The 141,261-nt window shown below is 47.9% G+C and overlaps 7 protein-coding genes across 13 annotated transcripts; 3 read left to right on the forward strand and 4 right to left on the reverse strand.

Annotated features, from left to right (window-relative positions):
- Window positions 1-1,871: 1,871 nt before the first annotated feature.
- On the reverse strand, window positions 1,872-8,381 carry scp2b (sterol carrier protein 2b). Its single transcript, XM_086224958.1, has 5 exons — window positions 8,227-8,381; window positions 7,816-7,912; window positions 4,602-4,731; window positions 4,207-4,286; window positions 1,872-2,642 (listed from the first exon to the last, which is right to left on the reverse strand). The coding sequence occupies exons 1-5, from the start codon at window positions 8,247-8,249 to the stop codon at window positions 2,547-2,549; spliced, it is 426 nt and encodes a 141-aa protein (XP_086081084.1). The 5' UTR covers window positions 8,250-8,381; the 3' UTR covers window positions 1,872-2,546.
- A 3,918-nt stretch (window positions 8,382-12,299) lies between these two features.
- rsph4a (radial spoke head component 4A) lies at window positions 12,300-16,898 on the reverse strand. Its single transcript, XM_086224295.1, has 7 exons — window positions 16,700-16,898; window positions 15,551-15,767; window positions 14,243-14,533; window positions 13,614-14,063; window positions 13,376-13,520; window positions 12,692-12,809; window positions 12,300-12,609 (listed from the first exon to the last, which is right to left on the reverse strand). Exons 1-7 carry the CDS (start codon window positions 16,786-16,788, stop codon window positions 12,381-12,383), a joined length of 1,539 nt encoding a protein of 512 aa, XP_086080421.1. The 5' UTR covers window positions 16,789-16,898; the 3' UTR covers window positions 12,300-12,380.
- A 637-nt stretch (window positions 16,899-17,535) lies between these two features.
- Window positions 17,536-24,240, reverse strand: dohh (deoxyhypusine hydroxylase/monooxygenase). Of its 2 annotated transcripts, none has more exons than XM_086224297.1 (8): window positions 24,200-24,240; window positions 23,268-23,429; window positions 22,789-22,987; window positions 21,724-21,830; window positions 20,773-20,940; window positions 20,538-20,614; window positions 19,147-19,402; window positions 17,536-18,430 (listed from the first exon to the last, which is right to left on the reverse strand). In XM_086224297.1, exons 4-8 carry the CDS (start codon window positions 21,827-21,829, stop codon window positions 18,120-18,122), a joined length of 918 nt encoding a protein of 305 aa, XP_086080423.1. In that variant the 5' UTR covers window position 21,830; window positions 22,789-22,987; window positions 23,268-23,429; window positions 24,200-24,240; the 3' UTR covers window positions 17,536-18,119. The 2 variants fall into 2 exon arrangements, with proteins under 2 accessions (XP_086080423.1, XP_086080422.1); XM_086224296.1 differs by having other exon boundaries at window positions 24,079-24,205.
- Window positions 24,241-27,007: 2,767 nt separating this feature from the next.
- cherp (calcium homeostasis endoplasmic reticulum protein) lies at window positions 27,008-41,636 on the forward strand. Of its 2 annotated transcripts, XM_086224603.1 has the most exons (20): window positions 27,008-27,178; window positions 27,808-27,981; window positions 31,774-31,812; window positions 32,660-32,829; window positions 33,772-33,909; window positions 33,989-34,140; window positions 34,622-34,733; window positions 34,900-34,989; window positions 35,112-35,304; window positions 35,571-35,734; window positions 36,226-36,480; window positions 36,561-36,756; window positions 36,841-37,085; window positions 37,734-37,867; window positions 38,042-38,128; window positions 38,306-38,452; window positions 38,542-38,649; window positions 38,727-38,821; window positions 39,138-39,323; window positions 40,947-41,636. In XM_086224603.1, the coding sequence occupies exons 1-20, from the start codon at window positions 27,154-27,156 to the stop codon at window positions 40,982-40,984; spliced, it is 2,748 nt and encodes a 915-aa protein (XP_086080729.1). In that variant the 5' UTR covers window positions 27,008-27,153; the 3' UTR covers window positions 40,985-41,636. The 2 variants fall into 2 exon arrangements, with proteins under 2 accessions (XP_086080729.1, XP_086080730.1); XM_086224604.1 differs by lacking the exon at window positions 31,774-31,812.
- Window positions 41,637-42,214: 578 nt separating this feature from the next.
- Window positions 42,215-54,624, forward strand: LOC147250125 (AP-1 complex subunit mu-1-like). Its single transcript, XM_086223331.1, has 12 exons — window positions 42,215-42,518; window positions 44,256-44,412; window positions 44,603-44,670; window positions 44,798-44,928; window positions 45,014-45,161; window positions 45,354-45,480; window positions 45,573-45,715; window positions 45,793-45,864; window positions 45,950-46,108; window positions 46,280-46,405; window positions 51,359-51,434; window positions 51,947-54,624. Exons 1-12 carry the CDS (start codon window positions 42,477-42,479, stop codon window positions 51,967-51,969), a joined length of 1,272 nt encoding a protein of 423 aa, XP_086079457.1. The 5' UTR covers window positions 42,215-42,476; the 3' UTR covers window positions 51,970-54,624.
- A 70-nt stretch (window positions 54,625-54,694) lies between these two features.
- On the forward strand, window positions 54,695-87,500 carry LOC147250126 (AP-1 complex subunit mu-1-like). Of its 5 annotated transcripts, none has more exons than XM_086225036.1 (4): window positions 56,104-56,969; window positions 66,457-66,511; window positions 66,615-66,740; window positions 85,369-85,528. In XM_086225036.1, exons 1-4 carry the CDS (start codon window positions 56,950-56,952, stop codon window positions 85,423-85,425), a joined length of 258 nt encoding a protein of 85 aa, XP_086081162.1. In that variant the 5' UTR covers window positions 56,104-56,949; the 3' UTR covers window positions 85,426-85,528. The 5 variants fall into 5 exon arrangements, 3 of the variants coding, with proteins under 3 accessions (XP_086081162.1, XP_086081161.1, XP_086081159.1); XM_086225035.1 differs by lacking the exons at window positions 56,104-56,969; window positions 85,369-85,528 and adding exons at window positions 65,474-65,547; window positions 86,920-87,500; XM_086225033.1 differs by lacking the exon at window positions 56,104-56,969 and adding an exon at window positions 65,474-65,547.
- LOC147250127 (uncharacterized) lies at window positions 62,055-63,991 on the reverse strand. The gene is made up of 3 exons (XM_086225037.1): window positions 63,568-63,991; window positions 62,790-63,060; window positions 62,055-62,566 (listed from the first exon to the last, which is right to left on the reverse strand). Exons 1-3 carry the CDS (start codon window positions 63,625-63,627, stop codon window positions 62,445-62,447), a joined length of 453 nt encoding a protein of 150 aa, XP_086081163.1. The 5' UTR covers window positions 63,628-63,991; the 3' UTR covers window positions 62,055-62,444.
- Window positions 87,501-141,261: the final 53,761 nt, after the last annotated feature.

Raw genomic sequence — 141,261 nt, forward strand, 5'->3', positions numbered from 1 at the left:
TAACTGGTCCTAAGATGTTGATCAGGAGTGTACTTTAGCCAAAGCAGGGCATCACCATCACCCACAGCAAAACACTCTCTTTGAATGTTTGGGTGAAGTTCAGGGGTGTGAAAGCACCCCTCAGAGCCTCCAGTTGCCACTGGTGTGAAGTAGAAACATGAAGCAACCTGACCAGAAGGAGGGCTGCAACAGGAGGTCAGGAAAGTTGAGGAAGACGACGCTGTGGATTAAAGGCATGGAGGGAAATTCCACAGAAGAGCAGTGAGGTGCTGAACACTTGGCTGCAGCAGAAGACACGGCGACCCTGGTGGTTAGTGACTCCAGACCTCCGGTTGTAGCCTCCTGAAATCAGAGAAAGGCCCGTGCCCCCTTTCTTACTCATCATACAACTTTGGCAGGCTTCTCTGCCACGAGGGGCTCTTTAACAGCAATATGTTTTTAATAAGTTTCCAACGTTCCAGGGGAACATGTTTAGACAACTTCCTCAAAAGAAAAGCCACTGCAGCAGATTTTAAACTGGTAGCAGGTTCCAAAGATGCGTGTCATTGTCCAGGAAACTGCACTGAGCAGCGTGTCAGCCATTAGCACACAGCTGAAGTTGTTCCTGCATTTTATAATCTAATCTGCCTTCATCTGATTTTCCACTGAGCACAGCTCTTCAAAGGGCAGCTCCCCTCAATTTTATGTTGGAGTGAACCAAGAAACAAAGGGAGTGTTTGGAAAGCCAAGTGTGTAGCAAAGCTTCAAGCCCAGGTTTCTCCTGCTCGTAACAGGCCCTGCTTGGTCCTGCAGCAGGTAACGACTGTGTTGCATAACTCATGGTAAGTAACACTTTATCCAGCTCAGGGTCATGTTGATGTAAGAGTTACTCAGGCCTCTTCTAGAACAATCACTGATTCATCACAAGTTGGGAGATTAATGGGGAAGCAGCTGTGATGCAGAGACCTTGAGTACAACTTACCAAAAATACACAGGGTGCATCACTTCCCATGCTGTTAGACGCTCTGCGTCTGCCGAATACTTGCTTCCATGCACCAGCGTCGGCGGTGCTGTTAAAACCCTAACGAGGAATACATGTATTTGACTGATTAATATGCTAATTATCACCCTCAATAATCAGGAAACATCACGCGGGACTTTGAATTCCTCTGAGCTCTTACGACCAGGTTCATGCCCGACAGCGACCTTGAGAGTTTGTAAATGGATGTTTTTTTTTCAGCCGTCAGTCTCCATTAGCTTTATGCTAAATATATGTGGCTGGCCCTTCCTATGTTCTGGAGAACAAAGACATACGACAGGAGTTCAGAACTCCCATTAGTGACTACTTGAAGAAAAACGAACACTAGGTGTCATTAATTTACCCTTACCATACAGCATTACTCAAATTTCGAATAAATGTGAATTTTCCATTTCCAAAAACATCAAGGAAGTGACAAAATGTTCCACTTATTAAATGTGTCACAGAGCAGCTGCTGCTAACAGCACCGTGGAGGCAAAGCTGCAGCGGAATGTGGGTCAGAGCTAGTAAACAGATTTGTCTTTAAGCCATGCTTTTCCACTCACACTGGAAAAACTACAGCGTGGCAGTCTGGAACCAGGTCGCTGCAGTGGAAACATGGAAAGTCCCCCAAAATGGGGAACTTATGCTCGCCAGGGCAACTTCACGGTGACATCAAAGCAGTGCAAGAGTGGGAACAGTGGGCCATTCTAGTCCAGCAGGGACCCCTGAGCTGGGCAGGAGAGTAGAGATGTCATGGAGCCACAGATGTGGATGTTTAATGTGGTGATAAACACTGAGACTCATGTAAAGACATCTGGACAATGTCTGTTCACTCGTCTATACACCGGCGCACCCTCAGCTTCGAATCATAAAAGACAAGGCCAGCCTGTTATTAAAAGTCTAGTTTAATGGCGCATTTCACACATGAACTGTTCTGGACTTTTTGCATCTGTCTGCAAAAATATTAGAGCATAAATTCAGTGGTGAAAGTTCAAACAGAATCAATGACTACTGAAGGAAAACAGAACCAGTCAAGACCACTGGGGGAACCCGGCAGCAACGACTTTTGTTTTTGAGATCATACAAGAGACAACGACCACCCCGTCTGTTCAAGGAAAGGCCAAAAACAGGTCGGAGCTGCTGGCTAAAATCCTCCGAAGCAAACGGGAGACATTCCCAACACTGCGCGTCCGTGATGTCATCGATCTGCTGCAGTCGCATCACCTCCACATGAAGAGCTCGTTAATATTGGAAGGTTATTACAAATATTGACTTGATTAGTAACACAAAGAGGAGGCAACCGTTGCTACTCCAGTGTATTGTATGAGAACGAACACACACACACACACACACACACTTTTAGGAAATTAATCATCTGTCCATCGATCTTCTTCTCAGTTAGCTGGGCAGGGCTTGGGCTGATCCCTGAAGGGTCAGTGAGGTCACTAGCAGGGGACGTGGTTCAGTCCAGTCAGAAACGGACCTGGTTAACATCTCCATGGTCTGAGGGGTGATACAGGAAGTCTCCCGTGTTCCAGAGTCTCATCTACAGCTTGGCCTTGGCGGGCTGCAGCTGCAGGGTTTGCAGCTTCATGGCCAGTCCCATGTTCCCTGTAATCTTCAGCTTGCCCTGGAAGAACGCCTGTGAATCAGAGGGGGGTGGGGGTGAATGGGAGGTAGGGGTCAGCCTGTGGTAGACGTGGAGGACCAGGCACTGCTGGTTCAAGGGTTACCGTGACAGATTAACTCCAAGCAGGGAAAGTGGGGCAACAGTAACAACAGCAGCTTATGAAATGTGAGCGAGGCAGAGGGGGGAGAGAGAGGGGGGAGGGGTAGAGAGAGGGAGAGAGGGGAGAGAGAGCGAGGGGGAGGGGGAGGGAGGGAGTGCAGCGCGGCGGTGATGACGGCTGCCCGCTGACCAAACCTGATGAGACTTTAATCAACACAGAAATACTTGGAACATTCTCGTGGTTCTAGGGAGGAAAATGTGACTTTGACGTTCTGATGTGGAAGAACTGAGAGGATCCAGCTTGTCCTGTGTATCAGTATCACCATGAGTGGAGCCTGGGGGGGTCTGCTCCTTTGGGGGGTTGCACGTATTCACAATTATTACTTATAACATCTCCTGTCCCGACGTTTCTGGACAGTTTCGATGCTGTTAGCATCAGTCTCCGTTAGCTTCTAGCTACATGTTCGCGCCTGGCTCTGCCTGCATTCTGGAGTCACTGAAGTGATGCATTTTAGTACTCCAAGTACTTGGAGCTGTAAAATACAGTTTTTGGTAAAGTTTCAATTCAGGGGTTTTAATTTGTCATACATAAATCATACTCAGACGTGTTACTAACTCCTCTTCTTCCACCTGCTCACGTCCCCGTCTGTCCATCAGTCTCTCCTCCTGTCTCTCTCTCTTTATCTCTGTCCCTCTCTCTCCTTCTGTCTCTCTGTCTTCCTCCATTCTCTGTCTTTGTCTCTGTCCATCAGTCTCTCCTCCTTTCTCTCCCTCTTTATCTCTGTCCCTCTTTCCTTCTGTCTCTCTGTCTTCCTCCATTCTGTCTTTGTTTCTGTCCATCAGTCTCTCCTTCTGTCTCTCTGTCTTTGTCTCTGTCCATCAGTCTCTCCTCCTTTCTCTCTGTCCCTCTTTCCTTCTGTCTCTCTGTCTTCCTCCATTCTCTCTTTGTCTCTGTCCATCAGTCTCTCCTCCTTTCTCTCTCTCTTTCTCTCTGTCCCTCTCTTTCCTTCTGTCTCTCTGTCTTCCTCCATTCTCTGTCTTTGTCTCTGTCCTGCTCTCCTGCTCTCTCTCCGTCCCCACTGATCCTGGATCTGTTCCACCTTCCTGCTGGTAAAGGAAGGTTCTGGTGGCTGCTGTTGCAGGATGTGCTGCTGATGGAGAATTGTTGGGTGGAGGTTCATTGAAGGAGGGAGGTGCTGGACCTGCTCTACTTGGAAAGAGTCAGGACAGAACTTTGGTTGGGACTTGGCGCTGTAGAAATAAAACTGACTTGACTTTTAATCTGGAGAGTGGTGCATGTTAAATTTCACCATTTCCAAAGCAAAGTTATTTTTGGAAATTTTGATATATAAAGAAATAAAAAAGACAATCCAGCAGGGACTGAATATTCCTGAGGCCTAATAACGACCTTACCAGCTGATATATGCCAACATGATGGCCGTTAACTGATCCAGGTACCGTGAGGGCCAGTACTCACAGTCTGAGGGTTCATCTTTCCTGTCATCAAGGCCAGCAGGTCTGTGTCGGACATGGCGATGGTGCAATCGGCCTTCTTAGCTGTGGGCCAGGCGTACAGGAGTATCACGTCAGGTTCACACACACACTTTTACTGGTACATTTCTAGGACTTTCTCATGAATATGATGAGACTTTCATGTAAACAGATGTCAAAATGTCCCAGTAGACATTTAACTTAAAGCAAAAGCTTCTTGTTTCAAAAAAATTGAAACATGAAGTGAAAGAACCCAAGATTAGCAAACAGGCTGTTCTCTGTGGGTCTTAACTCAAACAGACAAAAAAAGGAATGAAATGAACAAAATGGCCAAGAACAAGTAGGAGTAGTGACATCAGAGCAGCCGCGACCTCCTCTCACCTGTGTCGTTGTGAACACAGCCCTTCCCGTTCTTCACGTCCACAAACCACGTGGCCTCCTGTCCGTCCGGGCCGTCCTTCACTTTGAAAGCAAACACCCCTCCGATCTTCTTCACAAACTGCTCCCCTTCCTGTTCCAAGTGCACACAGGGAGCAGACGCACGTCAGTCTGCTCTCATCAACCTTTGTTTAGTGCTGGTGAAACTGAACCAGCTCGCGCCGCCATCAGTGCCTGTTCCACATCCCCTCAACTGACCGTATTTCCTATCTGAGAGCCAACAGACCCATGTTGATGAGAGGCTCAGCACAACACGCACAATTTCAGACTATTGAGTCATCAATCAAGATTTTTTTCCCATCAATTATCTATACAACTTATCCTGGGCAGGACCACAGGACCCCATCCAGGCTGTCATTGGCCAGGAGGCAGGGATGAGGTGTGTTTGTGGTCCAACAGGAAGGACATCTCCTAACAGGAAGTGATTATCTCCTGGTTCCTCCTCCAGCAGGAAGTGGTTATCTCCTGGTTCCTCCTCCAGCAGGAAGTGGTCAGCTCCTGGTTCCTCCTCCAGCAGGAAGTGGTCTGCTCCTGGTTCCTCCTTCAAAGGAAGTGGTCATCTCCTGTGCTGCGTCCGAATTGCCAAGTAGCAGCCTACGTCCTCCTGCAACGACCTGCCGCTACGTCCTACTGCTACAACCTAAACACGGCGGCACCATTCAGACACCCTAGAAGATTGGTGGTGAAGCACGACCTCTGCTGGCAGAGCACAGATACCGCAATTAGGTAGACAGCACCAACGAAAGCCCCACCTGCTGGCCTGGCTGTGGTACTGCACTCCACTCTGAACGCACCTTTCATTCATTCTCTATTATTCAGCACATTAACACACCTTTAGTCATCAACAACGACTATAAATGTTGGTGTTGCATCAGAATGGGAGACTGTTGGTGGAGCAAACTTGGCTTGCGGGTCCACAAGTTTTTAGGGGACGAAGAAGAAGAAGTCCGCGGTGCATTGTGGGCCATAGGTTGCTCTGTAGGATGCACCTGAACCGACCTACAATGTGGGCGTGTTTAGGCTGGACTGTAGGTTGAGAAGTAGGTCACCACTCACGCCAGTTGTCTTTTCGGACAGCCTACGACCTGCTCTGAGACCTACGATCAGACCTACTTGGCTATTCGGATGCAGCCCTGGCTCCTCCACCAACAGGAGGTGGTCATCTCCTGGTTCTTCCACCAACAGGAAGTGGTCATCTTCTGGTTTCTCCTCCAACAGGAAGTGGTCCGCTCCTGGTTCCTCCTCCAGCAGGAAGTGGTCATCTCCTGGTTCCTCCCCCAGCAGCCAATAGGATTGCTCCATGTGATTGTGGTGATCGAACCAGTAAATCAGCTCTGGTGAACAGAAGTTGATGATCTTCCAGGTTCAGTTCATCAAGATCATCTTCACTAATGAACCCTCTGATGATGCTGGAAGCCTGGATGCTACAGTCAGCAGTGCTAAGCTAACGTTAGCCTATGAAGGAGCTACACCAGGGTCACATGACTTCAAGGTCACCTCAACAACAACTTAGGTCACTTGTTAATAACTTTTACTCTTGAGACAAGTGAACGTGCAGCGTATACCACCGTGTTTCATTCTGTAGAACAAAACACTGACATATTCAGTGAATGTGAAGCACAGGTCTTGAGGCGTTTAAATTAAAACGGGCTAAAATACCTCACTGACCTTGACATGAGGGAGCTGAATGTCGGCAATACGAACTGATAAACAAGTTTTTAGGAGCTATTCCTACACCACTGGTTCACAGGGCCGAAACCCATTCTCCCCTCTGCCCAGTCTCAGGTAAACTGAGTGGAATTAGTCTGGAGCACCTGGAGAGAATCTGTACAGGTACAGCAGGAACACGCTCACTCTACACGGCTAGACTGCAGCCAGCTGACTCACCACTGTACCACCGCTGAGAGTAACAGCAAAGATTATTCTGTATATAGGTGAACCTGCACATGCTGCGGGGTGTGTGTGTGTGTGTGTGTGTGTGTGTGTAGTTACAGGGTCAACGACCACAGCCTCTATCAGGTGTTTGCTCACTTTAACGTGTGTTGGGACTCCGGTGGTGGAGTTTCTAACTGCAGGTGTTCTGACCTTCGTGTGTGTGAACATGCAGCAGCGGAACCAGGATCCCTGAGCTGAACAGAAGCAAATTAAAAAATGTCTGTTGGCAAATCGATGGTGTTTATTTGTAACTAAACCAACTTGATAGCGGAGTTCTGCTGATGAGGCTCGAGGATTCATGTATTTTATACGTATAATAAAGCAGTTAACTATTCACCTGTTGACTGAATCCACAAACTACCACACTAAAGTGGCTCATTCGTCAAATCATGACTTCATCTTTTCCAATTATGAACTGTTTAAGGTTCCAGCAATGAAAACTCAATGGTGGAAGCGCTAATGAAGATTAAGAATCAGTTTCGCTGAGGCACTGATCTCATGTGTGTCCAGACCGCCATCCTCGTGATAACGGTTGAACTCCTCCACATGATCAGTTACGAATATCGTCAATAAAGCAGCGGCGCCACTGATTAGATTTGCTCTACTTGAATCATGATTTGCATTTCTACTAAATAAAGAACGCTGAGAACAGTACCCAGGCTTTATCCTAGTCCTCCGAGTCTCCCTGGATTAGGGATCCATGGTGGTCCAGGACTAACGCTGATGTGGGCCAGTAGCAGGTGCAAAAACTGTATGATCAGATATCAGGGCACATCGCCTCTCAGAGCTGGGCAGGATTAGACCTCTCCCTAAACCGGGTCTACTCTCTGTGTAGGTGCAGGGACACCAGGGCGTCATGTCAGATTCACCAGGTGCTAAATGAGCTCCTGGAGCTCGAGGAGTCCGGCTGTGCTGCACGTGGTCAACACCCACCAGGTGCCAAACCAGAGCGGCTGGTGGCACCGCTGTAGACCAGCTCCGTTCAGGAAAATGGCACCAGAAAGAACTTCAGCGCTTTAAGATTAATGTCCTGCTCAGACAAACACGGACTGCTGAGTGAGTTCTGGACTTAAAGGTTCTAGCATGTACTCAAGAACTATTTTGTAAAAGACACAAAGAACCCGTCACCAGTGCCACTAAATACCCCTCCACGAGCTCCCAGCTGATGGAGGCAACTCCTGGTGGGTCGGGGGGGGGGGGGGGGGGGGTGTCATGTCATCACCTCCTGCAGTTTCTTGTTGATCTCCTGGAAGACAGCGTGAGCCTTGAACCCCTCCAGACCCCCGCTGGCGCTGCTGCTGACGGCTCGAACCCTGGACCTGGTACCGTCACATGGAAGAGTAGAGACACACGTAGTCAGGGTCATACTGGTACCAGTACGTCCAATACATTTACAGAGACAGACCCGGTATTTTTCCACTGAGATAAACAGCGCCTAGTAAAGTCTGTCTGTTACAGCCACAGTACAAGTAGTACAACTTGGAGTACTAGCACGGAGTACCAACTCCTGCCGGCCCGCGGCTGCGTCAGAGACCGTCGGGAGCTGGAGCGTTGACCGGGACAACGAAGGTGACCTCCGCGACAACTCAAGCAGACCTCGGGAATTCCGTCCATCAACATCTGATTTGATTACCTCGGTGTCTGTACGTCTTTCATTTTGCTGCACAGATGAACTGCGTCCGTCCGGGCTCTTAGCTAACGGCACTTCCGTGTTCCTTCCTTCTTTCCTGGATCTTCAGACTCGATGTGTCGACGCCAGATAACTGGTCGTCATCTATCTGGCATCGACCAGTCTCAATTCAGATGCGCTCATTTTACTGATTTCATCTCACTGTTCCGTAATGTTACATTCAGCAGAAGGACACCGGTGTTCGAGGTCGTCAAACTCTGGTTTCCATTGTTCTGAAGATTACAGGTAACACAGGTAACTCAAGAATTTAGGAAAACACCTTTTCATTCTGGGATGTTGCTGTGAAGCACAGAAATAATGATTTTCTACAGTGATTATTACTCCGAGGCTCATGTGTTTCACGACTTGTAGAAAAGAATGAAAATCAACTGTCGCTATTCGAAAAAAAAACTCGAACACCTAAAACAGGCAAAACTGTAAAGATTCAATGTTTTAAGTTCAAACAACCAAGACGAGAAATCAAGTTGACCACCAAGTAGAACAGAGATGCTCCAACTTTGGTTGAAGTCAAGCACCAAACCTGCTCGGCAGCTTCCAAAGTTCCAGAGGACCAGAGAGGGCAAGCACATGAGTGATGGAATGGCGAGATGGTGGGACGCCGTCATCTTCCAAGCCTCCCAAATCCCATCCTCAAGCTGCTCCAGTGTTTCTAACACACACACACACACACACACACACACACACACACACACACACACACACACACAACTGCCACAGGTGCTTCACACAAGTCTGGGCAACTATTTTGGAGCTACACTTGGTGTCCATCATCTTCAGAGTCAGAGAAGAAGACAGAGACCCTTCTGTCCTCCAAGCTACGGTAGGGAGTGCTAGTTAGCTTAGCACAATACATGGAAGTGGATGGTAAGTGTTAGCATAGTCATCAAATACACTTCTCTTAAATGGTTCTTGTGTGCATTAATGAGGGTTGCTTAGGACAACACTTGTAAAACAAGGACGTGAAATCGTCAGAGATCAACGTTTTGGAATCAGACACCAGCCAGGACCACCCTGCTGACGGGCTGCAGCCTCTGTGACTGAGGCCCCTGAAGGGAGACAGGGCGACCAGACCAGCAACTGCTGCTGCTCATCATGGCTGGCCTGTAGGAGAGGATGAGGAGGTTTACTGCTGGACAACCAGCATCCTGGACCTGACATCTCCTGTGTTGCTAAATGGTTTGGGGTGAAACAGTGAACTTTTTGGGAAAAATACAAATTCCAGAAGAATATTTTGACAACAAAGGGAAGAGAACTAGCAGGGGTCTCAGGACAGAAGGTTCTCTGGCTTGTTGTCTGGCTCAGGATACGATGGAAGTCCTCCCATCCATCCATCCATCCATCCTCCCATCCATCCTCCCATCCATCCATCCTCCCATCCATCCATCCATCCTCCCATCCATCCTCCATCCATCGATCCACCCATCCATCCATCCATGCATCCATCCTCCATCAATCCATGCATCCATCCACCCATTCTCCCATCCATCCCTCCCTCCATCCATGTTCTCCCTCTTCTCCTGTTGAGGGTGGTGGGGGTGGAGCCTATCCCAGCAGCCTTCCCCCTGGACAGGTCACCAGTCCATGGCAGGGCCAACACATAGAGACAGACAACCATTGGCTCTCCCAGCCACACCTACAGTCAATTTAGAGTCTGGATTAACCTGGTCCCTCTTGATGTCTTTGGACTGTGGAGGAAGCTGGAGTACCAGAGAGAACCCACGCAGGAACAGGGAGAACATGGAGACTCAGAAAGACCCCGTGCTGCGGCCGGGGCTCCACCCACAACCTTCTTGCTGGGGGACCACAGTGCCATGATGGAAGTCTGTTTCTTAAAACGTTCCTTGAACCTCTGACTTTAAAGTAACTGGTACAATCTGGTACAACGCTGCCAGCTGATGACAACTTTATTATTTTAAAAGTCAGATTGAGACTAAAATTGATGAGTTGGTGGGCAGAAGTGTGATGTCAGAGTTCGGAGACCATTTCAGTGTGCAGGACGCTGCTGTCTGTCTGTCCCTGGTGCTCAGCGTCCACATCATGAGTGGAAGAATCAAACTCATCAGTCTAATGGGGGGGGGCCTTACTGGCTGCATCACTCTCAGCCCACGCTGCCCTCTGCTGGCCACAGATGACATCCTAGAGCGCCATGTGGTAACCATGGAGTCGACCTGGTCCTGTCCACCTGACTGCTGATGAAGTGAACAATCTCAGACACCACCAAGTCTCAGTCATGAGCAGTTTCCTGCAGTGTGGGACAGAACTTGTTGCCACTTCTTATCTTCTCTTGTTTTGTATGAATGGAAACTTGTTGATATTAATGAAACGTGAAACTATGAATGAACACCAATGGTGTAGTTTAGTTTTATGAATAAAATAAAGAAGCTAAGAAATGTACAAACTGGAAATCTGTGCATTTCTCTTTTGGAACTCCCAAGTCCCCTTCAACACGTGTGTATTAGCACGTGAAATAGAACATGAAACGTCAGAGAGCTTGAGTGATGTCACACAGACGCCGTTCCATCTGTCACATCTCCGTCTACGACGCAGGAATCTCACAGGCTGGACTGGTTACTGTACTTTGTAGGCAGTTTCTTTGTCGTACACGTATTATTGTGTATAGAAATGCTATCAACAAATTCTCTTATGTCAGACATTGATTGTATAGAAAAAAGTAAATAACCTCATTAAACCGCATTCAAATTCCACGTAACATGAATGAGCAAATGCTCCTCACGCTCGTGTTTATCTGCAGGCCCAGACGTCGCTCTTACTGTTGGGGACCTGGAGGACCCAGAGGTCCACATCTAACTAGTAGCTGCTGAAAACTGGACCAGGATCAGCTTCCTAAGTATTTGAGAAGTCACAAATCCCGCTTGTAGACCTCCTTCCTAGATCCAGAGACCCAGTGAACTCTGGGAAAATGGTCACTTTCACCACTGAATAAGAGACCGGCCTCGTACTCTCCAACTGTAGGAGCATGTAGAGCCCCTGGAGGGGAACGTCAGGGCTTGTTCTTATCATATCCCACGACTGACCCAGAGGTGCTCAACCTTCCTCCCCTTCCTCAAAAAATGATCAACGAGGCAGCTGGACTCAATCCTCTTGTAAGTGAAGACGTTTAATTTTTTCTATACAAAGCTTCTAGGAAGCTTCTTGGATGAGAGGCAAAACTTGTCCAGTTGCCTCGTTTGATCATTTTTTGAGGATGACGATGACCTGGATAACTGAGAATATTCACAAATACTTCCTCCCCTTCTTCAAGGCTCAGGTACCAAACGTTACGCTGCACAGCATCAAAAAAAGATGCCTCAGAAAACGAAAAGTGCTCGTAGTTCCAGCTGTGCTGGGACATAATGGCTCCAGAGTAACTTGTTCTGCCAGTATATACGAATGAACGAATGAATGAATGAATGCTTGGGGTGCTGTTTTAGACCAGTAACTCGCTCATTTATCTCCTCCTGTTCACCCACCACCATTGTTGGTCCGTCAAACCAAGGACCTTCTATGTGCTCCAGACTACTGAGGACCTCGTTTGCCTGCATGTACAGCAGTGTTTCTCAAAGTGTGTGGGCGGAGGTGACCCAGGGGGGTGCGAGTCACCCGACGTCCGAACATTATTTCCCCCTCACCTTTCGCTTTGTTTATGGTTCCACCGCAAAAAAAATTCCGACGTCCAAACATTAGTACCCCCCCCCCCCCCCCCGCTTTAAACCTCTTTCATAGCAACTGTTGTCAGGTCTGTTTTTAAAATGGAGAGATATTTGACAGGGAGGAAACACATTTGATTTCATTTTTTCTAGTTCTGAAAAACTAAAGGAATGTTTGTAATTTTTAAGAGGTCAATAAAGTTAAACATGGCCTATTTTGTCAAAAAATTTGGCGTGGGGGGAGGTGGTTGACAGAAAAAGTTTGAGAACCGCTGGTGTACAGACAGTTTCATACTGTCACAAGTCTTAAATTAGAATCTTCTATTTCCCCTTTCGTTCACCTTCAACCTTCACACAGAAAAATCGGAATAAAATAGAGCAGTATAAATGTATTCAAGCATGAAGGTTAAAATGGCCACAAAAGCTGTTTCAGTATGTGCCGCTGTCTACTCAGTCGTCATCTTCCTCCTCCTCTTCATCAGTGTCCACCTCCTCTTCAGCAGCTTGCTGCTCCTCTAAAGCCTCCTCGAGGGCCAGCTCCTCCTCCAGCGTGGGGTCCAGGGACTCTACGACCTCTGGTCCATCAGGGTACTCTCTCTGTGGCAGCGGGGGGACAGGAGGGCTGTACCCTTCCCCTGAATACTTCAGACCCCATCCAATATATATGTTCTCAAACGTCCTACATTCACAGACAGCACAGGGTTCTTTGTGAGTCAATGTCTGACCTGCAGGATACTGATCAAACACAGGAAGTCACTTACTTTCCACAAGCGTATGCAGATGCACCCGGCCAGATGTTGGAGCGGAGCACGGCGATGGCATGCTCAGAGATGAGAGTGGAGGACATCTTGGAGGTCCAGGGAGGGATGTTGAATATTTCTGAGACACAAATATTCAAAAACACTCAGCTAAATCCAAACCACACCAAGATATTTCAGATTTTTTTCCTTTACAGAGAGCTGTATTAGCTCCCCGTACCGGTTGCCATCTGAGCCCTGGGAGGCCCACGTAGCTCAGTTGCTACCCGACTGGCCATGGCCGCACCCCCTCCTAGGTGGAGATCTACCACCCCCATCCAGAAACGGTGGCTCTCTGGGCTTGGCCCCTGAGTGGCTGAATTGGGATGCAGTCAGCCTTGTCCAAGCATGACTGACACAACTCAACGAGTGAGAGCTCCGTCCATCCGCTCCTTGTACGGTTGTGCATGATGCATGTTTGAGGAATGGTGTCGTGAAGCTACCCTACAGACTACAGCCTGGTTCTACGGACTCTGCTGACCCCTACAGCCTGCAAGGTACATTTACAGCCCAACTCAGCTGAAGGTGCTATCTGGAATGTTGTGCCCAATGCAGGCACTGAAAGACTCTACCAGTGCAAATTAAATGCTTAGGTAGCCTTTCAAGCCGTTCATGTTTCATAGAAAAATGTCCCGAAGCAGCACTGACCTGTATCTTGGGAGAGGGGGGTAAGCAGGGGTGGCCCAACCTCTGGCTCAGGCTCATCAGGCTCTTCTTCATCCTCTTCAGCCTCTTCTTCATCATTAGATTCATCTTGGGGTTTGATAGCCATGTTGACCCAAGTACAGCGACCCTAAAAGGGTGAATGTACCAAAGAACAAAGAACATGTACCAAACACAACAGCAGAGAAAATGCTGCATGTGATGCCTTTGACTTGACCTGCACCTGCTGGAGGATGTGCTGAGTATGATGGACCCAGGCAGACAAGGACTCCACCATCTCAGCCACTGGAAGGCCCTCAAAGTCCGGATTTACTTCACATCTGTCCAGGGGTATCTCTTCTTCCTCGTCACCCTCCTCTTCAGTGATGTGGTAGAAGCCCATGGGGCTGACGTGAGTGCCAGCAGAGATCCGGGCGATCTGTGCTCTCAGATAGTTTGCCTCATTTCCGGGGAATGGTGGGTAGCTAACCACTGGAGCGTCAAGTCTCCCAGTGAAGAATTTATGGACCTGGCGAGCAACATTGATCTGTGCAGGGCTGACGGAAGGGAGCTTCAACCACGGAAGACCAGGTTCATTGCACACAAAGTACACAAACTTGTTCGCTCCTGTTCCTGCGGCCTCCTTCGGCACCTCTGGTGGAGGCTTATAGGTCGACTTAGGAAGTGGATCCATCTAAGAGCACAAGACATCGGTGGGCCTCAGTGTGTGAGCACAAACCAACAAACACCAATCAGTTCCACTGGTGTCCTAAGCACTGCAGATGAACTACGTCATACCACTATTAACCTTTAGAGCGCTGCCTTCTCCATCACCTATGCATCTCCCAGAGGAGGCGGTCTGCAGCTCCCTACCTCATTCTGGTCACTGTACCGAGTCTCGTCCTCGGTCTCACCATCCTCAGCTGCTTCCTCATTGTTCCCCTCTTCTTCTTCTTCCCCCTCTCTGTACTCAACTTCAGCAACAATATAGTTGCTCTCTGTTCCCATAATCTTGCCCCACAGTCGGCAGCGCTGCAGTGCCTGGGACTCAACAAGCTGCTTGAGTGCGAGGAAGATCCTCTGCATCTCCTCCCTGCCCAGACCCACTCCAGCCTGCTCCAGGTAGAAACCAGTCTCACTCACATTGGGAAGAGCACTTTCCTCCTGATGACACACACCCACAGACATCGGGAGGGTTAGAAACATATTGTCTTCAGATTCATTTTCAATCGTCTGAACAGCAGAAAAGAAAACAAGTGAAATGTGATTTCTTCCATATTTGGAAGAGGTTATAAATGTGACTTCAGTCAGATTTCTACGGATGTCCCTCAGTCTCGATGGAACTGAATCAGAGTGCATCAAAGAGGCTAACATGAAGCTAAACGAAGTCAGCTACACAAACTTAGCCGAGCATGGAGGACAACACAGGTAACAACACAGTGTCTGCTGCTTCTTTAGGGGAAAGAACCTACTGGAATAAGAATGTTTTTCACGAGCTCCTTTACAGCTTGGAGGAAAGAGGCTGTCCTGCTCGGGGCTGTGCAGCATTTTCAACCCAAATCCTGCGGTGCAGACGATGGCAGTATTTTTCAGATGCCAGGACAAGCACCGGTCTACATTCTGGCTTTACTGGCAGGAAAGCAGCGTTGCGGTCAGTTCAATGACACAAATGTAGAGTAGATGATTGACAGCCGCAGCCCCCCATGCGCAGCACAGCAGGATTTTGCAAAATATGGTGAAAAATCAAACTAATCAAAAAAAGAAAGAAACAAATACAGTTCAAACTGAGACGGGAAAAGGAGGGAAGCAGGGGTGCCGTAGGTGCAGGGCAACTGGGAACTTTCCCCCTGTTGTGTGTCAGCTGTTGGAAGGAGGGACAGGTTCAAATATATTCATCTTCTATTTTGACGAGATCTTCTGGATCAACCAGACGACAGAAGCGCGGGGTGTTATGAGCTGGAGGGCCGAGAAGACGTGCTATTGTTTGGTTGGACCAAAGTTTAAGTTTCCCCATCAGCGTTGACCGTGTGTCCCTCATTGGTCTCAAGACCAGGTCTTAAACTCTAGTCTAACCAAACAATTGCAGGTCTTCTTGGCCCTCCAGCTCATAACATCCCTGAGATCTGTCTCCAGCTAATAAAGTCTCCTGTGAAACAGTCTGTGTGTGGCCGACTGCGGTACCTCCTCGCGCTCAGCCGCCTCTGGCGCCATGAACAGGCGCCGCTGAGCCTCGGCCATCAGCCCAGCAGCCTCCGTCTGAGGGCAGAGTCGTGCAGGGCTCTGCTCGCCTTTGTAAGCCCGCCGTTTCACATCAAGGCTCAGATCTTCAATCACATCCACCACGTTGTGTGGCCGCTCATCCATCACCTGCACCAGCAACCGGGTCAGGTGGTCGTAGCTGGGGACAGGCGTGCACAAGTTGAGGTGGGAAACTGACAGATAAATCATTGTTACGTTAGTGGTGGGTGTGTCTGGGCAGGGAGAACCCTGCTGGACAACAGTGGAACCCTGCTGGGCAGCAGTGGAACCCTGCTGGGCAGCAGGAGAACCCCGCCTCCCCGCACTGAAGTGCTGACTTGTATCAGCTACAGCAGCTGCTAATGTACCCTCTACTGCCAAAAGGATCCACTCACTCATCCTGAAATCAGGTGTTCCAATCACTTCCGTGGCCACAAGTTTAAAAGCAACGCCTCTAGTCCTGAAATTTCCTCGCTCCTAAATATTCCACAGTCAACCGTCAGTGGAATTGCAACAAAGTGGAAGCGATTGGGAACAACAGCCGTGAATCTGTCGGCCACATAGAATGACGGAGGGGCAGGGATGCTGAGGCGCGCAGTGGTCGCCAACTTTCTGTCATCAATCGCCAGACCTGTAAACTTCATGTGGCCTTCAGATCAGCTCGAGCACAGTGAGCAGAGAGCTTCATGGAAGGGGTTTCCATGGCCGAGCAGCTGCATCCAACCCATGCATCACCAAGTGCAATGCAACGTGTCGGATGCACGCCGCCACTGGACTCTCGCACAGCGGAGACGAGTGCTCTGGAGTGACGAATCACGCTTCACCATCTGGTGATCTGATGGATGCGTCTAGGTTAGGCGGTTGCCAGGGCAACGGTTCTTGTCTGACTGCATTGTGCCAAACGTCGTGGAAAGCCTTCCCAGAGGAACCGAGCTGTTATGGCTGCAAACGGTGAACTGACGTCTTATTAAAGCCGATGGATTAAGAATGGGATGTCGCTTAAATTCAGGCGAGTTCAGGTAGGCGAGCCACTACTTCGTAGTACAGCAACAACGACCGAGTCGACCGGGGTCAGCGGCCGGTGGGACTCACAGGTTCAGGTCGCTGTCGCTGCTGCTCCTCAGCATCAAGGTCTTGAAGGCAGCAGCAGCCTGGCGGCCCCGGTCCCGCTGGGCGTCCATGGCTCCTCCAAACTTTGATCTTCCAGCAGTTTCAACGTTCGGACGTCAGGAGAAGCTGACACTGCGTACCCAAACACCACTGGTTGCCATGGTTACCGCAACTTCCCGGTTACCAGGGTGCGTTGGGACATTGGCGTTTAGCGAGCGTGAGCAGCACCCCGGCAGTTGCCCGCCACCGCACATTCATGTGCTACGCTACTAAACGGCAAATTCCAGCCCCGTGAAGAAACGTAGAAATAAGGAACGCCTCCAAGGACCCGCCTGACACCCGGGAGGACAGTGGGATTTCATATCACACAACCTTCACGGCCTCCAACAGAATAATCGTTTTGAACCTAAACCAAAAAAATACAGTAACTTTATTGATATTTGTTCGTTAAGAAATAGAAGGGAACAATGAATTGGGAAGTCAGACGGGACACAACTGGTCGTCCCTTCCAGCACTTACAGGTTGGTCTTGTTAATCTAAAATAATGGAGGCGTCAATCGTTTTTCTGCTCCCTTTTAATGGCTGAAGGACACCGGTGCTCTGAACTCAAACCGCTGGGCCTCCTTGACTCAGTCTCCTCTGGACCAACGGTGACAGTGTTGCTGGCACCGTCTTCACTCCTCCGCATCTTTCTCTTCTCTTCTTTGTGCGTTCGCTATTAGGTGAAACCGTTGCGTCTTGACCATGATGCCCTGGAAGAGGAGACCTCACACCGCGGGGCCTTCCTGCCTAAATACCATGAACTCTTCACTGACACCTTTCTTATACCCATTCACACTTCCTCCTTTATTTGTATTTCATATCCATCTTGAAATCTGTGCAGAAAGAAATGATGTGAAGTGATGTGCCATCATCTCTCACCAGACAGTAAGAACTAGCTAGCAGGACACCCCTGAAAATGACTTCTGGTACACGAACAGAAGATCTGAGGAGAAAAGAGGGTGGTGATGAAGGACAGAGGCGGAAGTGTTCACAACTCCTCCTGACAAAAGGCACCAAACATAACTAAAATCTGTGAGTAAACACATACACGTGTTCCAAATGTAGTAACATGGGAGGTTCCATTCTCTGACAGGCCTGAAACAGACGTGCACCATTTGCCACATCGGTGCTGTGTGGCTCGGTTTGTTCTTCCGCAGCAAAAACGGAGCAGATGTTCAGTGCAGCTGCTCCACCGACCGCAGTGACCATCGCTACGCGTCACAGGCAGACCCGCCGTTTCAGAGGTGAGGAGCCTGTAACTGCTAACAGAACCAATATTCTCATTCAAGCCTTCTTTGGTTGTAGAAAATCCAGAGATGAAGTGTTAGGGTTTGCGCCGACACGCTGCCTGAGAATAAGTTTAACCTTGTAGCCTTGCTAGTCCATCTGCATACTGGAACTGGACACTGGTTTCATACTCCAGCATATCCAGGGCCACCTCACAGCTCTCTTTGACCACACGCTCTCCGTCGGCACGGTAACGCTGCAGCACAGCCAGACACTCCTCTTTCCCGATGGAGCCGAGAGCCTCTGCTGCCTCGTGTCGAACCATGGGGTTCTCACCGGCGCGCTCCAGGGCGGCACACAGGGCCGGGACTGCTGCTGGGTGCTGCATCTGCCCCAGGACGTAGCCGATCTCATGACGGAACAAAGCGCTGGAGCACTGCAGTCCTGGAGGTAAACCAGTTGAGAGACATTCAGGCATTTCAAACATGGCCGCTGGCATGCATCAGTAGCTCTTTAAAACACAGTGCGCCAAACTTGCAGCCAGTAGAGGTGTGAATTTGCCGTCTTGTCTGTGTTAAGTGGAGGCGTAATATTCCTCTTTTCAAAAGACAGACTGACGGCTTGGATTCAAGCAGCAATGGAGTAGGAATGTTGCTGGGCCAGAACTGAACCCCAATTTGCTGCACTCTGTCTGAAACCTGGACTGAGCTGCAAAAAAGATGTGCAAATTAGTGGATTGTCGTCCAGGATAAAAGCGACCAGTGTCGCCAGGCCTCTGAATTATTCATACATGGCTGGAAGCAGCCGCGGCATCTTCATCCTCTGTGTGCCTGCACAGGAAATGACCTAACCATCACCGTATATTTACAGCGTCAAGCACAGAGAGTTGGGAACCAAATGTTTTTGAACCTTTTAGCTGTTGATAGCTGTCAGTCTTCATTAGCTTCCAGCTAAATATACATGGCTGGCTCTTTCTACATTCTGGAATTCCAAAGAAACTCTTAATGAGCACAAGTCATCGACTGGCAGTACTTGAACATATTTTTCTAGAGATCAAGACCGCTTCAACACAGTGGTAACTTCTACACATGACCAAGACCGCAAACTGCTGAGTCTATAAAGATAAAGTGCAGGAATAAAAAAGGAAAATTGCCTCCTACCATCCCCCAGTGCCAGCACGGCCTCCTCGCTGCCCAGGTTACGCAGGGCAAACATGGAGCGGTAGCGTTCAAACAGAGGCAAACCCTCATCCAACAAGACGGAGCGCAGCTCTGACACGCTCTTCTTCACTGCTGGAGGTGCTGGGTCAACAGAACAGTAGGGGTTCTTATCTGTGCTTCCATCCTCCAGCTGCTTGTCTCCTCCACTCTGCAGCCACTGCAACCTACGAACTGCCAGCTGACACGTCTCTGCAACCTGGGGGGGGGGGGGGGGGGGGGGCGCAGACGTTAACAAAGTCAATCAAGTCAGCACACGAGTCAGTTTTTAATTACCGGTATTCCATTTGGCCATGACATGTGGTCACTCATACTCTTTCACACTGAAAAACGCGTGTCAACACAGGTTTTTGGACCCTGGTTTGCTCAGCATCAGGGCGCATTCAAGCTTCCAGAAGATGCAGGTCTGAACTGCCGCTGCGAGGCTGTGTGCCTGTGTTTCTCTCTCTCGTACGTCATCGTGCTGACAACGTCATTTCACATAAACGTGCGCCGGAACACTGAGAGGTAAACAAACAACATGGACGTTGCCGAATCAAACGTTAGCATTGTCGTTGGAAAATGTCCGAGCGCCACTGCAGCGAAGGAGGATGTTTTTGGCTCGCCTGGAAGGGAGCCGAAGAAGCTACAGGTGAAGCCTGACAGGCGGCACAGAGACAAAATCAGGATGCGACAGGAAGGTCGCGTGAAACCTGAGAGGTTGCATTTTTCACACTGCAGGCGAGCCGAGCCACTAAACACCCGGGTCACTTGGCGAGTCGGTCGAAGCGGGTCAAAGCCGAGTCGACCCTTCCAGAGTGCCGAAAAACCCGTGTTGACCCGCATTTCTGGTGCAGTGTGAAAGGAGCTTGAGTTTTACAGCAAATAAAGATTTACTGCAGAGAATTTAATTCTTTGTGGCTAATTATTGCTGTCTGGCTGCTGTCTCCTCTGTGGGTGCACAGCATGCTGGTTGTGTAGAGCTTCAGAGGCAAAGACTTCCACTCTCCATCAGCTGACCAGCACCAACAAACCCTCTGTTTGTTTACATTCGTTTGGCACCAACAGTTTGTGCCTGAGAGCTTCAGCTCAGTACTTTAACATGCATCAACATAACAACATCCCTGTAGGCCTGGTTCACAGCCTGCACTCCTCCCTGCTCGCTAGGGAGCCAAAAAATGTCACCATACAACTCGTGTCAAGGTATATTAGAGAACCCAGAGCTCACATATGGATCATGGATTTCACTCTTGATTGTAGCACTTTTAAAACCTTTTCATTCCACATAAAAATGTTGCGTGTGCTCCCCTGCTGCTGGTCCTGCCCTGGTAGCAGGTTCAGCTTTAGGGCTCTACCTCTGTGACAGGATCCTGGCTGTACTCTGTCAGTAGCTCCAGAACTGAAGGATCCCCGATGGCTCCCAGAGCTTCTCCTAGACACACACGGTCAATCAAAGACAGACACTGTCGTTTCTTGTCTTTTGTAACAGGAGCATTTTATTAGACGCAACAGTGAGTAGCAACAGCATGTGTGCTATTTGATGTCAGGCTGAGACCCACATATCACGTGGGTGTCAGGGCGCGGGTGTACCTGCTTCGTGCCGGACCATAGGCTCCTGCTGAGTGTCTCGGAGGACGGCCTTCAACATGGGTATGGCCCGTTTGTCCTGCATCTGTCCCAGGCAGTAAGCGAGCTCATGCTTCAGCAGAGCAGACTCATCCGTGAAGGCTTTACTGATCCACTCGATGGCTTCAGCACCTGGAACAAGTCATTCCGTAAGCCACACAACAGGCCACAGAGTTCAGGTCTGAGGCCAGGTTACACTGGCAGACGCTCACGTCATGATTAGTATTTGCACTTCAAATAAGCAACGCGCACAATGAAGAGGATCATCATAAACCCCACGTTTTAAAAGCAATCACTGAGTCCTTGGTACTCCAACCTTGGTACCGTTCACTTGGCTGCTATGAAAGGAGAGACACTCATGCTGGGAACGAAACAACGGTCTGAGGCCACCTCTGGCAAGAGTAAGAACACAATCTGTGTCTTCTCTGTATACTCAATTAAAATGTCAATAAACATATGTTTAAAAAAAAGAACCCAATCTGACCCAGCTGCAGGAATGGATCGGAACACAGAGGGTTATGTGCTGTCTGCCACAGCATGTGGTCAGTTGTAAACTAACTGTCTGCAAACGTGATGAGAGAGGACTGACTCATGAAGTAACTGGCCTCCATGGTCTGGTCTGGGACTGGCCGCTGTACTGGTCAATCGTACTTATTTCTCACAGGATAGGATTTCTTTTAATAACGCAAAACTAGTGACCAGTAGAAAGAATGGCTGGATCAGGGTGAACATCACTATTGAGGAGAGGGGACACATTTAACTGTTGCACATCTAAAGCATGCTCGCAACTACAACTGCTAGCTGCAACCTCCCAGCAGCTGTTACATTCAGGTGCAACAGTTTAACTACTGTCTGTCAACAGAAACGTCTGTTTCAAAGTCGGCCATGTAAAACAGGTCTGTGCATGCATTTTACCGCCCAGATTCCTCAGAGTGAACAAGGCACGGAACCGCTGGGTCAGGTCCAGCCTGGGGTCCACCAGCACTTGTCCTACCGCTGCCACCTGCTCCATGCTGGCCATCCTTTTACACAGGGAGACACACAAATGGATGCATTGGGATTGCTGATGTTTAAACTGTACAAAAACCCTCCCAAAGCTAATAGTTTTACTGGCTCAATTGTAACCACTCCTCCCATTTCACACTACACCGACATGAGGTTTTATTTTTCGCTGAGGAGCAAAAAATTCTCTTCCATTTTGTTTTCTGGTCTACATGACAAAAACCTTCCTGGCCGTAAACAAACATACATGTTCCATAACAATATGACACAATGTTTACATGTTACTTATGTCATGAAATTCTACGTAACGGCAAAACCCTTAATAATTAATAATTTAAGATTGGAATAATATTCTTTAGAGGGATTAAAGAACACGTATTTCTCAAAGCTCCTGGCTGTAAATGTCAACCCAGGATGTCGAATAATTAAGTGGGTGTCGCTCAACAGATTACGTCACTAAAAACAAAGACAATAAAACCTGCGTGTCGCTAAAGTTGCTTTTTTATCTTGGCAACACTCCACGACAGTTCGATTAACCAGCAGCCACGTTTCAAGCCGCAGGCATCGTTACACAAGGTTAATGGTTAGCTTCCACAGTTAGCTGGGTGGTTAGCTTCCACAGTTAGCTGGGTGGTTAGCTTCCACAGTTAGCTGGGTGGTTAGCTTCCACAGTTAGCTGGGTGGTTAGCTTCCACAGTTAGCTGGGTGGTTAGCTTCCACAGTTAGCTGGGTGGTTAGCTTCCACAGTTAGCTGGGTGGTTAGCTTCCACAGTTAGCTGGGTGGTTAGCTTCCACAGTTAGCTGGGTGGTTAGCTTCCACAGTTAGCTGGGTGGTTAGCTTCCACAGTTAGCTGGTTGGTTAGCTTCCACAGTTTAAATGCTAAGTTTTATTCTGGCTTGAGACGAACGTTCCTCACTAGAACCGAATAAAGAACTCACAAGGACAGGGAGCAACGATCTTCTTCGGGGGTAACGTACCTGAGGGAGTTTCAAAAGCTGCAGCTCACACCACCGGCTAGTGACAGCGGTGTGACTGACGCAGGACACATGCTGCACACGCCAACTTCCGCCGTTGAACTACTTGCTTCCGGAGTAAACTTTCATCATAAAATAGGCTACATATGTCAATCCGGAGTCTTGGACCAAAGTCATTAGTTTTAGATCGGGACTACAGAGCCTAGAATTATGAAAGGTCAGCAGAGAGAAGACAACACAAATTAGTTTGAAGGTATTTGACAAGACAAAAATGATCAACATTTATATTCCCTGCCCATCTAAGCCGGCTCCCTCAGTATACAGTTGCACATATGAAATAAAGAAATAAATAAAAACAACAACACAAATGATTTCAGAACAACTGTTTCCAGTGAGGATGGAAGAAACAAAGGTGTCTCAGTGTCTCTGGTCCCCGCGAGCCTGTGTGAATGTTTGTCTCTCAAAACTGGTTATTTAACTACCAGGTAGGTTTATGGATGATCTTATCTGCGTCTAGAAGAGAGTGTTGATGGTTCCAAAGATGCCCCGGCTGGTCACACCAGGATCCTGGTCCATCCGCTGCCAACGTCTGCGGTGCGCTGGTCACTGACCATCAGGGTCAGGTTCAGATGAATTCTCTCTCTCTAAAAAAAACCAAAAACAATCTATACATACAGTACAGACTGTATCAGTCCCTACTCTCTCATTCAGTAAAATCTCTCCATTCAATTGTCAAATCAAGTACAAGCAACAGTAAAGGATGTGAATACTACACTCTCATCACGGTGCACATGAGCAGATACACCTCACACCACAGAAGACGGAGGAGTTCCTCTGGAAAATCAATCCATCAATCAAGTACTTCTATCTCACAGTCCAGAAACAAAATCACAACAGCCGAGAAACAAGATTCCTGTTTTCAACCCCTTTAAATCCACCCATTTTTTAAACTATATTTTAAATATAACCTTTAATAATTTCACCAAGTCAATCATATCTGACCAATACACAATGCAGGTGCTCCGTCAATGAATTAATTGGTACCTCAAAACTGAAAAATGGGCCCCTAACGACGTGAACTACCAGCAGCTACAACTGACAGTGGCTGACGGAGCCAGCAGCTGAACCAACACACCTTTTAACATGAACATTTAGTTTTTAAACATTTTCAAACACATAAAACAACCTGATTTTGTCTCCATATATAATAAAACATCAAATATCAGAAATCCGATTGTTTTTTTAAAGAACAGTTTTTTTCATAACGGAAAGGATCTTAACAGTCCGTCCAACCCTCGTCTCAGCATTAATTCTCTTGGTGTTGTGAGAATCTACTGGATCTACTCAGCTCCACCCTGTCTCTCACGGCTCTACGCAGGATCCTAATGAAGACTAAATATTCAAATGCTTGTACCCGTTTTTTTTTCTAGAAATGTACGCCTCTCTCAGAGTACTTCAATGATACAGCAAGGTATCACGCGCTCTAATAACGTCTCATTTCAGAGTAAATACATGCTGAGGACGTACGCGCCACCTGCTGGCTAGGCCGGGAATTACACATTCACAAAGTGAACTGTAACCTGTTGTGGGTTGCACTTGTTATGAATAAATGACCGTCTAATACACACTTTTTTAAAAATTTCAAAACTGATTTCACAATAAAAAGCAATTCAATCAGCACAAACCAGTTGTGTGAACAAATGAATGAAAAATCGTAGAAGAAACGAGGCATCACTGTGGCCCCCAGCAAGAAGGTTGTGGGTGGAGCCCCGGCTGCAGCACGGGGTCTTTCTGGGTGAGTCTCCATGTTCTCCCTGTTCCTGCTGGGTTCTCTCTGGTACTCCAGCTTCCTCCACAGTCCAAAGACATCAAGAGGGACCAGGTTAATCCAGACTCTAAATTGACCGTAGGTGTGGCTGTGAGAGCCAATGGTTGTCTGTCTCTATGTGTTGGCCCTGACATGGACTGGTGACCCGTCCAGGGGGAAGGCTGCTGGGATAGGCTCCAGCTTTTCATGAGATGCTACCAGAGTCATCCAATAAAAAAATGACAGACCAAATATTCCTGTCCATCGAGTCACTGTAGAACAAGGACTTTAGAACGGGAATGAATGATGGAGAAATCACGTGGTGAGAAATTATGTTTGTACTGAAGTTTCCAATATTTTAGAATCAGAATCAGCTTTATTGGCCAAGTTTGTAACACAAACATGGAATTTGTCTCTGGTTTACTTTGAAAAAAAAAAAGTTATGTAAAAATTTATATAGAATAAAGATAATAGAATAAGATCAAAATAAAAATAAAGATATCAAATTACTAGAACAATATGTACAAGCCAACATATACAACATATAAATAAGTAAATAAGTGTGTATATGAATGAGGAGTGCAACCAGAACCGGGAGTGAAGTGGTGCCAATGTGTGTAGGAGGGTTTCTTCGCGTTGCGGCTCTTCTGACTCTCTGACAGTTACGAGTTCATCAGAGCGACAGCCTGGGGAAAGAAACTGTCCCTGTGTTTGCTGGTTTTGGCCAACAGTGCAGTGTAAGGCCTGCCAGAGGGGAGGAGCTTGAACAGTCTGTGTCCGGAATGCAGGGGTCTGCAGAGATGATGGCTGCCGTTTCCTTTTTTTTTTTCTGCCGTTTCCTGACCCTGGACCAGTACGGGTCCTGGATGGAGGGAAGGTCAGCACCGATGAGCCTCTCTTCAGACCTGATTGTCCGTTGCAGTCTGGCCCTGTCCTTTTTAGAGGCTGATCCAAACCAGGCAGTGATGGAGGTGCAGAGGACAGACTGGATGATGGCAGTGTAGAAGATGGTCAGCAGCTGCGGTGGTAGGTTCAACTTCCTGAGCTGTCGTAGGAAGTTCAACCTCTGCTGGGCCTTCTTCAGGACAGTGTTGACGTGGGAAGTCCACTTCAGGTCCCAAGAGAGAGTATCGTAACACTTGACAGGTAATTTGTGAATGAGAAACTCACAATGTAGAAGAAAATCAGTTCCCCGGGACACATGATACCAAAAACTGTTATTATTCTGCAAGAATGCTCCTGGCCGTTTTGTTTTTAGGGTGCCATTCATGCACTCAGAGTCAGTGCAGACCACCGTTTCCATACTTTTTTTAACGATAGATGCTTTCTTTAAATAATGAGATTTATGTTTCCAAACGTACTCAAAGTTTAATTTATGTATTTTATCACTTAATTTGATATTGAAAGACAATAAACTGGACAAATACAGCTTGAAAGACTTCCCATGTTTGTTATAGAAGTGTGACCAAAAAGAGAAATATCTCTTCTTAACCATCCGTCTGATTTTTACATTTATCTATTTTCTTCCATATATAGTTCACTTAGTTAATAGTTCACTTTTTTTTTTTAATTTTTGTTGTAAACCAGATGCTCTAGAAAATAGATCTATATTTTAAATAGCTTTTGGGCTTTGTTCAATATCTCTTAAAAACGAAGTTGTGTCATCTGCCAGCTGCCTGATTGTCTGGCGCTCAACAATATTTAATTGCTCAGTATCAGAGTTTTCAATGAGAACAGACATCATTTTGTTGACTGAACAACGAGGAGGGGAGAGGGATACAGATACGGAACTCCTGGTGTTTCGATGAAAGCATTCGATTACGTTTCTAAATTTCTCACCAAAACCACAAAGCTGCAAAGCAGCCCTGAAAATAAAAGGATGTTCACGCAAGTCAAAAGATTTATAGAAACTGAGAGAAAGAATAAAACCATCATCGTTTACACAATCACTGTATTCATTCAGCCTGGGGCCTGACGCCCATGTAATGAACTGATCTGCCTCTCCTGAGTGTCACTTGTTCTTTGTGGAAACGCCCCTTTGACTTGATTTGAGAATATATGTGTTAATAATTTTCAATCATTATCAAGTAGGGTTATTGGTCGCCACTTGTCCATAAACTGTGAGTCTTTATGTGGTTTTGGGATAAGAACTAAAAACCCTTGCCTCATAGTATGTGGGAGCATTAATTTCCCTGTGTTCTCTTTTAATTTTTAGAACAAAATTACTTTAATGTGTTCCCAAAAAAATGTTTGTCAAAATGTGCTGTGAAGCCATCTGGGCCAAGGAGCGATGAGGCGTCAAACACTGCAGCGCTGTTTCTGATAGAATCCCCACGATTCGCCGATGCGCCGCGCACTACCCTCCCTCCGCCACTTGGGGCGCTGCAGACAAACGAGGCCACTGCTCGTGTTTCTGCCTTCGGTACTTCCGGTGGGATTACAGCGGCAATGCAAGTGTTTTCTGTCAGTTCTATTGAACGGATCATGATTATTAGAGCAAGCTGACTGATTTTTGGAGTTTAGATCAGACTACGGCGGGTGTGCTGTGACTGAAACGAGACATGGATATCCCCAACCCCCCTGAAGGTGAGCAGCAGCCGCAGCGGGGTTCATTGAAAGGCGGCTAGCTCCGATGCTACCGGGCACCGAGGCGCGCTTAGCATTCGGCTGACGTTAGAAGCTAAATACATCATCAAAATCAAACTGACCTTTCTGCAACTTTCATCTGTGCATTTAAATGTGAAGAACAGTGCTGCAGGAATGATTTGGTGCTGGCTAACTAGTTCCTCCGTTTAGTGCGAACTTTACAGCCAACCTCGGTTTTCCTCCATGCTGCCGAGTGCCTCCCAGATCTCACGTGCATTACTCTTCTGTACTGCGATCGGGTGGTAATGAAACGAGTATTATCAACACAATAAAGTAATTGTACAGGCGGTGCTGTGTGGGGGACCCACAGCTGATGTTTCACGTTATTTTGGGAACAAACATCAACTACACACACACACACGAATATTTTTGTGTGTGTGTGTGTGTGTGTGTGTATAATATATATATATATATATATGGGGTAGTGGGATATGGTTCAGTTGACATTGTTAAAAAAGTACTAATGTTGTCAAAGTGTTGTTTTGCTTGTCATAACTTCCAGGTTTTACATGTCACTTGTACGTCAACACTGATTATATTTTCCTCCTCCTTAACTTTTCCTGATGCAGATCAAGAGCTGAGGAACGTGATTGACAAGCTGGCTCAGTTTGTCGCTCGCAACGGGCCGGAGTTTGAAAAGATGACAATGGAGAAACAGAAGGACAACCCTAAGTTCTCCTTTCTGTTTGGAGGAGACTACTTCAGCTATTACAAGTGCAAGCTTGCTATGGAGCAACAGCAGCGTATGTAGTGAAAGTGCACACTAAAACCAGTCATGACACATGGAGATGTGTGTGGTGTTGCAGGGTTCAGTGAAGACGCCGCCTCCAGCAGGTGTCATTATGCAGCTCTCCCTCACCAGCAAGATAGAAGCCTGTTTGAATCCAGGGAAAATATTAAGAGAAGGCTTTTAAATGTATAAAGATAGCTCACACAGTGTATTTGCCCACTCCAGCACTCACATGTATGTGTCCTGAACTCACGAAGACAATATCCCCTCCTGCATTTGTGACTCCAAAATGCAGGAAGAGCCAGCCATGTCTATTCAGCAGGTAGCAAATGGAGACGGACGACTAACAACATTGAAACCTTTCACAAATGTATTTTCACAAACTCTCAAGCTCAAGTCAGCATCAGACCAGAAGGTTTGTAGTTCTTAAAGGAGGGGCAGGCGCCGCTTGATTTTGCCTTTTTTTTTTTTGACATATTTTCCTTTTTTATTCATCAAGAGAACCACGACATACAAACAGTATGGCTTAAATCTGTCTAAATCATTTTATGAATCTACTCTGACCATGAACCCCCTCCTCGCTGCCACTCGCCCCCCCCAACACCCTCTAGTGAACCAGAATAGGAGGCCATGGCCTTGCTACGGATGCAAGGTCACGTTCCTTCTTCTAGCAACCCGTTCCACCACGTATCTAACATACCAAGCACCAGAACACACCAGTTCCCCGCAGTGTTATGGTCAAAACTGTAGAGCCGTTTCCAGCAGTGCTACAAAATAGGATAAATCGGTAAACTGTGTCACTAAAGAGATCAGCGACCGTTACATTGCGTTTTGTTCCAGCTCACAACCTACACTGACAATAAATTCCTGCTAATGTAGCCTCTATAGCTCACTAGCAAAGTCGGCTAACGGGTTCCTTGCCTGTCCGACAGAGAGGCTGCTACTTGTGCGTCCGTAGCTCAGCCTTGAGGTTCTTTACGACTCCTCCAGAGAGCAAATGAACCCAGAATCCCTGGACCGCCCCGAGCCTTTCATCCTCCTCCTCTCGTCTGTTGCTCGGTCCATAAAAGACCTCTTTCTTTCTGCTGTAGTTTCTTCTGGATCCGTGCTCGTCCTCCTGGACGCTGCTCACCCAACACCGATCCAACAAGGCCCTCATACACGCTTTAGGCTTCCTGGTCTCAGCCTTTTGACAGACAGCTAAGCTGCCCAGTCAGGTGCATTCTGGTTTCGGCTGTTGATTGACAGCCGAACAGGCCAACCAATCTAACTGGTAGCAGTTTTTGATTGGGTGGAGGTAAATTTGGCCCTGCATTCCTTATATATTAGGGATTTTGATGCTTCCTTTTTTAAACATCATAGTTTATTGATTACCATCGACATCGTGACAGATTCAGGGATGAAAACAAAAAGTACATAGAAATCTGGGAGCCTGGCCCTCCTTGAACTCAGACCAAAGTGTTTGTGGCTCACTGAGCATGCGGCTGGATTAAGAGGACCAGGATGATATTGACGACGACCTGGAGAGTTTCTAAACTGATGTTTTGGACAGTTTTGCTTGTGCTCTGTTGCTGTAGCTGTTAGCTGTCAGTCTTCATTCACTTCCAAGCTGAATACATGTAGCAGGCTCTTTCTGCATTCTTGAGTCACAAAGAATTAATGACAAGATCAATACAGTTGCAGTATTTGTGTGTCCTTGAAATGCAAAATACACTTTTTGGGTCAGTAGTTTCATAATTCAAAGCAGGCATTAGGGAGCAATCAAAACATGAATTTTGAAGTGGTTATTATTTCAGGGCCCTCAGGCACCCGCGTCCAGGGGGTGTGGTCTCTATTCTTGTTTTGGGAGAAGCTGTTGATTGAACCCTCCAACATCATGTTAACTTCGTACATTTTTTTTTTGGAGTGACCTTTTCTGTTTGTTTCTTAACCTAGCCTAGCTTACTAGCACCCACATTCTAGCAAACACTGGACCACCACAGTTACATGGACTGTAGAAGTAGCTGGCAACTCTACTGCCTTCTTCTTACTTCAGAAGTGGGAGTGATGTCAGACCCGAGTCCCCCACCTTCCTGTAGTGGTTGGAAAAGCAAAAACAAACTTGATGTTTCCACCTGTCCCAATACCAGTCAGTCACCAGTGACCAGTCAGTCACCAGTCTCAGGGTTCTTCAGGGTTCTCCAGGTATTTTCTGAGGAGGAACTCCAACTTCAGGGAGCGCCAGTAGAGCAGCATCGCAACTACAAGTCGCTTTCTTTTTCGGGGGCACATTTCACTGAAGAGACCCAGAGACTTGACCAGAGCTGAACTGAGTATCAGTCTTTATTTGAAACAAGAGAGTGGCTCTTTCTGGGTCCTAAACACAGCAGGATAGCAAAGTTCATGAGTAATATAATACGCACAGTTGGCATCCAAATACAAATGATCCGACCTCAGATTTGATCAGATTTCATGTATTCGTTAAATTAGATGTTAACCATCCAGTTTGAGTGGATTCTGACTTACTATTTGCTTTGTAGCACTGAATTAGACATCGACAATTTTGTATCGTATTTTTTTACTTGAGAAATAAAAACCAAAATATGCCATCACCAATAGACGACATGCGATGACTGTCAGCTGTTGTCTGCATGCAGCCAGATCAGAGATGCTAATGCAAACTTTTTATCAAGTGTTTTTGGTTGTCCAAGGAAACAAATGGTATGTGAGGTTGTGCGTGGTACCTTTGCTCAGAATGAGCAGAGGAATGAAAACACAGCAGCGACTACATTTTTATAAGCTACGTATTCATGTCAGATCTTTTTCTCCTTTAATGGGAAAAACAAAAAGCACTGAAACTCACAATGTGACCCAAAACCCACAATCGCAACCAAAGTGTGGGCTCGTGAGCCGTTGCAGCCCACAGCAGATGGAGAACCATCAGCTGGTGGAGGAAGTGACTGAGCTGATGGTGATGATATGGGATCTCATTGGAAGATGCGTGTGCAGCCCACCTCTCTGAATCTCTATGGATGTATGATGCAGATCATTATAGGACCACCAGCCCCTGAACAAGAACCCGCCCCCTAATAGGAGGTGGAGTGAATGAGAACTGGTGGGATGTGGAGACCTGAGCTCGGCCTGATTCTTTTTGGCCTTGTAGTGAAAAACCAAGTCCTTGTTAGTTGTGACTAAAACAGAACCGGTTCCTGTCTGAAAGGAAGTTGTGGCCTCAGACGAACTGTGTTGTAGTTGTTTGGCCTCCTCACCTGATGAGAGTCCAGCAGCTCCTTGAGGACGGGGTCATCAGAGGAGGCCAGCGGTCCCAAATAGACCAGACGTGTGTGTGTGTGGGGGGGGGGGGGGGGGGGGGCTCAGTTTATTAATGTTATTTCAATGATAATTGTTTATCAGAGGAACTGCTGATGAATCAGCTGTCAGGAGGCCAGATGGAAAACAGCCACCAGTTGTTGAGAAAATCCCTTGAGACAAACGTGTGCATCACCCTAGACACCAAACATCAGCCAGCAAACTGGACTCAGCTCATAAACCCATCAGCCTTGTGAAGGCCAAAGAAACGAGAACGCAGAAGATGAAAAGAAGCTCTAAGCTCTGAATATGAGGGTACAAATCCTCCCTGTGCGCTTTAAATTCACTTGAAGAGGATTTCATGGAAGCAGATCACTGACGTGTGCAACACGTGAACCAGCTGAAGAGGCAGCAGCAGGTTTCCACTCAGCCTCTGAACGACAGCACTGTGTTGCAGCGTTGCATGGAATTCTTCTGTACCACTGAAATGCATTAAAATGTGCTTCTCTCCACTCAGATCCCTCTACCCACGATGGGGAGGAGTTTAAATCTGAAGGTATTTATTTGGAACCAGACTTGTCAGATGAAGTTGGATTTCTAGTCCAAAATTGCATTTTTGTTTTTGTACATTTCTTTGCTGGACATCATGGTGCCTGTGCTCAGAGGCCCCTTTGTTTGTTTCAGTTGCCTTTTTCATATTTTTGAGTTTGTGCTGTTTTGTTGTGTCAGTCAAGCCTGATTGAGATATTTGTGGTGTCTGGTGATTTAGCTCTCAAAGCTGTCAGACAGAAGGGGGAGAATATTTTACATACTGAGGGATGTTAGAAATTACATACAAAAACATGAACCATGTTCAATCAAGTACAGATAACTCAAGTTCACTGCACTGTCATAAAATAAATGTTTTTATTTATATTTGGAGTGCCCTTATGGACTGAAAGGCCAGAAATAACCAACAAATTATTTCATATTGTATCATTTTCTTACGTTGACTTGCAGGGCAGCAGCTCTGTCAAACAAAATCGTTTAATGGGTTTGTAATTCTTATTCCAGCTCTTGGAAATGTTTTTCTTTACTTCTAATCTAATCCTCTGGAGGGGAGAGATGACATCACGTCCTCTCATCAGTCACTGCTGCCGTTGTTACGGGGCAGGAGAGACACCGGGGGTGTTACTGCTGGGTTAAATGTTCTCTCTCTTCTACTTTCCTGGGACGTTCCATCTGCTTGCTGTTCCCATCTTCCTGGACCTCCAGAGGTCCCTGATTATAGTTCTGTACGGGCAAACAACTCCCATAATCTGCTTGTTTATGATAAAGTAGACGTCCTGCATCACTTCAGCAGTCGCTCAGCGCCAACTGTTGAGTTACTGCTCTGCACAACCTCCCTGCTGCTGTCTTTACAGACCTGTACAACCCAGGCGCCAAAGACGTGGTTGACATCCCTCCTCCGCCGATGCCGATGATCGCCCCCCCTCCCATCCCGCCGCCGACTACACCTGCCATTGATGAGCTCATCCAGCAGAGTCAGTGGAACCTGCAGCAGCAGGAGCAGCATTTACACACCCTCAGACAGGTAGGGAGCGTCCAGGCCCTGGGCTTCTTCCTCCGTGCTGCAGGCGAATCTTCCACTGAGGATGCACCACGTTGGATGTTTCCCAGATGTCCAGTATGTCGATGCCATGCCACTGATTTGGCTGATAACTGATATTTTCTGTTTAAGGAGTTTGACATGATATTGACATTCAGTTGAAACCTGAAAACACACCTGAACAAATTGAATTAGAAAGAGTAATGTTTTTCTTTATGTCATGAACATTTGGAACAGCCTATTGTTCATTGTTGCTTCATCATAAAAAAACAATGAGCAAAAATGACAAGCGGGCCTGAGCTCTCAGCCCGGCGCCGAGCAGCGTGACTGGCGTGTTCAGAGAACACCAGAATTGGTGGATTCTCCATCGGTGTCCTGTTCTCCTCCCAGATGAGAGCAGGTTCTCACTGAGCACATGTGACAGAGGTGAGAACGTTCTGCCTCAGTGTCCTCCAGCACGGCCCCTGTGGTGGCGAGTCAGTGACAGTTGGGGGTTAGGGGGGTGGTCTTTGGAGGGCTGCACAGACTTCCACGTGCTAGCAGGAGGAAGCCAGACTGCTGTTAGGTACCAGGATGAGATCCTCAGACCCAGTGTGTGTTGAGTGTTTTTGTCTTTCATTTAGAGCAGGATTCTGGATCCGGTCCTGAGGTGGTTCATGATTTTGGTTTCGGTCCGTTGTTCTTGATGATTTTTCTCTCAGCTAATTACTCTGTGCAATCACTCAAGATTTTCCAACTGGGACATTTCTATCATCGAGATCTGGCATGTGTGGTTTGTCAGTGGTGTTGAGGTTGTTGTCTGTGTGAAAGTCTCACTTGTGGTCCCTGCTACGTCTGATGCAGGTGCTGCCATCTGGAGGCACCTGGAGGCTTCACAGTCTGTGTTTCTGACGCGTGTCGGCTGATGCTTTTGTCTCTGTCACACAGGAGCAGGTGACTGCAGCCATAGCTCTGGCTATGGAGCAACAGATCCAAAAGCTGCTGCTGGAAACACAGTTGGACATCACAGAGTTCGACAACCTGCTGCAGCCCATCATAGACACCTGCACCAAGGACGCCATCTCTGTAAGTCGCCATCTTGGAGGTTCTTTTGAGGCATTGCGTCTTCTTGTAGATGGATCTCCTGTATTTGTGTTTCTCTCAGGCTGGTAAGAACTGGATGTTCAACAATGCCAAGACTCCGCAGCACTGTGAACTGATGACATCGCATCTTCGCAACCGCATCACTGCTGATGGAGCCCATTTTGAGCTCCGCCTCCATCTCATCTACTTAACCAATGACGTTCTCCATCACTGGTACACAATCTCACTACATACATGAGCACTCGCCATCAGGTTGTTCTCATTCGAGTTTACATGACCTCTGATTCCAGGCCCTGGTGCTCACAAGAATAGAAACACTCTCTTTGCAGTGCTGTCAAATATGAAGTTTTAATATTTAAACCATTTGCACATTCAGCTCATAGTGGGACATTTAAATATCTTGTCTCATGGACTTTGTGGAAGTTATTAGTTGTCATGTTATAGAAAAGTGATCCATTATTTAATAGCAGAAACAAGTAAACCCTTGATCAACAGCGGAAATGAACAAGCGGCCTGATGAATAAACTTTTTGTTAAATAGGATATTTTATGTAATTGATATCAGGGCAGATTGAGAGGGAACACTCCATTCTGGTGTGTGTGTGTGTGTGTGTGTGTGTGTGTGTGTGTGTGTGTGTGTGTGTGTGTGTGTGTGTGTGTGTGTGTGTGTGTGTGTGTGTGTGTGTGTCCTCCAGCCAGCGCAAGCAGCAGAAGGATTTGTTGGCGGCGCTGCAAAAAGTTGTGGTTCCCATTTACTGCACCAGTTTCCTGTCTGTGGAGGAGGAGAAGCAGCAGAAGATCACCAGGGTGAGTCCCTGCTGGCGCCGTCGCCACCAGCGCACGTCAAACACCTTTTCATGGCAGCACGTATTTCAAACGACCACCAGCTTGTGACCTACACAGATTTTATCCTGTAAAATCTTTAGTTTTACTCAAGTCTCAAGTTATTTTCTCTCTGCCCCCCCCCCCCAAGTTGCTGCAGCTGTGGGAGAAGAATGGCTACTTTGATGAGGAGACCATTCAGCAACTCCAGAACCCAGCACTGGGCCTTGGCCAGTACCAGGTGGGTGGCGGGAGGCTTACGTCAGCATGGTGCAAAATTCACCTTCATTCTGACTGAAAGGGAAGGAAATGTTTGCTTTGACACGTCGGTGTTGATCGTGCTTCGATTGTCATCCCTGCCAGGCGTCTCTGATAACGGAGTATGCTGGTGTGGTGCAGCCCATCCAGCTGGCCTTCCAGCAGCAGATCCAGGCTCTGAAGACCCAGCACGAGGAGTTTGTCGTCACCCTGAAGCAGCAGCCGCCGCCCGCCCCCGTAGCCCAGCTGGCTGCTCCTGCTGAGCCTGAGAAGGCTCCTCCTCTGACCTCACAAGCTGGTGAGCAGACGCACACTGGTGGTGGAACCAGACGTACAGTCTGACACAGGAGCCGGTTCTGTTGCTCTTTCCTGCAGGATCCTGACACAAACAAGCTGCCGTATTTTGATAGATCACTCAGTGTTAAAATGAGCGGTGGTGGAAGGGCTGATGACAGTTGGAACAGAAGTTTTTAAATGAGCCCATAGACCCCCATAAATGAAGGGCATGTAGTTGTGATTTCAGAGTGTGTGTCTGGTTCTGCTGTAACCTAAATTTGTGTGCAGGAGAAGTGAAGCCTCCCATGTCAGGTCCTCCTCCAGGGGACTTTGATGAGGCCTCATCCAGACCACCAGACCCCACCAACCCCAGTGGACCCTCAGATATCCCCTCCAACAAGCCTGCGTGGTATGACCCCCAGCACATGGGCCCCTGGAACCCCAACCAGCCGGTAAGATCCTGTGTTTGTGTGCACGTCGTCCTCAGTGTCTGTGTGTGTGAGAGGAGCCGCAGTAGCTCAGTAGGTGTGGGACGGGTGGAGTCGTGTTCCAGTGAATGAGAGTTTTTATCCTCCTGGTGGTGTTGTGCCTTGTAAGATTGTGTCATTTGAGAAATTGAAATAAATTCCTCCAAGATATGCATAGCTCATTTATCATTAAATATATGATAAGATTTTAAGTAAAATCTTGTGAAGAGAAGCAAAAACCCAAACAAATTTAGTCTCTGAGCAAAAGTTGGTGGTTGTTCTACCAAGTGGCTATAAAACCTGAGGAGTGAGAAACTTCTCAAGCTGATGCTCCGCGCCGGTGCCCCAGGCACTCCTGGCGAATCAGCTAGTAACTTGTTTACTTGGCTCTGCCCTGATTGTGAGCTGCTGCGACTGTGACTTTGATTTTTCTCAGCGATGCTAAGAAACTTCCCTTATTTCCATCCTTTTTACAGCCTCCTTTTGACCCGAACCAGCCGCCCCCTCCCTGTCCTCCCTGGAATAGCCACGAGGGAATATGGAATGATCAGAGGGAGCCAGGGAACTGGAGTGGAGGGCCCCCCCGAGAAGGGGGTCCCTGGAGTGGTCCAGGTGGGTCTGAACCAGGCCCCCCTTCTTGGAACTCATATGACCAGCAGCCACCATGGGGGAACCAGCCTGACCAGCCTCCCTGGGGCCAGAGGGAGCCGCCATTTCCTCCACGCATGCAGGCATGTGGTGGTTGAACTTCTGACCGTTTTTACACAGTTAACATCCTCTCTACTTAGAATGTCATTGTGCTCTTTCTCAGAGACCCCCCCATTTCAGAGGGCCGTTTCCACCCCACCAGCAACCACCTCCCTTCAACCAGCCCCCCCCACCACCACACAATTTTGGACGTTTCCCACCGCGCTTCATGCAGGACGACTTTCCTCCGAGACACCACTATGACAGGCCTCCCTACACCCCGCACCGCTTCGACTACACTCAGGGAGATTTCCCCGGAGGTGAACCCCCCCGACCCGTCTCTGCTCTGCTGAGGACACTTGATGACTTCTTGTGTCTTCTAACAATTTGCCATCATTTTCCAGATTTGCCAGGTCCTCCTCCCCACCACCACACCAACCAGAGGCTCCCTCCCCCTGGTATGGGGAGTGATCATCCACCGTGGGGCGGAGGGCAGCACCCCGATTTTGGCCCACCCCCCCATGGCTTCAATGGTCATTCACCCCACATGCGTCATAGGCAGCACCCGCCGGTCCAAGACGACCCCAGTCTGGTGCCCAATGTGCCCTACTTTGACCTCCCAGCTGGTCTCATGGCTCCCCTGGTCAAAGTAAGTCCCTCTGGTGATTGGAGCGTTTGAATGAATCAACCAGTGACACGGATTCTCCGCTGTTGAGTTTAGCTGAATAGACGCTTTCATGTCACCAGGTGAGAAATGAGCAGTAAAAACTGATGTGACGGACAGCCGGGACGATGCTCACGTCTGAGTGCAGGGATTTGACGTAGCATCTGGTTTCAGCCCGTAAATCTCTGACGACTAGAAGCACAACTGCTGCTACTAATCACAGCTGAACCTGTAGGACAGAGTGAGGAGGGTTAACTTGAGTCAGAACTCTCAGAGGAGGTGCAGGGGCTAAGTGGCCAAGACAGAGCTACGCTAACACTTCCCGCCCACTGCCAGTCATTGTGCTAAGCTAACTAGCGTGGGTCTCAGCTCTTTTCTGAGTTTCTGTCTTCTCCTCTGGCTCCGGGGACGTGGACCTTAATTGTATGTTCAAGACAGTTGTGTTACTTGAACGTCCAGCAGGACCCTCACAGGCCCAGTAAGATCCAGAGGTGCGGCTCCGTGACCTACAACACCTTCTCACAGCAGCATGAAGCAACACGTTAGGCCCATCAGAGGCTAGTAAACAGTAGAAACAGAAAAGCTGCAGCAGGTGAAGCTCTGTGTCTCATGATCCTTGTCTTTGTTGCTCAGCTTGAGGACTGCGATTATAAGCCTCTGGATCCTAAGGACATCAGGCTACCCCCTCCCATGCCCCCCAGTGATCGGCTGCTCGCAGCTGTGGAGGCTTTCTACAGCCCTCCATCCCATGACCGGCCCCGCAACAGGTACTCACACTGCGACTCAGTCAGCTCGACTAAAGTGGAATTAGAAATGTGTATCAATCAGAAGCTGGCAGGGAAGCAGCAGCACTGAGTTTGTCCAGCCTGTTGCACCGCTGCCTGATGGAAACGTCTTCAGCTCAGTGACTGACGAGCGGCTGTGGTGTTTCCTCCCCTCAGTGAAGGCTGGGAACAGAACGGCCTGTACGAGTTCTTCAGGGCCAAGATGAGAGCCAGGAGGAAAAAGGGACAAGAGAAACGCAACAGGTGACTTTCCTCCTCCTGTCCTGTGTGATGTTGTCAGTCTGTATGTGAGTGGACACTCTCAGAGCTCCCAGCTGCTGCTGGGGCCGGTCCAGACTCTCAACGAGATCTGGAACTTGTGTCTGTTTGATGGAGACCCACAGGCGAATGATACAAGTTGTATTTTTTCTCTCCTCCCAGTGGCCGCGGCACCAGTCGCTCCAGGAGTCGCTCCGGCAGCAGAGGCAGGTCTTCGTCTCACTCCAGCTCTCGTTCCTCCAAGTCCTCCAGGTCTCGCTCCCGCTCCTCTCGCTCCCGCAGTCGCTCCCGCTCCTACTCCCGATCCAGGTTTGCTGAACGTCTTCTCCTTGCGCTTCTGCTCCTTTTTTTTGCATTGAACTTAAACCTTAAATGCTCCTCAACCTGCTTCTCTTCAGGTCAAGAAGTAGATCCAGGTCATCCAGGAGTCGCTCTCGCTCCAGATCCAGGTCGCGTTCACCCACCAAGAGACGCCGTAGCCTCAAATCCAGGAGCTCCTCCCCACCGTAAGTGTTCTCCCTGATGCTCCTGATAGAGGACACTTTAATAAAGGGTGTTGTGATGACCTCTGTCTGCCTCACAGCTCCACGTCAGCGCTGAGTACGGCTCCCTCTAAGCTGGTAGCTGACACCAGGTTGGGGGAGGAGAACAAGGGCCATCAGCTGCTGATGAAGATGGGTATGGCTCTGTCTTTACTCCCTGGCTCTCATCATTGACAGTTCACAGCTGCAGCCAGAGAAGTCAGACATGTTGTCGATTTTGTAGTTCTTGATTATGCCCCGTCTTGGTAACTTATTCTCTCTTAACACTGCAGCGCAGAGTGTTTTTGATGCCTTCTAGATTTAAATCAGAACGATTGAACGATCAATCAGCAGGAAATCTTTGGAGGGGGGGCGAAGTTCTCGTCCTGCAGTGTCCAGGCTGTGGTGGAGGACTTCAACCCTCTGTGGAACAAAGCATCCCTGACTGCTCTGTGTTGCTCTGTCTGCTCTAGGCTGGAGCGGCTCAGGGGGTTTGGGGGCTAAAGAACAGGGCATCCAGGACCCCATCAAAGGTGGAGACATCAGAGACAAGTGGGACCAGTATAAAGGGGTGGGGGTGTCACTGGACGACCCCTATGAGAACTACCGCCGGAACAAGAGCTACAACTTTGTTGCTCGCATGAAGGCACGAGAGGAAGGTACGTGCATGGCGCTCATGCTACTACACCGTGCTGGCACCGCCCTCCTCCAAACTGGGCGGGGCTAAGACAGCCATCACACCAGTCTGACCAAGCAGCGCAGTTGTAGGTCCTTAAAGTGATAGTTCACTCAAAATGTGTATTTTTACTTTCAAGTACTCACTAGTAGGTTTCTTGTTCAGCTGTGTTATGCTAATTGATGCATGGATCAAATACATTAGCTGCAGAAGTACAGATAGTCGGTAAGTTGTCCTGGTCCAGTTCTGACACCTCCAGGTCTGCATGTTGTCTCTGCCTGAACGCGTGTCCCTAGAGAAGCCCAGTGACAGAAGCTGAGCCTGAGCAGGTTCAACTGCTTGAAACCTCAGGCTTTTATTCTCTCGTTGGACTCCCCCAGATGTTCAGATCAGACAGAAGTTCTCGGACACATTTATCTAAAATGCACGGTGGTAGCACCGAGCACCTCTGTGCAGTATTGTGTTATCTTTGCTTGAGTGGTATTTTAGTGGGAAAAACAGTGAAGCTTCTATTAATGTGAAGTGGGAGGTTCTGAGGGGGCGGCTGCCAGCAGCTCACAGGAATTTTGTAACCTGAGAACCTGCTAAATGTGTTAGAACGTTGATAAGTTCTGTTTGGGCCGGTGAGGAAGACCCACTCACCTGCAGACTAAACAGTTCTAAGCCCGCTGGTACCAGCGGTGGTCTGATCCAGTCTCTGTTGGAAAAGGCTGATGATCGGGGGTCTGAATGAAGTCATGTCGACTGGTGCGAACCCCCCAGACGCCACCGCCCAGCCAAGTGCTGGTGGCAGAGCACGTCTGTCTTCTGGGTCCAGCGGCACCAGCCTTGGAGTTCTAGAATCAAACCAACAGGCTACCAGATCTGCTCATTTTGCGCCAGTGTCTTGACCTGATACTGGCCCATAAGAGGCTGCCCCCCCCCCCCCCCCCCGTGGCTCCGGTTTCTGCGTTTCTCCGTCCACGCTCCACATGTCCACGCCCCACACGTCCACACCCCACATGTCCACGCCCCACACGTCCACACCCCACACGTCCACACCCCACACGTCCAGACCACACAGGTCCACGCCCCACACATCCACGCCCACACGTCCACACTCCACACAAGTCCACATCCACATACATCCAAGCCCCACACGTCCACGCCCCACACGTCCACGCCTCACACGTCCAGACCACACGTCCAGACCACACAAGTCCACACCCCACACGTCCAGACCACACAAGTCCACACCCCACACGTCGAGACCACACAAGTCCACGCCCCACACTTCCACGCCCCCACACGTCAGCACCTGCATGACCTCTTTCCTCTGCTGTTGATTGAGGCAGAGAAATGTTTGAGCCATTTTCATAGCCCCCTCAGCATCATGAGTGTGGGGGCTCAGGCTCATCCTGACCTCACTGCTTCCCCAAACTGAGCATTTTCCTGACATGAACGTACGCATCAGTTAATCACGCCGCCACGAACATGAATACTCAGGATCTTTCTGCTGTATTTATAAGCCAGATGAAGCGAGACACACATCTGCTACACCTGCATGACTTCTGACATAGCTTGGTCCAGACTGACCCGTCTCATTGGCTCTCCTCCTCTGATTCAGTGAACCGGGAACCTCAGGAGGCCCCTTCAACTGACTGATGTCCCCCAGTGGAGCCTCCACCCCCCCAATCTATCCCATCACCACCTCCACCAGGATCCGGGACAAGTACCAGCACACCAGAGGAGCTGAGCCCCCCACCACACACACACACACACACACACACACACACACACACACACTCCTGCAGCTGAGGCCGTCAGCAGGCGCTGGAAGGACTCTGGGATGGACGGACGGTCTGTGACGAGAGGTTTCAGGTGTCTCAGCTTCCTCAGAGCTCGTTGAGGAGTCACTTCACCCTAAACATTCACAAACTTCTCATTTGCAGCTCCTGACCACCATGGCGTAGATGCATTCACTCATGCTTTCAGGGTAAAGACAGAAATCATTTTAATTTTGAAAAAGCCATGGAACCATCCCAGCAGCGCTGTACTCCCCCCACTGGTGTCCGGTTGCAGGAACAGTGTCAGCCCTGGTGTAAATTGACCCTTTTGTTTTTTTCGCTGCTTCTTGTTGTGATCTTTTTCATGTTACTACTTCCTGAATGGAGTTTTGTAAGTCTGTTGTTTAGATTTAGTATTGAAATAAATTCCACTAAACATAAAGTCATAAATACCAAATCAAATGTTTTTTGGTTTCCTCAAACATTGTAGAGATTTGAGCAGAATAAACGACTCTTACAAATGTCTTTTCTTGGATAATTGGGACTGTAAAAGTGTCCATTACATGTCAGTGGCCGGAGACAGAGACATGGACTGTCCTCATGCGTCCAGCAGCACACGCAGGCTTCAACCAAATAACTAGAAAAATCAATTAAATTCTGAAAACAAAACCAAAAACCCATTGCTTTTATTTGACCAGATTATTTGCCTGTTTGAAGTTATTATTTAAAGTAACTGGTGACTGAACTTTATCTTGAAAGTCACATCAAAACAAATTTTAATATTTTGAAGATAAATTTTGTGATACTGATAAATTGCCTGATATTCTGCATGTTTGAATTGTCAGGAAAATGTGGGTGGAGTCAGGAGTGTCTGCTCCAACCTGATAATTGCTGGAGTTTATCAAGTGTTTTCATCACCCAGTTGACCAGCGGAGTTTCCCTGTCCAGTCGAGCTCATTCCTGAAGGTGACCAGGACTATCAGCCTGGAACAGAATGAACTGATCAGGTTTATTAAATCTGATGTTCTGTAAAAGTGAGTCTGAGGTCATGTGACAATGACCTGATGGTTGACCGTTCACAGGTTAAACGTGACAGAGGAGAAGCAGGTTAAATAAAGGCCTAATTAATCGGTCCTCGTTTTGACCCCCATCATGGACCCCGGCACGAGGGTCGCAGGACCTACCTGGACTCTGTCCGTCCCGCTTTTATTGTGAAAGTGGGCCGGAAGGGATTCGTTCGGCGGAACACCGGAGGATTGAACTTCCTGATTCAATAGTAGTTGGTACTCAACGCGGCGCAGGTGATCAATCCGGGCCGGATGCGCTGCTGCCGGTGCCCATTCCTGCTGTAGCCTTGGGGACCGAGAGCCATGTCGGCCAGCGCGGTGTACGTGCTGGACCTGAAGGGGAAGGTGGGTGAGCGGTACACGGTAGCACGGGCCGTGCGGGAGAGAGAGACCATAAGAGGTAGAACCGAAGCGGGCAGCTGGACCTGGACCTGCCCCGGAAAAGAGGATGCTGCTGCGGTCTCTCTCTCTCTCTCTCTCTCTCTCTCTCTCTCTCTCTCTCTCTCTTTCACTCACTCACTCACACGGGTTGCATGGCTGCCGTGATTTCTTGTAGGGGAGAACCGGGTAAAATGAGACAGGTTTTTTTTTTTTTAACAAATGATTTTACTGCAAAATAAAAGTGTTGGTCTCCCCTACGTGTTGCCACGTAAACATGAGGTTGTTTTCTCCTGTGATGTTTCAAAACTCTGGTCGGTTCAGAAAGGTGTTCGAGGGTGAAGCTCTCACCTCTGTACAGGATGTGTAAAGAACTGCGTTATGGCTCATTTTACTTGATACTGCAGTATTGCAGCAGAGTACTTATAGAGTCCTGTGAGTCACCTGCCTTTGGTCATTGGGTCAAGCAGTTTAAATCCATCCGCATGTATAATCTAAGAGTTACTAAACCCTTCTACCTGACTGACGCCAGAGCAGGTAACACCGGTGTAATGAACCTTGTGAATCATTGTGGTTTTGATACTGGGGGTGGGATCCTGGCCCGCCGCCACGATCAGTCGTCCCGGTAGTTACACTGCTGTTGTTCACGATGTGGAGTGGAGGTGTGGATATTGAACACACCTGAGAGGAGGAAGTCAGGTTGAAGAGTAGAGCTGCAAGATATTAGCTGGACGCTGTAGCACAGAGGCTCACAGAATTCAGGATGGGACATCAACAAAAATGACACGGAAACTGAATATTTGAGTTTGAGTCATCAAACATGTATTAAGGTCAGGGATTTCATGAGTTTGCTGGATAGTGAAGGAACTCGCCGGAAAATACAATCGTCCCCATAGCCAGAGGAGAGAACCGAGGTCCTTCTCTAGGGAGAACTCCAGTTTTGTTTCAGAGTTGCTATGAAATAATTTGAAGTTAGAAGATATTTTAATAGTAGAATCAGACACGTAGCCAGAACTTCTTTCCTGACTGGGCACAGTGATTTGACGCAGCACTTCCCACTCACTACCAGCCATTGGACTGAGCTAACAAGCAGCCTGGACCTGAGTTAGCTGATGCTAACACTTCCCACCCACTACCAGCCATTGGACTAAGCTAACTAGCCTGGACCTGAGCTAGCTGATGCTAACACTTCCCACCCACTACCAGCCATTGGGCTAAGCTAACTAGCCTGGACCTGAGCTAGCTGATGCTAACACTTCCCACCCACTACCAGCCATTGGGCTAAGCTAACTAGCCTGGACCTGAGCTAGCTGATGCTAACACTTCCCACCCACTACCAGCCATTGTGTTGCGCTAACTAGTTTATCTAGCTCTTCGTGTGTGTAAGTCTAATAAATTCTTCTCTTCTACTCTGGTTGATAAAAAGCAGCATGGGGCTCATGATGGGCAGACGCGTTGAGTTTGTCTGCTGCCAGGTCACGTGAACTGGGAGTGCATGCGGATGAAACCAGTTCCTATAGCAGGCAACAGCCAGAGGTTAGTGGGGTTTTGAGCCAGTGGGAAAGGCGCTGAAGACGCTTTCTTGAATTGGTGTGGTGTTGGTATTCTGGAGAGTCAGCAAGCAGCCCGGCTGGAGTCTTAGCAGGTCACAGTAGATGAAGGCTGCTGGCATCACAACCCCACCACAGTCCTCGTGTGTTCCAGGTGCTGATTTGCCGCAACTACCGTGGAGACGTGGACATGTCCGAGATCGAACACTTCATGCCCATCTTGATGGACAAGGAGGAGGAGGGCAACCTGTCACCCATCCTGGCTCACGGCGGGGTCCGCTTCATGTGGATCAAACACAACAACCTCTACCGTATCCTTCATCCTCATATGGCCCTGAAACCCTTGCACTCTTCAATGTAAAATCATCCAAAACACCAAAAATTTAGGTTCCAACGTTTACACACCTGAGGAATTTCACTGAAGCATCAGTGACACCAGAGCAGCAGATGTTGTCTTCCCGTGTTTGTAGCCAGTATTCACCTTGACCTGTGAGTCACCAGTTGTGGCAACATCGAAGAAGAACGCCTGTGTCTCTCTAGTTTTCTCTTTTCTCTATAAAATCATCCAGGTAAGCTTGTGTCTGCAGACACACCCATGGTGGGAACACGTGTGATCGTCCGTGAGCTTCAACTGAAGCGGTGGTGGTCGGTTGGTGGTAACGTGCCCCGTCATGTCACTGTGAACTCGGCCGTCAGGTCTTTTCAGAGTATTTCAAGGAGCTGGAGGAGGAGAGCATCAGAGACAACTTTGTCATCATCTATGAGCTGCTGGATGAGCTGATGGACTTTGGCTACCCTCAGACCACTGACAGCAAGATCCTGCAGGAGTAAGACCTCTGACACTGTCACTACACCTACTTCCATCCCCAACCTAAGTCCTCTCAGGTCATAACCTGCTTTCTCCTGTGGCAGGTACATCACTCAGGAGGGCCACAAGCTGGACACGGGGGCCCCGCGCCCTCCGGCCACTGTCACCAATGCTGTGTCCTGGAGGTCAGAGGGCATCAAATACAGGAAGAATGAAGTCTTCCTGGATGTCATAGAATCAGTCAACCTGCTGGTGCGTATGCCTCTACATGCTTCTACCTTTGTAACCATAGCTCCTCTGTAGGGCCACTAAGGACGATTGACCCTGCTCTGGGTTTGTACTGGTTCTGCGGTGTTAAACTGGTCCCCTCATATCCCCAGCAGCAGCAGCCATGTCCTGAGTGAAGGGGGCTCAGGTAGATTACATTCACTGTCTGTGCTTCAGGTGAGTGCCAATGGAAATGTTCTGTGCAGTGAGATCGTTGGCTCCATCAAGATGCGAGTGTTCCTGTCTGGGATGCCTGAGCTGAGACTGGGCCTCAACGACAAAGTTCTGTTTGAGAACACCGGGCGTGAGTATATAAGCTGCTGAAAAAAATTCTGGAAATCTTTCCAAAGGAAGGAACGCTGCCGTCGGATTGTCAGTGTTCCTTCATGTCCCCAGGAGGAAAGAGTAAGTCGGTGGAACTGGAGGACGTCAAGTTCCACCAGTGTGTCCGTTTGTCCCGCTTTGAAAATGACCGAACCATCTCCTTCATCCCTCCTGATGGGGAGTTTGAGCTGATGTCCTACCGCCTCAACACACATGTATGTCAGCACATACATCGACTGCACATACACACGTGTTTTTTGCTCGTTATCCACCATGACTGCTGTGTTGTCAGGTCAAACCGCTGATCTGGATCGAGTCAGTCATTGAGAAACACACCCACAGCAGAATAGAGTACATGATCAAGGTAGCTACCATCCCTCGTCTTCACGAAGAACACACACAGCACATATGATAGCATTTTGGCTCGACCTGCGTCTCCTGTCCAACAGGCCAAGAGTCAGTTCAAGAGGAGGTCCACGGCTAATAATGTGGAGATCCACATCCCCGTCCCCACTGATGCTGACTCACCCAAATTTAAGACCACAGTGGGCAACGTCAAGTGGATCCCAGAGAACAGTGAGATCGTCTGGTCCATCAAGTCCTTTCCTGTAGGTGCAGTGACCTTCAACAATTAATCCATATAATCAGCATGATTGACATGAACTGTATTCCCTGATGTTTCAAAGACAAAAAGGCCAATATGTCTTGTGTTAAACGTTGTTCTAATTCATGTGAAGAACACTCTGAACCCATCTTCATGGTGTCTGGGTCAATTTCAGGGTGGGAAAGAATACCTGATGAGAGCCCACTTTGGCCTGCCCAGTGTGGAGGCTGAGGACAAAGAAGGCAAAGCTCCCATCAGTGTCAAGTTTGAGATCCCCTACTTCACCACGTCAGGCATCCAGGTGAGAAACAGGCCTGCTAGCGATGCTCTGAGCAAACTACAGTCAGCTCAGTGTCATTTAGGAAGGTCCTGCTGTTCCTCTGCTGGGCTGCAGGTGTCACTCTTGTATCGGTGTAAACGTGTGTGCAGTAACTGATGCAGCCACAAGGTGGCACTGTTGTCGAAGCAGTGAAGATCTTGAGGCAGGGAAAATCATCAATTTTCTGGGTGGTGAAAGACGCGTGAAGCAGGAGGACTCACCTGGATGATAAACACACATGTTTATCATCCACACACGTGTGTGTGTGTATATATGTGTGTGTGTGTCTATGTATGTGTATATATGTATGTATGTATATGTGTGTGTATATATGTATGTGTGTCTATGTATGTGTGTCTATGTATGTATACGGGGGCTTGGAAAGGAATTGGCACGAACACCCGACCGGCTACTGGTTGACAGAGCAGTCGCCCCAGACTGGAAGAGCAGACACACCAGCCTGTGCACCGCCTGGATTGATTACAAGAAAGCCTACGACTCAGTGCCACACACATGGACACTAGAACGTATGGAACTGTACAACATCAAAAGTAAACTTAAAGCCTTTGTCAGGAACTCCATGAGGATGTGGAAGACGAACCTGGAGGCCAAGTCAAAGCCAACAGCCCAAGTTAACATCAAGTGTGGCCTAAACCAAGGAGACACACTGTCACCGGTACTGTTCTGTATAGGTCAGATCATCACCAAGAGTGGTTATGAATACCGGTTCTGAAGCGGGGCAACAATCAGCCACCTGCTCTACAGGGATGACACCAAGCTGTATGCCAGGAATGAACGAGAAACTGACTCACTGATCCACACCACCAGGATCTACTGCAACGACATCAGGATGTCATTCAGATTGGACAAATGTGGCCGGATGGTATCAAGCAGAGGCAAGATGATCAGAGATGAAGGGGTCGACCTACCAGAAGGGAATAAAGGTGACATCTAGAGCAGCTACAGGTACCTTGGGACCCCACAGGCTGATGGAAAACACATGGAGGCAGCAAGGAAGTCAACCACTACCAAATACCTCCAGAGAGTAAGACAAGTACTGAGGAGTCAGCTGAATGGTAGGAACAAGGTCTGAGCCATCAACATGTGTGTGCTGATGGTCATCAGATACCTGCTGGGATCAGAAGCTGGCCAAAGGAGGAGATGGGAGCCACAGACATCCAGACCAGACAGCTCCTCACCATGCATGGAGGGTTTCACCCTGAGTCCAGCATCCTGAGGCTGTACACTAAGCAGAAAGAGGGAGGACGAGGACTCGTGAGCATCAGAGCCACCGTCCAGGACGAAGGTCAAGGCTGACGTGGGTCTTGTGGTGACCCCAAACTGGGAGTGTGACTCCAGCAGGTTCCAGGACCAACACTTGAAACCTCAGTCCAGAAGAGCACAGTCCTAGGAACGGTTAAGATACTGAGTAGAACCCTCGAGCTTCTGGTCTAGAGGAGGACACAGAGCCACTCTACAAGGGGGATAGGGGTATTCATATATATATATATATATATATATATATATATATATATAGTGGGGAAAAATGTATTTGGCTGCCACTGATTGTGCAAGTTGTCCCCCTTCAAAAGATGAGAGGTCTGTGATGTTCATCATTGGTCCACTTCAACTGTGAGAGACTGAATGTAAAAAAACAACAACAAAAAACATCCAGGAAATCACATTGTATGATTTTCAAGGAATTTATTTGTATGGAGCAGAAACTAAGTATTTGATCAATAAAGGTTCCCCTCAGTACTTGGTCATGTGACCCAGGTTGGCAGTGACAGACGTGTCCTGTAGGTCCTCACCAGGTCTGCTCACTGTAGCTGCGAGTTTGGCCCGTTCCTCCATGCAGATCCTCTCAGGGGCTGGGATGTTTTGGGGCTGTCGCTGGGCAACACCCACTTTCAACTCCCTCCAGAGTCTCTGTTGGACTGGCCGGGCCACTCCAGAACCTTGAAATGCTTTTTTACGAAGCCACTCCTTCGTTGCCGGGCGGTGTGTTTAGGATCATTGTCATGCTGGAAGATCCAGCCACGTTTCATCCTCAGTGGTCTCACTGGTGGAAGGAAGGATCCATGGCTCCATTCATCCGTTCCTTAACACGGATCAGTCGTCTTGTCTCCTTTGCAGAAAAGCAGTCCCAAAGCCTGAATCATAAAAGTGATTTCCTGATTTCTTTTTACATTCAGTCTCTCACAGTTGAAGTGGACCAATGATGAAAATTTCAGACCTCTCATCTTTTGAAGGGGGACAACTTGCAGAATCGGTGGCTACCAAATACTTATTGCCCCACTGTATACATGTGTGTATGTGTATGTGTGTATATATACACACACTTAATGTACACATTGTATATACACTCAGTATATACACAAAAGAGCACGGGGTCTTTCTGGGTGAGTCTCCATGTTCTCCCTGTTCCTGCTGGGTTCTCTCTGGTACTCCAGCTTCCTCCACAGTCCAAAGACATCAAGAGGGGACCAGGTTAATCCAGACTCTAAATTGACCGTAGGCGTGGCTGGGAGAGCCAATGGTTGTCTGTCTCTATGTGTTGGCCCTGCCATGGACTGGTGACCTGTCCAGGGGGAAGGCTGCTGGGATAGGCTCCACCCCCACCACCCTGAACAGGAGAAGAGGGGAGGGATGGATGGATGGATGATGGAGGGATATACACAAAATATATACATGCGGGATATGAATATGAATGCTGAACTATGCAAGTTACAGCGATTGAACCTGTTTTTTCTGCTAATAACTTAGAAAAGTAACCTTAGTGGTTGGGCAAACACGAACAACAACCCAAGTGGTAACAGAGAGGAAAGTCAGCCTTGCTGGAGCCCAGGGGTTGGCCTGGTTACCGGCTGGCCTGCCGTCAAGGGAGCCACATGGTTCAGTCAGGAGCTTTTGTGCAGAGGAAATGGACGACAAGCAGCCGTCGCCTGGTTGTTGGTTTAGTAGAAGTGTAAAAATAAACTCCAGTGTGTCAGTTGTTGAGATGCGAACCACAAAGCCAGCAGGGTTCATTGTGAAACCAAAGCCAGAGACGCAGCTATCAATTAGTGCGGGCATTCTCATCATCCTGAAGCCAGATCCACCTCCAGCCCGGCCACACTCATCACACTGGCTGGAGCTCCACTGATGGCACCTCGTAAAGACACAGAAGGGGGGGCAGACGTGAGGCGGAGAAGCCACAGTTTTCCCTAAATAGCTGCATGGCCCCGGATCAATGGAGACGTCATTAGAGAGATGCTGCCATTAGCTACTGCCAGGCCTGCTATTACTGCAGGATCACTGGGGAGGAGGAGCTATTATGTGGCTTGAGGCAAGACCCCCAAGGTCCCTGCAAGTACCACACACACACACACACACACACACACACACACACACACACACAATGCCTGAGAGATGTGGTGAGTGAGAGCAGCAGTTGCAGGCTGTGGTCCTGAGTGAGGAGGGGTCTCACATGGAGGAGTGTGTCCTGAGTGGAGGATATAGAAGAGTGGGTCCAGGTCTACTCTTAAACCCAGAGAGGGGGTATGCATCTCAGACTGAGAATGGAACTAGTTCCACAGGGGAGGAGCCTGATAAGGGAAGGTTCTGCCTCCTGTTCTACTGTGAGAGACTCCAGGAACCAGCAGCAGCACCCTGGGAGGGTTCCAGCTGGATAATAATGGCGACTGCTGTCTAACATGGGACAGCAACTTCCTCTGAGTCTGTCACCTTAGAGGCAGCAAATTGATCTGGTGGTGGAGGGCCTCTTGAGCAAGTTCTTGTTTTTAGACAAATACTGGATATTTTACTTACAAGAAGTCATGTTTCTGATCACATTTGAAGCTGTAGGTCCATTGTTGTTGACAGAGCTGAATCATTGCTCAGGACCTGGCCATGCCGGTGGAGGCCCAGAACACTCCAGCGTGCTGCTCCTCAGGTGTTGTGGTGCTGGGACTGTCCACTGAGGATGACTCTGCTCACTACCGTCCTCAGCTTCCTGAACAACATCTTTAGCCTCCTTTACCTACAGGTCAAATGTTTTACAGCACCCTGTGCTGGATGAAGTTATACTGATGCATACGCTCCCTTGGACTGATCCCCTCTGACCCCAGAAACCAGACAGGAGCCCAGGGCTCAAGTATTGACAGACTCACCACTGTCAAAGCAGGCAAGAGGACCTGCAAATCCCCTTTTGTTTGTGTGTGTGTGTGTGTGTGTGTGTGTGTGTCCATTTGGAACTGATACCAATATCAGCTGTTTCTGCTGCTGGAGGACATGAACACAGTTGCTCCTCCACTGTAACTCCTGGACCGACCGGTTCCAGAATTTGACAGATTCTTCCCGTCCTCCTCCTCACCCTTGTCTTTGAACGCCAACTCTGTCTGTGTCATCTTTCACATCTGTGGTGAACGTGATGACATTTCCGTTGTGTCTCGGTTCTTGCTGTGGTGCTTTGCTGGTTTTGGTTCCACTTCTTGGTCTCTGCTCTGTTTTGGGTTCTGTTGTTCATTGTGCCTCTTTCACCACTTCATTCATGTTCTTGTTTTGTTCCTGTTGTAGTTTTGATGGTGTTTGTGTCAGTCGCAGCAGCCCGGAGACTTCCTGGTGCTGCAGTGTATCTGCTGCGACATCCGGCGCTGTTTGCAGGGACAGTGTTAGTGGGTGGTTCACTGCAACTGAGTGAACAAGACTTAATTATGACTTATGACGCAATCAGCAGTCGTGGAGGACATTCCTCAGAGTCCCCAGCAAAACCAAGATGACCTTTCTGCAGGTTCAGTTATGAACCTCTGCTCAACACAAGTCAAACACACTTGTAAACATCTCTGGAAGTTGATTGAAACAGTCACTTATGGAGACACACTATTGATGACTTGAGCCGGTTCCACAGAGGTGGAGAGGGTCCCTAAAGTCCTCTGTCCTCTTATATGTGTGCAGGTCCGTTACCTGAAGATCATAGAGAAGAGCGGCTACCAGGCTCTTCCGTGGGTCCGATACATTACCCAGAATGGAGGTGAGGACACTCACACATTCGTGCACGCACAGGCGCCTGTGCGCACGCACACACAGATTTTGTCATGGAAACATCATGGGAGTTACATCTGTGTGTAGTGTGTGCAGATGCAGTCCTGATCCACAGCAGAGGGCCGGTGGTCTCGTTCTCTGTAGCCTCTTGTCTCCAACCGCCTGCTACTGTGACCTTCTCCTGCTAGCTCAAAGTTAATATTTCAAATGTGTGATGATGCTGTCTTACGGTTCAATAACCACATTGAGGTTTAAACATGCACGTCTATGCATGTAGATTCTCAGAAAACGCAACTTCCATCCCCCTTTTTCTCAGAAATTTGTGGATTTTTCATGAGAAATGTCAAAGGGTTCCTCTCATTCAGAAGTTGTTCTGGAGGTTATTGAGTTTTGAGGGACTTTACATTTATAGCAGTGGAGCGTCAGGTCATTTATGAGATTCAGCCCAATAAAACTCACCGAGTTGACACATTTTCATCAGTTTGTCCTCCTTGTTCGTAGACTACCAGCTGAGAACGCAGTAGTGCTGCTGGGCAGCCTGACGTCGCCTCCATCATCAGCACGCTACAAATCTGCAGTCTTGCAATTTCAACCCTGAAAACAACAAGAGACCAACGTGGGATGATGTCACACCCTCCATAACGTGATGATGCCCCCCGCCCTACACACACGCGCGCGCGCACACACACACACACACACACACACACACACACACACACACACACACACACACACAGGCTTGCACAGCTATCCTGACTGGAACATTCCATTGACTTCCATTCCTGTTGACAGCCTAACTCAAGCCCCGATCCTAATCCTAACTTTAACCTAGCCTAAATTCACTCCTCAACTCTAACCTTAACTCATAGATCGGTAGACAGGTTGTGCTGCATCAGGATGGTCTTTGGTCCCAATGAGGACTTCCTTCCTTCCCCAGGTAAACATTTGTATTATTGTGCATAAAGAAGCCAACGAAAGATGGAAACATCTCCAAAAGGCATTAAATTACAGATGAGACATTCTTGTAATGTATAAAAAAAAAGTTACTTTTATTTCCATCATTTACACTTTCAAAATAACAGAAAACAAAATAATGGCGTCTGCAAAAGTTTGGGCAACCTGTAGAGTTGATACCTTGTACTGCCCCCTTTGGCAAGGATCACGGCTCGTAAACTTTTGTCGGCAGCCAAGAGTCTTTGACTTCTTGTTTGAGGTATCTGCGCCATTCTTCCTTACAAAAGTCTTCCAGTTCTGTGAAATTTCTGGGCTGTCCGTCACACACTGCTCTGTTAAGGTCTATCCATAGATTTTCAATTATGTTGAGGTCAGGAGATTGAGAAGGCCATGGCAAGACCTTCAGTTTACGCCTCTTGATGTAATCCATTGTGGATTTTGTGGTGTGTTTAGGATCAGTATCCATTTGTAGAAGCCACCCTCTCTTCAACTTCAGCTTTTTTGCAGATGGCAGCAAGTTAGCATCCAAAATTTAATTGAATCCATTTTTCCTTCAACTGGTGAAATGTTCGCTGTGCCACTGGCTGCAGAACAACCCCAAAGCATGATTGATCCACCCCATGCTTAACAGTTGGACAGAAGTTCTTTTCATTAAATCCTGTGCCCTTTCTTCTCCAAACGGACCTTTGCTCATTCCAGCCAAAAAGTTCTATTTTAACCTCATCGGTCCACAGAACTTGTTCCCAAAATGCATCAGGCTTGTCTATATGTTCATTTGCAAACTTCAAACGATGATTTTTGTGGTGAGGACGTAGAAGAGGTTTTCTTCTGCTGACTCTTCCACGAGGACCATATTTGTACAAGTATCTCTTTATAGTGGAATAGTGTACCACAACTCCAGCGTCTTCTAGGTCTCTCTGGAGGGATCGTGCAGTCAGACGTGGGTTTTGACTTGCTTTTCTCACAATCCTGCGAGCTGTTCTGTCAGATATTTTTCTTGGTCTTCCAGATCTTGCTTTAACTGCCACTGTTCCTGATGACTGCCATTTCTTAATTACATTCCGAACAGAGGATATTGGCATCTGAAAAGGCTTTGCTATCTTCTTAGAGCCTTCTCCCGCTTTGTGAGCGTCACTTACTTTCAGTTTCAGTGTTCTAGACAACTGCTCAGAAGAACCCATGGTGCTGATTGTTGGGGCAAGGTCAGATGAGTCTGGGCATTTAAAGCCTTTGAGAGTGACATCACCTGGTGTTTCCAAACGCTGATTGTGAACAATCCATGGCACTGTGAGCTCTCAGCTTCCCAAAGGGGGCAGTACAAGGTATTAACTCTGCAGGGTGCCCAAACTTTTTCAGACGCCATTATTTTGTTTTCTGTTATTTTGAAAGTGTAAATGATGGAAATAAAATGTAACTTTTTTTGACACATTATAAGAATGTCTCATCTGTAATTTATAAGAATGTAATAATACAAATGTTTACCTGGGGTGCCCAAACATTCGATCCCCACTGTATCCTGTTATCCCGGAGGGTCGTTGGGCCACCACAAACGACCAGCTGTCTCCACCCCTCTCTGTCCTTGGCAGCTCTCATTTCCTCACGGAGTTTGAAGTGGGTCCATTCTCTGTTGTCTTCCCATCTTTTCTTTTGTCTTCCTCGCCTTCTGCCTCCTTGTACTGCGCCCCCAGGATAGTTTTTGCGAGGCCAGAGGATCTGGTGATGTGGCCGTACCACCTTAGTGTCCGTTTCTTGACGATGGTAAGCAGGTCATCATATGTGCCGATTGCTTGGCTGACCTTATGCCGTACTACCTCATTTGTGATGTGTTGAGTGTAGGAGATCCCCAAGAGTCTCCTGCAGTATCTCATCTTCATGCTCTCTATCCTCCTCTGCAGCTCTGCAGTAAGGGTCAGTGTTTCACAAGCATACAAGCAATCGGAATCAGAACCCTTTATTCTTCTCCAAGGGAAGTTCTGTTCCTAGCAGCTCCACTCAACAACAATAAACAGGGAATGAAGAGAGAACCAGGCTCAGCTCATCGTGACAGAACAAGACGACACACAAATAGCAAAAGAGCAGGGAGCAAAAATCAGAACAATCAGAGGGTCGCTGACATGAATGGAGACAGAACAGTGGTGAAGATGGTCGACAGTCCAATCACTGAGATGTGTTCTACAGTTTTATTGCCACTGGGAGAACGGACGGTGGCGCTCGGTTTTTGAGGTGGGGGGTCTGAGCCTGTTGGTCCATGTACTCCTGTGTTGGACCAGGAGCTGATGGGGGGGGGGGGGATGATGTTGTCCAGGATGCTCCGTAGTTTCAGAAGCATCCTTCTCTCCGTCACTGCCTCTAAGGAGTCCAGTTTCACCCCCACCACATCACCAGCTTTGAGGATGAGCCTACTGAGTCTGTTTGCGTCTGCAGTGCTCAGTCTGCTGCCCAGCACACCACAGCAAACAGAACCGCACTAGAAACCAGAGACTCGTAGACCATCCTCCGCATGGTCCTGCAGATGTTGAAGGACCTGAGCTTCCTCAGGAAGTAGAGGCACCTCTGTCTTTTCTTATAATGGCTTCAGTTTTCTGAGCCCAGTCCAGTTTGTTGTCTATGTGGACTCCAAGATATTTATTGTCCACAGAGTCCACGTTGATCCCTTGGATGGAAACAGGGGTCATAGGAGACTTGGTCCTCCTCAGGTCCACCACCAGTTTCTTAGACTTTGCCACATTGAGCTGCAGATGGTTCAACTCACACCATGAGACAAAATCTTCCACCACAGCCCTGTACTCAGTCTCCTCACCCCTGCTGATACGTTCATCTGTGGCCGAGTCATCAGAGAACTTCTGAAGGTGTCAGGACTCTGATTGATTATGAAAGTCTGTGTCGTAAAGGGTGAAGAGGAAGGGAGAGAGAACCGTTCCCTGAGGTGCCCCAGTGCTAATGACCACTCTGTCTGACTCACAGCTCTGCAGGTGCACATCCTGGGGTCTGCTGGTCAGGTAGTCAATAATACAGGACACAAGAGGGGCTTCAACCTGCATCTCCGTCAGCTTCTCACCCAACATAGCCGGCCTGATGGTGTCAAAGGTGCTGGAGAGATCCAAAAACCTGATCCTCACAGAGCAACCCCCCGGGTGAGTGTAGATGGTGTAGATCTACTCCCAGGTGGGGCTGGTAGGCGAACCAGGTAGGCGAACCAGGGGTCCAGGTATGCGGTGAACATGGGCCTGAGCTGATCCAGAATCAGGCGCTCCAGGGTCTTCATGATGTGGGACGTCAGAGCTACTGGTCTGTAGTCCTTCTTGCTCCTGGGATGGGGCGTCTTCAGGACCGGAACCAAGCATGACGTCTTCCACATCACAGGGACCCTCTGGAGGCTGAGACTCAGGGTGAAGAGTCAATGTAAAACTCCACACAGCTGGGGGGCGCAGGCTTTGAGCACCCCAGGCCTGACACAGTCAGGGTCCGCTGCCTTGCCTGAGTGGAGGGCTCTCAGCTGAGTCCTGACCTGGTCAACCGTCTGGGACAATGGTGGTCCTGGTGGGGAGGGGGGAGAGGTGGGGTCTATAGGCTGAGGTGTGAAATGGGGGGTGGGTGGATGGGCAAAGGTGTGAGATGGAGGTGTGAGACCCTCACCGGGCAATAAGTGGGGATAAGGGGGGGGGGGGGTCAGGAGATCCAAAGGTGCTGGTCGGGGACAGATGGGGGTTGACTGGTGCCGCTGTGTTGAATCCATTGAAGAACAGATTCAGCTCGTTGGCCCTGTCCATGCTGCCCTCAACGTCCCTGCTGCCCTGAGGTCTGTAGCCGGTGATGGTGTTCATGCCACTCCAGACTTCCCGCATGTTGTTTGTCTGGAGTTTGGACTCCAGTACTTCCTCCTGTAGTTCTCCTTGGTGATTTCGATTGATTTCTAACTCCAGGTCCCCCTGAATGATCCTCAACTCCTCCCTGTTGCCATCTCTGAATGCCCTCTTCTTATCAATCACGATGGCTTGGATGTCCTTTGTTACCCAGGGTTTGTTGTTTGGGTAACATCTCACAGCCCTTCTTGGAAAATTGGAGTCCACACAGAAATTTGATGTAGTCGGTGATACACCCCTTGTGTCTGTCGATGTCCTCTCCATGTGGCTCACAGAGTACGTCCCACTCAGTGACTTCAAAACAGCCCTGCAGTGCCTGGTAGGCCTCCTAAGACCACTTCTGAACAGTCCTAATGGTCACAGGATGCCTAACAAGAAGATCGAGATGGCGAGTGTGCGAAGTAGTCTCACCTTTGACCCCGACGAGTGTTTTTGTCCTTCCCCTTCCATTTAGGCTTGTGCCAATCTGGCAAGAACTTCTTCTTTGGATCCCTCATCAGGGAGGTATTTGAAGCGAGTCACTGTTTCAAGTGCTTGTCCACTGACTTTGATGGCTGACGGATGCCATTGATGTTCGTCATCAGCTTTGTTTCTTCAGCTCTGATTTCCATCCCATAGGCTCGAGAGGTGAAGTCAAGGTCTTCAACCAGGCTGGAAAGTTCATTTTCTTCTCCGGTTAACCCATCAATGTCATCCGCAACACAGAGGTTTGTGATTGTTCCGCCTCCTATGCTTACAGTAGCATCATGATCTGCCCGGGCATCCACAATGATTCGCCCCAGGAAGATATAAAAGAGTATCGTAGAGAGAAGGCACCTGTCTAAGAGTTTCTGTTGTTCTGTAAGGCACTCACCGTCTTGCTCTGGTCTGTCTTGTCCTTGTCAGCTCCTTCACAGCTTGATACACCTTTTTTGTGTTGTTGCTGTTCAGGCTGTTCTCTATTTGTTATGTTTTGTTTTCTTTTTTATTTTGCGGACTAGAGGTCCTGATAAGGTTGATGTTTATGCAAGGAAAGGTCCCCATTGGTAATAATAACCAGGTATACACACACACACACACACACCATGGAACTCCGTTTCGTGAGAACCTTTGTTGGTATGCATTCTCCTGCCCCTAAACCTGACCTTTACTATCGCAACTAAATGCCTGGCCATAACCCTACCATTAACTCTCACCACAGCCTACCTCTAACCCCGACCCTCAAACCAGGTCATGAACTTCAGCCCTTTGAAGACTTGAGGACCAGCTAAAATGTCATCCCTTTGTTAGTATGTATTCTTTTCCTTGACTGTGTAACCAGTACAAGAACACACACACACACACACACTAAAAAAATCCAATCAACCATGGCAGTATTTTCAAGAGTGGGTAACTTTTACGATACTAAAACACAAAAGCCAAAGTTCAGATTCTTAATCTCTGAACTATGTATTGAGGCGACTAGCTGGAGACATTCGCCGATCCTGTCCAATCAGAGTCAACATTGAGACCAAAGAAACAACGTGTGGTCATTGATACTCTTGTTCCTGTTGTCTTCCATTGTGAGAATCAGCTGTGACCAGAGTCCCAGCAGTGCAGTCTTTCAGTGTCTGGCAGAATCAGAAGAGTGGCGTTCTGTTGGTTAAAGGCCTCAAGAAGAGCTGAGGTTCACACTTGAGATATTTCACATTTTGCTCTGTGGCATAAAATTGTCGATAAATGCAGCATTTTTTTTAGACTTTTAACTGTTATTGTTGAAAAGTGTCAGGGTTTTAAAAGTCAGTCTTAAAAACCTGGGTTGCTAACAAGAGTCCAGAGGAGCCTACAGAGGTCGTGGAGGTCATTAAAGGTCATCAGATGAAACTCTAGAAGCCCGAAGCTAAGTGGTGTTGACCTTGAAGTCATGTGACCCTGGTGTAGCTCCTTCATAGGTTAACGTTAGCTTAGCACTGCTTACTGTTGCATTTTACTGAATGACATCAGAGCAGTCTAGCGACAGGATGGGATTGCCTGTTCACAACTGGACAGCAAACAGGCCAACTGCACTGTTGGGACAGGAGAGAGGACAGAGCTGCTTGAAAAGACGTAAGTTCTTGTCTCACTGGCTCATTTGTCATGAAGTCAGTTGGGTTTTTCACATTTGCAAGAATTTCCATCTGTTGTGCTAAGAGTTTCATGTCTGTGCCTCAAGTAATGGCATCATTTATAGTACTAGAAAGTGGAACTGACGTATGTGTTCCCAGAAACACTCTCTCTAACCAAGCTGTTGGTACGTCACAATATTGAACATTATATGCTATGCTGTGCTATGCTAGCGGTAGTGGGGGTCTGTGTTGGTGAAGAGATAATCACTGTAATCTGACTTTGATTTTCTTTAACTTAGTATGAGACATTCAGTGTTGATGGTGCTATAACTCATGAAGCAGGTTTATGTAATTAGTGAGAGGTGCTGACTGCCAGAGATCGTTGCAGGCAGTGTCACGGAATGTCACGGACATACTTATGCTAAGATAACCTAAGGTGTCTCTTGGAGCTCTTTGTTCTCTTCCTGCTATGCTGCTACAAAAGTCTGCTGCTGACATTGTTCATATTATCATAAGAGTATGTCTAATAAAAAATACTTACATGTACTTTTTTATTTTCTGCTTTTTTGGATTTACTGCACACACAGACCTCTAAAATTTTTGTGCCAAAGCCCACTGACAAAACTGCCTGGAACAGGATTTATTAAACAAATTACACCAAAATAGTCTCCAAAAATATAATAAAATTTAAAGCTGCAGTGCAGAACAATTCTCCACTTTCCGTGTTGGCACATTCTGGAATTTAGCCATTTTGTCTGATGAGATATTGACAGAAGAACTGCCAAACTATTTGTAAGGGTAGTGGTTAGCATACTCAAGTTAGCAGAGCGCTAATAGAAAGTAGCCTGCTCAGCAGGGCGACTTGTCAGGTGTATTCATCCACCTGCCACCACCAGAATGTCACCTAACAAACTCTAAAAGTAGAGTGTGTTTCTTTGCATGTTAATATTAGCACTATAGTTATAAATGACACATAATAATGTCAATTAAATAATGTTTAAAATAAAGTAATTTCAAAGTGTTTTCTTCTATATTTATCACAATATCTTGTACCCCAGAGTATTGATTTTAACATAGCTTGAGGCAACCAGCAATGCACTGCAGAACCTGCCTTCATCGCAGCTCAAATGACTGCTAACAGTCTTTGTCGAGCACGGTTTCCTTTTGTCGTGGGACTAAACTGCACTGAAATATACCGTTGAAATGTTGAGTAAGAAAGGAAACAGCTCAAGATGTAATAAACCAAGCAGATCTTCATTTCTAGGGATGTTGAACTTCCCCCTGAGCTGTGCAGGGAGCTGTCCTCCATTGTTTGCTGCTGGTGCTTCCAGTGCATTGTGGGATATTACTGGATGTTACTAGTGTCCATGGCTTGCATGGGCCAAGTGGAACATTCTAGCAGCACCAACAACTAGCAGGTTTCACGTGCTTTCAGACTAAACTCTTAAATACTATTGTAATGATGTAATTCCAGAGCCAGCTTGATCAACGCCAGGCCAGCTGATCTGCTGAGGCTTTGTCTGATTGGTCACATGTTTGCATTCTCATGAAGAAATGCTGAGTTCAAAACAACCCAGTTTGGGGTCGTTTCTAACAGCTGCAGGGTCAGTATTGGGCGGAACACACACGGGGTTATTTTGACCCGGATAATTGGGCTGACCACTGAGCTCAGTGTTACTGGTTACATGTTCCACCCAGTGCTGCTGGATTCACTCTGCCATGCTTCCTCATAAACAGGTTGCCTATTTTAAAATGTTTCCTCTTCTCTTTTTTTAACACGTGTATGAAGTAAACTGTAAAATAACTGTTGCTCATTCAGCACATATAAAGCACCCACAAATGTCTCAAAGCAGTGTGCTTGCTCACAACCCTCCGCCATGATGGGGAACACCCAAGAAGAAGGTTGGTGGTCGCTTCCCAAGCCCTGACTTCCCAACCTGCTGTGGCTATTCCACCGTAGTCGCCCCGACCTGGGAAAAGAAGAGAAATAAATAAATGTAAAAAGCAGATAGTAAGCAGGTTGACTGAACACTAAATTGGGTGAAACAAATAATCAATGAAACAGGAGGCCAAGTTAAATTCTGTGAGTGAAGCAGCTGCAGGCTTTATACCTGATGACATCATCACACTTCTGAATTTCTCCTGTCTAGTATTTGATTTTTGGGAGTTGGATTCATGGCCGTGGCCACCTGAGTCAAAACCAACAGTTTTCTCACTTTTAAGACTATCCATCAGTTCTGAGAGCTGCTGTTCTGCCAATTTTTCTTTGCCCTCAGAGCCTCACATCGACTGAGGAGAAACTCCATAGAAAACCCTTTTAACAGGGAAAAATCTGAGAAACCTCAGGGTGAGGAGGGGAGGAGGATCCCTCACCAGGAGGGACAGACGTGCAGTAGATGTTGTTACAGACAAGAAAACAGTTTATAACACAAAATGTAGGAAACACGGACATGTTAATAACAGCTGAAGAAGGAAACTTCTGGTAGGGGAGGCAGGGAGAGCAAGCCAGCTTGATGGGGGACTGGATGGCAGACTTGTTCATGGGAGGGGAGGCAGGGAGAGCAAGCCAGCTTGATGGGTGACTGGATGGTAGACTGGTTCATGGGAGGGGAGGCAGGGAGAGCAAGCCAGCTTGATGGGGGACTGGATGGTAGACTGGTTCATGGGAGGGGAGGCAGGGAGAGCAAGCCAGCTTGATGGGGGACTGGATGGCAGACTGGTTCATGGGAGGGGAGGCAGGGAGAGCAAGCCAGCTTGATGGGGGACTGGATGGTAGACTGGTTCATGGGAGGGGAGGCAGGGAGAGCAAGCCAGCTTGATGGGGGACTGGATGGTAGACTGGTTCATGGGAGGGGAGGCAGGGAGAGCAAGCCAGCTTGATGGGGGACTGGATGGTAGACTGGTTCATGGGAGGGGAGGCAGGGAGAGCAAGCCAGCTTGATGGGGGACTGGATGGCAGACTGGTTCATGGGAGGGGAGGCAGGGAGAGCAAGCCAGCTTGATGGGGGACTGGATGGTAGACTGGTTCATGGGAGGGGAGGCAGGGAGAGCAAGCCAGCTTGATGGGGGACTGGATGGTAGACTGGTTCATGGGAGGGGAGGCAGGGAGAGCAAGCCAGCTTGATGGGGGACTGGATGGAAGACTGGTTCATGGGAGGGGAGGCAGGGAGAGCAAGCCAGCTTGATGGGGGACTGGATGGTAGACTGGTTCATGGGAGGGGAGGCAGGGAGAGCAAGCCAGCTTGATGGGGGACTGGATGGTAGGCTGGTTCATGGAAGGGGAGCGCAGGCCGGTGTAATAGTAGGGAATAAAGGGGGGGGGGGTGATGCAGGCGGCGGTTGGGGCTCTGGTGGATCTGTGGAAACACAGAGAGACTGCGAGACACCAAGGCCAAACTACAAAGTGCAACAAGTAGTGGTAGTGACAGTTCCAAAAATGTGCAGGGTGGAGGACACTACAACTCTGGAGCGCAAGGATGTAGTTGACGCGTGTCTTAAGCCACAAAAACTCCACAGTTCTTCTTAGTCACGAGGGTTTATTGAAAACTTTCTTCAAGTTACTGTGTAGCAGTCCAAAATTAGGCAATGAACACGGTCAAAAACTAGTGTGCTCTCCTCGCCTCCATCGTATAACTGACATGCATACATGATGCATGTCTCAGCCAATAAGAAGAGAGCTGTTGTTATTAACCAATTAGCATTCTTGTAACCTCAAATATACAACATCAGGATAAATCCAGCAAATCTCAATTATTTGCCACCTTATGGGTAACACACAAAACGGCTCTAACAACCGACACTGGAGAGGAATGCTGACATTACCAGCCTTCATCTTCAACTCGTCAAGTCAAGTCAGCTTTATTTATGTAGCACATTTACTGAACAGCTGAGCTGCACCAAAGTGCTGAAGAGGAAATCACTGATTGATTAAACAGTCAAATATAAAATAAAAAACAATCACTAAAAACAGCAATCAATAAAATTGTCGTGAGGGCAGCAACAACAGTAACTTGTGTACACTGGCACCAAACCGAAGGCAAGAGAGAAGAGGTAGGTCTTCAGGTGGGACTTGTGACCGACTCGGCTGCCCGGAGGTGGAAGGGGAAGGAGTTCCACAGCCTAGGGGCTACCACCGAGAAAGCTCTGTCCCCCCTGGTCTTCAACTTCGAACGGGGTGCCACCAACAGCAGTTGGTCCCTCAGTAAATCCAAGCTGGTCCACCGTCTTTATCCTGACGTCAACTGTGAGACAACATCACATGGACATTACTAGCAACCAGCCCTGAGTGACCCAGTGCTGGTCCAGGTGCTGTTTCCTGGAGGACTGTTTTTAGAACCCTTCAGAAAAGGCATCAACATTAATTCATGCTAGGGCTGAAGCGTCTTTCTGACCCTTGACAGCAGGTCCCGCTAACACCCATCTAGCCACGTGCCTTTGACGCCTCTATATTTGACCTCCACTCACACTCAGAGGAGTCTGGGTCTGTCTCGCTGAGGGGAACATCGGAGCCAGGCCCCACGAGGAAGAGCTCGTCCAGGGAAAGCACTTTCTGGTGGCCTGACATGGAGGGGGTGGAGCGTGGTGAACTCCCAGGAGAGAGGGAGACAGGACAGAGGGATGAGCAGACCACAGACGGGGCGGGGGAGCCAGGTGGAGCTGGGTTCTGGGACCCTGAGGGATGGACAGCAGTGGTTGGAGGTGTGGTCTGGACCCTCTGAGTGCTTCTGCTGGGTATCTGTGAAGAAGCAAAGCTTTGGAGTCGTGACCAAACTGACAGGAATGAAGAAGCTGACAGCACCAGCAAGCTACTCCTGAACAGTTGGAGGCCGATGGAAAAACCCTGGACGGGTTTTACTTCTCTTAATACTGTGGTTGGAGGATGCATTCAGGGGAACAGTAGCTCCGTGTCTACGGGGGGGGGGGCTGCACTAGACTCCACCAGAGCACGAGCAGCTGCTTCTGTCGGGTCTGGACGCGTCTGCATTAGGGTTTTAATTTTTTGGTGTTTTGCTCTGAGGACCAACAGGAACAAACCAAACCCTCTCAGTCTGCGTGTGCTGGTCTCTTCCTGAGCTCTAGGCTGAGACTAGTTTTCTGACTCCAACTCTAACAGAATGTGCCTCTGGCATCAGTACCCTCTCTGGGGGGCAGCTGATGGTGGGGCACGAGCTCACTGGGAGGGACGTAGCTCTAACTCAGCCATCAGCCTGTAGATGAGGGAACCAGCGCGGTTCAAGTGTACCTTGTTAGCTGTTCTGGGGGCTGAGCGGCCATCAGGTGGGTCTCCGAGCAGCTTCCTCATGTCCTCGTCATCACTGCTCACACTGATTCTTGCGCTCGCTGACTTTGTCCTCAAATTTACTGAAGACTCATCAGCAGTCCTCAACCTGACACCAACATCGAGGTCTCCTGCAGATTCAGCAGCAGCTCTCTTGCTCTTGAGGAAATGTTTCTCCCTCCCACTGCTGGACCGTGATGGGGGGGACACAGGGGCTTCCCGGGACTGGGAGTTCACTATTGCTGAGACTGCCAGGTGCGAGGATAGACCGGGGACAGGTTTGGCCTGCTGAATCTGCTTCCTATTGCTGATGCGGCTCTCGATTTGAGCCAATCTTCTCAGAGCAGCAGTTTGAGTGCAATGCTGGGAGGACAAGAGCCACCTGAGCAGAGGAGAAGAGAGAGATGGATGAAGATGGAGGAGGACATGCAGTCACATCAACAGATCCAGACATGAGGTCCACTGATCCAGCTCAGACTAGTTTAAAAGATGCTGGAAATGCAGCTGCTGACTGAAGTAAACCTTTTTGGACCCAACGACTGCCCAGCATGAGGACCATGTACGTTGTCTGTGTGATATACTGTGAAGAGTTGTGATCGCAGTTTGTTCCTCACTGCTGGATCCATGTCAGATCACTTGGTTCTCCCACCACAGGAAACGCAGCGCACAGCAGAACACAGCAAAGAAACAACAACTCCAGCATGACAACAACAACACGAGCAGCCACCAACAGTAATGTCCATTTCTGTAGGTCCACCCAGCAGCGCTCCAGCCAGGAGCTCTGCACCACCAGATTTAGACCGCAGAAGAACTGCCAAGGTCAATGGAGCTTGAGTGAGCCAAAACAAAACCCTAAAATTCTAGTGTCAAGAACACAGTGAGCTTTTGTGCAAATGGAATGTAACTCCTGCTGTTCAGCACAGCAGGAGTGACGTGTCACAGGTCACAACGGGGTTGCTGTCGATTTACAACATCAAGGAGTCGCTCTCCTCACCCGGGGCGGGTTTTAGACTCGCCAGACTCCATTCATCTATCTTGGGCAGCAGCCTTCCCCCTGGACAGGTCACCAGTCCATGGCAGGGCCAACACATAGAGACAGACAACCATTGGCTCTCCCAGCCACGCCTACGGTCAATTTAGAGTCTGGATTAACCTGGTCCCTCTTGATGTCTTTGGACTGTGGAGGAAGCTGGAGTACCAGAGAGAACCCAGCAGGAACAGGGACAACATGGAGACTCACCCAGAAAGACCCCGTGCTCCAGCTGGGGCTCCACCCACAACCTTCTTGATGGGGGCCACAGTGAGGACCACTGCTCCACCGGGCCCCCCAGTTATGTAAAATACACGGTGATCAAACCAGCATTTACAACAGCAATAGAACTCAAACAAAATTAAATAAGAATCTAGACAAACCTGGTATTAAAGCTTCCACCGCTGAACTCAATACAGGAAACAAAGCTGCAGGCTATTTATAGCTCACGGCTCCTAACATCGACTGGGTACAATAAAACTACAAAAAACTGGTGTCATCGTCTGAGCTCGACTTAACGATAACAGCAAGTACAGAAGAGACGTCAAGGGCTCAAAGCCACAAATGGCAGCTGTGGTGACTTTAACCCGAACCCTTGTGGCTGCTGGATTCTTTTTAACTGCCAAATATTGTTTGTCATTTAATTTTGTCATAATTTTATTATTTATCAAGCCTAGTTGGTCCGAGTGGTTTGGTTGATGATTGTTGTGCATATTTTGATGTGCAGAGTTTCCTCGTGTATTTCTATTTTATGTGGGCAGTCCTAATTATACAGTACCTTGTTGCTCGGGGACGTATTTTAGTGTGGCACAGGTGTTGCTTTCTGCGGGGACCCGCGTGTATTTGTTTTGCGTGTGGATGTCAGAATTGCAGAGAAGCTGCTCCGAGGACTTGGGCTGCGTCCGAATTGCCAAGTAGGTCTGATCGTAGGTCTCAGAGCAGGTCGTAGGCTGTACGAAACCACAACTGGCGTGAGTAGCGACCTACTTCTCAACCTCAAGTCCAGCCTAAACACGCCCACATTGTAGGTCGGTTCAGGTGCATCCTACAGAGCAACCTATGGCCCACAATGCACCGCGGACTTCTTCTTCTTCGTCCCCTAAAAACTTGTGGACCCGCAAGCCAAGTTTGCGCCACCAACAGTCTCCCATTCTGATGCAACACCAACATTTATAGTCGTTGTTGATGACTAAAGGTGTGTTAATGTGCTAAATAATAGAGAATGAATGAAAGGTGTGTCAGAGTGGAGTGCAGTACCACAGCCAGGCCAGCAGGTGGGGCTTTCGTTGGTGCTGTCTACCTAATTGCGGTATCTGTGCTCTGCCAGCAGAGGTCGTGCTTCACCACCAATCTTCTAGGGTGTCTGAATGGTGCCGCCGTGTTTAGGTCGTAGCAGGAGGACGTAGGCTGTTACTTGGCAGTTCGGACGCAGCCTTGGACCTCGTTCCCCTCGGTGTTATGTGCATGTGTGTTTCGGCTGGTAGCGTTTGTACTCATGTGTGTTATAGTGTTGCTGTGTTCTTTTGGTTGTCTTTGTGAATGTTTTGTCCGCTGATTGTGTGTTTTATAGGAATTAATAAACGTCAGCTGTACAAAGACTCATGGTGTGGTCGATGTCTCCGAAGGGAGTGAAAGTCTTTGTGTTTGTTTTGTATTGTGAGTGTCCAGGAAGTGTGGTGCGATTATTGGGCACACCTGAGCAAGGTGTCTCCTGGTGTGTAAGCCTTCCTGCCTCAGCCCATGCGCGAGCCACGCCCCGGTCCTGGTTTCCTTTGATCTTCTTACACTGTACAAGATTTGACAAGCATTCTCTCTCCATGCAGGCACCACTTACTGACATCCGTCATGTATGATGACTTCAGACTGTGCTGTGTTCGGGTGATTGTCCTTCCATCAACAGTTAATCAATATAATCAGCATCATTAATACGAACTGCATTCCATGATGTCCTAAAGACAAAAGGGCCAATATGTCATTTCAGGGTGGGAAAGAATACCTGATGAGAGCCCACTTTGGCCTGCCCAGTGTGGAGGCTGAGGACAAAGAAGGCAAAGCTCCCATCAGTGTCAAGTTTGAGATCCCCTACTTCACCACGTCAGGCATCCAGGTGAGAAACAGGCCTGCTGGCGATGCTGTGAGCAAACAACAGTCAGCTCAGTGTCATTTAGGAAGGTCCTGCTGTTCCTCTGCTGGGCTGCAGGTGTCACTCTTGTATCGGTGTAAACGTGTGTGCAGTAACTGATGCAGCCACAAGGTGGCACTGTTGTCGAAGCAGTGAAGCTCTTGAGGCAGGGAAAATCATCAATTTTCTGGGTGGTGAAAGACACGTGAAGCAGGAGGACTCACCTGGATGATAAACACACATGTTAAAACACCAGGAGTCACTGCTGATTACACACACATACACACAACACACACACGCACACACACACATATATATATGTATATGTATATGTGTATTATTGTTGATGTATTGGTCCATATTATTGGGGATGTTGCTGTTCATGCTGTTGTGTTTTTGAGACGATCATTTCCATTTCCATGCTGGAGCCAAGTGTCACCTGAGGAGGTGGTCTCTGATGCATGGATGTGCTCTGTTAGCATCGCATCCCCTCCTCTTCTTCCCTGCTGTAAACTGCCAGTGTGCTACTCTCAACTTAAAAATTGTATGAACAATTGGACCTCTTCTTGGTGATGGTGAAGTTCTTCCAGAATTGAATTTTTAACAAAGCAACAACAACCCAAGTGGTAACAGAGAGGAAAGTCAGCCTTGCTGGAGCCCAGGGGTTGGCCTGGTTACCGGCTGGCCTGTTCCCTCAAGGGAACCACATGATTCCGTCAGGAGCTTTTGTGCAGAGGAAATGGACGACAAGCAGCCGTCGCCTGGTTGTTGGTTTAGTAGAAGTGTAAAAATAAACTCCAGTGTGTCAGTTGTTGAGATGCGAACCACAAAGCCGGCAGGGTTCATTGTGAAACCAAAGCCAGAGACGCAGCTATCAATTAGTGCGGGCATTCTCATCATCCTGAAGCCAGATCCCCCTCCAGCCCGGCCACACTCATCACACTGGCTGGAGCTCCACTGATGGCACCTCGTAAAGACACAGAAGGGGGGGGCAGACGTGAGGCGGAGAAGCCACAGTTTTCCCTAAATAGCTGCATGGCCCCGGATCAATGGAGACATCATTAGAGAGATGCTGCCATTAGCTACTGCCAGGCCTGCTATTACTGCAGGATCACTGGGGAGGAGGAGCTATTATGTGGCTTGAGGCAAGACCCCCAAGGTCCCTGCAAGTACCACACACACACACACACACACACAATGCCTGAGAGATGTGGTGAGTGAGAGCAGCAGTTACAGGCTGTGGTCTTGAGTGGGGAGGGGTCTCACATGGAGGAGTGTGTCCTGAGTGGAGGATATAGAAGAGTGGGTCCAGGTCTTTTTCACTCTTGGTGAACAACGGTATTCTTGTCTTCTCTGTGAAATCTTCCTCAGGCAAAAGTCAAGTCAGTTTTATTTGTACGGCACCAACTCCAACAAAAGTTCTCTCATGACACTTTACTAGTAGAGCAGGTGGAGCTACGGGTGGCAGCTGGAGCCTCTTCAGGTCTGGAGCCTCCTCCAGCAGCACCAGGATCTGAGATGAGGGGAGAAGAAGAGGAGTTAGTAACACGTCTGAGGACAGGAGGAGGAGAGGGAAGCCCAGTGCATCATGGGGGATCCCAGCAGTCTGAGCCTATAGCAGCAGGTCTAAGGGCCAGCCTAAGCAGTCCTGACTATAAGCCTGATCAACAAGGAGGTCTTTAGTCTGCTCTTAAACCTAGAGAGGGGGTCTGGGTCCTGGACTGAAACTGGGAGACGGTTCCACAGGAGGGGAGCCTGATAGCTGAAGGCTCTGGCTCCAGTCTACTGTTAGAACTCTAGGAACCAGCAGGAACCCTGCATCCTGGGAGTGAAGGGTTCTAGCTGGATCATAGGGGACTAGGAGCTCTGTCAGGGATGAAGGAGCCCGACTGTTGAGGACTTTGATGGTAGAAGAAGAATTTTAAATTCTGTTCTGAATCTGACAGGGAGCCATGCAGAGAAGCAGTCCAGGAGAGACCTGGTCTCTGCTACCAGTTCTAGTCAACACGCGGCAGCAGCGTTCTGGACCAGCTGGAGAGTCTTTAGGGACTTATTAGTCCAGCCTGGTAGGAGGGAGGTGCAGTGATCCAGCCTGGAAGTGACAAAAGCAGGGACTAGTTTTTCTGCATCTTCTTGAGCCAGGATGTGTCTGATCTTAGCGATGTTACGGAGATGGAAGAAGGCGTCCTGGAGATTTGATGAATGTGGGAGATAAAGGATCCTGGTCAAAGAGAACTCCTAGGTTCCTTACGGTGGTGCTGGGGGCCAGGGTGGTGCCATCCAGGGTACCTGTCTCATCAGATCAGGTGGTCCTCAGGTGTTTGGGCCCAGCACAAGAACTTCAGTTTATCAGTTTAATAAAGGAAATGATGGTCCTCCATGTTTCTTGTCCGTCAGACATGCCTCCAGTTTAGTCAGCTGGTTTGTTCCATGTGGATCATTGATGAGTTCAGCTGAGTGTCGTCTGCATAGCAGTGAACATTAATGGAGTGTTTCCTGATCATGTGACCTAGAGGAAGCAGGTACAAGGTGAAGAGGACTGGTCCAAGCACAGACCCTTGTGGAACACCAGAACTGACTGTAGTGGTCTCAGAGGAACCATCATTAACTGGTACCAACTGAGATGACCTAGTAAATAGGACCTGAACCAGTTTAGTGTGGTTCCTTTAATACCAGTGACAGGTTCCACTCTCTGTAGAAGGATATGGTGGTCAATGGGTGGTCACTAAGATCTAATCAGACCAGCACAGAGACCAGTCCCTCATCTGATACCAGGAGGAGGTCACTGGTACCTTTGACTAGTTCTGTTTCTGTGCTAGGATGAACCTGGAACCTGACTGAATCCTCCAATCAGCTGTTGCTATGGAGAAGTCACAGAGCTGTTTAGCAGCTGCTTCCTCCAGAACCTTGGAGAGAAAAGGAAGATGTGATGTTGGTCTGTAGTTGGTAGAACTTCTGGATCCAGGCTTGTTTTTGAGGAGGGTTTAATTCCTGCTACTTTAAAGGACTGAGGGACGGAACCAGATACCAGCGCCACATTGATCATATCTAAGAGGGAGGGGCTAACGAGGGAGAGAGTCATGGAGCAGCTTAGTTGGGATGGGGTCTAGGAGACAGGTGGAGGTTTAGAGGAGGACATTATTGAACTGAGCTCATGAAGGCTGATGGGAGAAAAACTATCCAAGTGTGTGTCTGGTCCTCCAGCTGCCTCTAAGGTTCTGGGTTCTAGGTGCCATGTTGTCAGCTGATGTGTTTGTTTGTTTGTGTGTGTGTGTGTGTGTGTGTGTGTGTGTGTGTGTGTGTGTGTGTGTGTGTGTGTGTGTCCATGTGGAACTGATATCAATATCAGGGAGGCCCAGAACACTCCAGCGTGCTGCTCCTCAGGTGTTGTGGTGCTGGGACTGTCCACTGAGGATGACTCTGCTCACTACCGTCCTCAGCTTCCTTAACAACATCTTTAGCCTCCTTTACCTACAGGTCAAATGTTTTACAGCACCCTCTGCTGGATGAAGTTATACTGATGCATACGCTCCCTTGGACTGATCCCCTCCGACCCCAGAAACCAGACAGGAGCCCAGGGCTCAAGTATTGACAGACTCACCACTGTCAAAGCAGGCAAGAGGACCTGCAAATCCCCTTTTGTTTGTGTGTGTGTGTGTGTGTGTGTGTGTGTGTGTGTGTCCATTTGGAACTGATATCAATATCAGCTGTTTCTGCTGCTGGAGGACATGAACACAGTTGCTCCTCCACTGTAACTCCTGGACCGACCGGTTCCAGAATTTGACAGATTCTTCCCGTCCTCCTCCTCACCCTTGTCTTTGAACGCCAACTCTGTCTGTGTCATCTTTCACGTCTGTGGTGAACGTGATGACGTTTCCGTTGTGTCTCGGTTCTTGCTGTGGTGCTTTGCTGGTTTTGGTTCCACTTCTTGGTCTCTGCTCTGTTTTGGGTTCTGTTGTTCATTGTGCCTCTTTCACCACTTCATTCATGTTCTTGTTTTGTTCCTGTTGTAGTTTTGATGGTGTTTGTGTCAGTCGCAGCAGCCCGGAGACTTCCTGGTGCTGCAGTGTATCTGCTGCGACATCCGGCGCTGTTTGCAGGGACAGTGTTAGTGGGTGGTTCACTGCAACTGAGTGAACAAGACTTAATTATGACTTATGACGCAATCAGCAGTCGTGGAGGACATTCCTCAGAGTCCCCAGCAAAACCAAGATGACCTTTCTGCAGGTTCAGTTATGAACCTCAGTTGAATCTCCAGACAATCAACAACACAACTGAATGTCTGAGAAGGTTCATGTCAACAGTCACTTTGTGTCCAGTGACACTCGTCATCGTAGGGTAACAGTTCACGTTCATGGCTGAGATCAGAGTCAGCGGTCACAAGGTCCTCCATTCACGCCTTTATTAACATAAACATGGATCTAGAATTCTAGTGGCAGATGGGACCTGGGACACCAGCGGTGCCAAGCAGATTGGCACATTTGGCCCTGAACACAGGCCAACGCGTGACTCCAGTCAGCAGTGAGGACGTCAAGCTTGTGACGGTTCCATGTTCCTCACTGGGAACTTGCCATGCTAGCATGAAGCAGGTTTTGTGGCCAACTTAGCGACAGGAATAACAAGTAACTCTCAACCACTTCATTCATAGACCTCAACCCTCCTCAGCAGGGTGGTTCTCGAAAAACACATCATCACGTCTCCGCCATCATCACGTCTCCACCATCATCACGTCTCCAGCATCATCACGTCTCCGCCATCATCATGTCTCCGCCATCATCACGTCTCCAGTATCATCACGTCTCCGCCATCATCACGTCTCCAGCATCATCACGTCTCCAGCATCATCACGTCTCCGCCATCATCATGTCTCCGCCATCATCATGTCTCCGCCATCATCACCTGTCCGCCATCATCACGTCTCCGCCATCATCACCTGTCCGCCATCATCACGTCTCCAGCATCATCACGTCTCCGCCATCATCATGTCTCCGCCATCATCACGTCTCTGCCATCATCACGTCTCCGCCATCATCATGTCTCCGCCATCATCACGTCTCCGCCATCATCACGTCTCCTCCATCATCACCTGTCCGCCATCTCCGCCATCATCACATCTCCGCCATCATCATGTCTCTGTCATCATCACCTGTCCGCCATCATCATCATGTGTCCGCCATCTCCGCCATCATCACGTGGGCCGGTCACCTCACTGGGAGGAGACATCCTGGACTTCCTGCTTCCTGAAGCGGTGCTGGTCATTCCAGCCTTGGAACTTTAGCACAAGAAAATCAAAGCAGTCTTCCGTCCGATCGCCTCCGCAGCATCTGCTTCTCCTGGCATTGACATGGAGAGTGACCACGTGGTCACCGTGTGTCTTTCATCCTCTGCAGCCTCATAACCTCCATGTTGCACCTGAGCAACTGGAATCTCCGTTATTCTGACTGAATAAACAGTGAGGCCAACAATGGAATGATGTGTTTGAGACCCTGCGAATCTCAGTTCTCAACCCTGGCAGGAAAAAGCAAACTACTGATAGTATTGCCCTTGACTTTGTGTGTGTGTGTGTGTGTGTGTGTGTGTGTGTGTGTGTGTGTGTGTGTGTGTGTGTGTGTGCGTATGCGCGCGTGTGTGTGGTGTGTGCGCGTGTGTGTGTATGTGCGTGTGTTTGTGTGTGAGACAGAGAGAGAGGCAAGTGAAGGAAGTCATAACTCTATGCTGTTCGACATGCGCTGCACTGAGGGCAACTCTGTTTGGCTTCAGAGGAAGTCAGCAAGGACTGCACCTTCGTCTGCTCTATTGTGTCTACATCACATTCCAGACTGAAGGTCAGAGGTCAGTGTTGTTGACAGCCACGCTGGACACTCAGTGGTGGGGCTGAGCCATATGCAAGAAAATCACTGTGATTATGTTGATAAAGTTATCATCACAACTTCAGAGGGAATAACACCTGTATCAGGGTTGGACAGTGCAAAGACCTTTCTTCTTTGGTCTGAATAATAACCAACAAATCCCAAACACCACTCCATTGTGGTGGTCATTGCAATCAGAACGTAGAAGCTAAGAACTCTGTATGAGTCCCTGCTAACTCTGCATCAGGCGATCTGCTCTGTTTTCAGCCACCCACTTTCCAGTTGTGCAGGGTTGTTTTTAGCAGGCATTTTAGATTTAGTTTTAGTCTCAGTCTTTGGGACTAAATGCTTCTTAGTTTTAGTCACATGTTAGTCATTTCTATCCTTGATAGTTTTCGTCTAGTTTTAGTCGGCGAAAACTCAAAGGTTTTAGTCAAATATCAAAGATCCCTCTAAATAAAGATGTGTGTGTGGGTACTTAAGAGGCCACTACAGTGTTAGGATGGAGCACTGAAACTGATCCACCTTCAAAGGGGAGTTTCCCCTCTTTTTCTTTCTCTACCTTTTACTTTTATTCTTTTGTTGCAGATGCAGACAACACACTGGCACACAATAGGAGTATTGTATCACAATAAAATAGGACTAAACAAAAATAAAAGCACACTTGACTTCCATGTGAACGACCTCATGTCCTCCAAGTTGGCTTTAGCTGCTGTTATTGGTTTAAGCATCCAGGTGTGTTGCTTAGACAGGGAACAGCAGCAGGTCTGAGGACTCCCGTGTTTCCCAGTCCCACAAACACGGGTCAGAGCACTCCACCTGCCACCCGTCCACAAATGAACAGGGTTTTATTCATAACACGCTAGATTAATAGAAGGCTGCTTTAAACCAGCCAACATTAGGGGGCCCTGGCAGCCCCGTTCATTCTAGCTTTAGCATGTAGCACTAGGAAGCGCTCTCTGCTCCACAGGGAGGTGGAACCACCACCACCAAACTTTAGGCTTCATACAAACAGAAACTGCATCACAGGGTGAGCCTCACAGACTAAAGCTATGCTTTAATCGTCCCTCTGTTCACGACCACCCGACACCGCTGCTGCTGCCGAGGTGTGAGTCTTGTCTGCTGCAGACAGGCCCAGACTCTGTGTGTGTGTGTGTGTGTGTGTGTGTGTGTGTGTGTGTGTGTGTGTGTGTGTGTGAGAGAAAGAGGCTTTTAGTCATGTGTACTGATGATGGGGGCGTGACCATTAGGACCAACAGCTACAGCTGGCTCCAGTCTGATGTTTGAGCTCTTGATGGACATTGCATGCTTGTTATACTTGGCGGACAAAACCCGCATGTTTTGACACTTTGATCGTCCACCCACTCACAATTTAGTCTCGTCTCGTACTTGTCAGACGAAAATGTTTACAATTTGGTCACATTTTAGTCTTCACAGGGCGATAGTGACGTTGGCATGGCGGTGGCGTTTGTCTTCGTCTCATTTTCGTCATGGAAAAAAAGGGTCTGACGTCGTTATTTTCGTTGTCGTCCAGCGTGACGAAAACAACACTGCAGTTGTGTGAGAGGGGGAGGAGTTACATCAGCGACGGGCAGCAAGAGTCGCAGACAGGAGGTTCAGAATCAGAATCAGAAAAACCTTTATTGCCAAGTATGATTTTACACATACGAGGAATTTGTTGTGGTGCTGTTGGTGCAGAAAATGATAAAACTATAAATATACATACATACAATCTGTTTTATGGGATAAGGGATCAGTGCAGTCGGCAGTAATAAACTACCACAGAAAAGCTGCCAATGAACAAGTCGTCCAAGTTGAGCGTTAATGTAACGCATAGAGTTTTAATTCGGATATTTTTTTAGTTAACTTAGTGGTTGTGTTAATTTTGATTAGGTTTTGCTGATTGACTCCTCCACAGTAGAACTGGAGTGAGTAAACTGACGTGGTCGGTGGACAGACACAGTTTCCATGGGCTTGTGGGTGGGTAACTGCCCCCTAGTGGACACGCAGAGAAGCGTGTAAGACGGCAGCTCTGCTTCCTGGTCTGAACTCTGGGTTGTCAGGGTTCTGGTTCTATTATAAACTGGGCCATATTTCTAGAAATGTGTGCTGTCCCTCCTAATCAGACCAGGTCTCCCCCAGAAAGTTTTCCAATTGTCTATGAAGCCCACTTGGTTTGCTGGACGCCACCTCGACAGCCAGCGGTTGAACGACGACATACGGCTAAACATGTGGTCGCTGGTCCGCAGGGGTCCAGAGACACTATGGAGTCCGACATCGTCTTCTCAAATGTACACACCGACTCAATATTAATTTGGTGACCTCCGACCGGCGTAGTCGGATGTCATTACCGCCAACATGAATAACGATTTTACCATATTTACGTTTACTTTTAGCCAGCAGTTTTAAATTTGACTCAATGTCGCCCCCTCTGGCCCCTGGAATGCACTTGACTATGGTCGCCAGTGTTGCTAATTTAAATGTTAAATGGACTCAGTTTTATAGAGCGCTTTTCTACCTGAGCAGCAAGGGCCAAGCTAGGAGCTAAGCTAAGGCGGTCATCACCAGCTAACAGGGACTGGCTAGCTCTAGTAGCTAATTGTTTGGATCCATCGGTGTGGATCTGCAGCAGGTCCAGTTCGACCTCACTAAGCCTCGCCTCCAATGCTACAAACAAACTACATTTACGCACTTATCAGTACCACTACAGGAGGCTGAGGAGGAACTGAACATGTGGCCCACTGAGCAGGAGAGAGGAGAGCGAGAGGGGGAAGCCATCGCTAGCTTAGAGGGGAGAGTTTACAAGAAAGAAAGACTGTCACTACAAGACAGACGGTCTTTAAACTTAGGCCAAATAAAGCACTTAGCTTTGTAGTTTTGGCAGGAAATTAGTCAATGAAATAAGGAATTAGCAGGGAGGATCACACTTTAGCTAGCACAACGAAGCAAGGCACTATGTTCAGCAACATACAGAAAAAGGAAGTGAGGTCACACGCTTACTGCAACGCAGGAAGCCAAGATGCAAATGAAAAAAGACAACAGAAGGTCCAAGTCTAAAGTATTTCTGGTATCGTTATTACCAACCGACTGACCGGCGAATGAATCCTGCCTTTATAAAAGGCACTATTATATATTAATGTTGCTATGTGACCGAACTGCTCACTTGTTCTATTTCGATAGTCTTTCATTTAGCATAAGGTTTAATAAGAAGCTAATGATGCTAACAGACACAGAGCAACATTAATCCTGCGGAATCACCGTCCTTCCAAGGCTGCTAAACCAGCTCCAGCTAGCACCGCTAGCGCTCCTCGCTAGTCCTCCTTCAGAGCAGCTTTTACGGAAGGTTGAAACTACAAATATGGCAGCACAGATGGTGAAGTGCACAATGACTAGTGAAGATATTTAAGTTCATTTTACAACCTAAAGAAGAGGAGAATCCTGTAGGATGGCTAAAATACAGTATTTTCCGCACTATAAGGCGCACTGCATTATAAGGCACATAGAATAGAAACTACTGTAGTGGCTGGGGTTGCGTTATGCATCCACTAGATGGAGCTGCACTAAAGGGAATGTCAACAAAACAGTCAGCTAAGTCAGTCAGTCAAACTTTATTCATAGAATACAAACCAACGTTCTGACAACTCCGTTCACTCCCAAAACAAGTCGGTTCATTCACAATACGGTACTGTACGTACCGGTAGCTGCTGACTGACAGCCTTGGGTTTGAACTCTGCGTCGTAAGCGTGTCTCTTGAAAGGAGCCATTTTGGGGTTTTTATACACACACAAGTGGTGTGGGACTGGAATTCCCCTTTACCGTTTTTACCGCTGTTACTAGCCATAATTATCCAATATTGATCCATATAGAAAGCGCATCGGATTATAAGGCACACTGTCGGTTTTTGAGAAAATTGAAGGCTTTTAGGTGCACCTTCTTGTGCGGAAAATACGGTACTGTTGAATACAGGGTACATTTTATGAAGACAAAGGGACTGTTTGTTTCATTATTTTATTTTGAATAAATATAATTATGATTTTAAAAAATTATTACTTTTTTTGGGGGGGGGCCCCCTGTCAGTCATGAGCCTTTACAATCATCCTAACGTTTCTCCTCAATACGGCGCCCCTGATTGTTGGTCATCTTCTACAGCTACAGTCACATAATCACTAAGAAAGGAAGCAGCAGGAGTGACCAGGACTTCCTGCTCCTCCTCCTCCTCCTGCTCCTCCTGCTCCTCCTCCTCCTCCTCCTCCTGCTCCTGCTCGGTCTAAGATGTATTAAAGAGATTAGACGGCTTAATGTGGAACTGCAGTCGGACTGACTGTGACTGGAACCTCCCTCATGCAGATGTTGGCAGGTGTGAAACAGCAGAACGGCCTGTACCTCACATACAGACTCAGGGTCTGGGTCAAGGTCATGATTAGGATCTGGGTCCAGATCTGGGTCTGTGTCTGGGTCTGGATCCGAGTCATGTTCAGGGTCTGAGTCTGGGTCAGGTTCAGGATCTGGGTCTGGGTCTGAGTCTGGGTCTGGATCTGAGTCAGGTTCAGGGTCTGAGTCTGGGTCAGGTTCAAGGTCTGGGTCTGGGTTCACCGCGCTAAAAGGAGGTTTTCCGACCTGCTGAGAACTGCAGCCCTCTGTGTTTCAGTCAGGAACTCTGACCGTGGATGGAATTCTCACTACTGGGCCAACAACTCTCTCAAGTATGAGAAGCAGTATTTGCTGATACTTGTACTTCTACTTTCACTGGTGAACCTTAACAATGACAACCTTTGCTCTTAACTCATTGCAGCAGCTCTGTGTGAATGGTGTGAGGGTCCAGCTGTGTCAAGCTTGTCTGGTTTTTATGATATCTTCTCTAAAGAGAATTTAATGTGAAATAGGAGACATTCTACTATGGAATTAAAATATTTGATGTCATCAAAATGTAGTTTGATATCAGGCGGCCCGGTGGAGCAGTGGTCCTCACTGTGGGCCCCCAGCAAGAAGGTTGTGGGTGGAGCCCCGGCTGCAGCACGGGTCTTTCTGGGTGAGTCTCCATGTTCTCCCTGTTCCTGCTGGGTTCTCTCTGGTACTCCAGCTTCCTCCACAGTCCAAAGACATCAAGAGGGACCAGGTTAATCCAGACTCTAAATTGACCGTAGGCGTGGCTGGGAGAGCCAATGGTTGTCTGTCTCTATGTGTTGGCCCTGCCATGGACTGGTGACCTGTCCAGGGGGAAGGCTGCTGGGATAGGCTCCACCCTCAACAGGAGAAGATGGAGAAGATGGAGGGGTGGATGGATGATAGGTGGATGGATGGATGGTGGATGGATGATGGGTTGATGGATGATGGATGGATGATGGGTGGATGGATGGTGGATAGTGGATGGTGGATGGATGATGGATGGATGGTGGATGGATGGTGGATGGATGGGTGGATGATGGGTGGATGGATGGTGGATGATGGATGGATGGTGGATGATGGGTGGATGGTGGATGGATGATGGATGGATGGTGGACGGATGGTGGATGGATGGTGGATGATGGATGGATGGGTGGATGGATGGATGGGTGGATGGTGGATGGATGGGTGGATGATGGATGGATGGTGGACGGTTGATGGATGGATGGTGGATGATGGATGGATGGGTGGATGATGGATGGATGGTGGATGGATGGATGGATGGTGGATGGATGGTGGATGATGGATGGTGGTTATCATTTCGGATGGATGGTGGATGGATGGTGGATGGATGGATGGATGGGTGGATGATGGATGGATGGTGGATGGATGATGGATGGATGGGTGGATGATGGATGGATGGTGGACGGTTGATGGATGGATGGTGGATGATGGATGGATGGTGGATGGATGATGGATTGATGGTGGATGGATGGGTGGATGATGGATGGATGGTGGATGATGGATGGATGGTGGATGGATGGATGGTGGATGGATGGGTGGATGATGGATGGATGGATGGTGGATGGATGGATGGTGGATGGATGGTGGATGATGGATGGATGGATGGATGGTGGATGGTGGATGGATGGATGGTGGATGGATGGTGGATGGATGGATGATGGATGGATGGTGGATGGATGGTGGATGGATGGTGGATGGATGGATGATGGATGGATGGATGATGGATGGATGGATGGATGGATGGTGGATGGATGGTGGATGGATGGATGGTGGATGGATGATGGATGGATGATGGATGGATGGTGGATGATGGATGGTGGATGGTGGATGGTGGATGGTGGATGGTGGTTATCATTTCGGCTTGTATCACGAGCATTAGAGGTGTGCGGTCACACATTGGTGTATGGTGGTCCACACAGATCTGCTGCCAGCCAGAGGCACCAGGATGGAGACGAGGTGGCGCTGCAGGGTGGTGGTTTATTTTTTCAATAGTTTTAAACAGCAGCAAGACCTAATAAAAGTAGTGTTATTGCACCCGATGTGTTCTTACCTCGTAGGAGTAGGAGCCTGGTTTCCTATTGAACGTGTGATTATTGTGAAAGCAGGTTCAGGGCCTCGCTGCTTCTGTCACACTGGCTTTGAATTGTCTCATTCAGGCTTGGCAGTTGACTTTGTTAATTTCCAGTTGTAGCAGAGAGGAAATGTTCCTTTAGTGTGTTTTCATCAACTGGTTCAGGTGAAGATCAAAGACCAGATAGTGCCGCCAAAGATGGCAGTGTGGCGCATGGCTTTGGTTGTCACACAGTAGAAGAAGAGGAGCTGCCAATCATCAAAATTGGACCTGAGTTGTTAGCTGTGGTCGGGCAGGGTTGACCAGCAAGTGTTGGACACACACAAAGACAAAGACAAAGCTTGGGAGTGAAAGTGATGGTGATGGAAACTTCTGATTGGTCAAGTTTAGCCTAAGATGTCGCTGCTCCTGCCATTCCCTCAACCTTTCCTGATGCATTAAATGGGCTTCAACTTAAGTGGATGGAAAGCGAATCAGTTGCTGCCAGCCATCAGGGGCTGTGATGGTTCTCCACTCACACAGTGGACGTTCGCCTCTGACTCCCATTAGAATCACTGAGTGTTAAATGTCTCTTCCAGAGGTCCAGATGTGGTGATGCTGAAGGCAGACGGCTCCGCGTGTCACTCTGTGAATCATGGCAGAGTTATGGGGGAAGGCACTGAGTAATGCTGGGAATTGTCAAGTCACAGATGGAACCAAGCAACAGCGAAACACCAAATATCTCCCAGCTGGCAAACGTCCCACGTGACTGCCAGTGGTGATAGAACCATTATTGTAGCAGCCTCTTGCATGTGACCTTTAATCCCCTCAGTGTCTGTCCACAGACACACAAACACAACAAACTCTTGTGTTGTTCTGTACTGTTGCTGGTGGGCGGCTGTTGCTTCATCGGCCAGTGCTCAGATGCTGAAGGTTCCGTTCCTGCCTCTCTGTCTGAGACACCTTGAGGAGGTTGAAGGGCAAACGAGGAGAGTAGAGGAAGCACAAGTTTGGCACAATAACCACAAATATCCTGAAAATCCAGTTCTAATTCCAGTTCAACAAGACATTTAGCAACACAAGTTGGTCTTCAGTGAGCAAAGATTTACACGTTGATGTGTCCGAGTGACTGACGCAGGCTCGCCAGACCAACGTCTGTGTTTGGGTGTTTTTTTCACTGCTGGAAATTTAACAATTCTCAAAAAAATGATTTTAGGGCAAAATATGTTTCTTCCTTTTCACAAGGCTGCTTTAAATTGCACACTGTTACAATGCTGGAAACCAGTTATGAATTCAACAGGCAGCTGATGGCAGCTCGTCCTCCAGATACGTTTTGTGCTGCAGCAAAGGCGCAGCTCTGTTGCTCAGAGGTTCTCATTCAAACCAACACAAACACATTACTAAATGTGATAAAACAGAACTTTCAAAACTTTTTGTTCAAAAAATTCCCAATGATGAGCAAGTGAAGGAGGATTCCTCAGCCTTCCTTCCAGCCGTCCTGCCCTGCCTGCAGCTCAAAGGTCAGGGAATAACGGAGACAGGAAAGGCCTCAGGGAGCCACGTGCAAAAGCTCGGACCCCCGTGCAGGCCCTGCTCCTAAATGTTTATGTTCACTCTGGTATCCAGGCTGCTGCCAGAGCCTGCAGCCAAGGAATGATTCAGGAATTCTTGCACATGAGACAGGGAATTCTGCCCTGGCTGATAGGAACCCCAGAGAGGAACCAGTCTCCTGCTGACTCCCTCTCACACCATCTTTCTCCTGATTTCTGGGTGTCTGATGAGATCCAGTCAATCAGTCAAATACAGGCCTGTTCATCTGGTGGGGGGAAAGGTTCTGATGGCAAATGAATCTTGGCACATTCACGATCACCAGAGCTTCACAGCTGAAGACGGTAGTTGTGTGTTTAAAAGGGCGTTTTGATGATCTGCATGCAGGGGGCGGGGGGGGGGGCAGAGGCAGAGTGACCATCCAGTAACCCTTCAATCTCCACTTCCCCCAGTGACCGTGCCCAAGATGGACTGGTGACCCGTCCAGGGTGAACCCGCCTCTCTCCTAATGTCAGCTGGGATAGGCTCCACCCCCTCAGGACCCTTAATGGGTACAGAAAATGGATGGATGACGGCTGATGGATAGGTGATGGACGGATAATTGACCAGTGTTGTAATCTAGCTGCTGATGTTATATGGCAGAGGATGTGTGTGTGTGTGTGGTGTGACATGGTGACGCCACTCTAATGAATCTGTGGTTTCACACATGAACTGTCAAGACTTGGTTTTTCATTTGTGTGTGTTTACTGTACACAGAGACATGTGTATGTTGTGTGTGTTTAGTTTTCATTCCAAACGGAGGCTCAGAAGACAAAATGCGGAGCTGCATCGATGTGCAGTACACTTGTGTGTGTCTGCGTGAACACACACTCAAAACAACATCGTCTGTATGGCGTGCATCCTCACTTGGATCGAGGGGGAAGGGGGCGTATCAAGGCCTAAATTAGAGACCTCCCCTGAGGCTTCTCAGTTAAAGGACCCTCTTTAAACACCAAGCTACCAATTAGCAGCAGCAGCCGCCAGGCCTACCCATCCATTACCCAATCCAGAGGAGAAGTAGGGACCTCAGCTGTCTTCCTCTTCTACCTTTCATGTAAAAGCCTTGTAGGAAACCAGTATTTGATGGTTACAGGGCAGGCAGGCCTGGGGGGGGTCCATTCATTGTGTGGTGCAGCAGCTGGCTATGCTGTAGTTACATGTGCACTACCAGACTGCTGATGGACCAGCTCGCTACGCTGTGGTTCACTGCAGGGACGACTCAAGGCCGGGGTTTGTTTGCCTGGTGAGAAACAGGTCATAACAACTCACAGACCCACAGAGGCAGCGTGTCCGATCTCCTCCTCTTCACCAAGGACGAGAGGTGAGGTTGAGCTCTGGTTGAGAACTTTGTTCTTCATCGTCCAGTGGTGGAGTTGCACATCTCCTCCACGTTTAACTCTTTTATTGTGCATCCTGGCACTGCAGAGGAATCAAGTCATCATAATCATGTGTATAGCTCTGCCCTTCATCTCGAATGTGAAAGTGCTCGATGCTCCTCGCTGCAGTTCGGACAGCTGTGCCCGGTCAGCACTGCCAACAAGCACAAGCAGCTGCTACCATTCTGATCTGGAAACACCCTGATGAGCGGTGCGTACAGTAACAGGAGCTTGGCTCTGTGTAATACATCATCCGAAACCGGATGTCCCACCATTCTGCTACTGAAGCAGAATGATTTTCCCATCAACGAGGCGTCAGGACCGCTGTCACCCCTCATTTAGTGAGCTATCGGCGTGTTTTGTTGATAACTAATCTTTATTCCAACCTAAACCCCGACCTTCCCCCGAGCCTAACCAAGTGGGTTTTTGCGTTTCTGTGTGTAAACCTTCCAGACCTCACAATTGGCGCGATCAAACTGATGGTAAACTACTGCAAGGAAAAGAAACTCTCATGATTTAGCTGCTGTGATTTGTTCAGCTCAGACTAATGTTCAGTTTTGTGGCGGCAGGCTATGCTGACCTCGATCACATGATCACAGGGTGGGGAAGACGTGCTGGCCAGGAGCCAGAACCAGCATCTGCTATCACGTGTCACCAGTATGTATCTGCCATTCATCCAAATTGAAGCCAGGATAATGGGACAGGCTCGTGAGACTCCAGTGAAACAGGGACAGTGTTCAGACATGACGGAAGAAGCTGCTACTGTGTTGCCTAATTCTCACATCACCATCTCCATCAATTGTGTACGGTTTATCTGTGTGATTGTGTGCTTGTACCTGGCCGCCATGTTGGAAACATTGGCTACCAAAGATGCTGCTGTACAGTGTGGGTGTTAAATGACACGCAGAAGACTAAGAACACCACATTTAACAGTGGCCTTTATTGATACACAGCCATATAAGGTCACACAGATAGACTGACAAGTCCAGATAAGAGAGACACAGCACCGTCACCCCCCAGCAAGAAGGTTGTGGGTGGAGCCCCGGCTGCAGCACGGGGTCTTTCTGGGTGAGTCTCCATGTTCTCCCTGTTCCTGCTGGGTTCTCTCTGGTACTCCAGCTTCCTCCACAGTCCAAAGACATCAAGAGGGACCAGGTTAATCCAGACTCTAAATTGACCGTAGGCGTGGCTGGGAGAGCCAATGGTTGTCTGTCTCTATGTGTTGGCCCTGCCATGGACTGGTGACCTGTCCAGGGGGAAGGCTGCTGGGATAGGCTCCACCCCCACCACCCTGAACAGGAGAAGAGGGAGAACATGGAGGGATGGATGGATGATGGATGGATGGAGGGCTGGATGGATGGGTGGATGAATGGATGGAGGGATGGATGATGGGTGGATGGAGGGATGATGGATGGAGGGAGGGATGATGGATGGGTGGTGGGTGGATGGATGGGTGGAGGGATGGATGATGGGTGGATGGAGGGATGATGGATGGAGGGATGGATGATGGATATAGGGAGGGATGATGGATGGGTGGGTGGATGGACTGGACTCATTTTTGCTGGTCAGCAGCAGGATTGTTTGTTAGTTTGGGATCAACCTTCGGGCCATGGTGTGGTGATGTCACATTGTTCGTCCGCTGGACCTGATAGCAGCATGGTTCAGCTCACCTGAGGGTTCATCAGAGGGAGAACTTCCTGACTGCAGGGTCATGTGACCAGGACCTGAAGGCTGATTGAATCTGATCCCTGTGCAGATCTGAGCAGGTGTGATTGGGTTTTGTCTAACCAGTGTGTAAAAGGGGCATTGTGCAGCAGAGCTTCATTTCTGTGTCATGAAAACTACGACGACTGCATCTTGATGTATTTGTTTGAGAGTTGTTGAGGGTCACCAGTTGGGGGTCCAGGCCTTGTCACAGTCACACTCTGGATTTGATTCAGGATTGCAGTTGCTGGGATAGCAGAAGGAACTAAATAGACCCTCATAAGTACAGCAGCTTAGTGGTGTGTGTGTGTGCGTGTGTGTGTGTGTGTGTGTGTGTGTGTGTGTGTGTGTGTGTGTGTGTGTGTGTGTGTGTGTGTGTGTGTGTGTGTGTGTGTGCAGTGACAACATATGGTATCTGGTATGACACTCTACTCTTAACAGGATTTGGCAGGTAATTTCTGTAAACTCACTTTCACATGTTAGCTGAATTACAGATATGCTTGCACACTCTACTGTCCAGCTGTGCTATTGTTTCCAGAGTGCCCCTGGTTGCCCCTAGCAACCCTCAGAAACACACCGCTACCATGGCTCTGGCTCTGATTGCTCTTGAAGCAGATCTGATTTAAGGCAAATGAAATCCAGATACTCTGAGCTTATGGGTGAATAGTTTCACCACTCCCCTGCCAAACCTTAAGCACACACAAGTCTGTTTCCATAACAAAAGCCATGTGTGCGTGTGTGTGTGTTTGTGTGTGTGTGTGTGTGTGTGTGTGTTATTGTTATCATTTCAGAAATCATAGCTTGTGTTCTTTAAGCAGCTGAGTGTGGCTTTGGGACAGTTTCCATTCATCGGCCACACTGATCTCAGGCCTGTTTCCCTACTTAACCTTCCTGATATGCTGTTATATGTTGCCCACCTGTGTGTGTGTGTGTGTGTGTGTGTGTGTGTGTGTGTGTGTGTGTGTGTGTCTTAAAGAGAAAGAGGAAGTAGAGATATTGAGCTAACCCTTGCTCTCTAAAGATAAGCAGACCACTAAACACAAGCCAGTTTTATGTGTGCACACAAACTTTACACACGAGTATGTTTGTGTGTGTGTGTGTGTGTGTGTGTGTGTGTGTGTGTGTGTGTGTGTGTTTCCTGTGCTCTTATTGACTATTTCAAATGTTTAATTACCGATTCCTGGGCCAAGCAAAGCAACATTCTGAACTCTTGAGCAGGACAAACCAAAAAGGCTGAAACTGTCTGCTCTCAAATCGGGAATATCAATAAGACCCAGCAAGGAAAAGAAATACGATCGTTTGGTTCAGGACCAGCCTCTGGAGACGGTTTGGTACCGAGAGAAGATCTGAAGATACAGTGGTGCTGAGTCAGACGGGTCTCAAGCAACGATCCCTCACTCTGTAAGATTTAATTCACCATTGAGACACATTTGATCTTCGTGTCTTTGTGTTTTGTTTTGATTCCATCTGAGAAAGTAGAAGTGAGGCCTAGAATGAAAGATCCCTCCCCCCATGTATTGAAGTACTGGAAATACTATAATATGAGTCAGTCAATCATTTCTTCCTCATTAAAGTTCCTCCCTCGCCACCGTCTCTGCTCCCTCACTGAGAACGTTCCTCACGCTCGTGTTTATCTGCAGGACTCAGACGTCTCTCTCACTTTTGGGGACCTGGAGGCTCCAAAAGTCCACATCTAACGAGTAGCTGCTGAAAACTGGACCAGGATCAGCGTCCTAAATATTTGTGATGTCACAAATCCAGCTTCAAGGCCCGCCCCTTATCACCCAGCACCGAGGAAGGTGACGCTTTCACCAATAAATGTGGAGCCTCCCGACTCGGATGAACTGAAGTCAAGTTGCTGGAACACTGAAGTTCTAGTCAACATGACTAATTGTCACTCACGGTCAAGACTAAGACCAGAACCTGAACCTGTCCTGTTAGTGTGTCAGCAGAGCTGTGACAGAAGCTCCGCCGGTGCAGGCGGCTCCCTCAGGCTGTCTGCTCCCTCATCCATAGACAATCTCTCAGTTTCCATCTCCTGCAGTCTCACTGCTCCTCAGCGAGAGCTTTGCTCACCAGTTCTGTTGTTTGAAAGAGGCTCGCAGTTCTTTTACTCTGTTGTGCTCTGACGAATCCAGCACAGAGTTTGGTGTCTTCTGTCTTGCTGGGGGAACACTGGACCACGATCGGGCTGCGCCAGGGTCCGACTCGCCCTCTGCCCCTGGTTTGAGGCTGATGGGAACTGATCCTGGAGTAGGAGGAGCTTACAGAGCATCTTGTGATGGACTCGTGGTTCTTTTGTGGATTCCAGCAAATGGGAGCAAAACCAGGCAACAGTGAAGCAAACATCCAAGCTGGGATGTTGATTTTACGTTCTATTCTATTATGAATGTGAAGAAACAGACGCCAAGCATGGTTATTGAGGTCATGAATCAGGAAGAAGCTGCGTGTGTCAGTCAGCTGGAAGTGAGTGCATCACCTAAACTTCATCTCTGGTGTCAACTGATGACAACGCAGCTCAACACAACCTTGCTGACGTTCTCTGTAAGATGTCCGTGTATTATAAAGTACATGGATTAAATCTGAAGGTGCGATTTTATTTCTGTAATTATGAACAAAATGACACCATGGTAGCGTCGGTAGGTGTACCAGCAAACAGACACATCACGTGATCAATATGTATGTTTGCAAAAATAGAGTGGGTATCAAACGCAGCGACAAGGCAGCTCAGGACTGAGGAGACCAGAGGTGACCAATGGTGGGTTATTTCTCCATGACAGCCTCCAGTCCCCAGTAATCAAACTGCTCCAGATTTAGAACAATTCACCCTTGAAAAAGAATTTATTACTGCAACCACGTTCTTCAAAAATAGGAAATGCCCCGGACCAGGTGGAGATCCCAGTCCCAGTCCCAGTCCCAGCCCCTGTACCAGTCCGAGATCCCAGTCCCAGTCCCAGCCCCTGTACCAGTCCGAGATCCCAGTCCCAGTCCCAGCCCCTGTACCAGTCCGAGATCCCAGTCCCAGTCCCAGTGAATTTTTCCCTGCTCTCACTTGATGAAGAACCACCGTCTGTGGTTCCTCATGGAATGTGGAAGTGAACACCGATTGTTTAGGGACACCAGATTGAGCAAAAATGGCTGCTGCTTGTTTCTTTTTTGACTGGTAATCATTTACTCAATATTCTTTTCAGTCCAAGTCCTTAGATGCTGCCGTGGCTCCAGACTGAGAGACGGACTGACAGGCCCGAGCAGTGTGATCTCCTCAAACAACTGCTCCCTCACAGCGGTTTCTAGGAATAACAATGAGTCCTGGCAGCAGACGGGATGCACCACAGTTCAAGGTTTCCCTCCGCATGGATGATGACGCGGCTCAGAACCTTGAATTCTACACACATTTGGAGAAATATCATTATACAAGACTCTTAGATTACATGTGTGAAAACTGTGAAAAGTTATCATGTCATAGACCGAGGGACAACTGTTGGCAGCTCAGGAGGAAGGTTGTCTCTCTCACATACGCACATGTGTATGTGAGAGTGGGAGTGAGGTCACTCACTTCCCAGGCCGCTACTGAACATGATCAAGTTAGCAGAGGAATGTCACACAGGAAGTCCTTTGCATTTTGATTTCAATGACACAAACAGTACATATATGGAAACACACACACACACACACACACACACACACACACACACACACACACACACACACACACACTGTGCTCCAGCAGAGCACCAGTATTGTTTGGAAGCCTTCAGCATGCAGCTCTCTAATTACGGGCCATTGTTTCCTCCCTGAATACTTCAGCTTGTGATTCACTCACTGAACACTCTGGCGGGCCCTGGGGATCCACCATTCTACAATCGTTCCACCTGCTCTTGGGTTTATGTTTATTACAATAAAGCTCATAAACTGCAGCATTGTTACTGCATCACCTCATTTGTTTTTGTAGGATCATATCAACTGGGAAATATATAAAGCAGCTTTAAACTGTAACTGTATCTCAGCATGGAAAACTGCCTCAAAGGCCTCACAAACACGGTTTACAGTCCCACATATTGTTTCCATCCTGCTGGTCGTCCACACTGCGGACGGACACGTGTGGCTGAGAAGAAAAAGGCACTGAAGGCTTTTACATCAAGTGTCCAAAGCAGCTGCATTGAGAATGACTGTTAGGATCAATACTGGTCATCAGAGGGACGGCTGGGAGATGCGGCTGCAGCAGCATCAGACCTCCTGGCCTCACAAGGCAAATATAAGGGTTTGAATCAAACAACAGGGCTGCAGTCAGGCAGGTCTGCCTTTCCTCAGCTGCATCAAAGAGAAAACATGAACCCAAGCTGAAGTCACCATGGCAAGTTAGGCTGGAGTTAACGTATCCAGTTAGGCTGGAATTAACGTGTCAAGTTAGGCTGGAGTTAACTTGTCAAGTTAGGCTGGAGTTAACGTGTCAAGTTAGGCTGGAGTTAACTTGTCAAGTTAGGCTGGAGTTAACCTGTCAAGTTAGGCTGGAGTTAACCTGTCAAGTTAGGCTGGAGTTAATGTGTCAAGTTAGGCTGGAGTTAACTTGTCAAGTTAGGCTTGAGTTAACGTGTCAAGTTAGGCTGGAGTTGACGTGTCAAGTTAAGCTGAAGTTAACGTCTCAAGTTTGGCTGGAGTTAACTTGTCAAGTTAGGCTGGAGTTAACATGTCAAGCTAAGCCTAAGTTAACGTGTCAAGTTAGGCTGGAGTTAACTTGTCAAGTTAGGCTGGAGTTAACGCGTCAAGTTAGGCTAAACTCAACCTGTCAAGCTAAGCTGAAGTTAATGTGTGAAGTTATTGATGAACATCATTATTAGTCTGAAAATAAGCCAGAAATGCTCTTTAACATCTGCAGTCCCTTAGCAAGAACATAAATATAAAAGAACATGAAAGTACTAAATACATCAAAAAATACAGAGAAAATACAAGAGCAGTAGAGCAGTTTAAGCAACCTGCCCCCAATCACATGAGGAGTTCCTGCAGCTGATCACATGACCCGGATCTGCCTGCCTGAACCACCGAAGCTCTGGTCGCTGGGCCGTCGATGGACAGACACAGAAAAGACAGCAGTGAGAGGAACCTTGTCTTTCCTCTGTCTTTTCCTTCAGCGTGTGATGTTGTGAGCTGTGAGGTTCCCAAGCACAGAGTGAGACACACCACGTGGAAATGGTGCAACAGTCTCCCACACAGGCGGATCGTTCCAAAGAAATCAACACGTCCTTGCTTCATGTTTGCTGCACTGTTATTGCTGCTCGCTGACCTCTCAGCCCTCCAGCCTGCCTCGCGGGTCACGGGCCCTCTGCCCAAATGTCTGTTTGACTTGGCACGCTGGAACAAAGTCACCATCTCATAAACTTGGAGGGCGCCTCACCCTGGGACCTCCCCCGCTAGCTGGGCTGTGACCTAGTTCTTGGTCCAGAATGGCCTGGTGACCCTGATGCTCTTCTGATCAGTGAGGACACGCTGCCTGGCGGGAAACCGGCTCTCTGACACGATGTCAATCACCCCGCCCCCCCTCCCCGGGCCCTCTGTTGCTGCTCCTGCTACCACAGCACTCCTATATGTGTTGTACTGGTGCAACCTCCAGGCCCTGCTTCAGATGTCCTGGTCACAAGGATGAGCTGAAAACATATGTGTGGTCAAAGGTCAAAGGTCACCATGACAGTGGATACATGCATGATGCAGTTTTTTTTACCACTGAGGTAGTGCAGCTGTGTCTGCGTTCAGTGGGAGGAGGCAGAGCTGCTGCAGAGACGAAGACTTGCCGACACCTAGGAGATGGCGGACAGGGGGGATCGAGAGGGATCAGGAGTGATCAGATTAGCATCAGGGGGGTTTAGGAGAGCATTAGGCAGGATCATTAGAAATGATTGGGAGTGATCAGGAAGGATCAGAAGTGATCAGGAGAACATTAGGAGGGATCCAAGATGATCAGGATAGCATTAGGAAGGATCAGAAGAGATTAGAAATAAATGGGGGGATCAGAAGTGATCGGGAGAGCATTAGGAGGGATTGGAAGAGCTAAGGAGTGATCAGGAGTAATCAGGAAGGTTCAGGAGCGATCAGGAATGACTGGGAGTGATTGTGAGTGATCAGTGGAAATCAAGAGGGATGAGGAGCCATCAGACAGGATCAGGGGAGATTAGGAATGATTGGGAGGGATCAGAAGTGATCAGGACAGCACTGGGCAAAGGGTTTTCTGTCCTTGCAAGTATTAAGACGTTAAAAAAATACTGTAATAAACACTGTAATGCATTTGACATGTTTTTTGCAGAACAAAAAAATTAATTACTGCAAACCCTAGCAAACACCTTCTCACTCATTAAAAATTCAGTCTGACATGAACATGAACACTTCCATCTTTCCTGTCAATCGATTCTCACTGGCCTGTTCCATGAATTATGGATAGAAACGTTTGGTGGAAACTTAAACGCTTCTGAAACTTCAGCGCTCACGAAAGGTTGTTTTGGCCTTTTTCAATCATTCATCCATCCCTCCATCCATCCATCCACCCATCCCTCCATCCATCATCCCTCCCTCCACCCATCATCCATCCCTCCATCCATCATCCCTCCCTCCATCCATCATCCATCCATCATCCCTCCCTCCATCCATCCCTCCATCCATCATCCCTCCATCCACCCATCATCCATCCATTCATCCACCCATCCATCCATCCCACCATCCAGCCATCATCCATCCACCCATCCATCCATCCCACCATCCAGCCATCATCCATCCACCCATCCATCCATCCATCCCTCCATCCACCCATCATCCATCCCTCCATCCATCATCCCTCCCTCCATCCATCATCCATCCCTCCATCCATCATCCCTCCCTCCATCACTCCATCCATTATCCCTCCATCCACCTATCATCCATCCCTCCATCCATTCATCCACCCATCCATCCATCCCTCCATCCATCCATCATCCATCCATCCATCCATCCATCCATTCATCCCCATCCATCCATCCATCCATTCATCCCTCCATCATCCCTCCATGTTCTACCTCTTCTCCTGTTCAGGGTGGTGGGGGTGGAGCCTATCCCAGCAGCCTTCCCCCTGGACAGGTCACCAGTCCATGGCAGGGCCAACATAGAGAGACAGACAACCATTGGCTCTCCCAGTCACACCTACGGTCAATTTAGAGTCTGGATTAACCTGGTCCCTCTTGATGTCTTTGGACTGTGGAGGAAGCTGGAGTACCAGAGAGAACCCACGCAGGAACAGGGAGAACATGGAGACTCACCCAGAAAGAACCCGTGCTGCAGCCGGGGCTCCACCCACAACCTTCTTGCTGGGGGCCACAGTGAGGACCACTGCTCCACTGGGCCATCTATCTTAAAAGTCACTTGACAACTGAATCAAATCCAGTTACCTGCATGATCTCCCCAGAACTTCAGGCAGCAGTGGGCCCCAGGAACCCATGAGTTCCTTGAAGAAAAGTACCAGAACAGTGCTTTCGAAGGTTTTTATTTGTGGTGGTAGAACTGTACTGGTTTATACTGGGACCTGTCCCTCATTCATATAAATGACCCAACATTTACCGCAGCTGTCAGGTAAACCCAGTCGAGTTCAAACGCAGCTCGAACCACAGCACCAACATGGCCACTCACACAACTGAGCGTTCTGATCCCCCAGATGGAGGCTGCGGGATCAGGCTCCACCTCCACCCTGCTGCTGGTCCCTGGTGGGCTGAGGGGTGGGAACAGACTGGTCTTCTGTCTCATCATTCCACAACTCTCAGCGTTTAATGATGGACACATTTGAGTGACAAAACAACAAATCATTTTTCTTGGTGACGTTGGTTAGCATACAGAGGCAAGTTAGTTGGCTGCAAGGTCGTCTGATGATGTTTTAATACAACTTAAATATAAAAAAAACTGACCTTATTTCATTCATGCACCGTCTCGTTAACCAGATTAAACCAGGACTCTGACTCTGAGCCTTAACCTGGATGAGGACATAGCTGGAGCAGCGAGTGATCAGATTAACACCTGAGCAGTCATCTGAGCTCAGGCACGTTCCTGAAGTGAGCTGTGGGCTTGAGACCTTCATCGCTCTGTGAGCACGAGTGGAGGGCAGAGGACCAGGGGAGGACAAACACACCACCGGCAACAGATGACATCACCATGGTGATCAAGTCTGACATACAACGCAGGGACGTCATGTGGGTGTGTCTTCAGTCCCATGAGCATATCAACCTGAATATGACTGAACTATTCTCATGAAATATTCTGTCACCTCATCAAAACATGAAAGAAATATTCAGGTTGCTGCTGTCCATGTCAACGTAGCTGGTGACAAAACACTGAGCAGTTGACCCCCGTGCCTGAGCTACAATCAGCTGATGGAGAGCAGATCACATGGCCAGCCATCAGGTCTCTTTGTGTTACGTCTACGACGCTACAGAGATGGTCGCTAGTCCTGGACATGATTATCTGGACAGCATGTTCAGGCCCAGTAAGCCCGGTCTTTGCTTCCTGACGGCAGGTGGTCACCTTCCCTACACCTGCTGGCACTGAAGGGGAGGTGACCGATTGGCTGGTGGCCCATAACTCACTGATTTCCGGTACCTGCCTGCTGGTGAATGCAATGACGGCACTCGTTCCTCCTCAGGAACGCAGATGATGCTAAGAAACATCAGAGTCAAACGCAGCTTTTGCACAGCGAAAACATGCGGTTCTTGCAGCTCACTTCACTCGAACTGAACTCCTCCTCAGAATGTCAAGTCAGTTTTATTTCTATAGCGCCCAATCCCAACAAAAGTTCTCTCATGACACTTTACTAACAGAGCAGGTGGAGCTACGGGTGGCAGCTGGAGCCTCTTCAGGTCTGGAGCCTCCTCCAGCAGCACCAGGATCTGGGATGAGGGGAGAAGAAGAGGAGTTAGTAACACGTCTGAGGACAGGAGGAGGAGAGAGAAGCCCAGTGCATCATGGGAGATCCCCAGCAGTCTGAGCCTATAGCAGCAGATCTAAGGGCCAGCCTAAGCAGTCCTGACTATAAGCCTGATCAACAAGGAGGTCTTAAGTCTGCTCTTAAACCTAGAGAGGGGGTCTGGGTCCTGGACTGAAACTGGGAGACGGTTCCACAGGAGAGGAGCCTGATAGCTGAAGGCTCTGGCTCCATTCTACTGTTAGAACTCTAGGAACCAGCAGGAACCCTGCATCCTGGTAGTGAAGGGTTCTAGCTGGATCATAGGGGACTAGGAGCTCTGTCAGGGATGAAGGAGCCTGAGTGTTGAGGACTTTGATGGTAGAAGAAGAATTTTAAATTCTGTTCTGAATTTGACAGGGAGCCATGCAGAGAAGCAGTCCAGGAGAGACCTGGTCTCTGCTACCAGTTCTAGTCAACACGCGGCAGCAGCGTTCTGGACCAGCTGGAGAGTCTTTAGGGACTTATTAGTCCAGCCTGGTAGGAGGGGGGTGCAGTAATCCAGCCTGGAAGTGACAAAAGCAGGGACTAGTTTGTCTGCATCTTCTTGAGCCAGGATGTGTCTGATCTTAGCAATGTTACGTAGATGGAAGAAGGCGTCCTGGAGATTTGATGAATGTGAGAGTTAAAGGATCCTGGTCAAAGAGAACTCCTAGGTTCCTTACGGTGGTGCTGGGGGCCAGGGTGGTGCCATCCAGGGTACCTGTCTCATTAGATAGGCTGTCTCTAATATGTTTTGGGCCCAGGACAATGACTTCAATGTGGTTCATCATGAGCCTTGCTACCCCAGGACCACCACCCCTGACCCTGAAGCTTTGCCTCTGCTCACTGCGTGTGTGAGGTGGATTGTTGGGCCTTCATTCCCTTCGTTTGCACCAAAGAACCGTTACAAGAATCAGCTCCTTGGAAACGTTACGTGAACATTCGCTAAGGTCTCTTTGAACTTGTGTCTGCATCAAAGCTTAATTTTACTGGTCAGTTATATTTTTTACTAGTTTTCTTAAAGAACAATGCAATTCAGAACGAATTCTAAGGAAATGACATCATGGACACTGATGTTTGGTTTTATCACCATATATTTATCTTTAATTTTGCACTACCATGAAGCAGTTGGTTCAGCTGAATATGCCAGCTGGTCCCGCTTGGTGTGAGGTTCTTCTGATCTCCAGTCCAAGTGTCCGTGGATCCCTGATCCCCCGTCTGGATCAAGGAGACCTGGATTCTACCAGACCACCTGGAGAGTTGGTGACGGATGTTTCTGGACAGTTGAGCTGCTGTTAGCCGTAAGTTTCCATTAGCGTCAAGCTTAAAACACGTGGCTGGTTCTTCCAGTATTCTGGAGTCACTAAGAAGTGATAAGGTAGTAAGCTACTGTAGTAAGCTGAATACTTCCATTAGTGAGTACTGGAGAGGTGAAATTCACTTTTTGGATGAAGTACTGTTCAGGGACACGTCACAGTCAGCAGTATGTTAACCTGAGTTGAGCTGAACTGAACGTATGACTCCGAGCTGCTACAAAGTCACACACGCTGCCGCCGTTTAATCCCCATCATTTCAGGCGTGCTGGAACAAAGCACCATCATCTTAATCTCCTGAGAAATGTACCATCTTACTATTATGGACTTAAAGCAGAGCCGGTGTGTGTGTGTGTGTGTGCGTGTGTCTGTTGTGCAGCACATTGTGAAATCCAGCACTTAATTGTTCTTCTCCCGAGTCTCTGAGAGGACACGCCAGGACTCATCGTCTCCTGTGATCTTCAAGCATGCATCACACACTGCAGAGGCGACAGCCGAACAGCTCACTGAACGCCACATGCCAGGGTCACAGCCTGCGGGATCACTATGTGTTGCCATGGCGGTCTGTGTGGTTGTTGTGTGGCCAGGTGCACGTTACCTAGCAACACGTACAGTGTGAGGGAATTCCTACTCACGTGACTGAAAGCTGTGACGTGAAAGCGTTGACATTTCCATGTGATCAGTTGTGCATGCACTCAGACACGCCTGCAGGCGCCGGTGCTAAAAAGACATGCATTTGGCTGTGTGTATGTATGTATGTGTGTATGTATGTATGTATGTGTGTGTATATGTATGTGTATGTATGTGTGTATGTATGTATGTATGTGTGTGTATATGTATGTGTATGTATGTGTGTATGTATGTATGTATGTGTGTGTATATGTATGTGTATGTATGTGTGTATGTATGTATGTATGTATGTGTGTGTATATGTATGTGTATGTATGTGTGTGTAAGTGTGTGTGTGTATCTATGTGTGTATATGTATGTATGTGTGTATGTATGTATGTATGTGTGTGTATATGTATGTGTATGTATGTGTGTGTAAGTGTGTATGTATGTATGTGTGTATATGCATGTGTGTATGTATGTGTGTGTACGTGTGTATGTATGTGTGTGTGTATGTGTATATGTATGTGTGTATGTATGTGTGTACGTGTATATGTATGTGTGTGTAAGTGTGTATGTATGTATGTGTGTATATGTATGTGTGTATGTATGTGTGTGTACGTGTGTATGTATGTGTGTATATGTATGTGTGTATGTATGTGTGTATATGTATGTGTGTGTATGTATGTGTGTATATGTATGTGTGTGTATGTATGTGTGTATATGTATGTGTGTGTATGTATGTGTGTATATGTGTGTATGTGTATGTGTGTTTGTCTTGTTTGTCTCTTGTTGTCAAACCAGATTTCTAATGAACCTCAGAACAGAAACAGTAACATTGAACTGTCTTTGTCTCTGCAGGAAAACCAAAGCTTCTTCTTTTAATTTAATTGTGTTAAAGTCACTCTTCTTTATTGTCGTCAACAAAACATCCGGTTCATTTCTATATATTTAATTCATACTTTTCTCAACCAAACTCAGGTCAATCACCATGAACAGCAGGTTACTGGTATTGTTGGAGGTATTCAGTCCCTCCAGTAGTATTCTTTAAATATACTGTAGTGTCCCTGTCCAGTCACAGTCGCTGATGCTGTTGGTCCACACATCCTGCGGACAACAGTCGCCTGGTCTTGGCGGTTTCGCAGCTGCCGTCGTCCTGTGGGGATTTCTGGAAGTTTATAATGTAAACAGGTTTCCTCCCGAAGAAACTCAGAAATTGCAGTTGAGTTCCAGTGACATCCATCATGTTAGAGGCTGTGACATCATCAATGGGCGACAGAAACAAAGCAGCTGTGATGACAGGATTTCGCCGTTGGATGAGCCAAAGCAAATCTAAGTAGTTTATGTTACTTCTTATTACAAAAAAGAAACACCGATTCAGCTTCATTTGCTTGTAAAAATCAAAACAATCTGCCAAAGTAGTAATTAATGTTTAATTAAGGTGTCTTGAACGACCTCAACCCTCGATGAGTGATCCTATCAAACATGCGCATGCGCTTGCCACCCCATCCTCAGTGTTTACATGTCCCACCGAACATTCACTCGTTTAGAGCTCTGACTGGACTCACCTGCTTTACCTCACCTGTGTGTGGTCCCAGGTGCCCCCCCCCAGCTCACTCAACCTGCCCCAGTGCTCTGATACGTCTCACATGCTGATCCACTGAAGCATTCAGGAGAGTTAAACACACGTTGATAGTCACATAAACTAAGATAGGTGGCGTGTGTGTGCATGTGCGTGCATGTGTGTGTGCATGTGCGTGCATGGTCGTGCGTGTGCATGTGTGTGTGCATGTGCGTGCAAGTGTGTGCGCGTGCATGTGTGTGCAGGAGAATTTCTATCGGACTTCCATTTTTCATGATAACAATTAAAATATAATCTTTATGCAAACAGAAAATGGAAACAAACACATTCTGCTGATATGTCAGAGCTCTGCACGCCAACACTACGACGTGAGTCATCAGCTGTTAATAATTCCTCAGCTTCTCCTCACACATGCCAGCAGGTACACAAAGACATGTGAGCCGGCGGCATCTTCACACACTTGATGCAGTGGCGGTTTCTGCGGTTTCCACGTTCGTGCGGGATGTCTTGTTCTGACGTTGCTCTGTAGCTGACATGCAAATGATGTGGTTGTCTCTAAATGCTGTTATTGTACTGCAGCTTCTCACACTTGCCCTCGAGCACCAAGACACGAACATCAAACTCTCACAGCTCACTAATAAGCGGTGATGATGTGAATGAACATAAGTCGCTTCCAGGCTCCTGTCCTCACGACCTCACAGTGGCAGGTGACTTGATGAGTGTGCGACGCGGCACTTCAATTGTTCTAGTTTAATCTCCAATGAAAGTGTTGGTGAATTACTGACCATCACCAGTTTGTAGAGAGATGTTCCTGAACAGTTTAGCTGTTGTTAGCATCAGTCTCAGTTTGCTTCAAGCTAAATATATGGGGCTGGTTCTTTCTGCATTCTGGAGTCACTAAGAAGTGATGGAAGAGGGGAAGCGCAGTGAGTCTACGTCCTTGTTAGACTCCAGATCTGGTGCTATGAGTTTTTCCTGACAGGCTGGCAGGAGAAGGTGCGGCTCGTGTTTGAGCTGAAGGACACAGGCCCCTGTCAGCGAGGCAGACAAGTGGAATGCTGAGCAAGCATCTGACCGGGTTGTTAAGCAGCTGAAATATCAGGAAAACAGCTGCAGCCAGAGGCCTGGTCCTGGGTGGGGAAGAGCCTCCTGCCACAAAGAAGCACAGGAAAGAGCTGGTGATCTTCACATGGACAAAAGTGAAAGATGAGAGGCATTAAATAAGAGCAAAAAGCCAAGAGCAACAAGTGGTGATGTCCAGGATCCCCCCAGCAGGAGAGCTCTGTCATTGGTTCACACACGACACTCGTTAGTCTCAGTAGCTGCAACCATTGAATGGTGCTGAGGGGGGGCTGACAGCTGTGGGCCCGACGCTGATGTGCTCAGGGCGCTCGTCCGTCCTTCCTTTCAGGAACGCCACCTGAGACGTTTCATTACGTAAGCATGAAGGGAAAGGTTTGCCTTCATGTTTGCATCTCACAGTTGAGTTTGCTGTTGAAATGATAACAGCAGCATCTCGTCGACCCTTTAATGACTGAACTCGTCTGCTGTTCGTCTGGACCTTAATGTCCTCAGTGCATCATGGCCACTTCATATCTCCGTTTAAGCTTTTACCTTCACAAGCATCAGGCAACAGCTGCTGAAGTGTTTAACAGAGTCAAGGCGACATGTATTGGTTCCCCTCTTTAGATCACTGGGTTTTGAACCCCACCTCCCACCGTAGCTGCTGGGATAGGCTCCAGACCCCCACAACCCTTAATAGGAATAAGCAGAAGAAAATGGATGGATGGATGGATGGACGGACACTGCTAACAGGAGCAGATCAGCTGATATGCTGACCCTGATCTAGGAGCCCCGAGACAGCGATCCTGGCTCAGCTGACCAGAGGGAGGAAGAAATGGAGACGGTTGCCAGGAAGAGGGAGCAGAGCCCAAACGCTTCGTTACATCCATGGAAATGTTTCCAAGTTCAGCTTCAGTTCATCAAAAATGAAACTGCAGTCATCATCTGACCACCGTCCTCTGATGGGCTGTCAGCTGGAACTTTCAGTTCACACAACATTGCTGGAGTTTCCCTGTTAGACGTCGCAGTCACCTGAGGGGGAAGTTGACCGACTTTTAAATGGTCAAAAAAATCCATAATAAAACCAGAAAATGCCTCCAAGCTGCTGAGGTCATCCAAGTGCCCTGAAGTCTCCCTGCTCCAGTAGCCCGGAACTCCTAGCCATGGCGGCAGGTTTTAACCTACCATATTTTAACCGCCATATTTTTATTGAGGCTGAGCTGTCAAAGACCGTCACAACCCCCGAAATCAGCTTAAAACCTCCTAGATTTATGCTGACTTGACAAAGCCCAAGCAAACGTCTGCGACCGTTCTTTTGCTGTTCAACCTTGATTCAAGCTCAACTCTCTCTCCCTCCTCTGTCTTCGTCTGTTTATCTCGAGAAGATTCCACGTAAATGTGTGAAATAGTGTGAAATCCGATCTCCTGCAGGGGGAACAAACTCGTCTTATCAGGACTTTACGTCTTCCTGCGTCTCTTTTGATTTTCCTCTTCGTCCCCTGACAATTGGAAGCATATGTACTGTGGGCTCTGGAAGTGGCAGGGTGGGGGTGGGTGGTGAGGTGGGGGTGCACTTGTGATCTGTTACCACTCTTACACCACGGGGGCAGTGTGCATCACAGATGATTCTGCTTTTTTCTTCAAATTAGAGGTTAAACCTGGAGCTGGAGACGAGGCCTCGGCGGGACAGAGGAGAAGAAAGAACTTTGGTAGAGAAGAGAAAGTAAAAATAGAGTTCCAACCACATAATGACAGCGAAAAGGAAGAGACAAAAATAGACTCCTACAGTCCTAGAAAGAGGAGGGGATGGGGGTGGGGGGCCACGTGGGGCTACGACAGGAAGTATCTTTGAGTCATTTCCTCAAAGTCGTCATTAAACTGTGTTTTTGAAAGTTGAGATAGCAAATAGAACCCAGCACGGACGCCTGGCTGGACACGCTCAGCGTCAAAATGGTGTCAGTGCATACGCATCCAGGTGAATGCACACCTCTGCATCATAGGACACACCTGTGAGTCGGGCCCCCCCCCCCCCCCCCCCCCCCCGCTGGAGCGCCGAAGACACAGGACATTCGTGAAACCCTCCAGGTAAATCCTGACGCTTGATTGATTGACATCACACATCTCTGGGTTACACATCAGGGACAACCGCACGAACCAAGAGGCTCAATCCTGGAGACAGGAGACAAGTTTACCTGAAGTGTCTTTGCAAACAGTCAGATTAACCCAAGATCCCCCGCAGGACACCCCGCAGCAGCAGCAGGACACCCGCAGCAGCAGGACGCCCCACGGCAGGACGCCCCAAGGCAGCAGGACACCCCCACGGAAGGACGCCCCAAGGCAGCAGGACGTCCCCACGGCAGGATGCCCCAAGGCAGCAGGACGCCCCCACGGCAGGACGCCCCGCCACTATCAACAGTAGGTTTGGTTGTACCAAATGGTTCATCGTCTGGTCCCACTGTAAGCATCATGTCACAGAGGTGTACGTGGGAGTGGTGTCAGTGCAGCTGTACAACCCAGGAGACGAGACTGTTGTTCCCAAATGGTGGAACGAACTACCGAACTCTGTGCGTTCTGCTGAGTCCCTTTCTACTTTTAAGAGACAATTGAAGACTCAATTGTTCAGAGAGCACCGAGGCACTGAACCTGACTCTTCTCCTCTTTGTCCTGTGGGGTAGAATAAGTCAGAGGGTCCAAGACCCAGCACTTAGTGACTATGTAGCACCAACTGTGTTGTGTGATGTATGTTTGTCAAAAAAAGAAGGGGGGGGGGGCGACACTTCTTCTGCCACTAGATGGCAGTACCTGTGACCAAATCACAACTGAAGCACTTTTGCGCTACTATGGGTTTTTCCTTAAGTCTGAATTCTTGCTTGTGTTGTACGTCGCTTTGGACAAAAGTGTCTGCTAAATGAAATTGTAGAATTGTAGAGAACACAAACCTGAGGAGAGACAGAGCGACACTGCATCGATGCCACGTGTTCAGTCATTTCAAGCAGTACTGCAGTACTCATCTGTAAATGTGTATTTTGTCTCTCCATACTCACCAAGCGGAGTCGAGCTCTCACAGCCGTTTCTTTGCTCCTGAGACCAGAGGAGCGACTGACTGATCATCAAAAAGCAGATAAACACACGTGGAACACGACAACTCCTGAGTGTCTCTGTCCTGCTGGACGTGAGCTGTTCACCTTCGCCGTTCATGGTTGCTGACCTTCCGGTGAGTCACATGACAAACACCATCACACAGAGCTGAACCAGTAACAGTTGTAAATGGTTGACTACTTTTTCCTCCTGACACCAACTGTAATTTCATTTAGTTTGTTTCGTCTAAACACAAGGACGTTCATGTCTGAAGTAAATGGCCTCAGCTACGATTTTTGATCAGGTGAGATCCCATCAGTCACCCTCTTCCTGCAACGGTGGATTTTGGCAGTTTGCCACTTCTCCAGAATTCTGCTCTCGTCCATCAACATCCCAGAAATGTTTGCAAGGCAGCACCTGTCAAACATCACCACAGGAAGTTCCTCTACAGTACAACCTCTAAAGTGATACTACACCCAACAAGTATAGTACACATTTTAAGCACTAACTAACAGGAGTCTTCGGCTCACTGAAGTGTTTTTCCTCCTCCATCACTTCTTAGTGACTCCAGAGTGCAGGAGGATCCAGCCATGTAGATTTAGCTTGAAGCTAACAGCAGCTAAACTGTCCAGACACGTCCGTCACCAACGCTCCAGGTGGTCTGGTAGAATCCAGGACGGGAGTCAGGGACCCCCTAACACTTGGACTGGAGATCAGAAGTAAAACATTGTTTGTTTGATGCTGCTACAGACGAACCTGAACACTTGACCATGTGCTTGCAAATTTTTAACTGACTTTTTAGGGTAGTTTTGCTGTTTTTCTGTGTTTTTGTTCATGATTATTGATATTTTTCATGATCAGCTCTAGGATGCTGGATCTTGTGTTTGTATGAGTTCTTCAAATACAAGTTTGGAGTAAAGTTTTGCTTAAATCACAAATGATAGATAGACTCATTTGTATATGGCACCTTTATGCGTTTGTGGTACTCAAAAGTGCTTTGCAGCTCATCTCGTTCACACACGCACACACACACACACACACACACACACACAGATGCTGATGGTGGAGGTGGCCGGCGATGCAAAGATGCCAGCTTGCTCATCAGAAGCTTGAGACTCCGTTTGCAGTTCATCCCCTGTGAGCTGGATGCTGGTCAATGAGGTGAGGTTCCACAACGAGGACGTGTTCCACGTCTGTGGCATGAGATCCTCACGACATCCATGACTAAGACTCACAGTGCAACATGTCATCATACGAACATACACCATAAAAACCACGTGTCAGGACACTGATGCCGGCTGACGGTATGTAAACACCAGCCTCTACAGACGCTAACTGGCAGCTGGCATTGTTCTTTTATTCCAGGTCCTTATAGAGAACACACATCCTGGTCTGGTGGGCCAGCTGCTCCCGCACCAGTTTATGATCAGACCTCTTTGCTGACAGTACAATAGATAGACTGGTGAGAGTGGTCCAATGCAACGATGCGGCAGAAACAGAAACTTTGTTGGCATTGTTCACACCTCCTCTTCCATTTTGTCACCTGGTTCTGACAGATTAGCTCCACCTGCTAACTTCAGCCAAGAGGCTCCCAAGAGTGGGGGCAGCGTCAGTCCGTCCCATGCTAGAACGACTAAATTGTTAAACTTCTCATCTGTTTCACCAGAACAACACTGGGTTTACACCTGACTTGTGTGCCTGTGTGCTACAAAGCCGCTATGTGAGCTTGACAGACGAAGCGCGGCCCAAATTATTCCTCTGCTGTTGTTGCCTCGGTGTGCGGTCCTGGTCATGGCTCACACCCCTCTGCCGCTCTGGGACACAGCACTGACAACCACACACTGATGATGAGGAGCGCCACCAGAGGGATGAGGAGCATTGGAGCATCACGTTACTCCAGTTCACTTCCTCCCACAGACCAGAGGAGGCGCTAGTGCAGCGACAGGGACACAGACCATCATCCTGCTTCTCCCCTGCAAGTCTGTACTGCTGACCAATCAAGAGTGACACAGAGAACTGAACCAACACCCCCCTTGTGGGTAGGGAGCGCAATAGACTGCTGCACTGCTGGAAAATGATGTTTTAGCAGGGGGGCTGGGTTGATTGCCATCGTAAGTGACGGATGAGAAGGTTCTTCAGTGTCTGCTGCCCTGCCTCCTTGACTGGAGGGTGAAAGGAGAGTCCTGTCACTGGTCTTCACTGTCTGGGGGGTCACCACAGGTCAGTGGGGGCCTGCGTCTCAGGAGCGTCTTAGTCCCGTGCAATCCTTGGCACACTTACCTGTTCACTGCACCTTTCACACAAACTGTGCTCGTCCACCAGTCCTCAATCAAAGGACACAGACATTTTTAAGTCAAACTAACAGGCTTTGATCTCCACCAGATGCTGTCTGACAGGCAGCCAAACCAAAATTCCCTTCTTAACTCAACCCTTGTGGTTCACAGGTTCTGTTTGTGCAGCTCCCTCCGCTGAGGTCCATGTAGAACATGCAAAACACAATACTGCCCCACACATAGATACATCTCCATGAAGCCGTCGGGGTTCACACAGCCAACACAGGAACCGTGAGGCTCAGCCGAGAGCCTCATCATAGTCAGCAGTAAAACACGCTGCTGCAGCTCGTTGGTTCTGCTGGAGAACCTTTTTTTTTTTTTTTTTCACCATTCATGCTTCTACACACACACACACACACACACACACACACACACACACACACACACACACACACAAAACCAACCTCTTACCCTGCCTCTTTGTTGTGTGTATTTTATTTCTCCCTCCAATCATCCTCTTTTATCCATCGTTATATGCAAATCAGGCCCCATGCATTCCTTGTGCTGTACGTGTGTGTTTTTGTGTGTGTGTTTGTGTGTGTGTTTGTGTGTGTACTGTGCCCTTAGGCTGCTTCTCATCCCTCACTTGACGGGACACTGTGTGTCTGTGGTGTTAAATCATGTTACTCACACGACACAACAGCCCAGGTAAGGAGCTGGCAGGTACACCAGCCCAGCGAGTTCATGCAGGGACACTCCTCCTGCGACCTCGTCTCCTCTTCGTCCTCCGCTGTGTGTCAGTCTTCTCACACTGCCTCATGTCAGCACCTGTTCACAGGTGCATATCTTGCTGCTACTAGCAGGATCATAACAATTGTTCTACTTTGCTCTTCTTCTGTCTCCCTTCATCAAGAGTTCTATTGTAGAGGACGATTAAAACTGAGGGCCGGCGTGGCTCAGAGGTCGAGTGGCCGTCTCGCAACCAAATGGTCACTGGTTCGATCCCCACTTCCCCCAGTGACCATGTCCAAGTGTCCTTGAGCAAGATACTGAATCTCTAATTGCTCCTGCTGGCCCTGTGATGGACTGGTGACCCGTCCAGGGTGAACCCGCCTCTCACCCGATGTCAAGTGGGATAGGCTCCACCTCCTGCGAACCTTAATGGATAAGCAGTGTAGAAGATGGATGGATGATGGACGATTAAAACTGCTCAGCAGCCGTCTGGCGGGAGCAGGTCCGTCACTGGTCATCAGTCTGCTCGACAGGTCCAGTTGCAGCGGCGTTCTCACATCACCTACAAGATATAATCATGAGTCTCCCTGCTAGGTTCACCCTCAGCGCTCAAACCAACCAACTTACTCTTGTTGAGGGTAAATCTGAGTAACCATAATTAGTGAGTCCTACAGCTCAGAGACGTCTGGCACTGAGAACAATCATGGATTACAGTTCCAATTCTCAAATATCTCAAAGGCTAAATATCACTTTCACCTTCTAAAATGACATCCTCACATCCTCTGGACAGCCTGGTTGTGCCAGGGTCACCTGGGAGGTTTGACTGCAGCTCATCGGTGAACACAGACCAGGACTCACAGTGCTCGCCACTCCTCCTCTCAGCTGCCAACAGCAACACGGTTTGCGGTGCGGCTTATCGTCCAGATCTGAATGTCGGTTCATACCTCGTGTCCACGTGTGTGGAGGGATGGATTCTACTTGGTGGGTGACGGTTGCCCTCACAGCCACACGGGCACAGAGGGGCGCAGGCCTCACTGTCACAGCCGACTCCAGGAAGCGTGTAATAATGAAGACATACGACAGAGCCGGTCACACGTCTGCTATCAGCCAATCAGACGACGCAGTGATCCTCCAGTGTTGCCCAGATCTAAGCAGGGATCCACTGACAACACGCAGGCTCGGCTGAGCTCACGACAGAAACTATACAAACACCTGCACAGGTGTCAGGTGAGGTGCGGCTGTGTCAGTTATCCACCATTCAGGGCAGGAGGTCAGGAGGTCTGTGCTTCCGTCTACTTCAGGTTCAAGTCACAGGTACTTTGAGTGAGTGGTCATTTACACGCGCAGCAGCTGAAGGAGTTGGACTGGTATGAGTTAGAAACTAAGAAACGACTTTGGACGGCCGAGTTTTGGGCTGCATTTTGGGCTGCAGGAGGACATTCAAGGAGTGACGAATGACGAACCCCACAGACCTTGAAGGGACGCTAAAATGTCTCACACACTTATATTTATTCCTCTCACCAGGACCCTCACACACACACCACTGGAGGGCGAAGGGCGATGTGGATCCTGGGACGGGATCAGACAGCAGTTCTGGAAAAGCAGAAGACTTGACACTCACTCGAATCACACAATGGTGTCATACTGAACAGGTCTACCACGAGACCATACACCCCCCCCCCCCCCCCCATTGTCCTGTTGTCCCAGTGAGTCCCTGGCTCCTCCCTGCACCCCCGTCGTCAGCTCGACAGCTCATCTACCCCAGCCCCCCCGCCGTCTCACACTGTGGTTACTGGTCTGTTTCCTTCCACACTTTGAACAAATGCGCAGTTTGCTCGGCACCAACGTTCAGGTGAGCTTCCATATCGGCCCCAACGTCTTGGACTAGAGCCGAGGGGACCAACCAGGCTAGAGGGAAGAGTTCTAAGAGGCAGGTGGTGTTCTGTGCAGGCTGGCTACTGAAAGCTGCACCGTTCCAGACGACACATGAGAACCATAAACCCACCACACTCGCCTGCAGCGGCGAGTCAGAACAACATGGATCGTCACCTTCTTGTTTAGCACATTCAGACATTTAATGTTGACGTGAACGTGGAGCTTCACACGGTGCCTTTGGTTTACCATCAGGTTTCAGGATCCTCATGACCAAGCGTGAATGATCTAACGCCACATCTCCCGCCTGTGGTCACATGAACATGCCTGCAGTGTAAACATGTCATGGGTTGTCATGAGTTAATGACTTGCTCTTGTTTCAGCCCTTCGCTGCTCTACAAATACGAAGTATGTGAATGTATTTTATTACAGTGATTCACATCATACAGTTGGTTTGTTGCTATAAATAAAAGTGGTATTGGTGTGAGAATGTGTGTTTGTATGTGTTATGAGTCATGATTCATACCAGACAGCCAGACTGGGTTAGTAGTGGGCAATAATGCCCTAGCTACACACACACACGCACACACACACGCACGCACGGGAACAGTGAGCCAGACAAATGCGAGTCCTGTAATGGCAGTGTAAGCCCTTCCACACCACAGAGAGTGGGCAGTGTTTAGACCTGTGGCACCCGCGTACATTCCTCAACCATGACAGTGAACCGCACGCGTCTGGGAATAGACCTGTGCAGGATGTAGAGGTTGGCATGATTATTGAAACTAGTCCTGCTGCTTCTCCAGGGACAGACACCCGTCAGCGTGTTTCCACAGACCTGAAGCTCGTCAAACACCTTGAGACATCCGATTTCAGAACAAGGCCACGAGGTTGTGACAGCAAATATGCAGCTAAAAGCTTACAGACCAGCCAACGTGCAGCAGGGTTTTTGACATTTTGTGTGTGTGTGTGTGTGTGTGTGGGGGGGGGGGGTGTTAAGACATATCCCTCTCGAGGCCATGCTGTTGTGCTGAGTATCAGTGCGGCTGTGATGTGGTTGCAGGTGTGAGGCTGAAGAGAATTCTTTTTACAGAAACATTTATTAATTAACAGGAAGACGCATCATCAGATTATGAGTTTGCTGATATGCACCTACTTGTCGGCTCCCCAGCACACTGGGCTGCAGGGTCAACATCTGGGTCCATGACGAGGGACAGAGCAGCAGCGCAGCAGCATCCTGCTCCATCACACATGCTGCTCATGTCCCACCTGCTCAACCAAGTTCAACCAGGTAGTGATGCTGCGGTCCAGGGTGCAGACGCCCACATGCCAGATGTTCCCGACCAATCAGGTTCTTCAATTCAGCAATGACGCAAGTGTGGCTAGGACAACCTAGCTAGTTAGGAGTGTTCTGTCTGGTCCAATCAAACCACTTGTTCACAACTAACTGTTGCATAAGCAACCCTAACGTCTTTGTTGGAAGTTGTATATCGATTTCATCACCATGTCATGTGATAGTCTATTGATGCGGCTGGAATATCGAAACTCTGGGGTGGAACACACATCAGCTATGTTGCTGTTGTGGATTTTATCCCAAACCAAACTGGAAACTGGGACCGAACCAGCGTAGGCCTGAACTGAGGCCTGGCGAGTCGGACTAGCCACACCCCCCATGAGTCATCAGTGACACACTGAGCGTGCTGTTGGACTCAGGAAACTGATACTGTGTGCTGCTGTGAGCTGACAGTGCTAACCACAGAACCACCGTGCCGCCAAACATGCCAATCCATTCCTGTATTTCTCCAAAGTCCCCTGTGTGTCAGAAGAACTGGTCTGGTGTGAAAGCACCTACAGTATGAAAGTAAGGAAAAAAAGGGCTTCTGAAGCTGAGCAGCTGAATGACGAAGGCCCGGCGGGGCCTGAGGAGCAGCTCCACCTCCCTCTGCTAGCGCTTGGTCCCTGGTGCACTTGCTCCTGTTTGATACGAATGAACACAAACTGAACCGCTGTCCTGGTCTGACATCTCGAGTGGCTCGAGAGTAAACATCGAGTCCAGCGTTGAGAGGAGGGACGGCGCTGGGATCAAAGAGCCTCTGCGTGGAAAACAGCGAGGCTACCGGTGTTTCTGGGCCAGCACACGTCTGGGGGGGGGGCCGCCCTGCCACGCTACCAGTAGCTGCTCACACCTGTTACAACTGCACAGGAATGTGCTTGTTGTTGTAGATCGAAAGGAATCTGTCCATCACATAAACAGGCGGGACTGGAGGATAAGATGGGTAACCTGCTCTCAGTCAGTATTTCATGATACTACAGCTGAAACATCCTTACCTCAGACATCGCCAAACACACACACACACACACACACACACACACACACACACACACACACACACACACACACACGTGCACCCAAGATGCCAATGTAGCTCCATAGCCACCAGCTACAAACATCTTCAAAACTGTACAAAAATTACTCATCAACTCAGCTACAGTGTCAGCCGGTCCCACGCGACAGCAAACAAGCACTCAGCCAGAGTGATGGTAGTTTGTAGTTTTTATCTCCGACCAAAGTGTTTGTGGATTACTGAGCATACGGCTGGATTATAGTGGATTATGACCTGGAGAGTTTCCAGTCACTTTGGTTGTGAACGTGTAGTAGAGAGGGAACACACCAGCTGCTAGCATCAACATGGTTCCCTCCAACCAAAAACAATAAAATGTTTAAAACTGACTTTTTTATTACAAAGGAGAATCAGCTCTGCAGCAAACCAGCTTCCAAGTTTAGTTCATGAAGATCGTCGGTTCAATCGTGAGCTCAGTCATTAGCAGCAAAAGCTAACGTTATACTACAGTAGGACAAACACCGCAGTTTCCATAAATAAACTGTGATGACATTTGACCTTCCTGACAACCTCTGAATCCCATGTCGCTACGAGTTACTAGCTGACCTTTCTAGAGACACATTAAAAGCTTCAGAATTCACATGTACTTACTGATATATTTGATTTCTTAGAACGATACATTGAAAGCTCTTCAGCTGATTTAAGGTGCACTAAGCCTTGTTAATACCAAACAAACAGAGCAGCGTGCATCGACATGGACAGTGGAGCTGTGCTGCGCGAACGCCGCTAAGATGAGTGAGCAAACTCCAACTGTTTGGTGGGTAAATTTATACTCTAAGTCTTTGTACAACATCTTTACCATATTAGGTTATGAGTTATAACTGATATATTAAAAATGATTTTGTTAGGTTATGAGTTAGCGCTGATATATTGAGAGTTATTTTTATGAGCTTATGTGAAAGAGACACTTCTTGTAGAATTTGTCCTTCCCAGAATCGATGCCAGTGCTAGCTAGGACCTACAGAGTAAGCTAGGAATAACAAACTATTACATTGAAAAATGGTGTCATACCTGATACGCTACTCAATCAACTCTGCTTATTCCCCAATGTATGCAAGCGCCCCCCCCACCATCTTGTTGGTGATTGGCTGGAACCCGGTTTGTTGTGTTTATGTGCACATCCTGTGCTCTCAGTGTTTGTTTGCCGTTTGTGAACCCTGTGTCGTCTCCAGAGACTGGACTTTTTAGCGTATATTCAGGGGGCGGCAGCTAGTGGATCGCGGGGAGACGCCTATGGTTTGAGACAGAAGTGGAATCACGCTGAAACCAACAGGGCTCAGTGCACCTTTGAGGCATTTAACCAAACAGACATTTTGATTGTGAGACGACGGAATCAGATGTTCAACGGTTACTTATTTCCAGGTTTTAGGAGTCATTGCAGTGCCACTTCTTGTTCACGTTTGTGTGTGTGTGTGTGTGTGTGTGTGTGTGTGTGTGTGTGCACGTGTGTGTGTGTCTTCCCAGACCCAGTGAACATTCCCAGACAGCTGGGGGAGTGAGGGGAGAGGGGCTACAGAAAAACAAACTGTGACCAGAAGATTTGTTTAATAAAGTCACTGCTTCTCTCATGCTCAGGCCCCAACTAGCCACACACATACACACACACACACACACACACACACACACACACACACACACACACACACACACACACATAGGTGGGCCATGTCAGTCATGTGCATTGGTGAAACTGCATGTTGTAAGTTGTTTGTCTGACTCTGTATTTGATAGGAATTATATCTTTATCAGCTCTTTATTTGATTAACTTTGACAGAGTGAATTTAACACCCCACATTCACGTGGAAATAAACTACCTGTAATTAAAGAACACCATCGAGTTCACCCTAATAAATACTGAGACATGAGCACCTACGGAAGAAGACCGGATCGTTTGTGAGGAGAACTTTCTAAATAAATAATTCCAACATGCTTTGACTCCAGCTCTATGTGGATTGCTGAGGGCCTCACCAGGCCGGTGGCGGCGGTGCGACCCTGCTGCAGTGTCGCCCTTCGGCCCGCAGTGGCGATCCACCTAGCAGGCTGAAGGAGCCACAGCTATTACTGCACTCTTGCCTCTTCACTTTGAGCTGATTCATCTCAAAAGAGCAGCAGCCAATTCGAAGCTCCAGCACTCGGCCGCCACACCAGTAACTCAGTGACAGACCATTCCAATTGTGAAGTGACGCCAGTTCATATGATTACTGGGAGGTACCTTGACACGTTTATTTTGGCTCCCCAATCGGTGAAAGAGAAGCAGTGGTCAGATTTGGACCACCTGGCCTCCATGTTGGCAATCAACAGTGCTGCTTTTTCATGGGTTCTGAAGCTGAAGGTTGCACTGATTCTAAAATACGAGTGCATAAAATAATTAAAAATGTCAGGTCAAAAACAGGTCCATGTCTTCTCCAGGCAGCTGGAGAGCAGCAGGAATCTTAACTGAGACGTGGGTGAGATGATCAGGTCTCCATGGACACGTCTTACCATGTCTGTGCTGATGCAGGCGCATCCAAGTGGTTTCCCGTAGGAAGTGTTGGGTCAGAGGGAAAACAAACCTCTAACTTTAGAACACGCGAGAAAGCCAAGTCCATTGTCTAGAAGCTGCAGCAGATATTTAAACTTTACAATTTCAAACTGAACAGTAAATGAAAACCAGTGTGACAGGAATTCAGTCTAGTTTGGTGCTAAAACAGCCCAAACACCCTCTGGCCCGGGAGACAACAATTAGCACTGAGTAGCTGGATGTCTAGGTCACGGTACAGGTCCCTTGAGTGAAAAATAGGACTGATTTGAGAGTTTAACTTTTGGCATGAAAGGTATAGGTAGAGTCTGGCACCTCTTCTTTCCCTCTGTTACACTTTCTTTCCTCCTCCTCTCTCCACCTCCCTCTCTCTTCAAAGCACTGTTTTGAAAAATGTTGTGGAAATAAAGTTCTCTTACTTGCTTTAATCTCACTGGTTTTGTCTGTTGGGTTCCTGGACTGATAAAGTCCCCATCATTCCTTCCCTCACTTGATCCATCCCCACACTTTGCCCCCCTCTGGTACAACAACATCACCTACAGTTAGTCAGCTGAAACCCTACACTTTCTATGCTTTGAAGTCTGCTGAGACAATATTATTCCTCAAACGTGTGCTAATCAGTCCATTAAAGTCAATATTCTCTGGTGTTCCTCAGTAGTTTACAGTGGAAATAGAACCCTCGTCTGTCTGATCAGCTGAGAACTCGGGCCCGTAGGAAGCTGAACATGGTTCTTGCACCTCATTTGAGTTTGAGGTCTGGAAGAGAGTAGTTGCTGCTCTATTCCATTCCCACTGGTTCCAGTCTTTGTGCCTGGCTGTGCTGTTCAGGTGAGCAGCATGTTCGGGATTCCGACGCTCGTCTCCATCACCACATTCCTTCATACTGTAGTCAGAGTATTCTCATGGACTCCAGAGGCTCAGGACAGGACCAAGCCAGCAGCGCTTCACATCGTCTGCTGTCTGCATAGCAAGCGTACCTGTGGCTTAGCCAGTCTTGTTCTCATGGTGTGTCTGTCACTCACACATTTCAATTTAGAAATGTCGGCAGCTTAATGTGCTCAGACGTAGACCCACCATATACAACCTGCTCAGGGTCACTGAAGGTGAGGAGCAGGTGAGGATCAACTGCAGACCTGCTCCAGATGAACCTCACCACCCTGGCAGAGGCACTTGTTGCTGCTGGATTCAGTCTTCAGCCAGATTGTTTGTCGAAGTCACTCAGTAAAATCTAGGTGGCGCTGCTGTACACCCATTGGATAAATGATTACTGTCACAATCATTATGGACCAATCAGATCAACAAACATATGACGTGATAGATAGATAGAACGCCTTTGTTGTTATCGTATGGTGCAAAGACAATGGAATTGGGGTGCTGTCACGATCCCTGTCTTGTGTCTCCTGTTTTGTAGTCATGTCCTGTCTTCCTGACCTCCCTCCTGTGGTTACCTCATGTGTCTCACCTGGGTGATTGTACCACCTGTGTCTGTTTTCCCTCTTGTATTTAACCTCTGTGGCTGCGTTCCGATCAGCAACGTACTCCCTGCTCCCTGCTCAGGGAAGACCCTGCGTCGTCAAAGTTCCTTTGTTCGGAACACCCTGCAACGTCATCAGCGCATTCCTCACTTCCTTTGGTCTTCACCAAAATAAAACATCACATGTGCTACAAAATAAAACTGCCTTCACAGAATACACGTGCCCTTTCATTTTACTTTTTATTGTGATGCACTTCCTGTAACATCACATCATGTAACAACTAAATGTCATAAATGTTCTTGTTAATTAAACGTGATTTGAGAAATGTACGATTTGTATGGTCATTCTTAAAAACTATTGTTCAGCAGGTTCTGATGTTGTGATGCTGGAAAGTGTAATAAGCCAGTATTTGTTCATTTATACCTGGTATGTAATTAAAATTAATAATGATGTGCCGAAAATTACGATTGGAGTGGCACAAAATAAATGTTGATGCTAAAATTTGATCAACATTCTTGTGGAATTGTTGTGCAGGTGATGTAGCTAGCGACCGTACTTACACACGTAAATTAATTCATTTTTATTATTCGCAATTATTCGAGTCACAAGGAGAGGAGGATTTTTCGGGCACCCCGCTGGTCTTGGGGGGTCCTCGCTCGGTGCAGCGAGCCCTCGAGTCGGCTCGGCCTCCATCTGGGAGACCAAGGAGCTTTCAGCCTAAGGGCAACAAAAAGGCTGGCCGCCCTCGTGCTTCTGGACAGATCCAGCCCTCACTCAAGCTACACAACTGCCACCCACGGACACCACTCCTGTCTCGGCGTCGGGGGTCCTGGCTGTAGCTAATCCTGCATAGCCATGGGTCCTGGCGAGCATCACCCCAATCCCAGCGGCTGCTACACCTTCTCCGCCACCGAAGGTCCTGGCAGGCATCACCCCAATCCCAGCGGCTGCTACACCTTCCCCGCCACCGAGGGTCCTGGCAGGCATCACCCCAATCCCAGCGGCTGCTACACCTTCTCCGCCGCCAAGGGTCCTGGCTGGCACTACTCCCGCTCAGAGGGTCCAGGTGGACGCCTCCCTCACTCCCGCAGCTCTTCACGGCACCTCGGCCCCCCCCCCCCCGGGTGCTCTGTGCCTCCTTGTGCGGCCCCCTGGCCGCCCCCTGACTCTGTCTCATGGCTCAGCCCCCGGGCGTGAAGAGTGAGTGTTTTTTGTTGCTTCGTTTACTGTTTTTTTCTCACCCTTTCCCACCTCCTGGCCACCCTCCACCCACCCTGGTGTAGTTTTTGTTGTTGGGCGGTCTGGGAGCCAGCCCTTTGGGGGTGGGTACTGTCATGATCCCTGTCTCGTGTTTCCTGTTTTGTAGTCATGTCCTGTCTTCCTGACCTCCCTCCTGTGATTACCTCATGTGTCTCACCTGGGTGATTGCACCACCTGTGTCTTGTTTTCCCTCATGTATTTAACCTCTGTTTCCCCTGTTCGGTGTTGGTCCATTGTCGTGTTGTTGCGTGTCTTTGCGTGCATGTTGAGTGTGTCACTAGCCGAGTTTCATGAGTCTCCAGTCGCTAGTTCTCCAGTCTACAGTCGTGTGCCTCAAGCCTCCAGTTTCAATAAACCTCTTTTGTGCACCGTCCCTCTCAGTCTGCTCTTGGGTCTACTTCCCTCCTCCCTCCACCCATGACAGTGCAACTCCAACAGAAACATATGAATAAGTAAAAAAAGTATACAAGCTACACTAACACTGTCTTAGGTTATACAGTGCATAGTACTGAACAATAGGCTCAAGAAATGTGTAGGACAATAACTTTAACTTAATTTGTACAGTGCAAATGGCAAAAGTAAGGCACACATGTTTTATGGACAGTAGCAGCAGTGAGGAATGAGTGTCTGTGTTATTTGAGTTCAGTGCAGCGGTGGCTTGTGGGAAGAAACTGTCTCTGAGTCTGTTGGTTCTGGTCCTGATGGGCCGATAGCGCCTGCCAGAGGGCAGCAGGTCACAGAGGTGGTGGGCCGGTTTGTGCTGTCGCCTGTGATTGCCTGGGCTCTTCTGAGGCAGCGGGATGTGTAGATGTCCCCCGAGGAGGGGAGGGGGCAGCCGATGGTCCTCGGCACTGTCTCGACCACTCGTTGGAGCCTCTTCGGTTCTGCCTCCATGCAGTGGGAGAACCACACTGTGATGCAGTATGTCAGAATGCTCTTGATGGACGAGCAGTAGAAGGTCACAAGCAGCTTCTGGCAGATGTTGTTACTCCTGTGCCCTCTCAGGAAGTGCAGCCGCTGTTGCGTCTTCTTGATGATGGCAGAGGTGTTTCTGGACCAGGAGAAATCAGCGGAGACTACGGTGCCCAGGAAGGCGAAGGTGTGGCCCATCTCCATCGATGTGGTTGGGGGCCGGATCTGTCCTGTGCTTCCTGAAGTCCAGGATGATCTCCTTTGTCTTTGTGGTATTCTGAGCAAGGTTGTTAAAAGGATGCACCCTGCTGGCAAAGGGGATTCTGGGTGTTACATTATCCTTTTTAGTCACGTCACGGGGCTACAAGCAGAATTCCTATGTTAAGCTAGCAACCTTAAAAGTAAATAACATTTTGTAGAGATCAAAAATCGTAAATATGAGATTACATTCGGTGTGCCAAGCCTTTTATCTTGCTAACCTGACACGTGCCTTAGCAACAGTGGATTTCCCTAAAGAAGTAAACACAGCTGAATTGACAATTTTTAAGCTCACAGGCGCTTCTCGCTTTCATCACAACTAAGCTGCAGCTTCAGTATCCTCAAAGGATGCTTGATGGTCCACACACTCGTACGACGATGAAAACGTTCTCTATGGGCTGTTTCACGGATGGAATGTTGCATACATTCTCTTGGTTGTGTGCAACATTCCACCTGGCCAGCCAGGTTACCTCTGTCCAGCCTTCGCACCTACCTGGCAACACAAGCCCACCAAACTGTAGTCCCACCAGAACCAGTGGATGTGATCCATTCACTGAGGGGTTTCTTCCTCATGCTTCCCCTGGCTAACAGCTAATATATAGCAACCTGCTAGCTACAAATTAACAAGGAGTGATGAAGTATTAAAATAGTAATATTTATATATTATATATAATTATATATTTGGTGACGCCTCCCTCAGGAGGTGTTCCAGGCATGTCCGACCAGGAGGAGGCCTCGGGCCGACCCAGGACACCCTGGAGGGATTATATCTCTCCACTGGCCTGGGAACGCCTCGGGATTCCCCCGGAAGAGCTGGTGGAAGTGGCTGGGAGAGGACAGTCTAGGCGTCCTTGCTGAGGCTGCTGCCCCCGCGACCTGGACCCACCAGATAAGAGGAGGACAACAAGACAGGACGAGATAATTATATATTTATACGATATAATAAATATTAATAGTTTCTACCAATGCATAAATATAAAGAAATTAAATAGATATTTATTAATATCTATTTTATTAAATAGATAGAAATGATACTTAATAAATGCCCTGTCAAAGGTAACAATTTAGTGGATCATGGTAACTCATCAACATCCAAGTAAGGTTCCTGACTGTTGATGTATTGACAGTCGAGGAGCACCAGCAGCACCAATGTGAGGCAACAACAATCACAGTCAGCTCACTGCAGCAAAGTCTGCTCAGCTCCCCAGCCTCCAGTCTCCAGCTGGTGAAACACACACTTGCCTTCAGACTTGGTTAGACCGCCTTACACTGCTGTCCTGCTGGAAGTCTCCCATCACAGGACCTCCACAGTTAAAGTTCCTATTGAAAACATATCAGCGTGGACTAATATCTTAACCCTTTTTACGTTGTGTTTTTGTTTTTCTAATATCAAGCAAACGTTGGGCAAGGAGGTTCTCTGATAACGGCGGTGATGCCGACTCTTTGATCTCACATCTGGTTTGCAGTCCCGTTGTTTTCCGAGGACGATGATGGTACTTCATCTGGCTGTGAGGATCTGACCAGGGACTGCAGAGATGCATCAGTGACCCCCATGAATCAAGGTCCAGCCGCCGTGTAAACAGCGTCTCCAGTGGGTACTGAATAAACCAGTTCACGGATCTTGTGGAGGGAATAAATCAAAGGTTGATATCCCTCAAAGTGGCCAGAACAGAAGAAGAGAAGCAACCTGAACTCTGTGTAAGAGGCCTCGTGTGGCTGGAGTGTGTCAGCAGGTCCTGGATGACGAGGACATTCATGCTCCTGGGTTTATGGAGTCCCTCTGGGACATTATGTACACTGTAAGAAATTTCACTGTAAAATTACAGTAAATTATTGGCTAATAATTGCATTACTTTCACAGCAATTCGCTGTAAATATTTTCACAACAATTTATTTTATTGTAAAATCCATTTGTTAATTGTAATTTTACTGCACCCTCTCACTTTATGCTCAAAAAAGAAAACAGAGCAAAATCATGATTTGTTTTCACTTTTTAATCAAGCTTACGATAAGTGCAACGTGCAATATTACATTTAACGGGAACATTCATTGGCAGTTTCCTGGGCAAACATGCTGCCAACACATTCAGAACAAATCGTAAGCATAAGTATTAAATGTGCAACAGCAAAAATGTGCAACACTGAAAATGTAAACAGTAAAACCACTCACAGCAAATATAGTTTTTTTTGGCTCTTATATAAAATCAAAATGGCTGCAAATGTAATCGAAGGGTCAGGACAAAAGGGACACCCTTTACAAACAGCTTTAAAAATATAACAAATTAAAAAGTGCAACAGCAAAACCGTACAACAGTACAACCACTACAATTCAGGCATATTTTAAAGGGAGAGTTCAACATGGGTTTTGGCAGTTTTGGCAAACTGGCCCATTGCCATAACCCCTATAGTCATAGTAGTAGGTCCGTTACCTTTAATTGTTGGTACAAGCTATTTTTAGATAAGCGGAGCAGAGACGTGAGCTGTCAGAGCTACGCTACGGGGGCTAATGGGATTTCTTGGTTTCCCTCATCAAACTCATTAAATACACAATCCAACAACAAGCTGAGATAATAATGGAACCTTACGAGACGGAGATGTTCTCTCAGCTCTGCTCCACTGATCTAAAAATAGCTTGTACCGACAATTAAAGGTAACAAACCTACGACTGTGACTGTAGGGATTATGTCAGTGGGCCAATTTGCCAAAATGGAATCCACAGGTCAAAAAAGGAAAAAAACAACAACATTCTACCTTCTACATTGCCTGCCACTCGAAAGCTACCAGTTTGTGCATTAGAGTGCTTACATGTGCGTTGATCCCTCCACGTTTCCTCTTTGTCTTCGAGCCAGTTTCTGGATTGATACCCAGGAAGCATCTGTAAATCAAAAATAAAGTATTAATATCAGGTGATCTTTTATGTTAAACTAGAAAAATTGCATTTCCTAGTGAAAATGCAGTGGGAATGTTCATTGCTGAAAATAAAAACGCTGCTGAAAATGCATAAATCTCACATAAAATGCCTAAGAGTAATAGCAGTAATAGAAGTAATCATCATAGTTGTAATAGCAATGGTAGTAGTAGTCGTAAAAGCAATAGTAGTAGTAAATTTAATAGTAATAGTAGTAAAAGTAATAGTAATAATAGTAAAAGTAGTAGTAGTAATAGTAACAGTAGTAATATAATAGTAGGAGTAGTAGTAGTAATAGTAACAGTAGTAATATAATAGTAGGAGTAGTAATAGTAATAGTAGCAATAGTAGTAATAAAAGCAGTAGAAGTAGTAGCAGAAGTAGTAGAAGCAGGTTTGAAGAGTTCTCCCAGAGACTTCCATTGTAAAAATTGGTTAAAAAAAGTTTTACAGTGTAAAAACTATAAAAGTTAGAAAGCTGAAAAGTAATAGCTCAACATAGTGGGAACTCTTTTTAAAAGCATTCTTCCTCTTCAAATCTGTGCTCAGAACTCCTTTGTTATGGATCTTCAGGAGACCCTCTCTGTTCATTCCGTCAATTATGTTGCTTATTGTGGTCTCAGGAATTCCAAGAACCTTCAGTTTTTCACTAAGAATGTTAAACATGTGTGACAGGCCAATTTCATGGGCATTTTGAAAGTCCTCAATGATGGTTTGAATAGTACTTACCTGTAACAATAACTTAGCCTAAGTAGAGAAGTGTTAGGTTGTGTAGGAATAGGGCTTCATCCACAGCAAATGGAACTTCTGGTTCATGTTGTTCATCAGAAACATCTGAACATGAGGGCCCCGATTCAGGCTCACTCAAAGGCTCTGTAGAACCAAGTCAATTAGGTCATCTACACGCCTACCTCTTTGCTTCCTGGAAATGTACGAGTCAAAACTGGATGGAACTGCGAAGCTGGAGTCACAGCCTCTGAATGGACATTTGCTTTCCAATCCATCTTTTGTGTGTGTCTTCAAACGCTTTATAAGAGAGGTCACAGTATCACACTTGAATGCACAAGACTGAGCCACGCACTTCAAGGCTGTGTCCACTTGCCTGCAATGCAATCCTGCTGATTTGTGCTCTCTATATATGTGCGTTTGTAGAACAGTGGCTTTGAGGTACCTCCGTGTGCAGTCAGGCACACCACACTGATAGCGACAATTGGGAGTGTTACTGTGCAGCTTTATGTGCTAAATAAAGTGACCGACGTTATCAGACACATAAATGCACCCACTAAATTTACAGTGGAACATTATTCACCAAAACAACAAAATCAATAAACTAGAAGAGGAAAATACAGGCAAAAATCATTACAACTCGTTATGTGAAGAGGAAAATGGGCCCAATCTCTTCAGCTGAGTAACAAAACACCAGGGCAACCAATGAAAATCAAACTGTAAACTAGAGCATAAGCAGCAGGTCAACGATCGCTACAATATCAACTTTTTATTCCATCATTTGATGGCTGGAAAAAAAAAAAAAGTTGTTTGGGCCTAAAAGACAAACATCCTGGTGACAAGCCGTTGATGGATCAAAAAATGCTTGGAAAAAAAAATAAAAATAAAGCACTAACGTTCTATTAGCCTGAGAATTTCCCATGCAAGGTGAAAGAGAAACGTCAGCTGCGCAGGTGTTTCCCACCGTATCAAACCAACTATCTAACTTGCTAACGTAACCCCAGCCACAGCCTCACATCAAAATGTGGAGCAAAGATTTACTCTGCCGTGACACAAACCGTCCCTTTAGCTCACACAAACGGTTGATAAAACCAACTAACCGTGTTAACCCTCCATGTGGTTGCTCCTCGCAGCCTTCGGTGAGGTGGGTGACCCTCGGTTTGACTGTGTAGAAATAAAAGCCTCAGAGAATAAAGAGTCATTAATACGACGAACATCACACTCGTTTAAAAGTTCAATGTAGTGAACGCAAAGGTAGAAAACGAGGCTAAATTACCTTCTCTTGTTCTCCGGGCGGGTGCCATCAAGTCCATGCACAAACTGTTACTATTTGAAAAGATCCGCGGCAGGTCCCACAATTCAGTGCGGTTCATGTAATTTGCTGTGTTTTTGCGTGGAGAGTCTTAATACAGTATTTTGCGGTGAAATAACACGATGACATGCTGTGAAATCCCAGTAATAATTAAAAGAACAAATAATACAGCAGTTTACTGTGATGGCACTGTTTTTATAGTAAACTTCTAAATTACAGTGTCATACTGTGAACATTAAAGTGAAATCCTGTAAAGTGATAATAATGCAATTTAGTGTAACAATGCATCCACAACTGACTGATGCCCTGATCCAGGTCTGGAAGGAGAACCCCCAGGAGACCATCGGCAGTCTCCTCAGGAGCAGGCGCGGATGTTATAAAGAGGCTGGACACACCACTGAGACACATCTATCCACTTTGATGTAGAACAGGATTCTGGATCCAGTCCTCAGTGGGTTCGTGATTCTGGTTTTCGACAGTCATTCTCACGTTACTTTGTTGCCTATTCGTTAGACTATGGAACCAATGAAGACTTCCAACTGGACTGTTTCATTCATTGAGAGCGGGCTTGACTGATTTCAGTTCTTTGTTTTTGAGCTGTGAGCATCGTTTAACTAGACAGCCCGGAGAGCTCAAAAGGAGCCTTGTGTCAACTGCACATGACAAAATTCACTGAAACATATTTTCTTCAAGAAGAAAGAAATCTAAATGTTATTCAATTTATGTCAAAATGGAAATGATGTTTTAATTCAGTTTGTCTTTTTGTTGATGTTTTGAATAAAAAGGACAGAATATTACAGTTTTATCACGTGGCCTGACTGACCTCAATAAATGGACCTTTGACTCATTGAAAAAACTTCTTTGTGGCCCTTTAAGATTTGTATTTGGTTACCCCTGCTCTAACCCCTCATCCTAACCCCTCACCACAACCTCTAACCCCTCACCTCTTCCCTGGCAATGATGGTTCAATTAGAGTAAATGCATCTTTCACAGATTCTCCTCCTCATTCTCAGCCTCTCCCTCCGCGTCATCAGTGGCAAAAACCAACTACGGTAAGCATCCACAAGTTTTTAGAAAAATGATAGAGTGGAACCTGAACCCTTAAAAACTGGTTTTAATGGGTGATTCAAACCTGTCTCAAATTCCGGAGCACAGTTTGCTTCCACTTCAGATTGACAGCTTTCCCGGGGCTCAAATTCACCATAACACGGCAGTCCTGAAACGGGCAGCACCTGATCTATCTGTCCAGAATGTAATCCTGTCGGTGGGCTTAAATAACTGCAATAAGGGAAAACCAAATGGAAACCATGAAAAAAATTCCAAATGCTGTTCATACGAACCAAGAAAGTGTTTCCACAAGCAGAAATATTTGTGTATGATCCAGCACTCCCTGGAGTTGCCTAGTAGGACACAGATGTTAATAAAACACCTGAATATGTTTGTAAAAAATACTTAACGTACTCTGAGGGGTGTTGAGACCAACACTTTCTTGGTGAAAACTAGGGATCCAGAACAGTGGACGCATGATGGAGCTTGACAAATGTTGAATTGGATGCAGCAGTTAAAACTGATCTCAGGGGGACTGGGAAGACCCACCCCACACTCTCCAACATCTTGAATTTGTCCATGCTGTATAATGTTCGTCCAGCAGAGATTACTCTTTTGGAGAGAGGTCTCTCCTTTGTTCCAACTCCAACTGTCTTAGACAGGGAGGAGCTCAGAAGAGACCTCTTCCAATACCACCTGAGCTTGCTCCTGCTGGACCACTTTGATTTCAACCTCAAGTCTGATGGAGAGCCGTTCGTGGGGCAAGCGAGATGGGAGCCTGCAATAGAGAACATCTCAGAACCGTCCGAAGGTTCATGGCCAGGGACATTGAGGCACTCCGCAGTCTTCCACAGAGGACCAATAATGAGGACAATTTGTCAGTGGTAGAGAGCCAGGCACTTAAAGATCTGAAACAAAATCATTTAAAAAACCAGCAGATAAGGGAATCAAAATAGTGATCATGGATAAAAATCAATATCTCACAGAGGCATACCGATGTCTAATTATTGCTACACATTACAAAGTATTAGCTAAACCTCTGCAGCAGGAGACCCAGACAATACTGCAGAACAACTTGGAGGAGATGTACAGAGATGTGCATCTCCTACAAACAAAAAGTACAACTCTCAGGCCCAGATACTCCTCGACCAAGGAAATTCTATTTCCTGCCAAAAATCCACAAGGATCCAGAAACTTGGACGGTGCCCCATAGGATTCCTGCAGGAAGACCAATAGTGTCCGACTGTGACAGTGAGTCCTATCAAGTGGCAGAATACTTGGATGACTTTTTGAATCCTTTATCACAGATCCAGCAGAGCTCCATCTCTCTGCACCAACCGCCGCCTGCATCGCCTCCCTACTTCCCCTCCCTACTTCCCCTTTTCCCCTGCTGTTAAACCGGCCTGCGCTCCCCTCCCATGAACCAGTCTACCATCCAGTCCCCCATCAAGCTGGCTTGCTCTCCCTGCCTCCCCTTCCATGAACCAGTCTACCATCCAGTCCCCCATCAAGCTGGCTTGCTCTCCCTGCCTCCCCTTCCATGAACCAGTCTACCATCCAGTCCCCCATCAAGCTGGCTTGCTCTCCCTGCCTCCCCTCCCATGAACCAGTCTACCATCCAGTCCCCCATCAAGCTGGCTTGCTCTCCCTGCCTCCCCTCCCATGAACCAGTCTACCATCCAGTCCCCCATCAAGCTGGCTTGCTCTCCCTGCCTCCCCTTCCATGAACCAGTCTACCATCCAGTCCCCCATCAAGCTGGCTTGCTCTCCCTGCCTCCCCTCCTATGAACCAGTCTACCATCCAGTCCCCCATCAAGCTGGCTTGCTCTCCCTGCCTCCCCTCCCATGAACCAGTCTACCATCCAGTCCCCCATCAAGCTGGCTTGCTCTCCCTGCCTCCCCTACCAGAAGCTTCCTTCTTCAACTGTTATTAACATTTCCGTGTTTCTCACATTCTGCATTGTAAACTGTTTTCTTGTCTGTACCAACATCTACTGCACGTCTGTCCGTCCTGGGTGAGGGATCCTCCTCCCCTCCTCACCCTGAGTTTTCTCCCATTTTTCCCTGTTAAAGGTTTTCTATGGAGTTTCTCCTCAGTGGATGTGAGGCTCTGAGGGCAGAGGATGTTGTTATGATGCCATGTGAAGCCCTTTGAGATAAACTGGTGGTGGAAACAGGCTACAGAGAAAACTGCCTTGCCTTATCTAAGAAACATGAGAACTACATTGATGATCCGTATGATTTTGTCTGGATTAAACAATTTAAGGTGCCTGCTGGAGCTTAGCTCTTCTCGATTTACATTGCCATAAACAACAAACGTGGTCTGGCGGCAGTAAAAAGAGTCTTCACAGAACATCCTGGAGGTGGGATTCATCAGAAACTCTGACTCTGAATTCAATTCACACACTTTTTACAAGTACATGGGACTGCTATGGGGAAGAAGTTTGCCTCAGCAGATGCGAATATCTGTATCGCTGAATGGCGACAGTCTTCCACAATTGCTGTAAAACCCCAGCTCTTTACTTGATGATATCTTTTGAGTCTGGTGCCATTTGGAGGAAGATTTTCATCATTTCCTTAAAACTGTGAATGAACATCAGGACGCGATCATGATAAGACAAAACTTACAATCTCATAAAATTGAGTTTTGGGCATAGAGGTCTTCTTTCCTTGTTGGTTTAGGGTTAGTTGCTGTGGAGAAACAAATCTGGCTACTAAAGTTTACTTTAAGCCAACAGATACACATGCATTGTTACACAGAACCAGTTACCAACCTAAACATTCTTACCGAGGGATCATCAAGTCACAGCTCACCAGATTTTGGAGGATTTGTACAAGGGCGGAGGATGTGAAGGAGGCAACCACAACTCTTTTTAGGGCTCTCAGACCGAGGGGGTACTCCGACACATCCCTCCACTCCAACAACTTGGAGGTTGAACGGGCCTTCTCACAATGGTCTGTTGAGATGAGAGGGAACTCAGCTAAGACCACGAGTCCCCTTGTCCCGTTGATCACCACCTATTCCTCCTCCTCCACCTGTGAACTGTGAGTAGAAAAACACTTTATGAAGAGTCAAGATGATGTGGCTCCCCTGTCAGACTTACAGATTATCTCAGCATACAGAAGAAATAAGAGTCTTAAAGACCTACTGGTGCACACATCACTCAAAAAGAACCAAGTGCAAGCTGAGATATTCCATTTTTGAAATAGACAAATTGTTGCATATAAAGGGGTTTGACAGTCCCTGTCTTGCTGGTGTTCAGTCTGGAGTCTAAAAACCTGGTGGATGACACACACTTCATGCTAGGCAATAGACTGTACATTGGACGAACAAAATATACATTAGGGATGAGAATGTACCAACATACGTACCATGTGGATAAGTCTGACAGGGGAACCACACTCAATACTCACTTTAAGGCTCATGGCAGCTCAAATATGGTCTTCTCTGGTCTTGAGTTGAGCTGTGGATGGACTACAAAACAAAGATTAAGAAAGGAAAGTTTATGGATGGGCAGCGTGGCTCAGAGGTAAAGTGGCTGTCTAGCAACCAAAGGGTTGCTGGTTCAATCGTCACCCCTGGTGACCATATCAAAGTGTCCTTGAGCAAGATACTGAACCCATAATTGCTCCTGATGAGTAGGTTGGTGCCTTGCATGGCAGCCTCCACCATCAGTGTGTGAGTGTGTGAATGAGATGACGCTGTAAAGAGCTTTGAGTGCCGCTAAGGTAGAAAAGCTCGATATAAAGTGAGTCCATTTACCAAAACTGAAAACCAAGGTCCCTCATGGTTTAGATGAAATGGAGTAACTTTGAAGAACACGAACAACTCAAACTCAAGTTGGATTAAATGAACAACACAGACATTGACTGGAAAAAATGGGGGATTCTTGTGGGTGTAAATATTAACCCTATCCGCTTTCCTCTAAACCAAACCTTACCCCTTGTTCTATTAACCCTAACCCTACCCCCCTCTTTCCTAAACCTAATCCTTCCCAAACCCCCCTCCCTGTTTTCCTGAGAAGTAAACTTAACCAATCAATTTACTTCCCATACAATTGCATAACTCTCACCTGGGGAAACTGAAAGATCCTGGGAACCTAAAAGGATAAAAGAGGAGAAATGTCCTTAAGTACCAGACAAAGAAAAACTAAAACGCTATATAAAAGGAAAAAGGGAAAAAGGAATAAAAACCCTTACCTGTCACAACTGCAGATCTGTGGACCCTAACAGGGAAGAAAATATCCTGGACTACCCGGAAATCTAACCTTAAAAGGAGGAAATAAATCGTATCTGGGGAAACTGACAAATCCTGGGAACCTAAACGAAAATCATTCTGGAGTACATCTTGGAAGAAAGGACAAATTAATTCTTACCTGATTATAGCAGGTCCTGGGAACCTTAAAGCAAAGAGAAAAACATACCTGAGTACCTAGAAAAAGAAATGAAAAGACCTAAACAAGGGAAATAAATCTTACCTGGGGAAACCGACATTCTTGGAAACCTAAGGAAAGCACTGATGAACATTCTGGAGTATCTGTTGAAAAGTAACCTACTTCAGGTCAAAAATAGTCCACCTGGGGAAAATGATAAACCCCTGAGTATGAAAGAAAAAGGAAAGGAAATATACTGGAGTTTGTCTGTGCCAGCGTCTTTTCTTTCTTTAAAAATGAAAAAATCACTACAAACTCAATTCTTTTACAAGAACAATGTCACTCACACCAAACCCTAATTGTAACCCCTAACCTGCCACTCAGCCCCACCATCATGTGTCGTCTTCATTCAGAAGGGTGATGGTTAATGCGTTTCTTATTGCCACAGAGACTTTGAAGTGGATGAAATACTGAATATCTGTACTTCAGAGGAGGCCGGAGTACTGGAGAGAACCCAAGCAGGCACAGGGAGAAGCCCCTGGTGTTTTAGATCCTGTTGGTTTGTGGTAATAGAGGAGGTGGAGATGCACGCAAGGACCCAGGCGGGCAGGAAACAGGGTGAGTTGGCACATAAGTGGCAGAGGCAAACAAGGGTCTGATGAAGACTTGAACCAACTAAAGCACAAACTGAACGGAACCTTTTTTGATTAGTGTCCTGAGTGAGAATCGTGAAATAAAAGTGAAACTGTCCATCACTGAATATGAAAATCCTCCATCTCACTCTCATTTGCATTGAACAACATTCCTGGTATGTGTGTACTCAACATGATGGGGATGCAGGGATGCGGCCTGCCCCTGCAAGGCTCTGCTGAGGGTGTCAAATCTCCACAGTAACCAGACATGGTGCAGGTGGAGTAGAACATCACCTCCTTGCGTGTGTGTGTGGGTGGGTGTTGTCACCTATTGGAATCCTCTTCTGGCATAAATACCAACCTGAGCAGGACTGCTAGTCCTCATGGGGACCAGAGACCGTCCTGATGCAGATGAATGTAATGTTCAGGTGAGGTTACAGTCAGGCTGTCCGAAGGAATGGAATCCAAAGGAATGTCCAATGTGCTAACACGGATAGCTGCGAAAGCCTGTGTGTGTGCGTGTGCGTGCACGCATGTGTGTGTGTGTGTGTGTGCGTATGTGGACACCTGCCTTTCCTCCTGTTAGGTTAGAGTAATGCTGATGGTGTCGTCTGCTTCAGTGTTAAGAAACTCAGCTCAGCCTCTGTTGACAACAGAATTACTGTACGTTCACAAAACACACACACACACACACACACACACACACACACACACACACACAGTCTGTGACTCTGTCAATATTGACTTAGTCAGTCAGAGTTCAGCTCCAGCAGTCGGGAGATAAGAAGTTTAGCTCATTTACGTTCAAGGAAATAACGAGGCATGAAGAGGGCTGATGTAACTGAAGAGTTGTTCTTCTCCGTCTGTTGCCTCCAGAACTCTCCAGAACACAGCAGGCTCGCATCCAGCTGAGGAGCTTTGCTGAGTCTTGTTTCTGAGCTTCAGCTCCTCACTGATACATCTGTACTTTTAAACCAATGGAAGCAGACGGATCATCCCTGTTTACGTTCAGATGTGTGTGTGTGTGTGAGTGTGTGTGTGTGTGAGTGTGTGTGTGAGTGTATGTGTGTGTGTGTGTGTGTGTGTGTGTGTGTGAGTGTGTGTGTTGTGAAACAGGGTGGTAATTTGCTCTTCCTTCTGCTCCATCAACACTTCATCAACGCTCAGCACTGACATGATGGTTTCATTTTTGGATTTGACATTCTCATCCATTTATGAAAACAGCGTTAACGTCAGTGACTGTGCCAGACAGTAGGTTGCTCTCTCCTGAAGGCTGCTGGGATAGGCTCCACCCACGCCACCCTTAACAGGATAAGCGATAGAAAATGGATGGATGGATACTCAACAAGAATACAATCAGGATGATTTCCAGAAGCAGAAACCTCCCTTCTTCAAATATTTCACATGGACTCTAGGAGACTTTATGAGAATTCATCTGTCACGTCCAGAGTCATGTCCTGCTGAAAGGCTCCGGGGAAGAAGATGAGTTGTTAACGACGAGTAAAGAAGAACAGGAGGAGGAGAGAGAAGCCCAGTGCATCATGGGAGATCCCCCAGCAGTCTGAGCCTATAGCAGCAGGTCCAAGGGCCAGCCTAACCCTAAGCTAATCTATCTCATTAGATAAGGTGTTCTCAGGATGTTTTTTTTAAGAGGTTCTGATCCAGCACAATAATACCAGTTCAGGCAATGTCTCCATCCATCCATGTTCTCCCTCTTCTCCTGTTGAGGGTGGTGGGGGTGGAGCCTATCCCAGCAGCCTTCCCCCTGGACAGGTCACCAGTCCATGGCAGGGCCAACACATAGAGACAGACAACCATTGGCTCTCCCAGCCACGCCTACGGTCAATTTAGAGTCTGGATTAACCTGGTCCCTCTTGATGTCTTTGGACTGTGGAGGAAGCTGGAGTACCAGGAGAACCCACACAGGAACAGGGAGAACATGGAGACTCACCCAGAAAGACCCCGTGCTGCAGTCTTGCCTCCCAAGTCAGGGTTTAGTTGTAGAAAATCAGTGTCCTCCATGTTTCCTGTCCTTCAGACAGGCCTCCAGTTTAGTCAGCTGGTTTGTTCCATGTGGATCATTGATGAGTTCAGCTGAGTGTCGTCTGCATAGCAGTGAACATTAATGGAGTGTTTCCTGATCATGTGACCTAGAGGAAGCAGGTACAGGGTGAAGAGGACTGGTCCAAGCACAGAGCCTTGAGGAACACCAGAACTGACTGTGGTGGTCTCAGAGGAACCATCATTAACTGGTACCTACTGAGATGACCTAGTTAATATGACCTGAACCAGTTTAGTGTGGTTCCTTTAATACCAGTGACAGGTTCCAGTCTCTGCAGAAGGATATGGTGGTCAATGGTACCAAAGCTGCACTAAGATCTAATCAGACCAGCACAGAGACCAGTCCCTCATCTGGTACCAGTAGGAGGTCACTGGTACCTTTGACTAGTTCTGTTTCTGTAGTAAGGAATCGGGGGTCATCTGCGGGTCAGAGATGATCACAAAGAACATCATTATGAGGAGAGAGAAAAGGTTTGAGGAGATATTTACAGTTAAAATGGCACAAATATTGGACCAGAGAGTCAGTCGTAATGTTGAAACGTTCTCGTGATGCTGCAATGACACGTTCCTCCACTTACCTCAGTCCACTCAGGCCATTTCTCACCCAGTTATCACAACTCTGATAAATTCCCCTCTGAAATCAAAGTTTGAGATAAAGATCTCTTTTCTTTGGAGTCATTTTCTGTTGAACATTAACTCCTTTATTTTTATGAGCTGACCATCCCTTGTTGACCATGTTCTCTGTTGCCTTCAGAAAAGCCTCGTAGCACTTTGTCACGTAGCCTTTAGGCACGGACCAGCATACACTCACATGTCTGTACTGCTCTGGAATTCCTCAAAAAGCCTCGGCAATCCACTGAATTTGAGGAGTACGGTAAATCGGATGATCCCGGTCAGTGCTCCTAGCATCAGCACTACCCAACTCACTCAGATTCAGACCCCAAACCTCCCAAAATACACGATGATACAATTACGGTCATGTATATGAATCTTTGTATTATTCATGTATTAAATTAGGGCCTGAGCCCCAAAGGGGTTGTATCTGTTCCATTTCTTTCTTCCTTTCTTTCTTGTTCCATCACTTCAGACCTCTTAAACTTCTCAAAAACTCACCAAATTTGGCACAAAAGGTTTGGTGAAAACTGGATGAAATGCAAAAATAAAACCCCAAAGTGCCAAATTTTGTTTTAGCTCTGGCTGATTTCATCCAGGTTCCACGATTCTTCTGAGCAGCTATTTACAGTAAACCGATTTTTGATGAGAAATGCATGTTTCCTGTGGCCTTTTCACAATAAAAGCTAGTTGAATGCTAATATACTGTGACAGAGGAGGTGGGATTGTATGGGACCTTTCATTTATACACTTTTTCTTTAAAATGCTCCAATCAAGCTGTTGCTGATTCTGAGTCATGAAAACTACTCGCTGATACCAGGCCTGACAACCTGAATAATGAAATACAGGAATGACAAGTGAGACAGTGCGTAATTACCCGCCCAAAACTGAAGGTCTGAGGTATAAGATGGACTTCCATACAGGGAGACAGCACGCACCTCTCACAGCAACCCTGTCCACTCCCAGTTGTAACAGAGTGGAGGTTAATCCTTCCTTCACAAAATATCTGTGGACAAGTACAGACATTACCTGCAGAAATGATTTACAACCAGTTCAGGTGAGGTCCGTCAGGTCGGTTGGGACTGACGAAGCGCCAGTTCTTCCGCCCTCCTGCCACGGGCAACGTTTCACCTGGTTGTTTTCTGCTGCTGCTGATATCAGAGTGCACTGAAAATCTGCATTTTGCATTAGTGACTGAACTCATTAATTAACTGTGCAAGTCACTGACATTCCCACATCCAGGCAACGTACACCACTTGATTTTAGAGTTTTAGCCCAACAGGTTTAAAAGCCAACATTTGCTTTAGCAACATTTTTTTATTTGAAATTCTTAGTATTTAAAACTCAAAATGGAAATTTGAGTTGGTCTCAAAATTAAAAAGCTCTTAAATTTTACAGTGAAGCCCATCTAAATGTGAGCAGAGTGGAAGAGCAAGCAGGGTGAAGTGAAGGAAACACAAGATTCAAGTGATGAGATGGTTCAGTGTCGCTGATTCTGATCCTTTGAGCCCCAATCCAGCAGATCAGCTCTGACATGTCCTCCCAACTCTGATAAAACTGGTTTCCGCTCCACAGTCCTGGCATGTTGTTGCCACACAATTTGGCATTTGACTACCTGTGGCACTGCTGTGTGTGTGTGTGTGTGTGTGTGTGTGTGTGTGTGTGTGTGTGTGTGTGTGTTACCTGGATACCAGAGTGTTGTTTGGGTATCTGCGTCATGGAGCACTGGTGAGAGGGAGATGGGAGGAACAGGAGGTTCCACCGGCATCTCCATGGAGCCAAACATTTCTCCTGCAGCCTTTTGATGCATTTGAATCATTTCTACTGTTCTTTTCAGTCCCACCATCTCTTCTTCCATTTCTTCGCTGTTTACTCTCCCTCTTTTCTTCATCTGTTTGCTCAGTGACTGTCGTTCTGATTACATATTTACCCATTGCAGGCACGATGCTGATAGTGATAATTAGCAGAAGGAAATTCAACAGAAACTGTAAAGTCACTCTTAACTAATGCACACACACACACACACACACACACACACACACACACATGCACAAGGAGCTGAGGAGGGAACTGTGGCGAATTCTTTTGGCTCACAATCTTGTTCACAGGTGATCAGAAGCTGAACCACAGATACGAAGACAACCGATTCTGTTTTCCTCATCATGGAAGCTCAGAGAGCTGCTGATGCTTTAAGAAATGCGGCAAATGCGCATTAAAAGGAACAGATCTGTCAATCAAATTTCCTCTAATAGACTAAAAACCAAATTATTTGGGTTTTGTGTACCTTCATTACAGACTGAATGGCATCGTTTGCTGAAACCTCTGCTGACCCTCCTCCTGTCAGGTCAGAGTACCATCAGGGGCTGCCTGACCGCTCCGCCTCTTCCTGTCTGACGATAGTAGACAGGGAGATTCATTCTTTATGTCATGACGGCTGACGAGTTTGCGAAAAGGTGTTTTATGAAACAAGTGTTTAAGGGGAGGGGCATGGCTTGAGTGATGACACAAAACATCAAAGCCATTCAATCCTAATTTGGTGTCATCACTACTTTATGCCCTGCTCCTTGATCGAGAGGTTGAACAGACAGTACAAAAGTGCCATGCCTGTTGTGTGAGGTTGTCCCTGACTTTGATCTCAGCCAGCATAGTGCACGAAGTCTGTCATCCTTAAAGCTACGACTGCTTTGATCATCACATCCAGACATCAAAGCAGTCCAGAATCTTTCCTGTCATCTTAGTGCTTTTGAGTCTGTCATCTTATGGAGAACACCAAAGAGAGTGATCTGAAGAAGGCAACAGTGCTGGAACCTGGAACCTGAGCCCTCAGACCAGGACCTGCACACGCCAAACCAAGACAGGGATCGAACTAAACCTGCACGTTTACGACACCCGGTAGATTTCTTGGTTTGAGGGGAAGATGAGGGTGTCAGGCAGATTAAACCCAGATCAATGAACAAGTAAATATGTCGTGAATAAACCGATAAATTGTCTTTTCACCACCTCAAAAGGGCAAAAGGTGGAACACTGTTGCTTTCACACCAGAGACCCTCAGTCCTAAGGACCTGTCCAAATGTCCCTGAGCAGGACTCTCTTGTTCTGAACAACAGAATGACAGACATAGGCCTCATAAACGAATGCACACGCTCAGTGAATCTGCACCTCCACGTTCGTCTGCAGACGAGCTGCGTCACACAACCCTGCTGATCCAGTAAATCCTGTCACCCACTCAAACCACCAGACCTGGAGAAACCAAACCACTTGAAACTATCTGCTGGTTGTTTGCCCATCGTTTCAGCCGCTGCGTGGGACTGACAGTCCAATTGCAACACATGCCATTCCTGTTTTTCATCACAGTGCAATACTTCTGCAAAACACAAACAGATGGGAATGACAGCAAGAGAGAGAGAGGGAGAGAGAGAGAGAGAGAGAGAGAGAGAGCTTATTTTCTCTAACTGTAAATCATCGAGGGTTAGTTCACATTTCAGAAGGTTAAAGAGGAGCATGAGTGAGACACGGAGGGAAAAGGTGACTGTCAGGATAACGATGATGAGACACGAAACAGAGAGATGATGTTGACGGTGGGGGGGTGAATGAAGAGAAAGACTACGGGCACTCCTATAAAAAAATCCCCCGATGTTTTGATGACAACTGGTGGATTATGACACTCTTGGCTGAGTGTGTTTCCATGGATACAGTTTGGATGTCAAGCATACTGGAGACTGCTGAATAACACAGTGACGTTATGCAATGCACACGCATGTCGTTCCAGACCACAGTCAGCCAGCCGTGACACAGACCCGAGGAGCCAGAGAGAACGCTCGCCGTGATAAGAACCAGAAGAAGGAGGAACGACCAAGCTTTTATCAGACAGCAGATTCATTTCAGATTACACAGCATCCCAGCAGACTTGATGTTATTTATTGATTATATATTTCTTTGAACATGTTTCGTACTGATCACTTCAACTTGAACTTTGCAAAAACTGTTAATTATAAAACTTAAAATCAGCATGAAAGGAAGCAGCAAATTCAGAGGATGAATGATCTCTGTTTGTGTGTTCCAGTGACCACTGCAACATCAGCACACGCTGGAGGGAAACATATTTGCGTCCATCAACATGCTAGTATGGGGGGTGGAGAGAAGCCAGCAGCAGCGATGATGCGTTCAGGTGTTCAGCGTCTGTGTGACTGAGTGCCAAGGTCCTGCAAGTAACGTAGCCTGAGCCTCGGCTCAGAGGCTGCGAGCGTCTGAAACAAAATAATGTGGTTCCCAAGATATTTGGATGCTTTTATTCTACAAATCAAACGTGTCAGTCAATATCACGTGAATTTTGAAGCATGTATGCGTTTTATAAGCTCCATCACACCGCAAACAAAGGAAGGTACTTCGTTCATAGCATATCAGCAGCTTTGTTTTTCAAACGAGTGCATTCATACTTCAAAAATCATAACTGCACAGTTTGAGGGTATTATGGTGTAAAAACATGCAGTAAACTTGTTTACCACACAGGTTATTTTTATTAGCAGTGGTCAAAATACAAACCCTGCTGACCAACGACCAAGTTGGACGTCAAAACACACGGAGATGCGTCTGTTGTGGAATCGGCCATTCTTGTTGTGTGTGTACTCCTTTTCTTTTACCATGACTCCTCCGCGTATGGATAATTCCCCCATTACACTTCAAATGTGTACAAATATTTGCAATACATCCAGTCACAGTTTCTTCCACCAGCCTTCACCCACCTCCCGCGGGCGGAAAGAATCCATATCATCCCTTCTTAAAATGATGGCCTTTTTTCAAGTTTTTCAGAAAAAAAGGCTGGAGACAAAACATCATACAAAACATCGTTCTTTTAGGGACAAAAATGATCAAAAAATGATTCCGACAATTATTTCAAGAAGGTGACGATGTGAAATATCACATGACAACGGATGAATGCCTTACACAGAGAGGCCGATAATTAAAGTTATTGATCTATTTAGTAATGCCATACAAAATGGAGCATCTTTTTTCAACATCTTTTTTGTCTGAGTTCAACAACCAGACGTCCGTCCCCATGGAGCCTGGATCTGCTCCACCTCCTCCCAGACCTGTGTGTGTATGTGTGTGTGTGTCTGTGTGTAGCTCTCACTCTGAGTGTTTTTGCTTGGTGGCATCATTTGCTATACAAGGGCATATTTACAGTATCATAATGACAGAACCACAGGCGTGATGATGCGTCATTTCTACACATAAAACACACAGACGCAGTGTGAATGTGGTGTATTTAAGTATTTAAGTGCCATAAACAACTGAACCCACAGCAGGGACGTCCAGATTAGAGGCAAAATTGCCCTTAATGAAGTGTAAAAGACTGCCGAGGCAAACAGTGAGTCTGCAGTCTAACGTCAGACTCTGGCCTAAACACTGTTTTAGGGGCTGAAATTACAGTTTAGCTGCTGCTCCGTCTCCCACCAACACACCAATTTTTAGGAACCTGTAAAAGTTTTTCATTCTCCTGGTCATTCATTCCTCATTTTAGCACTGGACGACACATTAAGAGTCAAGCCAGTCAGTTTACCTGCACCGTCCCTGCTGCCCCAATCCTAGAAGGCCAGGTGAGGAACCTCCCTCCTTGTAGAGCAAGACTAGAACCTCCCTCCAAGAAGAGCAAGACGAGAACCTTCCTCCTGGTAGAGCAAGACTAGAACGTCCCTCCTAGTAGAGTGGGTCTAGAACCTCCCTCTGAGTAGAGCAAGACTAGAACCTCCCTCCAAGTAGAGCATGACTCGAACCTCCCTCCTAGTAGAGCAGGTGTAGAACCTCCCTCCTAGTAGAGCAAGACTAGAACCTCCCTCCTAGTAGAGCAGGTGTAGAACCTCCCTCCTAGAAGAGCAGGACTACAACCTCCCTCCTAGTAGAGCAAGACGAGAACCTCCCTTCTAGTAGAGCAGGTGTAGAACCTCCCACCTGGTAGAGCAGGTGTAGAACCTCCCTCCCAGAAGAGCAGGTGTAGAATCTCCCTCCTAGTAAAGCAGGTGTAGAACCTCCTTCCCAGTCGAGCAGGTGTAGAACCTCCTTCCCAGTAGAGCAGGTGTAGAACCTCCCTCCTCGTAGAGCAGGTGGAGAACCACCCTCCTAGTAGAGCAGGTGCAGAACCTCCCTCCTAGTAGAGCAGGACTAGAACCTCCCTCCCAGTAGAGCAGGTGTAGAACCTCCCTCCTGGTAGAGCAGGTGGAGAACATCCTTCCAAGTAGAGCAGGTTTAGAACCTCCCTCCCAGTAGAGCAGGTGTAGAACCTCCCTCCTAGAAGAGCAGGTCTAGAACCTCCCTCTTAGTAGAGCAGGGGTAGAACTTCCCTTCTAGTAGAGCAGTTGTAGAACCTCCCTCCCAGTAGAGCAGGTGTAGAACCTCCCTCCCAGTAGAGCAGGTGGAGAACCTCCCTCCTTGTAGAGCAGGTGTAGAACCTCCCTCCCAGTAGAGCAGGTGGAGAACCTCCCTCCTCGTAGAGCAGGTGTACAACCTCCCTCCTAGTAGAGCAGGTGTAGAACCTCCCTCCCAGTAGAGCAGGTGGAGAACCTCCCTCCTCGTAGAGCAGGTCTCGACAGGAGGCGAGAGAAAGGAGGAAAAGAGAATGACAGATGAGTGAATGCTCGTGATGCGTCTGTACAACTGATTACTAGACAAAGTCGGGTAAATCCTGTCTCCACCTGCCTGTCTGAGGTCATATCAGGAGGGCTCACGCGTCCGTACGGAACCTGAACTTCTCGGTCCTCAACTCCATCACCAGCTCTGCATGGGGTTCCCCAGGTCTTGCCTGGCCATAGCAGGGTTGTGGTCCCCGGCCCCGGCCAGGTATTTCTGAACGTATGCACCCGTCATCCAGCAGCTTCTTAATAACCCACCACCATTGCTCACGCCTGCGTCCGTGCGCTAACACGCACACTCACTGATGACACATCTCTGACATTGGTACTCGGTGCACCTGGGCCTTTGTGTGCTCCAACAAAGACTATTATCAGATGTTTGAGGCAGAACCCTCCGCCAGCGCTAATCTGCTATCTTATCAAACCACAATCATACGCTAAAATAAGCTGCAATCCACTTCACCCTCCACACAGGCTGACAGGCGATAACACTGGTGCTCAGCTATCATTGTTATTGGATCCTTAACAGCGGTTCGCTAGCAGCTCTGTGTGCTCTGATCTGAACTCATTAGGTGTTTGCTCTCATGGTTCACAAGGAGCAACTCCAGCTGCTCCCCCAGGCAGGTGGAGAGCTTTCAGCCATTTTTAACACACTTCAATGATGAACATGAACGCCTCTGTCTACTTCTGGTTAAAATGCTGACACATTATTCTGAAGGAAAGTAGATGGCGATGGAAAAATGTAAGTAAAGATAAAAGTAAAAAAGGTCATGTCACTGTGTTACATTTCACATATAAACATGCATGGTTTGGCAAAACTAGTGCACAAATATTGGAGAAAAGACCTTTAATGAGGAGGCCCGGTGGAGCAGTGGTCCTCACTGTGGCCCCCAGCAAGAAGGTTGTGGGTGGAGCCCCGGCTGCAGCACGGGGTCTTTCTGGGTGAGTCTCCATGTTCTCCCTGTTCCTGCTGGGTTCTCTCTGGTACTCCAGCTTCCTCCACAGTCCAAAGACATCAAGAGGGACCAGGTTAATCCAGACTCTAAATTGACTGTAGGCGTGGCTGTGAGAGCCAATGGTTGTCTGTCTCTATGTGTTGGCCCTGCCATGGACTGGTGACCTGTCCAGGGGGAAGGCTGCTGGGATAGGCTCCACCCTCACCACCCTGAACAGGAGTAGGTGGAGAACATGGATGGAGGGATGGATGGATGGATGGGTGGGAGGATGGGTAAGTGGATGGGTGGGTGGGTGGATGGATGGATGGGTGGATGGGTGGGTGGATGGGTGGATGGGTGGGTGGGTGGACATAATCACATGTGGTTATAAAAAGTTGTTGCCCAGCTGCCAGACTTATCCTTATATTTTCTACCTACCTCGTGTATTCAAGTCGTTCTAGAGTTCACAACACAACACAGGAACGATGAAGTCAGAGGATGAGCAGAGCAGTCAGAACAACTGCAGGAGTGTGTGTGTGTGTGTGTGTGTGTGTGTGTGTGTGTGGGTGGATGTGAGGGGGCACTGAGCGTGATGTCTGCGTAGCGGCAGCAGGTGATGAGGGTGATGTATTACCAGGAGCTGCTGTGGTGGGAGCTGACAGCTGAGGCCAAACATGTTCACCCAGGCCTGTGTGAGGGACCGTCAGGGTGCTGTACCACACACCCTCATCCGTCCGTCTGTCTGGGTCTGCTCTGCCTCAAGCCCTCTCTCCTTCCACCTAGGTGGGCTCCGCTGACTTCACCACTGCTCCCCTCTTTAATGTTCTTCCCTTTTTTGTCCCGTCTTTTATTCTCGTTTCAGGTAAAGACACATAATTACTGTCAGGGCTCCAGGTAATGTGCCGTCTTAACTGTGTCCAAATGTCTGTTTGTTTGCGCCGTGTTCGTGTGTGTGCATAGACATGCACATGTGTCTTGATGTATAAGGAGTATTTGTGTGTGTGTGTGTGCACGTGTGTGTGTGCGCACACGCCTGTGGAAGGTTATTGGGTTCCAGTGGCTGAGTGTGTTTTCTTTTCCTCCTTTTCCTCTCTAAGCATCTAAATAATAATAAAAGTAGATGAAAGGGAAGAAGAAACCACACGCACTCACACGCGCACACACACATGCACACACACGCACACACACGCACAGTCAGGAAGCAGCTCCCTGAAATGAAAGACACACTTCTGAAACAAAGACAGCAGATGCCTGAGACAAAGAGCTGTGATTAGTCGCCTCTGATGTTCGGACACTTAGAACTTCCAGCCTGAGTTCAGAAACCACCGTCTGCTGCGCGGCGAGGAGGCGGGGGTCCACAGCACGGAGTCAAGCTGTGTCTGTGTGATCAGACGGATGGTGCGCCATGTGTGCATTGGCTGATTCTGTCGTGTGGTTCACAAGCTTTCATCTGCGTAACGGCTTCCTCCTTCATTTTACGCTCCACATTTACACGCAAGATACCAATCAGGATTCTCTCGAGCTCACTTCAAAACTGCGTCTCATACGCACACCTGCCTGCGCTGCCGTGCTTGTGCAGCGATGGTGACACAAACGCGTTTATGTGTCAGTATTTTTATTTGCACAAGGAAGAGGTATAACACACAGTACTTTATTCTTGGCAAAGTAATATAAGTTCGCTGGCATATTTTAGCCAGATGCATATGTTACACACTAGAGATTCTTCAGTATCTGCTAAGCTAATGAAATTCCCATGAGCCTCAGCTGTAGATTGGGCTTGACGCTGTGGCAGCATGCTAGCTCAGGCCCCAGGCCATCCCACAGAATGACAACCATGCGGTCTGTAATGTGATGACTATTTGCCCCTAAATACTTCAGCCCATAAGTTTGCTTTGAACGAAGTGGTGCTGACAAGCCAGCGTAGAGTTACAACCAGAGACGGGACACAACCGGGATCAGGAATATCGAAATACAATGACATTACTCACATCTTGACTGAGTTAGTGCATCGATCCGATATCAGAATGATGGATCTGTGTGCTGATCCAGGTTCTATTCCATAACTTGGACTGGACCACGCACCCACAGTAACGGAACTTGAGGGGTGTCACTGAGCCTATTAAAGTCTTCTGGAATGCTCTTAATTCATTTGAGGTTTTTCTCTCTGATCATCTTCTTCTTCACTCATCTGGAGTGAGAGGCCCCGGTGCTTGTCCGGGTCTCTTCTACGTACACCAGGGATGTTCTCTCGGTTCTAGGTACTGATCTACAGTGTGTGTCGTTCTGAAGGAACATGGAAGGTGAGTGAGCTGGAAACGAGCTGCTGTAATCTCTGCCTGAGTCAGGAGGTGGTTAAGTAGGGGCTGCCTGTCAGGCGCGCCGCTCCATTTTTTCCCCTAGACATGAGGAGGAGGAGTGGGTTGAGAATGAGGGTCTCTCCCTTTGCTCTGTCTCCCGCTCTTCCTCCTCCCCCTCTCTGTCTCTGTCTGGGGTAGACGGATTTGTAGGTATTTTCCCAAACTTGATGATAGCTTTGGTTTGGATGATGTCTACTTAAAGTGTTGTGTCAGCTGGTTTCATCATCTTCCTCTTGCTTTTCTTATGCACACTCTCTTTGTCTCCGTACTCTGGGGGCCTCAGGGATTACAGACCCAAGACACTGGACAACCTGCAGGAAGAAGCAGCAGGGTGACTTAAGTGTTCAGACAAATGTGGGATGCTGAAAGCAGCTCAGGTGTCTATCAGGAGAAGTTCTGCTGCTCATACTTCCTTCTGAATCAGGACAAGAGGAGAAGTAAGTCCCTAAAGGTCAGTCCCAGCTCAGGGTCAGACACAGCTCAAGGTCAGTCCCTGCTAAAAGGTCAGTCCCAGCTCTGGGTCAGTCCCAGCTCAGGGTCAGTCCCAGCTCAGGGTCAGTCCCAGCTCAAGGTCAGACACAGCTCAAGGTCAGTCCCAGCTAAAAGGTCAGTCCAAGCTCAGGGTCAGTCCCAGCTGAAGGTCAGTCCCACCTCAGGGTCAGACACAGCTCAAGGTCAGTCCCTGCTAAAAGGTCAGTCCCAGCTCAAGGTCAGACACAGCTCAGGGTCAGTCCCAGCTCAGGGTCAGTCCCAGCTCAAGGTCAGACACAGCTCAAGGTCAGTCCCAGCTAAAAGGTCAGTCCCAGCTCAAGGTCAGTCCCAGCTCAGGGTCAGTCCCAGCTCAGGGTCAGGCCCAGCTCAAGGTCAGTCCCAGCTCAGGGTCAGTCCCAGCTCAAGGTCAGGCCCAGCTCAGGGTCAGGCCCAGCTCAGGGTCAGGCCCAGCTCAGGGTCAGTCCCAGCTCTCTCCTCAGCTGCCCACATGCTGCATACAGCAAAACCCGTGACATCCCCATTCAGAGCCACCGATGGACGCTGGCAGGTCCTCCACCACCAAAACTTCTGGAACTCCTGAAAGAAACTCCCACATCTGCAGGTGTGGGTCAAAGTGCTGATGTCACTGGTCAGTTGGCGGGGCTTTTATATGTTTGACCTAGGCAGGAAATACGGCAGGATCGGCGAAGAGTACACATGCACACATTGTAAGAATATAACAGCAAAGTTGAACCAACATGTCTGAGGTTCTGAGCATTATGATAATGCCTCCATACTGTGACTCTCTATGTCATGCCAGATTTGCTTCACTGCCTCTTGTTTTGTTCTTTGACCTGAACTCAACCTCAGTCGGAGCAAACAGGAACAGATTACAGGATAAATAAACACCTTAACTTTGTGGTCAACTTGATGAGCACGCCATTGTCAGCACGCGTGACGAACCATCTGGCAGATATTTGCACCCGAGGGTTCTGTGCTGGAAGAACACCACCATCCCTTGAAGGTGTCATGCCAATTATTTTCTCTGAGGTGATGAGAACTACAGCACATACAGGTAGAGGAGCAGCAGCAACAGAGGAAAGGAGGGAAAGCTGTCAAAGATCAGTCAGACCGTGTTAAGAACAATTACCCAAAGTAGGCTGACTGCATTCCAGGGATTTGGCTGATGCCTGTGTGTGTGTGTGTGTGTGTGTGTGTGTGTGTGTGTGTGTGTGAGAGAGAGAGAGAGAGAGAGAAATAAAGACCTTTGGTATAAGCGCGGTGCATCAGGACACCAGGGTCTTGTTTTGGCGCAGGCTAGTGTTAGCTTGTCCTCTCTGATGGTGTAACAGGGATGGGAGGAGGCGCTTAGAGCTGCACACCGTTCTGTAATTAATGTTGTATAATTTATGTGTTACCTCAGGCTGCTGCTCACTCATACATCACGTTTACTGCCAAACACTCCTGACTAGCCCAGACAACCAGGCTGGATGACTATGATTCCTCCTATCAGGATGCACCTATAGTCTCTAAAGATTCTCCAGGTGCTGGTGGACTGACCAGAAACAGGAGAAGAGACCAGATCTCTCCTGTTCTGGCTTCTGTGACCTGTCAGATCCACACTAGAATTCTAGATTCTCCTTCTAACATACAAAATCCTCAACAATCAAGCTCCTTCATCCCTGACAGAGCTCAAAGTCTCCTACTATCCAGCTAGAACCCTTCACTCCCAGGATGCTGCTGGGCTCTTGCTGGTTCCTGGAGGCTCCAAGAGTAGAGTGGGAGGTGAAGCCTCCAGGTATCAGGCTCCTCCCCTGTTGAACCGTCTCCCAGTCTCAGCACAGGACCCTGATTCCCTCTCTACATTGAAGAGAGACCTCTGACCTTCCCTGTTGATAAAGCTAACATTTAGTATGTCTCAGGCTAGCCCCGCCCCCAGCTCTGCTGCTATAGACTGGCAGGGATCTCCCATGATGCACTGGGCTTCTCCCTCCTCCTGTCCTCCTTCCTGTCTCACAGCTGCAGGTCACTAACTGGACTTCTTCCTCTGAGTCTTCGTGCTTCTCACCTCCCAGACCCCTGAGTGATGCTGCTGGAGGAGGAGGCTGCAGACCTGCAGAGCCTCAGGCTCACACCTCCTACCACTACCAGTACTGGTACTAGTACTACTACCACTAATAGTACTGGTACTAGTACTACTACCACTAGTAGTACTGGTACACCTCCCAGATCCGTGACTGATGCTGCTGGAAGAGGAGGCTGCAGACCTGAGAGCCTCAGGCTGACACCTCCTACCACTAGTAGAACTGGTATTAGTACTACTACCACTAGTACTACTGGTACTAGTAGTACTACTAGTACCATTAGTACTGGTAGTGCTACTAGTAGTAGTATTGGTACTAGTATTTCACTATTAGTACTAATACTAGTAGTACTAGCAGCATCATCAGCATGGCGTTAGTACTTGTATCAGACGTTACTATTGGGAGCTGGTTTACTGTTGTTGTTGTTGTGGTTGTGTATGTTGTTGTTGTTGTGGTTGTGTATGTTGTTGTTGCTGTAGTTGTTGTGGATGTGGTTGTTGTTGTTGTTGTTGTTGTGGATGTGGTTGTTGTTGTTGTGTCTTAACTCTTCCTATTTCTATTTTCTCTCTACTCGTTTTCTTCTTCTGTCGTGTTCATGTCATTCTCTCTCCATCTTTCTCCGTCTCTCTCTCTCTCTCTCTCTCTCTCTCTCTCTCTCCCTCTCTCCCTCCTGTCTCTCTCTTCTCTGTCTCTGTCCCTGTCCTCCGTCTCTTCCTCTCCCTCCAGCAGGTCACACCAGTGGCGGCACCAGGCATCAGTCATGACCTGTCTGACTCCTCAAACACGCCCTCGCAATTTGGTGTCAGAGCCTCAGGATCACGTTAGAGACTTCACTTTTAGATGTGTCAGCTTCAAAAAGGTCTAAGGAGGCCACAAGACACCCAGACCTCACAGGTCATGTCTCACGTGATGGGGACAACAACAAAGGTTTGTAGAACACGATTACGTCACTCTAACTGCTTTAAAATAAAAATCTTTATTTCATCAGACAGTCTCACGGAGCTTGAATGATTTCCTGGACACGCCCTGTCATGTGTGTGTGTTCAGCTCCTCAGGCTGCTCTTAGTGGGTCGCAGGTTCTCTGGCTGTCGTGAAGTCGTG

This window comes from Aulostomus chinensis, chromosome 14, assembly GCF_037954235.1.
Source record: "Aulostomus chinensis isolate RoL2024-O1b breed Wild chromosome 14, RoL_Achi_v1.0, whole genome shotgun sequence".
Classification (NCBI taxonomy): Eukaryota; Metazoa; Chordata; class Actinopteri; order Syngnathiformes; family Aulostomidae; genus Aulostomus; species Aulostomus chinensis.

Excerpts from the sequence above, each read along its gene's own strand:
- scp2b (XM_086224958.1), bottom strand. The coding sequence starts at position 8,249 with ATGAAAGACGTACAGACACCGAG. Across the intron at positions 7,913-8,226 it reads AAAGACGTACAGACACCGAG|GTCCAGGGTTCGAGCCGTCA; the intron begins GTAATCAAATCA and ends TGACGGTACCAG. Across the intron at positions 4,287-4,601 it reads CTGTGTTCACAACGACACAG|CTAAGAAGGCCGATTGCACC; the intron begins GTGAGAGGAGGT and ends CCTGGCCCACAG.
- rsph4a (XM_086224295.1), bottom strand. The coding sequence starts at position 16,788 with ATGGACGCCCAGCGGGACCGGGGCCGCCAGGCTGCTGCTGCCTTCAAG. Across the intron at positions 14,534-15,550 it reads AGGCGGCTGAGCGCGAGGAG|GAGGAAAGTGCTCTTCCCAA; the intron begins GTACCGCAGTCG and ends GTGTGTCATCAG. Across the intron at positions 13,521-13,613 it reads CTCAGCACATCCTCCAGCAG|GGTCGCTGTACTTGGGTCAA; the intron begins GTGCAGGTCAAG and ends TCACCCTTTTAG.
- dohh (XM_086224297.1), bottom strand. The coding sequence starts at position 21,829 with ATGGCCAGCATGGAGCAGGTGGCAGCGGTAGGACAAGTGCTGGTGGAC. Across the intron at positions 20,941-21,723 it reads CACTCTGAGGAATCTGGGCG|GTGCTGAAGCCATCGAGTGG; the intron begins GTAAAATGCATG and ends GACTTGTTCCAG. Across the intron at positions 19,403-20,537 it reads GCCAGGATCCTGTCACAGAG|GTTGCAGAGACGTGTCAGCT; the intron begins GTAGAGCCCTAA and ends CCCCCCCCCCAG.
- cherp (XM_086224603.1), top strand. The coding sequence starts at position 27,154 with ATGGATATCCCCAACCCCCCTGAAG. Across the intron at positions 34,141-34,621 it reads AATGACGTTCTCCATCACTG|CCAGCGCAAGCAGCAGAAGG; the intron begins GTACACAATCTC and ends TGTGTCCTCCAG. Across the intron at positions 37,868-38,041 it reads CATGACCGGCCCCGCAACAG|TGAAGGCTGGGAACAGAACG; the intron begins GTACTCACACTG and ends TCCTCCCCTCAG.
- LOC147250125 (XM_086223331.1), top strand. The coding sequence starts at position 42,477 with ATGTCGGCCAGCGCGGTGTACGTGCTGGACCTGAAGGGGAAG. Across the intron at positions 44,413-44,602 it reads CAAACACAACAACCTCTACC|TTGTGGCAACATCGAAGAAG; the intron begins GTATCCTTCATC and ends GTGAGTCACCAG. Across the intron at positions 44,929-45,013 it reads GACAGCAAGATCCTGCAGGA|GTACATCACTCAGGAGGGCC; the intron begins GTAAGACCTCTG and ends CTCCTGTGGCAG.
- LOC147250127 (XM_086225037.1), bottom strand. The coding sequence starts at position 63,627 with ATGAGGAAGCTGCTCGGAGACCCACCTGATGGCCGCTCAGCCCCCAGA. Across the intron at positions 63,061-63,567 it reads CCCCCAGAACAGCTAACAAG|ATACCCAGCAGAAGCACTCA; the intron begins GTACACTTGAAC and ends GCTTCTTCACAG. Across the intron at positions 62,567-62,789 it reads AGACCCAGACTCCTCTGAGT|TTGACGTCAGGATAAAGACG; the intron begins GTGAGTGGAGGT and ends GTTGTCTCACAG.
- LOC147250126 (XM_086225033.1), top strand. The coding sequence starts at position 65,492 with ATGTCAGAATTGCAGAGAAGCTGCTCCGAGGACTTGGGCTGCGTCCGA. Across the intron at positions 66,512-66,614 it reads TCAGACTGTGCTGTGTTCGG|GGTGGGAAAGAATACCTGAT; the intron begins GTGATTGTCCTT and ends ATGTCATTTCAG. Across the intron at positions 66,741-85,368 it reads TCACCACGTCAGGCATCCAG|GACTCAGACGTCTCTCTCAC; the intron begins GTGAGAAACAGG and ends GTTTATCTGCAG.